The sequence below is a fragment of the Moschus berezovskii genome, chromosome 14, assembly GCF_049115385.1.
Source record: "Moschus berezovskii isolate FMDL1 chromosome 14, NW_MosBer_1.0, whole genome shotgun sequence".
NCBI classification, from domain to species: Eukaryota; Metazoa; Chordata; class Mammalia; order Artiodactyla; family Moschidae; genus Moschus; species Moschus berezovskii.
In genome coordinates, this window is record NC_142473.1 from 71,333,447 (window position 1) to 71,477,625 (window position 144,179).

General features: G+C 41.5%; 3 protein-coding genes, 1 non-coding gene and 1 pseudogene across 10 annotated transcripts; 2 read left to right on the plus strand and 3 right to left on the minus strand.

Moving 5' to 3' along the window:
• The first annotated feature begins 13,885 nt into the window (after positions 1-13,885).
• RAG1 (recombination activating 1) lies at positions 13,886-17,801 on the plus strand. The gene is made up of 2 exons (XM_055422704.2): positions 13,886-13,933; positions 14,658-17,801. The coding sequence occupies exons 1-2, from the start codon at positions 13,886-13,888 to the stop codon at positions 17,799-17,801; spliced, it is 3,192 nt and encodes a 1,063-aa protein (XP_055278679.2).
• Positions 17,802-30,554: 12,753 nt separating this feature from the next.
• On the minus strand, positions 30,555-32,279 carry RAG2 (recombination activating 2). The gene has a single exon (XM_055422705.2). The coding sequence runs from the start codon at positions 32,277-32,279 to the stop codon at positions 30,696-30,698; it is 1,584 nt and encodes a 527-aa protein (XP_055278680.2). The 3' UTR covers positions 30,555-30,695.
• A 542-nt stretch (positions 32,280-32,821) lies between these two features.
• On the plus strand, positions 32,822-102,279 carry IFTAP (intraflagellar transport associated protein). Of its 7 annotated transcripts, XM_055423856.2 has the most exons (9): positions 32,879-32,944; positions 37,936-37,993; positions 51,514-51,669; positions 78,957-79,111; positions 80,315-80,386; positions 81,756-81,822; positions 93,396-93,538; positions 95,384-95,505; positions 102,033-102,279. In XM_055423856.2, exons 3-9 carry the CDS (start codon positions 51,537-51,539, stop codon positions 102,097-102,099), a joined length of 759 nt encoding a protein of 252 aa, XP_055279831.2. In that variant the 5' UTR covers positions 32,879-32,944; positions 37,936-37,993; positions 51,514-51,536; the 3' UTR covers positions 102,100-102,279. The 7 variants fall into 7 exon arrangements, with proteins under 7 accessions (XP_088699382.1, XP_088699385.1, XP_088699384.1 ...); XM_088843256.1 differs by lacking the exon at positions 37,936-37,993 and having other exon boundaries at positions 32,822-32,944; XM_088843259.1 differs by lacking the exons at positions 37,936-37,993; positions 95,384-95,505 and adding an exon at positions 86,192-86,291 and having other exon boundaries at positions 32,822-32,944; positions 102,033-102,172.
• On the minus strand, positions 63,240-63,364 carry LOC148775659 (U6 spliceosomal RNA; annotated as a pseudogene).
• A 24,404-nt stretch (positions 102,280-126,683) lies between the features above and the next one.
• On the minus strand, positions 126,684-126,755 carry TRNAS-GGA (transfer RNA serine (anticodon GGA)). Its single transcript has one exon. It is a non-coding gene; the product is annotated as a tRNA-Ser (tRNA).
• Positions 126,756-144,179: the final 17,424 nt, after the last annotated feature.

A 144,179-nucleotide genomic window follows, 5' to 3' on the forward strand; every position in this document is an offset into this window, starting at 1 on the left:
CTACCCCAGAAGTAACCTGAGTTTGGCCTTGGCATCTGCTTGGACCTTCATGATGGTAATGCCTGATACACAGGGAGGGTGAAAGGAATATCCAAGATGAGAAACTGATCCCCATTTTCTAAGTCTGCTGGGACTGCCAGAACAAAATACCACAGACTGGGTGGCTTAAGCAGCAGAAACTAATTTTCTCACGGGTCTGGAGGCTAGATGGTAGATATTAAGGAGCCCTCAGGTTGGTTTCTCCTGAGGCCCGTCTCTTTGGCTTGTAGACGGCTGCCTTCTCATGGTACCCTTACGTGGTCTTTCCTCTGTGCTTGCACGTGCCTTGGTGTGTCCCAATTTCTTCTCATAAGGACATCAATCAGATTAGATTAGGGATCACTCTACAAAATTTTTAACATATAATTTTGTTTTTATTCTTTTTTTTTTTTAGTTCTCGGTAATGAGTATTTACTACTTGAAACGAATAATTGATTTTTTTTCTATAGTTCATAACTTTTATAAATAAAATAAATTAAATGTACAGTGAATAAGTTCTCTGAAATATTTCAATATTTCTGCAGGTTTAGTAACATCATAAAATACATTTCAACTAAAATTCACAAATCTAAAAACCTGTTAGGCATTTTTAGGCGTTTTAAGTTGGAAATGAAGACCAATGTTACATCGTAATATGCCAATTACAAATAGTACTTCAAATAGCAAATACTACAGTTTGTCCCAAACTTTAAAAACTATTCATGAACTCAACACTGAACTATTGATGGCTATGAGAATTGTTTCCTAGCCTTTTTGAAAATTTCAACCCATTTACGTTTAAGGTAATTATTGATAAGTACGATCCTGTAGCCATTTTCTTTATTGCTTTGGGTTCAAGTTTATACACTCTTTCTGTGTTTCCTGTCTAGAGAAGATCCTTTAGCATTTGTTGGAGAGCTGGTTTGGCTGTGCTGCGTCCATTTTTGGCTGTGCTACGTCTTCGTGCTGTGTGAGGGCTGTCTCTAGTTGTGGCAAGCGGGGGCTCTTCTTCGCTGTGATGCGAGGGCTGCTCGGTCCAGTGGCTTCTCTTGTGAAGCGCGGGCTCTGGCTTCAGCAGTTGCAGTTCCCGGGCTCACGGGCTTAAGTTGCTCCTCCCCATGTGGGATCTTCCTGCACCAGGGCTCGAACCAATATCTCCTGCATTGGCAGGAGGATTCTTTACCACTGAGCCACCAGGGAAGCCCAGGGATCACTCTGATACCTTATTTTAACTTAATCACTTCTTTCAAAACCCTATCTTGAAGTCTAGTCACATTTTGAGGTACTAGGGGTGAACATTTCAGCACATTCACATTTCGATCTAAAGCCCACGTTTAGACCGACAGACACAAACCACAAGTTACCTCAACATTACACTATATTGTTATTGATTGCCACCTGGAGGAATAGCTTTGTTAGAAAACGGGATTTGTGAGTCCAGGTGGCCAAAAGGCCCGGGAACCCGGGGGCGATTCCTGGAAACTTCCAGCAATTTCTATGTAATGGTCTGTGGTCCATGACAAACAGAGAAGCCACAAAGGCACTGAGGAAGTCTGAGCACTCTGGTGTCATGTTCCTGAGAACCTTTCTTTTTTCTGGTATAACATATGTAATATGTACATATTAGAGGTATTCATGGGTTTTGTTGTGGCTGGTGATTTTGGGGATTGAGGGGGGGCATTGGAGAGACTGGAAAAGTTGAGGGGAGCCTGAGGAGAATGAAGGTAAATTCTTCTTTGGTGGAAGTAAAAAGCATGGCCAATCTCAATTCGAGCTGAATTCAGCTGATCTCCCCTTATTTATCACAAAGCAAAGTTATGTTTTAGTTTTATTATTTAAAAATGTCTATTATTATTATTACTGGCTTCACTGCACACAGCTTGTGGGATCTTAGTTCCCTGACCAGGAATTAAACCACCGAAGTCAGTGGAAGCACGGAATCCTACCCACTGGACCTCCAGGGAATTCCGCAGAGTTATTTTTTAAAATTGACATTTGGACAGGAAAGAATAGAATCCAGACTTTCTAATAGAAACTGATATAATGAAATAAATAAATGAATAATAATAATAGTATCTTCAGATATAGAAATAAGGATACAGTTTTTTTTTTTCTGTAATGATAGTCGTTCAGTTCAGTTCAGTTCAGTCGCTCAGTCGTGTCCGACTCTCCGCGACCCCATGAATCACAGCACGCCAGGCCTCCCTGTCCATCACCAACTCCCGGAGTTCACTCAAACTCATGTCCACAGAGTTGGTGATGCCATCCAGCCATCTCATTCTCCGTCGTCCCCTTCTCCTCCTGCCCCCAACCTTTCCCAGCATCAGAGTCTTTTCCAGTGAGTCAACTCGTCGCATGAGGTGGCCAAAGTATTGCAGTTTTAGCTTTAGCATCAGTCCCTCCAATGAACATCCAGGATTGATCTCCTCTAGAATGGACTGGTTGGATCTCCTTGCAGTATAAGGGAAATGATAGTGGTACAGTGTGCTTTTATCTGCCTTTGAAAACAATACTCTTTTGAGTGGGAGGAATGTCCCAGAAAAAAATTTATAAAAAGATATACATTTAAATCACATAAATTTTCAACTTTTTTGATAAGCATATTATAGACAAGTCAATGGCAGGTTTTTGTACAAATATAATTAGAAGCTGATTCTACCTATGTCTTTCCGAAAAACTATTCATAAGTTGAAAAACAATAAAATTTTAATTAAAATTTATTAAAAACTTAGCAACTGCTCTCATTAGATAAAAAGTTAAGCTACATAGTAACTATAGATAGACACACAGTTAAATTACAGTTAAATTCCCTTCATTTAAGAGTATTCCTTTCTCACTCTCCAAAAACAATTATAAAATTTTTGGAGCCCTCAAATTATAGAGCTTAAGACAGATGCCCAGTTTGGCTTTTTGTAAATGTATCTGTGGCTGTCCTACAATTAGTCGTTTCAGGCCATTATGTTTCTTCTAGGCTTGAGAAAGCTCATTCCTCAGACTTGATTCTAACCCTTGGACACTTCGATCAAATTCACCCTACATGGATATTTGAACTCATTCTTAGACCCTGTGCAGCTGAATGAGACGAGGCAGAAAGAAACGCCTTTCTATATTTGGGGTTGGAAGGTGGAACAGATGTCTCCAGTTTAGAAAGGATATCTAATAAAGTCTGAAACGTTAGACAACACTTCTCAGTCCTCAGACTCCCCCATGAAGACACGTTCCTTAGGTCTTCACTTTTTTGAGGAAGGGGGAGAAGGCACTCATTAAATATTTTCTGGGACGAGTTAGCAGTAGCAAAGTAGGGAGTTCCATGGTAGACCTTTGACTTTAGTGGAAGACTAGAGTTAACTAGGTCTGGGGTCTCGAGCAAGTTACTTTGACCATCTCAACTTCTGATGTTGTTTCTTCGTCTATAGGAATTACGGGAGATTCCTACAGAGGCGAGCGATAGTGAAGGGGATGGGAAGGGAAGACAGAAGTCGGGATACATGAAGAGAGAAGAGAACCAAACTCATCAACTGCTTCTGAACCAGTTCATGAACTTCTTGAGACTTTTTCTGATTGCTCAATGATACAGCCTTTTTTTGCCCACACGATGGCACTAGTTGTTTAGAAAAGAGCTTAGTTAATGCCAGAAAGCCCGCCAAGGCACTCCTGAGTTTGTGGGGAATGAGCTGCAGCTGACGTTTACAGCAATTAATAATGCATTAGAAAATTTGCTAACAGGGATAATCCACATTGAGTTAATTAGAAAGCAATTTCAAGACTGGGGAAGTGGGGGAGAAGCGAGCGGGTGGGGGTGCCGGCTCTCCACCACCAGCGCTGTGACAAGTCTGCGTTATCACTGAAGGCTCTAGTCTAGCAGTGGCCTGTTGTGGTTCTGCTTCATTGCCAAGTGGAGTTCCTTTCCAGGCTAAGAGGAGCAAGAAGGCATCGAGGTGGGTGGGGGAGGGATGCTCCCTTTTCAGTGTACTGGAAAGAATCTTGTCCTAGGACTCCAGAGACCTGTTTGTAATGCTATTTTTGCTACTAATTCTCACTCCCTCCTATGACATTGAATAGGACACTTTGCCCTTCGGGAACTGTTTCTCACTTTTAAGAGACATCCATTGGGTCAGATAACCTCTAAGTTCCCTTCCAGCTCTGGCATTCGATTCAGTGATGTTGGAAGACAAGAGTTTTGTGGGCTGGAGATACACAGATACATGCTTATATATGTAATCACAGTGTCAGTAAACAGCATCTGCTGGATTATCATAAGAGCAGAGAAGGCAGTGTTCACACACTCAGACCACAGCTGCAGGAGGAGATTTTGATTGATATCAGCAACTGGAGCTCCTGGTTGTCTGGGAGGAAATTGAATTTGAAAAGGTCTTTTAAAAGGGCCTGCAGGGAGTCCAGGGGAATGAGTGGAGGCTACCTGCTAAGGAGGATTTGAGACGTGGGTGGAGAGGCAGGTGAAGTGAGATACCAGGGTGCCTAGACACCATACGGAGCAGGGCCAGTGCTGGCCCCTTTGACGTTTCTAGGATTAACCACAGCTAGTCTCTCAGCCAGGAGGGCTCTACTCAGTGCTGGGACCTGCCTGGCCTTGAATTGTCCAAACTCTAGTTTGCCCTTTTCATTCTTTTCCTCCTGCTAACTTGGTCAAGATCTGTCAGGCATGTTTTATTTTTATTCTGCTTGGAACAACGTGGAAGTCTTGGCAGCTCTGACTTTGCTGTTTCATGATGGAAGTCAAGGTTTGCTCCAGATGGGCGTCTGTCACATGGCAGAGACTTGAAACGGGAGTAGTGGGTGGAATTTTAGTGGCCAGGAAAAGGGGGCATGGATTCATGGCACGGCGTGTTTTCCTGGTGATCCAATGGAGGTGTCATCTCTCAGCAGAGAACAGGGGACAGCTACAAGGTTTCAACATGGATAGGAAAAAGAGGTCCCCAGGTGTAATGGGGAGGGACAGGAAAATATTGGAAATCCTGTCTCTGAAGAATCTGATGTATAAAAATCCAGATTTTCAAATATAAAAAATTAGAAGTGTTTCTTCACATGTCCCCTTTTGCCTTGTTTTAAATTTTTAATATTTTATTTGTATATCTTGATTTTTTCTATTTTAAAAGAGACATATGACTGATAAAAACTTAAACAACACAGAAATCCTTGGCAAAGACGATAAAAGATAAAGCTCTTGTGTAATCTGGTTTGTCCCTGGTCCCTATGGCCTGATGCATATTCTTTAATGAGTCTCTTTGAACATCTAATTTTCCTAAGAACAATTGAAAAGGATTCCATTTATGAATATTTGAGGTTAGAGAAATTTTCCAGTTCTGGTTTGGGGTTGAAGGATGACCCACTGACTCTGTTTGCCTTGGACCTTCAGGGCCGAACCCAGGAAAGTTCTAGGAGAGTGGAACAGACGGGCTCTCTAGTGTTGCATAACTTCTAAGTGGGTCTGTGGAATTAAAGCCATTCTTGGAAGCTGGGACTCGCTGCTTTGTTCCAGTTCTGTGAGATATGGCTGTTTCCTTGGTTCCTTCAAGGTGAGGTAAGGTGAGGTGACCCTCCCTTCCTCTTTCTGTGAGTCCAATGGAGATGCAGGGTTTTACAGCGTGGGAGAGTGGAGGGGAAGGGAAACCTCCTCTGCATCAGCAGTGCTCTGACTCCTCTCTACATGACCCCATCGCACAAAGAGGACATCAAGACCATAAGTCACATCCTGGAGGCCCTGCTTCCTGCTGATTTGAACATGGGCTTCATCTCCGGGAACTTCTAAGCTTCCACCTGCCCAGCCTCATGATGGCATTTGAAACTTAGGTATAAACACAGAAGCTCCTGGAAGACACAGGCCATCTCTCCCAATATTATTGCAATGGTTCCTGCTCAGTTTTTATGAGCGGAAACTGTTCCCCAGTACTGTTGTGTGGTTGGACAGGCCTGAGTAAAAATCAATGGGGATATACGAGGAAGGAGGCTTCCCAGGTGGCTCAGTGGTAAAGAACCTGTCTGACAAGCAGGTGACATGGGTTCTACCTCTGGGTTGGGAAGATCCCCCAGAGAAGGAAATGACAACCCACTCCAGTATTCTTGTCTGGGAAATCTCATGGAAAACTTGTTGAGCCTGGAGGGCTAGAATTCATGGGGTTGCAAAAGGGTCAAATAAGACTGACTGAACAACAACAACAACACACTAGGAATGTCTTGAAAGACATGTCCTTCCTTGGAAGGAAAGTTGTGACCAAACTGTATAGCATATTGAAAAGCAGAGACATCACTTTGCCAACCAAGGTCCGTCTAGTCAAGGCTATGGTTTTTCCCGTGGTCATATATGGATATGAGAGTTGGACCATAAAGAAAGCTGATCACCGAAGAACTGATGCTTTTGACTGTGGTGTTGGAGAAGACTCTTGAGAGTCCCTTGGACTGCAAGGAGATCCAACCAGTCCACCCTAAAGGAGATCAGTCCTGAGTGTTCATTGGAAGGACTGATGCTGAAGCTGAAACTCCGGTACTTTGACCACCTCATGCAAAGAGCTGACTCACTGGAAAAGACCCTGATGTTGGGAAAGATTGAGGGCAGGAGGAGAAGGGGATGACAGAGGATGAGATGGTTGGAGGGTATCACCGACTCGATGGACATGAGTTTGGGTGGACTCTGGGAGTTGGTGATGGACAGGGAGGCCTGGCGTGCTGCGGTTCATGGGGTCACAAAGAGTTGGACACGACTGAGCGACTGAACTGAACTGAACTGAGGAATGTCTAGAGAGGGCAGCACAACACAGAAAAATCCTCGCACCTGCTGCTAAGAGTTTTTGCTGGAGATGAGAACAAGGCCGCCCCTCACATATTAGCTAAGCACTGGGGTACTTGGGTCTAAGAAATATAAAGGGGATTTGAAACAGAGACCTTGCTAGGTGGACTGAAGTTCGTTTTTGAGTCATCCTCACACTCTTGCTGCCGATGGCTCTCCGTATTCTCCTTTTACAGAATAGTGAAGTGGTTGAAAACATGCACTTTGAATCCCACTTCACTATTTAGTGCTGTGTGTCCACGGGTAAGCTTCTCCATTGCTTTAAACTTCTGTGGCTTCTCTTTAGAAAAACTAATGTCAAATGCATAGCGTTGTGGTGACAAATAAGTGATAGTAAGTAAAGTAAAGCACTTGGAAGCCTGGCCTAAAGATCTGGATAACATGGGGCTAATATAATCAATATTGGCATGTAGACGAGGAGATAGCATCTCATAAATCTGTTACTTGGACTTAAGTAATATATCTAAGACCCAAAGCAATTGAAGTCTCAGATCCTAGTCTGTTCCTTCAAAACTCTAGTAATGTAAATGTAGTGTTGTTTTGAAGAGCACAAACTTCCCTTACTGAGAACTGTCCAGGTAGATCATTTCAGAATTATAATAAAAGTTAGCATTTGATAAGTATCTATTAAGGACAGATCTCTGGGCTTCCCAGGTGGCTCAGTGGTAAAGAATCTGCCTGCAGTGCAGGAGACGTGAGTTCAGTCTCTGGGTTGGGAAGATCCCCTGGAGAAGGAAATGGCAAGCCACTCCAGTATTCTTGCCTGGGAAATCCAATGGACAGAGGAGCCTGGTGGGCTACAGTCCACGGGGTTGCAAAGAGTTGGACACAACTTAGAGACTAAACAACAGCAAGGGCAGATGCTGTTGCAAGTGTTTTCCTATGATAACTCTCGCTCTATAAGCTCATTGACTATTTAAGGTATATATTGTTTGTATTTCCATCTTACAGATGAGGAAACTGAAGCCCTGCTATAGAACCTTAACAGAAGTCCGAAATTATGTTGACAAGATCGTTTCCAACCAAACAGTTTTAGGGAGTGAACTGGCGGCTCTGGCAGTGTTCCAGCACACACCAGAGTGTGGTTCTACCCTCAGGTCCCCCAGCTAAGCTTCCTGAAGGACCAGGTGCCAGCTGGAGCTGGGGGGCTCACAGGCTGTGATTGGCTGCCATCACTTGTGGTTAGCCCTGTGTGGTGGGGGGAGGCTGGGAAGGGCAGTGGAGACTGATAAATAATGCAGCAGCCTGCCTGAAAGACAGGAGAGCACCTTCTGCCTTCTCTTTGGTATCACGTGATATCAACTGAATTGCGGTCTTCCCAACACTTTGCCCAGGCAGCCTGCTGAGCAAGGTAACACTCATCCTTTTCATGCCTTGAGTCACAATATTTATTACATTTTTATGTTGCTAACTAGAAGTACTTGGGCTTTTTCCTTTGTGGGGAATGAGAGGAGGGATCAAGGGAAGCTGACATATGTTTGGTTTTTCTCTCTAATGTGCTTAAAATGGGAAAGGAACAAGAGACCAAGTTGAGGAAGACACTGTAGGTTCATAGAGAAGATGCAAAATATCCAAATTACTGTAAATGAGGGCTGTAGGCAGAGGAAGGGCTTAGGGAGTGTGTTATTTATATGGCTGCAGTGTGTGGCTAGTGGGGATCTTAGTTCCCTGACCCAGGGATCAAACATGTGCCCCTGGCAGTGGAAGCTCAGAGTCCTATCCAATGGACTGCCAGGAATTTCCCAAGTAGTGCTTCTTGAAAGAATTTGCAAAATGAATCAGCAGAAGAAAAGGAGTGAGACTCTTGGAAAGAGTACTGTGCTGATGCAGGCAAGAAAAATAATCAGGAGCAAACAAATTCCAGGGATGGAGGAAATATGTACTTGCCCAAGTATTTGCCAAGAATTGCCAGGAGTTTCCTGAGCTGCGTCAGATTAAGTAGGAGACCAGTATTTCCCAAAGCATGACCTGCGGGCCCCGAGCAGCAGTGCCACTGAAATGCTTGTTAAAGAATACAATTTCTGGACTGTGTCCCAGACGGAGAACCAGACTCTCTGGGACCTGCTGATCTGCATCATTGTTTTAAGACACGAGCTCCCTAGTGACGCTGGCACATAGCAATTTTGAGAACTGCCACTGTAGAGACCCTACACAGAGGTTACGTTTGTGAGCAGGATTCCTGAACAGGGGCTGTGACAGTGCTCTTCTCTTTCTAAAGGAGCTCAGGCAAGAAGTTGCCTGGAGGAAGAGCAAGAATCTTCAGGTCATTTTGTAGATGCCTTGAGACATAAAAAGGGTTTTCATGCTGTCAGTTTTTTGATGTTGGTGTTTGGCAAATGTAGACAATAGTTATTTGTGAAGTGAATGAATTAATGAACAAATGAGGGCAACGGGTGTGACAACAAGGCGTCACGCTTGGGCACACAGTAGTCACCGAGCATTGTGGGGACCAAAGACGTTAAGAGGAGGGATTGTGGACCCTAGCATTGTGGACACAAACAAGTACTAGCATGTATGTTTGTGCAGAGTAGGGGCTGGGCTGGGAGTGGGGGCGGTGCTGCAGCTCTGCCTTCCAACATAACTAATGATGCACTCATATGAGTGACAGTTCCTGCCCCAGCCAGGTCACCTTAGACTGGCTGCCAACGTGAATCCATGCTCTGTAGGGAGAAGGGCCTCTCCAGCTGTGATGGAAGGTGATAGCAATGCTGAGAGGGCAGAGCACGATGGGAACAGGGCTGAGCCAGCAACAATCACCCTGCCTTATAGAGTCTGACGCTGGTCCACCACTGAGACCCTGTGTTAGAAGAGAGGAGATCAAGAGTTTGCAAGATTCCCAGGTATCCAAAAAAAAAAAAAAAAAAATGACCACAAGATAACTCTTTCATGGTTCTAACTTCATGCTGTCTGCAAGTCCATATTTCAGTCCCCTTTCAACTTGTTTGGGATTCCCACGTGACTCAGTGGTAAAGAATCCGCCTGTCAATGCAGGAGACATGGTTTCGATCCTTGGGTTGGGAAGATCCCCTGGAGAAGGAAATGGCAACCCGCCCCAGGATTCTTGCCTGAGAAATCCCATGGACAGAGGAGCCTGGCAGGCTACAGTCCATGGGGTCACAAAGAGTTGGACACAACTGAGCGACTGAGAATGCATGCACATGTTTAACAGAAAAGAAAAGCTAAGAATGGTGGTCAGATGTGACACTTGGCCAAACTTTTCTGGGAGGAAATTTAAGAAGAAGTATGGGAAAATGAGGGTGTCAGGGATGAGGTGGCTGGATGGCATCACCAATGCAATGAACATGAACTTGGGCTAACTCCGGGAGATGGGAGGCCTGGCGTGCTGCAGTCCATGGGGTCACAAAGAGTCAGACAGGACTGGGCAACTGGAAAACAACAGCAGCAACAATGGGAAAATGACTGTGGGTACATAGAAACCTAGCCTTAAAAATGTTTTTTCCCTAAAGTGAAAATATCACAAAAATTTAAAAAATAATACATATTTTTTGTGAAAAATTTTAATGATAGAAAAATGAATTAAATAGAAAATTAGAGATCTTACCAGTATCAATTCTATTTTCTTAAGAGTTGACATCATGAAGGTTTCAGTGCATACCCTTCCAGACTGTCTATATTTTCAGATATATACAAATATGAACAAATATGCAAGAATGAGGTCTTATTATACTTGCTATTGTTGTTCTTGTCTCTGCTTTGTCATGTGGACATCATTTTATATCTTGATTGTATAGAAATTGCATATATGTATCAATGCATATAGACAATTTTAATTTCTGTGCTGTTTTCCATTGTGTACCTGGTCCATAGTTTGTTTAATAATGCTTGGTGATTATTTATGCTGTCTTCTATTTTGCAATGTAGCAAAAAACTTTTTAAAACACATTTAAAATTTTTTTCTTTCTCTCTCTCCATATAGAATACCACTATGGGAATAACCTGTGGGAATGTTTTTATAGAACTTTCTAAAATCAGATTTATTTCACCAAAGATAATATATATTTAAACTTCTAAAAGACATTGCTGCATTGTCCACTGAAATATTATACCAATTTACACTCCTCCCAAGAAGGTATGAAGATACCTTCAAGCCCCTTACCTTCATTAATGCTGATGAGCATCAATCTTGTGTTTTTAATCTTTGCTAATCAAATAGATAAATGATATCTGATTAGAACTAGTTATTAAAAGTTCTATCTTCTAAAAATAATAGATGCTTATTTCAGAGGCAGTAAAAATCCTGCTGCTGCTGCTGCTAAGTCACTTCAGTCGTGTCCGACTCTGTGTGACCCCACAGACGGCAGTGCACCAGGCTCCCCGGTCCCTGGGATTCTCCAGGCAAGAACACTGGAGTGGGTTGCCATTTCCTTCTCCAATGTGTGAAAGTGAAAGTGAAGTTGCTCAGTCATGTCTGACTTGTAGCGACTCCATGGACTGCAGCCCACCAGGCTCCTCCGTCCATGGGATTTTCTAGGCAAGAGTACTGGAGTGGCTTGCCATTGCCTTCTCCGAGTAAAAATCCTAGATAAGGATAAAAAATATAAAACATCTATAGCTTTCACCTGCATGCATGTTAAGTTGCTTCAGTTGTGTCCAACTCTTTGGGACCGTATGGACTGTAGCCCTCCAGGCTCCTCTGTCCATGGGATTCTCCAGGCAAGAATACTGGAGTGGGTTGCCAAGCCCGCCTCTAGGGGATCTTCCCAACCTAAGGATCAAAACTGCATCTCTTCTGTCTCCAGCATTGGCAGGCGGGTTCTTTACCACTAGCGTCACCTGGAGAAGCTTCCTGGGTTTCACACATCACCACTATTAGCTTCTTGGTGTATGTTTACGTAAAAAAGAGAAGAATAACACATTTGCCCTACTCCATTCTTGTTTCTAGTTTGGATAAACTTGTAGCAGCTAAATAGAAAAACAATCTAATAAATAAATTTGATTTGGATGTCAGTGGCTAATAATAGCTTGGTGATGATACTCTTTCTGGGAGTACTTTCACAAATGCATTTCAGCTGATTTTGATAGACTATTTTAGGGTAGTGGGAGTCAAGGGGAGGTGTGGGTAGGGAGGGGAGACAGTTCTAGGGCTCCTTCTAACATGCCTTGACTTACTGATTGTGAAAGTTCAGTATTTAACTTGAATAACTCTAGAGATGGTCATGCATTTTTTAAAAAAAGAATTCAAAGTATCATCTTGAAATTTCAGAGAACAAGTGTGCTAGAAAAAGACAGGGAACGGGTAGGCTAAAGAAATGAAAAAGACACTTGGGAATGAGTTCAAACCAAGGCGACAGAGGGGGCCATGAGAAGGCCCCTGATCCTGACCCAGGACAGAATTTAGGAACATAATTGAACCGTATGCAACTTTGAGGTATTGGTTGGGTTGCAGCTGAAATTCTTCTGAGGTTAATGAGACCTTCGAAATGGTTTGGAACTATTTGGTTCTCACACAGTCCTGCATACAGAACAAGGGAACAGGATTTCCTTTTCAACCGAGACTTGGAAGTTAGCTATTAGTTTTTACAAAAGACATGAACCTCCGAAGCATAATGCATGCAAGATGGAGCAGACTTCAGTGGTTTAAAGGGGCTGCCTGACAGGAAACTGTCAGCAGCCGTCAGGACAGCCCTCGTGGCTTCCCCCTGCCCATCCACCCGCCACCACCAATCCCACCTCTGGGCAAACTGTGTTCCTCTGAGGGTTAGTCTCCATGACCACATGACTAGAAAAATATCATCAATTTGGTTAGTTAGTTAATTGAGGGGAAAATGTTATTTAATATAATCGCCAAGTCAAGAGCATTAAACCAGGGACTTCCCTGGCAATCCAAGTAATTAAGACTTCGCCTCCCAGTGCAGGGGGTGTGGGTTGAATCCCCGGTCAGGGAGCTAGGTTCCTGCATGCCTCACAGCACCCCCACCAAAAAAAAAAAAAGCCCCAAACATAAAACAGAAGCCATATTGTAGCAAATTAAACTAAGGCTTTAATAAAAAAAGAGCATTAATCCAGGCAAATATGGGATATATAGGTGACAGTTTGAACATACAGTTGCCGTTTTTTCCAGTTATGTGTACTAAAGAATTTTGAGACTATTGGGCTAATTGGGTCTTCAGTTCAGTTCAGTTCAGTTGCTCAGTCATGTCCAACTCTGCGAATCCATGAATCACAGCACTCCAAGCCTCCCTGTCCATCACCAACTCCCGGAGTTCACTCAAACTCATGTCCATCGAGTCGGTGATGCCATCCAGCCATCTCATTCTCTGTCGTCCCTGTCTCCTCCCACCCCCAATCCCTCCTAGCATCAGACTCTTTTCCAGTGAGTCAACTCGTCGCATGAGATGGTCAAACTATTGGAGTTTCAGCTTTAGCATCAGTCCTTCCAATGAACACCCAGGACTGATCTCCTTTAGAATGGACTGGTTGGATCTCCTTGCAGTCCAAGGGACTCTCAAGAGTCCTCTCCAGCACCACAGTTCAAAAGCATCAATTCTTCGGCGATCAGCTTTCTTCACAGTCCAACTCTCACATCCATACATGACCACTGGAAAAACCAGAGCCTTGACTAGACGGACCTTTGTTGGCAAAGTAATGTCTCTGCTTTTTAATATGCTATCTAGGTTGGTCATAACTTTCCTTCCAAGGAGTAAGCGTCTCTTAATTTCCTGGCTGCAATCAGCATCTGCAGTGATTTTGGAGCCCCCAAAAATAAAGTCTGACTTAATTGGGTCTAGAGATACTCAAATGGCATTTTAAGACTTTTTCTCTACAGCGCCATGATGTCTACACCACCATCCAGATTGCTAGGGTTTCCTGAAATGTATAATTGCTAATGTTTTTCAAAGAAGAAAAATATTACTCCCACCTCTTTTTATTACAAACTATAGAGTTAATTAATGATTAGTGCCTGGTAATGACTTTCAGGATGGCCTGTGGAATTTTATCTGAAAATACTCAAATTTTTCACCTTAAAAGTTCTTCAGAATCTTTGTACATGCACACTGTGGTTTGTTTCAGGTTTAGAGAGTTCTGTGGGGTTTGTTTCTAATGGAGACACAGCCTTTTAATTTACAGCAGCGTTCACTAATTAAAATTGTAAGCATAATTACTATCCATGATACTTATTATTAGCATGCATTCATAAAGCTCAAAATTCACTTCATCCTTTCAAGTACTGAGTAATTAGTTTCTTTGGATTTGTAGCTTTATCATCCTTTTATGTCCCGTTTGGAAGAAATAAACAATCAACCTCCCGGGAGACAGCTTTAAAAAGCTGGAAATATATTGTCCAGCTAGTGCAATGAGGCTGACACAATGCAGAAAATATGACTTTTCTTTGGTTTTAGTAGCCAGTTTTTTCTTGCATTTATTCGGCAAATAACTATTGAGTATGTAACATGTGCTAGGAACCTTGGGGATACAGAGGTAAATCGTTCAGAGATTTTTGTCCTCAAAGACCTTAAGGTTTTAGTGAAAGGGAAATAATATTGTACATACGGTATATACATCAACTGTACCTCAATAAAAATAATAAAATAAAATATAAGATTTTACACATATATGTAAAATAAACTATGGTGGTGCACGTACTTAACATACCTGGTTTAAATGAGCATCCACACTGTAAGAACAGGGAATGACTCTATTCTCTGCTATGATCAGGACCTAACATAGTATATTAAAATAGGAAACTTAATAATTAACTTTCTGGATGATTTGATAAGTGAATAATTGAATGTACTAATCTGTATTCTTTCCAAGATGTATCAGTGGGTTGTTGACATTTTTTCCTTATCTGACTTGTTTTTGTTGTTCCCAGGTATCAGCCAGCATGGCTGTCTCTCTGCCACCCACCCTGGGACTCAGTTCTGCCCCAGATGAAATCCAGCATCCACATATTAAATTTTCAGAATGGAAATTTAAGCTGTTCAGGGTGAGATCCTTTGAAAAAGCCCCTGAAAATGCTCAAGCAGAAAAGCAAGATTCCTCTGAGGGGAAGCCCTCTCTAGAGCAATCTCCAGCAGCCCTGGACAAGGCTGGTGGTCCGAAGCCAACCCTGACTCAACTGGCATTAAAGCCCCACACAAAGTTTCTGAAAAAATCCCATGATGATGGAAAAGCAAGAGACAAAGCAATCCACCAAGCCAACCTGCGACATCTCTGCCGCATCTGTGGGAATTCTCTCCAAGCTGATCGGCACCACAGGAGATATCCAGTCCACGGACCCGTGGATGGCAAAACCCAAGTCCTCCTACGAAAGAAGGAAAAGAGGGCCACGTCCTGGCCAGACCTCATTGCCAAGGTCTTCCGGATAGACGTGAAGGCAGATGTGGACTCAATCCACCCCACCGAGTTCTGCCATAACTGCTGGAGCTTAATGCACAGGAAGTTCAGCAGTGCCCCGTGTGAGGTTTACTCCCCCAGGAATGCAGCGATGGAGTGGCACCCCCACACACCATCCTGTGACATCTGTGATGCTGCCCGTCGAGGACTCAAGAGGAAGAGTCGGCCACCAAACTCGCAGCTCAGCAAAAGACTCAGAACTGTGATAGACCAAGCGAGACAAGCCCGACGGTGCAAGAGAAGAACTCGGGACAGGATCAGCAGCAAGGAACTGATGAAGAAGATCGCCAACTGCGGTAAAATACACCTCAGTACCAGGCTCCTGGCAGTGGACTTCCCAGCGCGCTTTGTGAAATCTATCTCCTGCCAGATTTGCGAACACATTCTGGCGGACCCCGTGGAGACCAACTGTAAGCACGTCTTTTGCAGGATCTGCATTCTCAGATGCCTCAAAGTCATGGGCAGCTATTGTCCTTCTTGCCGGTATCCCTGCTTCCCCACTGACCTAGAGAGTCCGGTGAAGTCTTTTCTGAGCATCTTGAATTCCCTGATGGTGAAATGTCCAGCAGAGGAGTGCGATGAGGAGGTCAGCTTGGAAAAATACAATCACCATGTCTCAAGCCACAAGGAATCGAAAGAGACTTTTGTGCATATCAATAAAGGGGGCCGGCCCCGCCAGCACCTCCTGTCCCTCACCCGCAGGGCTCAGAAGCACCGTCTGAGGGAGCTCAAGATGCAGGTCAAGGCTTTCGCCGACAAGGAAGAAGGTGGAGATGTGAAGTCCGTGTGCCTGACCTTGTTCCTGCTGGCGCTGAGAGCGAGAAATGAGCACAGACAAGCTGATGAGCTGGAGGCCATCATGAAGGGACGTGGCTCTGGCCTGCAGCCGGCTGTCTGCTTGGCCATCCGCGTCAACACCTTCCTCAGCTGCAGCCAGTACCACAAGATGTACAGGACGGTGAAGGCCATCACTGGGAGGCAGATTTTCCAGCCTCTGCACGCCCTTCGGAGTGCTGAGAAAGTCCTTCTGCCAGGCTACCACCCCTTTGAGTGGCAGCCACCTCTGAAGAACGTGTCTTCCAGCACCGACGTGGGCATTATTGATGGACTGTCCGGACTGGCCTCCTCTGTGGACGATTACCCGGTGGACACCATCGCCAAACGCTTCCGCTATGATGCAGCTTTGGTGTCCGCTCTGATGGACATGGAAGAAGACATCCTGGAAGGCATGAGAGCCCAAGAGCTTGACGACTACCTGCATGGCCCCTTCACCGTGGTGGTGAAGGAGTCTTGTGATGGGATGGGAGACGTGAGCGAGAAGCACGGCAGCGGACCGGCAGTTCCGGAAAAGGCGGTTCGCTTTTCCTTCACGGTCATGAAAATCAGCATTGCTCACGGGTCGCAGAACGTGAAGGTGTTTGAGGAAGCCAAGCCTAACTCCGAGCTGTGCTGCAAGCCGCTGTGCCTCATGCTAGCTGATGAGTCTGACCACGAGACCCTGACGGCCATCCTGAGCCCTCTGATTGCCGAGAGGGAGGCCATGAAGAGCAGCGAATTAATGCTGGAGATGGGAGGCATCCTCCGGACTTTTAAGTTCATCTTTAGGGGCACCGGCTACGATGAGAAACTGGTCCGGGAAGTGGAAGGGCTCGAGGCTTCCGGCTCAGTCTACATTTGCACCCTTTGTGATGCCACCCGCCTGGAGGCCTCTCAAAATCTGGTCTTCCACTCCATAACCAGAAGCCACGCGGAGAATCTGGAGCGCTATGAAGTCTGGCGTTCTAACCCCTACCATGAGACGGTGGAGGAACTGCGGGACCGGGTGAAGGGGGTCTCCGCCAAACCCTTCATTGAGACGGTCCCTTCCATAGATGCGCTCCACTGCGACATCGGCAATGCGGCTGAGTTCTACAAGATCTTCCAGCTGGAGATCGGAGAGGTGTATAAGAACCCCAATGCCTCCAAAGAGGAAAGGAAAAGATGGCAGGCTACCCTGGACAAGCACCTCCGGAAGAAGATGAACCTGAAGCCCATCATGAGGATGAATGGCAACTTTGCCCGGAAGCTCATGACCAAAGAGACGGTCGAGGCGGTTTGTGAATTAATTCCCTCCCAGGAGAGGCACGAAGCCCTGAGGGAACTGATGGACCTTTATTTGAAGATGAAACCCGTCTGGCGATCCTCATGCCCTGCTCAAGAGTGCCCAGAATCCCTCTGCCAGTATAGCTTCAATTCGCAGCGCTTTGCTGAGCTCCTCTCCACCAAGTTCAAGTACAGATATGAGGGCAAAATTACCAATTATTTTCACAAAACCTTGGCTCACGTCCCTGAAATTATTGAGAGGGATGGCTCCATTGGGGCATGGGCAAGCGAGGGAAACGAATCTGGCAACAAACTGTTCAGGCGTTTCCGGAAAATGAATGCCAGGCAGTCCAAGTATTACGAAATGGAAGACGTCTTGAAACATCACTGGTTGTATACCTCCAAATACCTGCAGAAGTTTATGAATGCTCATAATGCCCTGAAAGACTCAGGGTTTACCCTAAACTCTCAGGGAGGCTTAGGGGCCTCATTAGACCTAGAGGACTCTCCAGAATTGCAAGATTCAATGGAATTTTAAGCAGGGCAGCCGCTTATGAGTTGGTTTTGCAAATACCTTTTCCTCCGGGTGGCATGAGACCTTCTTCTGGTACCCTGCACTCCAGTGTGTGGGGCTTCACCACCCAGGCAGTGGTAGGTTGGAGAGGCCACAGATGCTGAACCCATGTCAGGAATGGGTAACTGGTGAGCTGATTGCTTGAGCTGTTTAGGGAGTTCAGAAATGCAACAGGGAAATCAGTTATTTGAAAGCTCAATAGCTGAAAGGAGGAGTAACTGCAGGGGGGCAGAGATGAACAAAGATAGGTATGCTGAGTGACGTGAAAATCAAAGTCAGGGTTGCCAAAGAAGCCAGGAAAGAAATTTGACTTGTGGTCTCCATCCCCCCACCAAGTTACTTGTTTATATTGAGCTGTGTTTTTTACATCATTTTTGTAGAATTCTTTGTTTTATAAATTTCACATATTTTGGCTTATTCTACAAGATTCAAAAAAGCTTTTCGGATATCTAGCAATAATATCTTCCTTGTGTATGGTAGAGTGACCTTGACAAAGTGCTCCTGGTATATCCTGTCATTTGGCACACTAATGCAGAAATACCTTACATCCAGAATATTTTTGGAAAATCAGTCCTTTTCTGAATTTAAATGATGTCTGTTTTGTAGTTGGAGTTTAGGAGATCATCTGTACCATGGATTTTTCAGTAACAAAGTTAGAAGAATAAAACTGTTAGCTGCAGTTAGCTATTAAATCTTGTGGTAATACATGTTTAGTTTGCTATCAGGAGCCAAGTATGATCTTTATTTTTACTTTTAACTAGTTTAGATTTTACAAATGATTTTCCATACAATCTCAAAGTCACGGGGGCCTTTTTTGTTTTGTTTTTACTTTTTAAAAAAATTATTTCTAATTGGAGGATAATTGTTTTGCACTGATGTGTTGGCTTCTACCATATGTCAACATGAATCAGTCATAGGTATACACATGTCCCTCTTCTCTTGAACCTCCCTCCTACCTTCCACTCCACAGTGGTCTTTTAAATCTGGGTTTGTTTACTGTATAAAAACAGATTTAATGTCTTGCTGAAAATTTCTGCCAGGTTTTCTCCATATGAAACCTGGATCAATTTTACTAAATCTAGTTTCCATGGAGTCGTTCCCTCTACATTATGTTATTTATTTATTTTTTTTTTGTTTCTATTATGATCAGTTTAATTTCAGTGTAGTAAGGTTTTTGTAGCAGGAAATTGTACTTTTCTCACCTGCTAAGTTTAGAGGGAGGGCTTCCCAGGTGGTGTCAATGGTAAAAAATCTGCCTGCCAATGCAGGAGATGAAAGGAGAGGTGGGTTCAATCCCTGGGTTGGGAAGATTCCCTGAAGTAGGAAATGGCAACTCACTCTAGTATTCTTGCCTGGAAAATTCCATGGACAGTGGAGCCTGGTGGGCTATAGTCTATGGGGTTGCAAAGAGTCAGACATGACTGAGGACTGAGCACACACGCCCAAGTTTAGATGGAGCCTGCTCACGGTAAGGTGGAAGAATGAACATTTGGAGAGTGTTTTTGTTTTTGCCACTTTTAGAGTATTTCCACATTCATTTTGCCTCATTTTTCCTCACTACAACTCTGTGGGGTAGACATAGCTATGATTCTCATTTGTGGAGGGTTAAATGACTTGCCCAAATTTATGGGGATAGTAAATACCTGGTCTGGAATTTGAAGTCAAATCTTTTGTCTTCAGGTTCCGTGTTGTTTCTGCCACAAAAATGAACCATTAATTTTTAAAAAATAAAGCAGTAACATAATTTGTTTAGAATCTGCAACTCATCACTGTAGTTCATAATCTTGAGACTGCATTTCTTGGGAGCGGGGACGAGTGGGTTTTAAGTCCTTGGTGTGCTTAGGGCCTTTTGCTAGGAGGAAGAATTGTCAAAGTTCTCAAGAGCCCCCTGCAAACCTCTGGTGTCTCCATTTTTTGGAAATTCTTGTCTGCATCCTTAGGAGTTTGGGAATTGCCAATTGCTGGCAATTTAGAGCAGGCATGGGAGTTTATATGCTAGTGAGTCATAATGATATGTTAGTGTTAATTAGTTTTTTTTCTTCCTTTGATTTTATTGGCCTTAATTGCCATTCTTCATACACAGTATATCAAAGAGCTTTGTAATTTAGTTGTCAAATGTGCATCAGTGATATCATCCTAAATGGTATGCATTTGATGCTTTTATAGGGATTGAACCTGGTATTTTCCATTTAAACAATATAGCAGTTTTTTTCTTGCTTTTTTTGTATAGCATATATAAATTACAAAGATACTTGTAATTTAGTTGTCAAAAAGATATGCATATTTTAATTTTATTTTTTCTAGAAAACATTTACGTTTTGCATTAGGTAAACCAATGGACTTTGAAGCCATCTCTTTCCTTCATCCCCTTTAATCCTTACAGCATGTCTCTGCGCTAATAAACAGCTAAATTCCTGTAATCTTCTTACTCCCTGAGGCATGCTTGCTCTGGTTTGCAGATTTTTTTTCCCACTCCGCTCTGTTACTCAATTGGTGGCAATGTAAACACCTTCCAATGTTAAATTCAACTTTTCTAGCATTGTGGGAACTCCTTTGAATGCATGTGACTAACAGCATGATTTATAGCATCACCCTCCCAATAATCCCTTAATCAGATCACAGTTTAATAAACCCCAGGAACAGCTGGCTGCAGGAATTTCAATATGTAGAAATGTGGCCTATGGTTGTTTTTGTCCACCTCACTGTTGAGATTGTAATATCCTAGACCCTGGTTTTATATTCAAGTTTTATTTTTGACAGTGTCCATTATAAATGCAGTCACGTTCTCTAGGGAAATTCACCACACTGAACTGAGCATTTTTTTTTTTTTTTTCTGAAGTATAGACTGAGACTTGAGAAGTGAAAAGCATCTTTCTCCCATGAAACCTGATTCAACAAGTTCTCCTGCCAACCCGCTGAGGTGCACTGCAGGGACCAGTGATAATGGCTGATGAAAATTGATGAATAGTCGGTATGAGGTCAAAAAGCTCTTTGGGATTAATAAATATGTACCGAGAAGCAGGAACAGGAGGAAAAGATGTCTTTTCCTTCCAAGTGAATTAAAATTTAGTTTTCCCTCAATTTGTTTTCACAAAATATAGATGAGGATAAAGATTTTTTTTTTGGTTGAGCTTGTGGATCTCACATTAGATCAAACAGAATTCAAATTACACACGGCTAGGAGGCAGAGTTTGTAAGCACCGGTGGTGCTTGCGAGAAGGAATCATCATTTCGATGCAAATGATTCTTTATTGCGGAAATGTCTGTGTCTTCCGTTGTCGTGTGAGAGGTGGTCTGTTCTTTCGATGTGGAGAGATTTTTAAGTAACAGTAGATATTTTGTCACTTTTATTTTTTCCATTTAACTATAGTGACCTACATAAATATACCTCATTTATTTTTGGTGAGATTTATCCTTTGGTCAAATTGCACTTCACTTTATTTTCATACACATAATTGTAAAGTTTGTTTAATGGCTTCTAAGACCTTTCTTCTTCTTTTTTTGTATTTGTAGTAGGAAAAGTTCAGGCACCAGGATGCAGTGGTTTTATTTGATGATTTGTTGTGAAGGAATCGCCATGTCAAATGTTTTCAATTAAAATATGTTTCAGCACTTAATTTTTATATTTTAATATTTCTATTCCTGATTAATATTACGGTTATAGTTAACAGTTGTATGTTTAAGTATTTTAAATAAAAGTTTAAAATTTGGAAACAGCGGGTATTGTGATTTATATTCAAATAATAATACTGAGTACAACATTAAAAAAATGAAATGATATTTTTCCTTGAGGGAAATACAACATGAATTTGGTGCTTTTATAATAAAAAAGCAGCAGAATAATGAGTATAGTTTATACTAAAATAAGAAAGACAATTTGGTTCCAGATACTTAAGGTAAATGTAGGATTTGAAATGAAAATTTAAATTCCTTTGACAATCATAAAAATATGATCCTTTGACCCATAAAATTCATGCATTCATACACTCAACATTTTGATCAGAGTGGTTGACTTGCCAGGGCCACACAGATAATGGCAGAAGTGAGCTAGCCCCCAGGTATTATTATTTATTAATGGTATAAAATTGTCTATATTTAAAGTGATGATTTGATTTAAGTACACATTATAAAATATTTACCACAGTCAAGTTAATTAGCTCACCCAGTGCCTCACATAGGTACCTTTTGTATATGTGTAGTTCAGTTCAGTTCAGTTCAGTTGCTCAGTCATGTCCGACTGTGTGCAGCCCCATGGACTGCAGCACGCCAGGCCTCCCTGTCTATCACCAACTCCTGGAGCTTACTCAAACTCATGTCCATTGCATCAGTGATGCCATCCAACCATCTCATCCTCTGTCATCCCCTTTTCCTCCTGCCTTCAATCTTTCCCAGCATCAGGGTCTTTTCTAATGAATCACTTCTTCTCATCAGGTGGCCAAAGTATTGGAGTTTCAGTTTCAACATCAGTCCTTCCAATGAATATTCAGGAATGATTTCCTTTAGGATGGACTGGTTGGATCTGTCCAAGGGATTCTCAAGAGTCTTCTCCAGCACCACACTTCTTTGGCGATCAGCTTTCTTCACAGTCCTACTCTCACATCCATACATGACCACGGGAAAAACCATAGCCTTGACTAGACGGGACCTTGGTTGGCAAAGATATGACTCTGCTTTTTAATACGCTATCTAGGTTGGTCATAACTTTCCTTCCAAGGAGTAAGTGTCTTTCAATTTCCTGGCTGCAATCAGCATCTGCAGTGATTTTGGAGCCCCAAAAAATAAAGTCTGACACTGTCTCCACTGTTTCCCCATCTATTTCCCATGAAGTGATGGGACCAGATGCCATGATCTTTGTTTTCTGAATGTTGGGCTTCAAGTCAACCTTTTCACTCTCTTCTTTTACTTTCATCAAGAGGCTTTTGAGTTCCTCTTCACTTTCTGCCATAAGGGTGGTGTCATCTGCATATCTGAGGTTATTGATATTTCTCCCGGCAATCTTGATTCCAGCTTGTGCTTCTTCCAGCCCAGCGTTCCTCATGATGTACTCTGCATATAAGTTAAATAAGCAGGGTGACAATATACAGCCTTGATGTATTCCTTTTCCTATTTGGAACCAGTCTGTTGTTCCATGACCAGTTCTAACTGTAGCTTCCTGACCTGCATACAGTTTTCTCAAGAGGCAGGTCAGGTGGTCTGGTATTCCCATCTCTTTTAGAATATTCCACAGTTTATTGTGATCCACACAGTCAAAGACTTTGCATAGTCAATGAAGCAGAAATAGATGTTTTTCTGGAACTCTCTTGCTTTCTCCATGATCCAGTGGATGTTGGCTATTTGATCTCTGGTTCCTCTGCCTTTTCTAAAACCTGCTTGAACATCTGAAGTTCACGGTTCACATATTGCTGAAGCCTGGCTTGGATAGCTTTTAGGAGTGGGCAATGTATACTTGGCACTGGAGATACAGGGGTGAATTCAGACAGTTTCTGCTCACAAAGAACTGGTTGGAGGTAGACACTGAATCAACAGTAATTATACTAAATGCATGATTCCACAGTCTAGTGGGTGTTATGAACGAGAAGTACTAGGTGCAATTCAAGTACAGTAATACAAGGGAATTTAAATTGGGGAATCACAGAAACATCCAGGAAGAAGGAACCTTTAAGAGGAGACTGGTAGGATGAGTGGGGTGAGGGTAAGAGGAATGATAGACCAGGCCCAGCATAACCTGTGGGAAGACAGGTGGGAGCCCTGCCCACTTTTTGACATTTTGTGATTGGCCTCAGAACAGTCATGGCGCTTGTGGGTGTGTCATTTAGCTTGCTAATGTATTACAATGAGTGTATAATGAGGATCAAGGTCTACTGGAAGTGGAGTCTTCTGCCATCTTGGACCTGGTTGGTTCTAACCAGTTTTTGTCATATCTCATGACCATGCCATTCTTTAAAAGTGCCTTCCCTTTTGCTTCAGTTGGAGATGTTTCAGAACTGAAGGAAGGTCTGTGTAGCAGAAGCAGACCGAGGGAGAGGCTGTTGAGCCCAGAGAATCAGGCAGAGGCCTCATCATGCAGGACCCTGTGGTTGGGTAAAGACTTTGGATCCTACCCCAAATGCAAATGGAAACCACTGAAGAGTGTGAGGCAGGCAACCCATGCCAAGCCAGGGGAGGGACAAGAGTGAACTGCTTTTGGAAGGTGTTAATGTGAAGTGATTTGTCTAAGACTGAGAAGGATTATGTATATAATTTTAAATGTTGGAGTAGCCACTTCAAACATCTTAGTGACACACTGCCTACTAATTCTTTTGTCTTATTCCCTCAAGTGACTGTGACTCTGTTTCCAGTTTAACAGAACTATGTTAGTGCCCTTTGTTATTTCATCAAGGTACTCGGGACTATTTAATCTGCATGTTTAAACATATACTATGGCAGATATTCCAGATGTTCAAGTTGGTTTTAGCAAAGGCAGAGGAACCAGAGATCAAATTGCCAACATCCACTGGATCATTGAAAAAGCAAGAGAGATCCAGAAAAACATCTATTTCTGCTTTATTGACTATGCCAAAGCCTTTGACTGTGGATCACAATAAATTATGGAAAATTCTTCAAGAGATGGGAATACCAGACTATTTGTTCTGCCTCTAGAGAAACCTGTATGCAGGTCAGGAAGTAACAGTTAGAACTGGTCATGGAACAACAGACCGGTTCCAAGTAGGAAAAGGAGTGCATCAAGGCTGTATATTGTCACCCTGCTTATTTAATTTATATGCAGAGTACATCATGAGGAACCCTGGGCTGGAAGAAGCACAAGCTGGAATCAAGATTGCAGGAAAATACCAATAACCTCAGATGTGCAGATGACACCACCCTTATGGCAGAAAAGTGAAGAAGAACTAAAGAGCCTCTTGATGAAAGTAAAAGAGGAGAGTGAAAAGGTTGGCTTAAAGCTCAACATTCAGAAAACAAAGATCATGGCATCTGGTTCCATGACTTCATGGGAAATAGATAGGGAAACAGTGGAAATAGTGACAGACTTTAATTTTGGGGCTCGAAAATCATTGCAGATGGTGCCATGAAATTCAAAGACACTTACTCCATGGAAGGAAAGTTATGACCAACCTAGATAGCATATTAAAAAGCAGAGACATTACTTTGCCAACAAAGGTCTGTCTAGCCAAGGCTCTGGTTTTTCCAGTGGTCATGTATGGATGTGTGACTTGAACTATAAAGAAAGCTGAGCACCGAAGAATTGATGCTTTTGAACTATGGTGTTGGAGAAGACTCTTTAGAATCCCTTGGACAGCAAGGAGATCCAACCAGTCCATCCTAAAGGAGTTCAGTCCTAGGTGTTCATTTGTAGGACTGATGTTGAAGCTGAAATGCGAATACTTTGGCCACCTGATGCGAAGAGCTGACTCATTTGAAAAGACCCTGATACTAGGAAAGATTGAGGGCAGGAGGAGAAGGGGACTACAGAGGATGAGATGATTGGATGGCATCACTGACTCAATGGACATGGGTTTGGGTGGACTCCAGGAGTTGGTAATGGACAGGGAGGCCTGGTGCGCTGCAGTTCATGGGGTTACAGAGACGGACACGACTGAGTGACTGAGCTGAACTGAACTGATGCTAGATATTGCACTTCCCAGGTGGCTCAGTGGGTAAAGAATCCACCTACAATGAAGGAGATGCAGGAGACTTGAGTTCAATTCCTGGGTTGGGAAGATCCCCTGGAGGGAGGGCATGGCAACCCACTTCAGTATTCTTGCCTGGAGAATCCCATGGACAGAGGGGCCTGGGAGGTTGCAGTCCATAGGACTGCAAAGACCGAAGCAACTGAGCATGCATGGCAGATACTTGCTTCATGCTGACCACATCCATTTCCCTTTTCCGGGCACACAGTTAAACTGTATTTCCCAGTCCCTTTGCATCTAGGTGGGGCCGTACTACTTGAGTTTTTTTTTTTTTTAAACAGTGGAATATTGGAGGAAATGATGTATTACTTGCAGGCTGAAATGTTTACAGGAGAGTGTGCCTTCCCGGTGTTCTTTCTTTTCCTTGTATCTGAAGTCTTGAAGATGTAAGATAAAGATGTCAGAGTTGCCAAATTGAAACAGCCTGATTCTTTGAGAGCCAGTTGGAGGAAACCTACTCTGGTGAATAGCTTAATAAGGGAAACCTTCATTCAACTCTGCTTGAGTGGGAGAGAGACTTTGTGACAACTTAGCGGTGTTTTGGAGTTTTTGTCGCCACAGCCAGTGTCACTTATCCTAACGCTTTCTCCTCATCTATGTGGCACTCACGGGTCTGTTGGTTCCATTTATTCTTAAGTCTCTTGCTTATTCAGTTAGCGTAACTGATTCTATTTTACTTTCACTATTTATATCAGTATTAAGCTAGACAATGAGCAAGTCATTTTGACTGCCCATACTGGAATGCAGAGGCAAGTCACTGAAGAATTTAACTCAATTCATTTCAATGAAAATTTAAGTGCCTACAGTATGCAAGGCATTATGCTAAATACTAGATATATAGAGATGACAAAGTCTCCTATATCTTGGCTTGAACTGTGGACTTGGTAGAACAATACAAACTCCAGATAAGCTTAGGGAAGTCAAAAACAGAGAGAAGAAGCAACTCACTTTCCTAATAGAACCCAAAGTGAATGTCTTCCAGAGGTGGTTTAGCCTGAGACAGCTGGGGAGAGGTTCTGTGACCCAGTAAAGGTGCAGGATCAGGAAAATGTGCCCAGGAGTGGTACAGAGCATAGGCAAATCCTAGATGTTCTCGCTAAGAGAACTGTTGCTATGCTGGGAAAGGAAGGGGCAGAAAGATCTCCTCTTTATCATTTGAGCCCAAATGGACCTGAAAATGGCAGAGAGAGAGAGAAAGAGAAACTATAGACGTCCTAATGCCTGTGGTCAAAGCTAAGGTGCCACCCACAAGTAAGGTGGGAGCATGAATGTTGCAGAAGCAGCTGGTGAGGAGGGATGATGAACCTAAATACCAAATATTTCACCCTCACTCACTCCACTCCCGACAACTCAGCATTATATTTCTTCCTAGAAATTGGAGAAAAAGCTGGGTGAAGACAGAGAACTCTAAATTTATTAAACTAAATTTCCAATGCACAGTGAAAGGGATGCATTGTATAATGTGAGTTGACTTACAGAAAAATACAGTTTTATTTCTTGTACTTTTGAGTCTATGAGCAGAGATTTGGGGTGATGGGGTCCAGAGGAGTTTTCCGGGAGGAGGAGCAGATATCTGAACTGGGATGTAAAGAGTGAAGAGGAATGAGCCAGATGGATTCGGGTATTGTCAGGAGTTATCAAGTGCAAGAGGGAAAGCATACCCTATGGAAGGAATGGGTTCCCCCAAAGCCCTGAGTAGCTGTGAAGTGACTAGGGAGGCTCACCACAAATGTTATCAGTTCAGCATTTGAGGAGATTGTGCATAAAGTGTGCAAGCATAAGCTCTTTAGGTGAGATGTCCCCACACAGAGAGTAGGAACACAAAGGTAAGCAGGAAGCAACAGGTCACATGGTATGAATGAAGATTTATGTGTGTTTCTTGTGCTGATGAAAAGCTGGGGGTCCCTGCCCTGGCCCCCTCTCCATGCCCGTGCCATTCCACGCCTCTCTTCTTTACTGTGTGCCCCAGACTGACGCTTTTCAGCTCCACAAACAAGACAAGCTTCCTAGACTTTAGACTGACTACTCCTTTCCCACTATGCTTTCCACTTTTCGACACATTGAACTTGTTTGTGTATTTTGCTCTTGTTTATATTTATACATATATGTGTGTCTATCTGTATAGATATATAGATCCATGTGTAGATATCTGCATGGGGGTCTTAGTTGCAGCACGTGGGATCTTTGTTGAGTTATGCCAGATCTTTTCTAGTGGTGCTTGGGCTCCAAGGGCTTAGTTGCCCCACGGCATGTGGGGTCTTAGTTCCTTGACCAGGGAATTGAATCCACATCCCCTGCGTTGCAAGGTGAGTTCTTAACCAATGGATGATCTTTGTGCTTGGAGAGGAGTAGAGTCCCCCAAAATAGTCACCCTGGAAAGCCATATACTTATTTATTGACATTATTCTGTGTAAACCATTTGGGATTTACTTTTAAAATCTGTTTGTGAGGCATATCAGGAAACCCACTTTGTTAGCTCAGACTTCACTTTTGGCCTAAAGTGACAATAATGCTGAAAATGATACCCTACTTGGCTTTGGATAACATTTGTCTGTTTCCAAAAACCAAGTTCATCTCTAACTGTTGAGTATCTTCAAGAGAATGAAACACAGACTCTGAAAGTGATTGAGAAGTGAGTCCTAGAGCTGTGTTAGGCAAAAGCATTATATCATCGGGACAAGTGAGTACTTGTCTAACGTGGTTCATTTGAACGTTTGCATGTGCTTAGTAGAAAAGTAACTTATTGTCTTCAAATCACATCTGGTAGACTCATTAGTGAGATGACTTAAAAAGACCTATTTTCACTCAGACTTATGTTAAGTAAAACCAAAGTACTTGCCCTCGACTTACACACACACACCCCCGAAAAGCAGCTCTAACTGAATCTCTCAGATTCTAATCGAATCTCTGATTACTGTATGTAATCACTTTCACTATGAAACAAATACATGTAATTACTTTTTAGCCACTTGGTCATTATAGACAAATAAGATAAGAGAAGATTGTGGGAATAACCACAATTTGAGGGAATAACATTTTGAACACTGTGGAGGCCATTTCAGCTCCCACTCATGTCACTTTCTACTGACAGATAAAAAAGAAATAAAAGCAGAGTGATCTTGAGAAAATGAAGCAGGATAATTTTGCCGATAACTGGGTAACTGCAAACGTTATAATAGGAATAAATCAATGTAAACAGAAGACATTTTTCATATTTTATCAGTTTTATTAGGTAATAGAAACAACAAAAATCAAAACAATGGCACAGTAAATTATGCAAAAAGAATATTCATCAAGCAAAATTACTGAAACAAAGTGAACATGATTTAATTTTTTCAGATTTATTTCAGTATCTGAGGCATGAACTGTTAGCAGAAATTTTCAGCGGGATTTCATCTCCTGTATGGTTCATATTTCCCCTAAATTTGGCAATAATACCTTACACATTGTGGACTCTGAAAACAAATGAATGAGAGGCTATGGTCTAAGCTCTTGGGCTAAAATGAAACACATTTCCAGCAAAATACTCCAGGAGTGAAGACATTTGTATCTAAAGTCATCTAGTTATCCATGGATGTGAAGCCACAAAGTTAACAGTTCTTTTAATTTCAATTCTAGCAAGTATCTAATTGAACCTGAGCAAGCTCAATGATTCTACAACTTTCACTAGCAGCAAACACCACATACCAACTAGACTCATAAACACACATATATTTCTTTTTCCCTTTTAAAAAATTATCTACATATTAACTTTGTCAATCTCTAAACTTTTATTATTTGGGTAAATAATCAATATTACTTGTGGAAATAATCTCTCATGAGATCTAGTTAGAGATTCTTATTGTACTGGGACTCTTCTCCCTGTTTCAGAGAGCTAAGTATCAGTGGACTGAATTTTCATTAAATCTCTCAAAGAACTGTTTCAACAGATTAGCTTACTTTATCATCTCTTAACCATATGCTGAAGCTGAAACTGCAATACTTTGGCCACCTCATGCGACGAGTTGACTCACTGGAAAAGACTCTGATGCTGGGAAAGGTTGGGGGCGGGAGGAGAAGGGGAGGACGGAGAATGAGATGGCTGGATGGCATCACCGACTCTGTGGACGTGAGTTTGAGTGAACTCCGGGAGTTGGTGATGGACAGGGAGGCCTGGCGTGCTGTGATTCATGGGGTCGCGGGGAGTCGGACACGACTGAGCGACTGAACTGAACTGAACTGAACTGAACCATACGACTGGGGAGGAGAGGAGGGCCGGTGGGCGGGAGTGGGGGAGGAGTCTATGAATAAAGTGCATGTGGAGAGCTTGATAAAATGTAACAAACAATGTAGATTCTTTTTGTCTTTCTTCATGTCAGTGGAGATTATCTATTTTTTTCTGTTTAGATTCCCTGGTGACTCAGACGGTAAAGAACCTGCCTGCAACACAGGAGACCTGGGTTCGATTCCTGGGTTGGGAAGATTCCCCGGAGGAGGTCATGGCAACCCACTGCAGTATTCTTGCCTGGAGAATTCCCATGGACAGACAAGTCTGGTGGGCTACAGTCCATGGGGTCCAAAGATCTGGGCACAACTAAGTGACTAAACACAACAGTCTATCTATCTACCTACCTACTTATCTCCTTATAGATTTTCTGTATATGGGCATAGTCAAATGGCCATCTTTGAGGTGTACAAAGAACATTCATGTGGGATACAGGTGATCTCAGTTTTAATTTCTGGTCAACCACCAAATTGTTATAATCCACAAAATAATTCATTTAACTCCTTTGGGTGTTAGTTTCTTTACTGGTTAAATTTGTATAACTGCTTGGTGGATTATTTGTTACCAAAAGTCCTATAAAGGATGTAAGCATACCTTGATTATTATTACTACTTCTCTGTTTAAGATTCCTTGAATAAAAATTCAGATCATAAATTCCATTGAATATAACTTTGCATAAAATATTTTCAAAATACAGGTTATAGGTGCTGCATAGGTCTAAACACAATGACTGTATTCAGTATGGCATTATAAGCAGTTTCCCCTAGTACTTTACTCATATAGCTAAATGAAAACATTAGATGTCTTCAATAAACAAAAGTACGAAGATAAATTTTATCATTGTTACGATTCTTTAAAATAAGTTTAAAATTTTGATGCACTTGAATCTGAAAGGCTTTCATGGAACTAATCAAACAATCTTCTAAGAAAGGATTTCTTGGCAGGAGTAATAATTTTCCCAGAACCCTTTTTGTGGAGGGATCTCAGTGGAGGCTTTTTTAATGATTGAACTCTTTTGGGCGTTTGCAGTGCTCTTGCTATCTCCACATGCTCCTTGCAGTAATATTTATTGCTTCCTTCTGATAGTTGGATGAGTGTGCGTTCTGCCAGATCCATACACTGGGCATGGACCCAGTGTCCATCTCCATGAGAGCAATAGATCATGGCAGGTTTGTTGAGCTCAGTTGAATAAAACGGTACCCAAGTATTGATATCCACATCACAAGTAGGGCAGCATGTAATCCAGTAGCCTGTCTCAGACTCATCTTCCTCATCATCTTCATTGTAGGTGTCAAATTCATCATCACCATCAAAACTGTTTGCTTCTGCACTGAAGCAAAATTCTTCTGAGTCTTCGAAGGGAGTGGAGTCCCCTGCGTCTTCTGTTGACGTCTGACTACTCGTGAAAGTTTTCTGATCTTCGTTCACATCGTCTTCAGCACATTTCAACGTATAGAAGTAAAATGCTTCTGAAACAGCCTGTTTATTGTCTCCTGGTATGCCGAGGAAAACAGTTCCATTTCCCATGTTGCTTCCAAACCATATCTTGCTGTGCTTAATATCTGGGGTCCAATCTGGGGTTTCCATCTCATGAATGTCTATCTTGTTATCCTTGAAAGAGATGATGTTGCAGAGCATTCTTTTTTGATTTTCAAGCTGATAGCCACCAACAATAACAAATTCATCATTGCTTATTTGAGTCAGGATTGCGCTGGAGACAGAGATTCCTCCTGGCAAGACTGTGCATTCCACAGCTGGGCTACCCAGGGGGAGATCAACCCTTATTCTGTACAGATTGGCAGGGCGGATGTTATTGGCAAGTGAATGGCCTCCTAAAATATAAACGGTATCATTTCTGGCAATGGAGACATGAAAAGATAGTCCATCTTGAAGTTCTGGAAGAATGTATGACGTAGAGCACCCAAATTCAAAATCCACCAAGAAGACATGGGGCAGGCAGTCAGCTACACTGTTCCATTTTTCTGTGGTTCTTTGGGCAGAAGGTATGTATGACCGTCCTCCAAAGAGAACACCCACCCTTTTCCCTCGACTATACACTACATCAATGGAATGACCATATCTGCCTTCAGGAACATCTCCTACCAAGTCCTTCTCTGTGCAGCGAAAGGTAACTTTTTTGTTGTTCTTGCAAACAACAGACATCACATAAATCTTATCTGAAAGCTCATTGTTTGGCGTTTTTCCTCCATGGATGAGGTACTGATGCTTTTCAGACTCCAAGTTGCCGCTGAATGTGCAAGTGGCTGGGTATCGAAGAGGAGGAAGGTAGCAGGAATCCTTAGAGAAAACTGCAGGCTTCAGTTTGAGATGATTATGCTTTACCTCAAAATGGAAAACTCCAGTGGGGCAAGACCTCTTGGGCCAGCCTTTTTGGCCAAAGAAGAAAACTTGTCCATCAAAATTCATTAATGAGAAGCCTGGTTGAATCAAGGCTATGCTATTACCGACTGTTACCATCTGTAGTGACATATTCTCTGACGGTGGATAGATCTTTTATCTGAAAGAATTACAGAAAAAAACAAACTTTCTTTACTTACTTCATCTCTTCATATAAAATCATTATGTGTAGATTCCCTCACATGCAAAAAGCATGTTAAAAATAAAGAATTGTCCCATAAGTTTGCAGTGGAACAGCAAAAATTCAGGCGGATAGACAAGCAAAGAGACACAGAACCTTTTTGCTTAAAACAATCGTAGCAGCTGGGAACTGTTTTAGACATGGAAAAGACTCTGATGCTGGGAGGGATTGGGGGCAGGAGGAGACGGGGACGACAGAGAATAAGATGGATGGATGGCATCACCAACTCGATGGACATGAGTTTGAGTGAACCCCGGGAGTTGGTGATGGGCAGGGAGGCCTGGCGTCCTGTGATTCATGGGGTCGCAAAGAGTCGGACACGACTGAGCGACTGAACTGAACTGAACCGTCCCTTTGATTTCTGGGAATTGTAGTCATTTTCCCTTAAAGATTCACCACTTGTCTGCAGAAAGAACTACATTTCCCAGGAATCCGTTCTCTGTGGGACGTGTGGCTCCAATAGTTGCTTCTCCAGGAGACAAGTTTCGCTGAGTAAAGACGCCAAAAATGCGAAGTGACTAGCTGCTAGCCAAGACAGAAAACTAGGGAATGGGAGGTGAGAATGGCTGATTTACACCTAACATCCGGGATATGGGAAAGTTGCGTACCAGGAGGGGCGTCAGGCTACCCCGGCCCGGGTGTTGTTGGAGCCTCTCCGGGCGACTCATAAACAGATGACCGGGTAGGAAGCACTGCTGCTTCTGGCCGGAGTGGGGTTGCCTGGAAACCGCCGCCTGAAGAGACTCCTGGCCGAGGTGTCCTCACGGACTCCTGCTGGGACGCTTTGGAACTTGGACTCAAAATTGCACACTTGGGCATCCTGAGGTTGCTGGGGCGGGAGTTTGAAGGGGGCACCGAGAGTACAGAGCTGTGACTGTTTTGCAGAAGCAAAAGATTAGTCTCTGAATACCCAGCGTGCTGGGGATAATTTACCTGATATTGGTGTTTACCATTCCTGTATGTAGTCATGGAAATATGGTAATTAGACTTTAGCGAATACCTCGCCAAAGGCTGTTTGTTTTCTCAGCTGCTCTTGCTTCGGTTTTAGACTTCTTTTAGGGAAGCAGAGAAGTTTTCCAACACGTCTTCTCTCCCCTGCCTATTCCCCTCCCTCCCTCCTCCCTCTTTTTGGATAAGAAAATGAGAGTTAGTGGCCATTATTTCAGATCCCTTTCCTGTTCCAGAACCTCGAAGTAATTCTTTAGTAATTCTGTTGTAAGCAAGCGTTAAGAAAAGAGGTACCAGAATTATACAGAATGAAATATTTGTGTGATTTTTAAAAAGATATTTATCAGATGAAGTAAGCTTGATTAATTAAAAAAATTATTACCTACCTTGAAGAGATATCAGGAGGCTTTATGTGAAATACACTCCCTGTTTGCAGACTAAATTCCTAAATTAAAGGAAACAAAAAAAGTAGATTCCTTGACTTCTAAGAATAAACTGTTAATGTTTCAAAAACAGCTAAGAGGATGGACTCTGAAAGTTGACTCCCTGGATTCAAATCCTGGCTCTGTCACTTCCTATGTTACCTTGGGCAAGTAATTTAACCTGTGTCTAGTTTCCTCATCTGTAAAATGATGATTTCACCTACCTCACGGGTTGATGTAAGTTGTGATTAGTAAGTTAATACATGCAAAGCACTTAGAACAGGGCTTTGTACACTGTAAGTCCTAGTTGTGATGATTATATTTGAACTTATAAAAAGTAAGGTTGTTAATGCATAGTTAGCTGATTAGAAGGGTTTTAAGGTCTGAGAAGGCAATGGCAAGCCACTCCAGTACTCTTGCCTAGAAAATCCCATGGATGGAGGAGCCTGGTAGGCTGCAGTCTGTGGGGTCGCTAAGGGTCAGACACGACTGAGCGACTTCACTTTCACTTTTCACTTTCACTTTTCATTTTCACACATTGGAGAAGGAAATGGCAACCCACTCCAGTGTTCTTGCCTGGAGAATCCCAGGGACGGGGGAGCCTGGTGGGCTGCCGTCTATGGGGTCACACAGAGTCGGACACGACTGAAGTGACTTAGCAGCAGCAGCAAGGTCTGAGAATCTGGTTAGTGGGTGTAGCTTGATAATTTTTTAGACTGGTGAGAATTGAATAAACATATGCAAGAGTCAGTCCTAAAGAAAATCAGTCTTGAGTATTCATTGGAAGGAATGATGCTGAAGCGGAAGCTACAGTGCTTTGGGCACCTGATGCGAAGAACTGACTCATTGAAAAAGACCCTGATACCGAGAAAGATTGAAAGCAGGAGAAGGGGACGACAGAGGATGAGATGGCTGGATGGCATCACCAAGTTGATGGACATGAGTTTGAGTGAACTCTAGGAGTTGGTGATGGACAGGGAGGCCTGGCGTGCTACAGTCCATGGGGTCACGAAGAGTCAGACATGACTGAGTGACTGAACTGAACTGATACAACAGAAGGGGCTTCCCAGGTGGCTGAGTGGTAAAGAATCTGCCTGCGATGCAGGAGATGTGGGTTTGATCCCTGGATTGGGAAGATCCTCTGGAGGAGGAAATGGCAACCAACTCAAGTATTCTTGCTTGGGAAATCCCATAGAGGAGCCTGGTGGGCCTGTAGTCCACGGGGGCACAAAGAGTTGGACACGACTGCATGCATAGGACAGAGGTGTTGGTGGTAAGCTCAATTTAAGTAACAGGGAATATTTCATTCTTCTTGTTCCCTTCCACTAACTCCTGATTAAATATGCAGACTCTAAAGTTAGATTGTCTGAGTCCAAATTTGGGCTGAAACACGTATTTGCTGTTTAACTGTCTTGGCCAAGTTTATTTCCTCTCTTTTCTTATCTGTGAAGTAGGGATAGTATTAGTATCTATTCATTGAGTTGTTTTTGAGTAAATGGGATGACACACGTAAATCACATAGCACATATGTGATTATATATGCTGGTACATAAGAAGTATTGAATAAACATTAGCCTGCCAATGCAGGAGACACAGGTTTGATCCTTGGGTCAGGAAGATCCCCTGGAGAAGGAAATGACAACCCACTCCAGCATTCTTGCCTGGAAAATTCCATGTACTAGTCCGGGAGCCTGGGGGGGCTGCAGTCTATGGGGTTGCAAAGAGTTGGATAGGACTTAGTGACTGAGCATAGCACACCACACAGCAAACATTATTTGATGCTCTAATTTATTTTATTCCCCCTGCAAAGTTTCCTTGGGCCATTCGGAATCTATGGTCAGTCTAATGCAGCTTTGGTGGGGCTTTGAAGATCAGATCTAGTTAATTGCTAATTATTCTCTTCTAGTTATTTTTAGCTTGGGAGATTCAAAGTGTGATATTTTAATAATCATCTTGTGGGTTATTAAAGCAAACGAGGAACTGGTGAATGAGAAAGATTATGCCTAAGGTTATGAAGCAAGCCTCTTTCTTCCTCAGACATGGTGGTTTGTAGGTTCAGCAACTTGCCTTGCTTATGAAATAACCTGGGCAAATATTTTACTTACTTGTGGCCTATCTAGGTATACGCGAAAGAAGGCATCTGTGCAACTAAGAAAATGCTCTCCATCGGAACTGAAAGGAAATATTGTTGGGACTCAGTTTAGTAAAGGAAAACCAGCAGTGATTACACTCAGCATGATGCGCAGATGATTTTCAGAGTTGCCCACTCTGGGGTTGAGGGAGCACCAGCGCCAGCGCCTGCTTGTTGTAAACACCAGGGAAGACTGGGCTTCACACAGTACTGACTGGGCTAGAAAGCCCGCTGTGCAGAAGTAATGGGTCCCAGATCCCAAGGAGTGACCATACACCAAGAGTGCTTCCTTTTAAACAGAAAGTTTGACTGTAGCCTATTGGCTTCATTTTAAAGTTCATGGGGATTTTGAATTTTAAATTAATTTTTATTGGAGTATAATTGCTTTGCAAAGTTGTGTTAGTTTCTCCTGTACCACAAAAATGAAACTGCCACGCATATACATATATCCCCTCCCTTTTGGACTTCCTTCTCATTCAGGTCCCCACAGTGCCTTAAGTAGAGTTCTCTGTGCTATACAATGTGTTCTCATTAAAAAAAAGAGGTTACTAACGAAAAATTGGTTACAAATAAAGTTCACAGGGATTTTGACTTCTCATAAAGGAAAACATGGTTATTGTAGATTAAGCAGAAACATTTTCTTCAGCAAGACATGAGGAATACTACCTCTTTGTATAGCTTTTTTGGGTCCCCAAAGATTCCTGACCTGTTTTCCCTTTGATGTCCTGCTCTTGGCTCACCCCATAATTACAGGGCCCTAAAAATAGTGGTAAAGTTGATGACTGTTAAGATGAATTACCTCTTCTTGTGACACAAAGCATTTGTGTTTTTAATTTTTAGGTTACATATTTTAAACCATGGCCAGATGACTTATGTATTTAAAGAATGAACAAGAACATTGAAAGTGTTTTCACTTTATTTTGCCATGTAGTTTAGATTTTGCAATTTTGCTTTACTAACTTAAATATGTCTTCACGGGAGTAGACTATGGTACATTTTCCACGGTTTCAATGTGACTCTCTTTGTCCCATCTCTGTTTTTAAATGAGTTTTTAAAAGGTGATACTATAACTAAAATAATCTACTGAAGTGGTTCTCTTTAAGTAGGCCAGATAAAAACAGGCAGGGTTTGAAAAAGAAGACGCTGTTCTTCGATTGAAGGAACTTTCAAAGTCAACACATTAAAGATTCTTTTTAAAAGACGAAATATGGGACCAATAAATTTATACAAGTTTCCCAACCCCATGCTAACATCCCTCAGCAGGGAGCTTTTCACTTATTCACTGTGAAGCTAGGGCATGGTTGAGAATCAAAAGAAGGCTGATGGTGTGAGGTCTGGGTTTGTAGTTCCCTGTGTCTGAACTGACTTTTTTTCTCTTCCAAAGAAAGCTACTGTACTCAGAAGCATTAAATCTTACTCATCAGCGTTGCCTACGTTTCCCTGATTGCTCCAAAATAGCAGGTAACCTCATGTAACTGCAGCCTTTTCAGTGTGTGAATTAACCCTATCTTGCACAGTTAATCAGGCTTGAGACACACATTGTTTGATTTCTTTTTTGCTGACAGTGGAGCCAGGATTGGGTCTTCCTTCTGACCCTTGTACCAGACAAGCATTTATGCCCTAAGATTAATATGTCAAATCGGATGCCACAGGAATAAAATCTATTTTTCAGCCTGAGACCAGAAAGCCCCTTTCTCTCCAAATTCTACATCATCCGTTCCCTATCTGGACTCCCAGTCCAACTGGAACTAACATATAGCTGAAGGGTCCCTAAAAGTTGACAAGCGTAAGCTCCTAGGTTTTAGCTCCAGTAGAAATGAAGTTATTGGACCTACCTGAAGGCCAGGGGTCTGCTCAGCCCTCTCTCAATCTTTGCCGCTAAACCCGGTATTAAATGTCAGCACTTGGGGAAGATTCACTGACTGCTGACTCTGACTGTGGCCTGCAGAAGGATGATGGTAAACAGAGCATGTATGTGTGCCTGCAGATGTCCCAGTGAACGCAGATCTAAGGGGAGTAACTGACTGTGACTTTTTTTTTCTTTAGATGGTTGAGGGAGATATCCACCAGGGTGTACCCTCAAGATTTAACTGTTTCCTTACTGGTGAGCAATGAAAACCTGATCTACTATTCTTCTGTAAAGACAGAAAAAAAAAGCCCTGGTAGAAACCTGATTTATTAAAAACATTTTAGAAAAATTAATATGATTTAAATAAATACTGGGGCTTCCCAGGTGGCTCCGTGGTAAAGAACCCACCTGCCAAGCCAAGCAGGAGACATGGGTTTGATCCCCTAGTTGGGAATATCCCCTGGAGAAGGAAATGGCAACCCACTCCAGTACTGGCCTGGACAAATTTTGTCCCATGGACAAAAGAGCCTGGTGGGCTACAGTCTAAGGGTTCGCAAACAGTCAGACACGACTTAGTGACTAAACAGCAACAAATAAATACTATCATAATTCAAATGGGAAGTTATTTTTCCTAAAACAGAAACTACTATTACCAGTGTCAGTGATTTTGAGTGGTCTTGTTTTCTTTAATGCAAGGCTCAAAAGGAGTTCTGTTTATGGGAGGCCCGACGAGTTGACTCACTGGAAAAGAGTCTGATGCTAGGAGGGATTGGGGGTGGGAGGAGACGGGGACGACAGAGAATGAGATGGCTGGATGGCATCACCGACTCAATGGACATGAGTTTGAGTGAACTCTGGGAGTTGGTGATGGACAGGGAGGCCTGGCGTGCTGTGATTCATGGGGTCGCAAAGAGTCAGACATGACTGAGCGACTGAACTGAACTGAATTGAACCACCAACTTTGTATAAGGCAACTGCTGTGTAGGATTGTACAACTGGGTGATTAAGAAAATGGGCTTTAGAGTCAAGTGGCCCTGGTTTTCTCTGCCACCTTTGCTGTTTTCCAGGTGGAGTCATCTTACTCCTTAAGCCTCTGTTTCCTCTTCTCTGAAATGGGGATAGAAATATTTACCTCAAAAGATTGTCGCAAAAAGATTAAATAAATGTTCCGCCAAGGAAAATATTCCACAGTGGTCTTAAAAACTGTGATGGTAGCCTCCCCCATCCCTACTCCAAAGTTTCACAGTCAAAGGAAGAATAAACCAAAGGGCTCAGAACAGATGTAAAAGCTGGCTTAATTTTTTAAGATAAACTATTTCTTAGAGCAGTTTCAGGTTTGCAGCAAAATTGTGTGAAAAGTAGAGTTTCCCATATACCTGGTACGCCTACTCAGTCATAGCCTCTTGTTATCAGTACCTCCCGCCAGAGAGAACATTTGTTAAAATAGATGAACCTGCGTTGACACATTGTGCTGTGCTTAGTCCCTCAGTTGTGACCAACTATTTGCAACCCCATGGACTGCAGCCCACCAGGCTCCTTTTTCCATGGGGATTCTCAAGGCAAGAATACTGGAATGGATTGCCATGCCTTCCTCCAGGGGATCTTCCCAACTCAGGAACCGAACCCAGATCTCCCGCTTTACAGGTGGATTCTTTACCCACTGAGCCACTAAGGAAGCCCACACTGACACATTAGTACCACTCGAAGTTCAGAGTTTATGTTAACATTCACTGTTGGTGTTGTACATTCAGAGGGTTGGACAAATGTAAAATGGCATGTATCTTATCATTATAGGATCGTGCAGGGTATTTCACTGCCCTAAAAGTTCTCTCTTCGCCTACTCATTGCTCCCTTTCCTCAACCCCTGAAACCACTAATCTTTATTGTTTCCATGCTTTTGCATATTTCACGATGTCATATAGTTTTCAGATTGGCTTCTTTCACTGAGTTAACATGCATTTAAGTTTCCTCCATGTCTTTTTATGACTTGGTAGCTCATTTCTTTTTAGCTCTGAATGTTTCATTGCCTGGATATCCACAATTAATCTGTTTTCCTACCAAAGGACACCTTGGTTGCTTTCAGATTTTGGCAGTTATGAATAAAGCTGCTATAAACATCCATGTGCAGGTTTCTGTGTGGACATAAGTTTTCAAGTCCTTTGGGTGAATACCAAGGAGTGGTGTTAGTGAATCACATGGTAAGAGTGTGTTTAGTTTTGTAAGAAGCCTCAAAACTGTCTTTATGATTTTGTATACCCACTAGCAGTGAGTGAGAGTTCATGTTGCTTACATCCTCACCAGCAGTTGGTGTGGTCAACATTCTGAATCTTGGCGATACTGATAGGTGTGTAGTATCTCACTGTTTTAATTTTGCACTTCCCTAATGACACGATGTGAACATCTCTTCATTTGCTTGTAATCTGTACGTCTTCTTTAGTGAAGTGTCTACTAAGGTGTTTGGCCTATTTTTTAGTCAGGTTATTTGTCTTCTCGTTGTTGCCTCTTAAGAGTTCTTTGTATATTTTGGATAGCAGTTCTTTATCAGATGTGTTTTTTGCAAGTATTTTCTCCCATCATATGGCTTTTCTTTTCATTCTCTTGTCTGTGTTTTTTGATGAGCATAAGTCTTTAATTTTGGTGAAGTTTAGCTTATCAATTATATTTTTCATGGATCATGCCTTTAGTGTTGTATCTAAAAACCCATTGCCATACCCAAGGTCATCTAGGTTTTCTTCTGATATAAAACTTCTAGGAGTTTCATAATTTTGTGGTTTACTCTCTGTTCAGTGATCCATTTTATTAATAAGCCTAGATTCCTGGTTTTGCTTGTGGATGTCCAGTTGTTCCAGAACCCTTTGTTGAAAAGACTGTTTTTTCTGTTGTGTTGCTCTTGCTCCTCTGTCAAAGATCAGTTAGCTCTACTTATGTGGCTCTTTCCTGGGTTCTCTGTTCGGTTCCATTGATCTATTTGTGTATTCTTTCACCAATACCACACTGCCTTGATTACTGTAGCTGACTTAATTTTAAAACAATTCATTAAAAACTGTTTCCTCAAGAAAAATATATACCATTTCCTAACCATAAAATTTTTTCTTTGTGTTCTAATTTTTATACAGGTGTACATACATTAATAATTATGGTAAGAATGTATTTAAATTGTGTTTTGTCTTTTTGATGTAATGTTATTTCATATATACTATGAAATGTTTATTTCCACCTTTATAATTTTTAATACTTGCCTAAAATTCCATTAGGTGAATATAATGCAATCTGTCAGACCATTCAGTGTTGTTGGTAATTTAATCAGGTTCTGTGTGGCTTAGATGATAGAATGTGGTGATTCGAGGTAGATAGATTTGGGTTTGAGTCTGAGTTCTGCCACTTACTAGCTGAATGGCCTTTTTGATCTTCAGTCCTTATCTCTAAAACAGGGGTGATAACCTACCTTATTGGGAGGATGGACGGATCTGAAGTGTCTGTTATAGACGGTGTACTCACTAAATCTGTCTAATGATGATGGTGACATACATTTATTTGTAAAAGTGAAGATGTTCATTTTTTGAAAAATTTTAGGATGCGTTTTCAGGGTTGACCTTTTAAAAACCGAGCAAGTAGCTCAGTTGTTTGGCTGATTTTCATCATTTGAAATGTTGCTCCATTCTTTAGAAAAGTGCCATCATCTCTTCTGGTTACTCCCACAGTGAGTTTTTTTCTCTGCAAAAGAGCACTGGGTTATTTCCCTAACCTCTTCATGGTGTTGTATAATGATTATGGCACTTGAAATCCCAGCATCAGTGACAGCTCTCATCTAATTGATATATTGGATATCTCCACAATAAATATAAAGTAATAAATGCAACACAGAACCCAGGGGTAGGTTTAGGTAAGTGTTTTAGCCTTTGCATTCTACTAACACCAGAGAGGGGCTTCCCTGGTGGCTCAGAGGTTAAAGCTTCTGCCTCCAATGTGGGAGACCCGGGTTCAATCCCTGGGTCAGGAAGATCCCCTGGAGAAGGAAACGGTAACCCACTCCAGTATTCTTGCCTGGAGAATCCCATGGATGGAGAAGCCTGGTAGGCTACAGTCCACGGGGTCGCATAGAGTCGGACACGACTGAGAGACGGAACAGAACAGAACACCAGAGAACAGGTGGTCGCTGAGTGGGTTCATTGTCCCCAGCCTATCAAAACCCTAGCACAGAAGCTAAATGTGAAGTCATGAACAATATTTATCCAGCATCCAGTGTGTACAGAGTATCCAGCATCCACTGTGTACCTCCACTGTGGAGGATTAGGAAAAAAAAATATCACAGACACAGGTCTTGCCTTAAGGAGCTTGCATGATAGTAGGAAGTAGTCACCCTTTCTTAAAAGTTCACGAAGAAATCACAATTATAGGGGCAGAGTCAAATTCATAGTGAGATATGTGTATTTCTTCTACCTTAAATTCAAAGACAGTGGGCAAATAAAGAATACAAGTCAGTGTCATTACAGAGTAAAATAATCTTTATTCCACAGAGGAGATAGAAGACTTAGTAATGGGATATTCTGTCATAGTAATTGAATAAAAAGGAAACATAGTTGGAGAAAAATAGAACGTCAGAGATGGAAGACAACTTCAAATCCTGTCCCTTTATATCTACAGTCAAGCTACTTAAGGCTAGAAAAGTTCAATAACTTGAAAGGTTAACACAGCTGCAGGAGTGTGTGTGCATGGTGAGCTGAGGTGGGCAGGGAGGAGCACAGTTTTGTGAACTCAAGACAGTTTTTCCCAAGAAATATAGGCACCTGTCGAGCATTTCCATCCCCTTTTATAAATGAAAAAACAACTTAAATGACATTATTGTCCAACGGGTTAGCAAGTGCTTGAAATAAGGTCGATGGCAGCTTTTTGTAGCATTCAAACAGGCATAGACAGTTTTTACTTTTTTAAATAAGTGGCTGATTTTTTTTCAGGAAATAATATAAATAGTATGGGAAAGGGAGATGACTGACTTGTTGAATGAATCCCACGATAGAAGCCACAACTGAAACTAGCAAAGAGGCGAAAAGAGGAAGGAAAAGGAAACATATAGACGGAAGCAATCTACAGTTAGTATGATGGATTGTCAAGAGAAGAACATGACAAGTGACTTGTCATTTTTTATTTAAAGTGATGAATTAAATGCAGCCACCTGACCAGAATGTTCTCTGATTTTTAAGGAGGACTGACTCCTAATTGTAGAATAAAATGGAGCAACATTTCAGAGGTGATTTACAGTGTTGTACCAGGAAGAAAATGCACTTAAAATTTTTATTCTTAGAGAAGGAGGGAATTTATGTTTCTTAATTTCTACCTTTGTGTATAGAAACCATGCTGACAAAAAGAAATTGGTTTTTCCATAGGGGTATGTGTGTGTTATGTTGTGTACACCAAAGCAAAATTGCAAATAAAATGCTGAGGGAAATTGGAAGTTAGGGAATCACTGTATTACTCCTTAAGGCCCATTTGTTATTCCACGGTCATAGGAATTTAGAATCAAAAATAGCTGAGAAATACAGCTTTAAAATCTTATTTCTTTTTAAGAGAATGTCGGATGAAAAGGTCGATATTATTTGCACCATCTGGCATTTTGAAACACTTTTTGAAATGAATTCCTAAAATCAGAGTTGATTTAGTCTGGTGGGTCTGCACCTGCTCCTAACTGACTGTGCAGGTGTTGCTTTAAAGCAGGCTTTCTGGTTTTGTGGAAGTGCTGTGTGCTGTGCACGTGGCCCCCAGGCTGGGAAGCCAGACAAAGAGATGACTTTAATTGAGAGTTGATGCTTTTGTGCCACAGCTGTCATGCAATACAGATAAAATGAGCAATAGTTGGACATTGTGTCCCATGGGAAGGCGGGATTACAATTGAGCTAATAACTTTTTTATGATTGAAACCTTATTGTGTGAGTATAGAGCTCTAAAGTTGACTTAGAAACTCTCCTGCCTGTTTGGATCCACAGGTTTATCAGGGGCCTTGAAACTCACTGGAAAAGACTCTGATGCTGGAAAGGTTGGGGGCGGGAGAAGAAGGGGACGACCGAGAATGAGATGGCTGGATGGCATCACCGACTCTGTGGACATGAGTTTGAGTGAACTGTGGGAGTTGGTGATGGACAGGGAGGCCTGGCGTGCTGTGATTCATGGGGTCGCGAAGAGTCGGACACGACTGAGCGACTGAACTGAACTGAAAAAATGTTCACTGAAATACTCACTATGATTGTCGGTAACTCATTGAGGTAGATGATCACATTTCTGAGGCTAGGAGATGAGTTTTGAGTAAGATTGAAATATGCGTATTGTACATTTTTCTTGATAAAGTGTACTAGTCTAGAGGTCAGTTAATATGTTTGTAGTTTTGTTAGGAGGTGAAGGTAGGTGATTGACTTAAATTTTTCAAAAAAGCAAATTAAGAAACAAAAATGGTAATGGAAAAGTAATTTTTTTGCTTTCAAAAACAATGGATTTTCTAAAATTTGTCTTATGGGTACATCTTTCAGCTTCCATGTCCACAGGTAATTTGCTTTTTTTAAAAAAAAAATAAGGAGTAAGTAAGGAGAGGGCAGTTCTGAATACTTAACTGTTTGCATTTTTGTTTAATGGAATTAAATACTGTGTAATTGAAAACAGTCTTAATAGTTGACCCGCCTCAGTGAGTCAATGTAGACATTTCTGGATTGACTTGAGCAGTTTGGAGGAAGAGTGTGTTTTGGGGAAATAAAATTGATTTTATACAACCTGTTGATGAACAAGTCTTAATAAATGATAGCCTCAAGATACCCCATTACGGTAACTTGGATGGATGATCAGGAAAGGGAAGCAAATTTTTCAAGAGGAAACTTTCTGCTTAAACATGTAATTTTATAGATTAGTATTATTCCCACTCTAGAGCTTTCTGCAGGAGGACAACCATCAACACACATGAGTTCCAACATTCTTGGTAAACTTTTACTGGGTGTCTTCTCTTTCTCTTTTCCTGAAGATGCGATTTTTGTCAAGGAGAAAATATAGCAAAGATGTGACAACTTCTGAGACCTCTGTACAGATGACGATACGCAGCTTTTCTCTCCTAAAGCTTTGTTGTTGTTTAGTCGCTAAGCCGTGTCTGACTCTTTTGTGACCCCATGGACGTAGCCTGCTCTGTCCATGGAATTTTCCAGGCAAGAATACTGGAGTGGGTTGCCATTTCCTTCTGCAGGGGATCTTCCCAGCCCATGGATTGAACCTGCATTGGCAGGCGGGTTCTTTACCACTGAACCACCTGGGAAGCCCCTCTTCTAAAGCTTTGTAGTTAGCAGTTATCCCCAGGCCTCTCCTGCCTCCTTCCAAAGGCTTTCTTTAATATTCACTGCAGAGGGCTGTACCAAGGGGAATCTATATGGAAATCTAGAGGCTTATACTGTCAGCTTTTTTGGTGATAATGGAGAATTCCATGCGTTTTAAAGTATTAGAAAAGGCTTGTTGGGAGAAGCTTGTAACTTGAAGTGTTGTGTATTCTTTGATGCCAGAATGTATGTGTTTATCACCCAGATAAAAAACTGTAAAGGAATTTAGATCCTCCTCTATTTCATAAGAAGTTTTGTATTTATGTCTTCCTCTTTTCCTTTGTTTTCTTGTTTGTATTGGTAAATGTCTAAAACAAATGATATATATGCGTGTGTGTGTGTGTGTGTGTGCATTTTGCCTCAATATGTTTTGTATGTTATTGGGATAAAGAACGTAGTTGTAGTTAGACACATGAATACACCCAACCTGAGTGAGATTGCTGCTTATTGCTTAATTTCCTGATGACTTCATCTATGCATTAAAAATCATAATCAAGAACATCTCATTACTGTTCATGAGAACCACGTAATGCTGCTCAGCATTAGAGTCATTAGTTGACAAAAACCTCACTTACAGTTTCTTTTCCAGATTCATTTATATGTGTTCTGTGATTGAACTAGATGACCTTTAGGTTTCTCTCAACTCTGAGAATCTGTGCCAATTTCTGTCACTGAATTTCATTCTCCTTAATATGATCTAAACAACATGAAAATATTACAGGATGCAAAATAGTTGTTGTTCAGTCAAGGCAGAGGCTGTCAGTCATACCGGGTCTCTTCTATCATGTAAATCAATCTGTACCCTTACTGTGTAATTTGGTCTTTTGAGATTTGTTCATTTTCCAAAGTATAAAAAGAGACCTCGCCTGTGCAACACCAAGGTTGACATTTTCCTTCCTCAGGCTTTGTGAATTCTTTGTAAAATATCCCATTTCACCTTTCATACTGCAGGAACTGCTTGAGCAGAACTATGAGCATTTGAGACACTGTGCTTTGATAGTCCCTGCAAAACTCTTTAAAAATGTGTTATTTATTACTTTCAAGTACCAGCAGTAAGCCTCACAGTTAACAACAACAGCAAAAAAACAAAACAAAAAACCCATGGTTTTGTAGGCATATACCTTTCTGTGCTGTTAGAAAGCAGATTGTATGTTTTGAAAGGTTACTAGCTCAGGGTGACTTATTTCTTAAGGCTTCTTGCTCTCGTCTCTGACAAATGTGTTTTAAGTAAGTCACATGAGGCAGGGATCTGAAGATAAGTATCAAAGAAATGCTACATCAGTGGTGATAGTTCCATATACCTTATTTTATAATAATGTCTGTAAAGAAGTGGGACCCTTTACAGGGACCTTCCCAGGACCGATCACCCCCCAATCCCTACTCTGTGTCCTCTGCTTGCCTCTTGTTTGTAAAAAGGCTTTAGTCTCCTAAACCTTCCCTGAGCTCCAAAGAGCAGATTCAAACAGGTACTATCTAAAGAAGTGAGGGAGTCTACAAACAAAGGAAAAAAGGGCCCAGCATAATTTTTTTCTATTGTTAGCTTAAACCAGCGTCTTAATTTATGACCCTTAACTGTTGAGATAATGTCCTGTGGGTTCAACCAGCTGGCCCCAAGTGGACCTGAAATTGATGACTCAGGGAGAGTCAATTAAAAACGGAAACTCCTAAACCATCATGAAGGCTCTAAGTATATAACAAAATGTCCCAACCATTGCTTTTGCTTTCTCCTAGAAAGAAAGAAAGACCTTTGCCCCTGTTCCATAGAAATGGAATGAAGGATTGACAGTGGGGACTTATAGCCAGGGCATGAGCTGATCCATCTTGAACAGCACAGATTTTCAAGTTCATGGGCATTTTCCTTTCCTGCTGGCCCTGGCACGCCTCAGAGCTGCCTAGATAATGACAAGCTGACGAGGAGAGAATGAGAACTAATCTCGCTTGCTTAAGAATTTCTGAAACCAACCTCAAGGACATGGGAATGGAATGACCCTGAGTAGAAAGTTAATGAGCACCTAATGAGGATGACCGGAGAAGGCAATGGCATCCCACTCCAGTACTCTTGCCTGGAAAATCCCATGGATGGAGGAGCCTGGTAGGCTGCAGTCCATGGGGTCGCTAAGAGTCGGACATGACTGAGCAACTTCACTTTCACTTTTCCTTTCATGCATTGGAGAAGGAAATGGCAACCCACTCCAGTGTTCTTGCCTGGAGAATCCCATGGTCGGGGGAGCCTGGTGGGCTGCCGGCTATGGGGTTGCACAGAGTCGGACACGACTGAAGCCACTTAGCAGCAGCAGCAATGAGGATGACATTAACTAGACCAGTTTGGAGATGATTATTGAAGCTGACTGCCGTTCTGCATGTCAACCCCTACTGGTACATCCCTGAAACTCCCCTTGAAAACCTTGGTCTCCTAGCCAGCAACTTGGAAATGATCTTAGAACATTAGCCTACCATCTCCCGTGGTCACTGGCCTCCTAAATAAAGCAGCTTTAACTTTTTTTTTTACCAATACTTGTCTCTCAAGTATGGGTCTTTCTGGCCGTGAGCAAACTTGGGTTCAGTACCAGCCTGGATGTGTTATGTGTTCTTTCAGAGAGCAGGTGACACTACCTGGCTTGAGTGGTCGTTAGTTTTGTTATGTGATAGTAAGAAAGCGGGACTCCAGGAAGATGGTGTGGTTCTTTTGCTAGCTCCCAGGGACTCAGTAAAAGAGAATCCTGTTCCTAAGAAAGCTTGTGGTCTTTTGTGGTGTTTAGTAGTCCAAGCAGAGCGATACATCCTCCCAGTGGTTCCTTCTGGAGGCTGTGATTGTGAAAGTGGATGTTGTTATCCGTTTACTTATCGTCTCAATATGTTCTGGGTCTTTTATGTGGAGCTTTAAGCTTTAAGACAAAAAAACCAAATCAAAGAATCCTGTTATCCAGGCAAATATATCTCTCTCTCTTCCTTTTTTCTTTTAGAAAAATACTTCATGGTAAAAACACAAACTAATGTTAATGGTAACTGAAAAAGCAATGCTTCCTTCTAGAAAACCACTAGGATTTGCATAAACCACTTGACTGTCTGGTAAATGATTATCTGCTCTGTCAGTCTCTGAGGACTTTTAACATGAGGTTATTTGTATTTTCATAGATAAGGAAAGTTCTAAATTTGAAGGTGGGTTAAACTCTTTAAATCATGACAGCTTGTAAAACTGGATTTTGCAAAAGTCTTTAAAATTCTATACAGTTACTGTATTGTGATAACCACAGGAATAAAATTAAAGACATTGAAAGATTTTGAATTTGTGCTGTGCACAGCCTGTTAATTGTCTGCCTTTAGTAAAACTGAGATGTATTAAATACTCAAAATATACCAATTTGAGAATTGGAAAGCATGTTTAAAGGAATTCCTATTATGACTCTCAAAGCATCCACCGGAAGGCATTTACAGCAATACAACCTGGCTGCTTCTGTTTGATATTTGTCTGCAGAAGTAGATTACCTGAGATGGCTTGAGGAAGAGGTTGCTATAATACAGTGCTGGAATTTTGCTGGGATCCACTTCTGGAAAAGCAGATTGACATTAACATTTTGGTAATTAAGTATTTGTCCGACTGATAGTTAAATAATAACCACCTTTGAATTTATCATTATTTATTAGCTTGCAATTGCAAGCATAATTTAGTAAACTATGGGTTGCTGAAGCCTGCAGTATTATAGGTAAATTTGCATAAACTGTAACTGGTGCTTTTTCCTATACCTAATTTTCAGGTACAAATTGTTTCTTTCATGTTGGGTTGGTGCATAGCTGCTGCAGCTGCTGCTGCTGCTAAGTTGCTTCAGTCGTGTCCGACTCTGTGCGACCCCATAGGCGGCAGCCCACCAGGCTCCTCTGTCCCTGGGATTCTCCAGGCAAGAACCCTGGAGTGGGTTGCCATTTCCGTAGCTAGATTTTTTATTTTCACTTGGACTGCTACAATATCATGTTTTATCTAGGGTTGTAACGCATCATGAATTCTTTTGATTGATCTTTGGGTAATAGTACCTTCAAAGACAAAGGGATCACAGTCAACGCAGGTCTTCCTGTAAACAGGGACAGAGTACTAAGACTGATCTGCTGGCGTCACCCTCATGGCTGACATTTCCTGAGGCCCCCTGTATATTCATCTAACCCTTACAGCAATCTTGAGAGGTCCCTGTAGCTTCATACTTACTATTTAAAACTCTTGGGGTCAGTTGTCTTTCAGAATTCAAAAGTTTTTTGGAGTTTAGAAAAGTAATCAGGGCAAAGGCCACATATTATTAATACAGAAAATCTCCAATGGGGTCTGGAAAAGCACCTCAAAAGCAAGCCAATTAGTATTTTTTTCCAGGGAAACATAAATCGTTATGCTATTTATATAGAATAAATAAAATCCACAAACACCTTCATGTTAATTCAGGTTGGGTCTTGCCACTAAGTGAGTTTGGGTATCATCTTTTGAATATATTTTTGGTTTGTTTCTCCTGAACTTTTTGGTAAACATCAAATAATAAAGTTAATAACAGACACCAGATGTTCACTTTTATTCAGGAAAAATAGAAGAACCACGGAATTTATATAGTATCGGAGAACCCCTCCTATGAATCACACTGGCTATTTAGGCTGTCATTATTCTTCTGCTTTCTGTAGATAGTAATTTTTCCCAAAGCTGTGTAAGACTCGTATTTCATACAGAATGAACGGAATTTAACAAGGTGAAATATCACAACTAAAAACAAAGTTCAAACTCTGCAAGGATTGAGGTATTGTCTCAGCTGACAGGCATTTAGTTAGCGAAGCAGTCAATGATCTGACAATGTAAAGGGGCCACTAGTACGCGAACATGATCTTTGCATGAAGTTGGAGTGAGATATTTAGAATATGAGAGTTAGTCAAATCTCACTGTCTCCAGACTGTACCTGGAGTCTTGTCTTCATTTCTAGATGACATTTTAAAGGGATGCAGACAGTGTGAAATCTTTTCCAGGTAGATTGATCAGAAGGGTGAAAGGATTCAAAGCCATGTCACGTAAGGTACAGATACAGTGACTGGGTAGGTTTCATAGAGTTTCTGGCCAACTTCTAACAATATATGACAGTAGTACCTGCTCAAATGAGTAATTTTAGCTTGAGATCAACGGACCGCCAACTGTGTGCCACGTCCTGAGCTATGAAAAGATACGGACCCTTTCTCTCACGGGCTCCAGGAGAAGAAAGACATAGAAGACACGGAAATGTGTACAACTCTTTACAATACAATGGGATCAGTGGAATACAGCGTAGAGAAGCAGCGCAGAAATTATGATGTGCTCTTGTGGTGATGGGAGATGGAAAGCTAAAGCCTTCAGAGACAAGCTGAATTCTGAGCTGAGTTTTGAAAATGAAATTTGTGTAAGTGGATAAAATAAGAATATTGAGAAAGGACAGGATAGGCTTGCTCAAATATTTGAAAAGATATCATGTATGAAAAGAATTGAAATGGTTCAGTCCCATCCAGGGGCCCAGGACCAGTTTGGGGTAGGAAACACGGAGACAGATTTTGGCTGTTTTAGAAGGAGGCTTTAATAGAGCTGTCCAAAGACTTCTTTGGAACATAAAGGGTTTCCAGCATCTGGATGTGTTAAAGCACAGACAAGTCAACAGTTTGGCCAGTACCAGAGTATGGAGAGGGTGTGTGTATGTCAAGCAATGGATAGAGAAACACAGTGAAGTACTTAGGGGCATGGGTTCTAGGGTCACACTTCTAGAACTGATGTTTCTGCTTGCTAGCTCTAATCTGAGCTAGATTTTGTTATGAAGTTAACGAATGGTTCCGTTCAGTTCCGTTCCGTTCAGTCGCTCAGTCGTGTCCGACTCTTTGCGACCCCATGAATCACAGCACGCCAGGCCTCCCTGTTCATCACCAATTCCCGGAGTTCACCCAAACTCATGTCCATCGAGTCGGTGATGTCATCCAGCCATCTCATTCTCTGTCATCCCCATCTCCTCCCGCCCCCAATCCCTCCCAGCATCAGAGTCTTTTCCAATGAGTCAATTTGTCGCATGAGGGTACCTGGTACCTAATAGGTGCTCAGTAAGTAACAAATATTAGCAACTGTTGCTGTTGTCTTTGGATGGGTGGTTGGTTTATCTCACCTTGAAAGATTTTGAGTTTCTAGTTATGTAACTATGATGATATTCCTGTGAATTAAGAAGATGGTAACCAGGAAACTGAAGCAAAAATAAGATTGGGATAGTTAACAATTCTTCAATCAATATATGAATAAAACTCTGGTCTCTTAAACTAGGGTATGTCTCTCTAATAACTGTCTCGATTTGTCCTTTTGGGGACTTGGTGTTCTTCCATCTACCCGTCTTTTTCAAGTATTTTCAAGAGAGGCTGGTACTTCACAACTCCCTGTGGATTATGTTTTTCTTGGTCTTGTAGCTAAAGTGGCCTTATGAATAGGAATGCCTGCCCAGACACCAGAATTGGAGATGATGGATGAAGATCGGCTAATTGAAGAAGTCTTGGATAAGTTTGTTAATTGTCATGAGCAAACATATGAAGAATTTCTGAGAACGTTCACTCATCTTTCAAAAGGTAAGATGGAAAAGTAAACTTTCTATAACAGTAGTGAAGTGAAAGTTGCTCAGTTGTGTCCAGTTCTGTAGCCCCCCAGGCTCCTCTGTCCCTGGGGATTCTCCAGGCAAGGATGCTGGAGTATATCCTCCCCATGTCCTCCTCCAGGGGATCTTCCTAACCCAGGGATCGAACCTAGGTAACCCACATTGCAGGTGGATTCTTTACCAACTGAGCCATCAGGGAAGCCCAGTAGAGATAACAAATTTTATTATGATTTTATGTCTTTGCTGTCTTTTCAGAAAGACTATTGAATGAGCATTCATTCATTCCATTGTTTTGATCAGGTAATTCTCATCAAGGCATTTACAACTGATGTATATAAATACTAATTTTTTTATACAGCCAAGAGTTGTATTATGGAGTCTGAGCCATTGAATTTGAGAACTAAAAAGGACCTGAGAATCATATAGTATAATCCCTTTGTTTTAGTTTTGAAAAAATACAAGTGCAAAGAGTTCAGGTTTTTAAGAGCATACTGAAAACATTGAAGAAATCCAGCACCATGTAGGATATGAAGTCACACCACACGTTTGGATTCTGGGATCGCCACTTTCTGGCTTGAGGGGAAGTCACTTGAGTAAAGGGGGGATATTCAGAGTACCGTAAAGGTTGATGAAGGCTAATTGAGATAATCCATGTATACCTCTTAGCATAGTGGCTAGCTTGTAAATGCTTAATGAAGGCTAGGTATTATTATTGTTGTTATTGTGCTCATAGGATGCTGTGGTTTCTGTAGAATGGAAACCACCCTTTAGATCAGAAGTGATCAATGAAGCCCTAAAGGCCAAACCTGTGCTCTGTGTTTTGTAATGTGTTTGGTTACGTCATACAGTATTGTTATTGTTTTATTGAGCCAACATTTAAAAGTTGGAAATTTTACACAAAAATCTTGATTTTCTCTTTTTTCTGATTAAGTGAGGGAAGATGGGTTACCTCTTATTTCCCTGATGGCAATATCAGCTAGAGTTCAGGCGCCCATGCCCTGTGACCTCACTAGTGTGACACTCTCTGGCTCTCACACACCCTAAAACCATGTGCATATTCTGCCTGCTTCCTTCACGTCCCTGGCTCCTGTAGGCTTTGAGTTCTGTTTTGACTGCCATTAGCTTGCTCTTAACCTTGGTCCTTTTTGGGTTTGACTCCACCTTTGGGAGACTGTTGACTTAGATGCATGATGGACTCATCTCCAGGGCCCTAATGGGGCCTGGGAATATAGACCTTTTAAAAAGTTACTGTGGTGATTCTAATGTGTACCCAAGATTGAAAATAGGGAGTTCCATAATCTCTTAGGTTGTGATAATCTCAGGATCCTCAGTTCCATGAATTGAAGTCATAATTCATGTGTCCTTAACAAATGTAAAAGAAGTGAAGTTATAATGAAGAAAAGGAAAAGAGATTCTAACCTGTTTCTTTTATTGTACAAGGTAGTGGGAATATCTATCTGTTTTGTTTACTCTTAAGGGAAATAAAGAATTTAGGAAATACTTTGTTAAGTTGGGGCTGAGAATGATCTATTTTGGTATCATATGTGGATCAAATTAATCTCGATAATGGTCAAATCACCATTTGTCGTATGCCCATTGATTTAGGAAGATGCTTGCTTTCTCTGAGCCTAATGGTTTAGTTCCACGTTTTCCAGACCCATGGTAGTGTGAGTGGCTGGGTTAGGCTGTGGAAACAAGGGTAAAACTGGCAGAATTCATGCATTTTGGTATGCCAGTGGCATTTTGATAACCCAGATTATTTTAGAACTTACTTGTAAGGCTGACTTTATTTTTGTACACTGAAAGTGTAAGAACTTCTTGCAAGGACTTGGATATTTTAAGGAGGTTGCACTGTTTTTGTTTTTCCGGGTAAGGAGTCTGTTCTGTTTGCAGATTTCTGTGTGCTCATTCCATGCCCAGAGAATCTGTTGCAGATGTGGTGACTTCATTTTGAGTTCAGTTTAGGCCCCAAATTGAGCTGAAATAAATGATGACGCAAGTTACATAAACTGCATCTCCAAGCACACTAGTTTTTTCCCTTTCAAAATATCCTTAGGTGCCAGTTCACATTATAAACTAATGACCTGAAAAAATTCCTCCTACAGCACAAGAGCTGTGAGTGCAAAAATATGTCTTAAATCACTCAGTGTCCTTTCTTCCCCTGAAACTTTTAAATACCTCTGAAAAACCACATAGGACTTAGGGTCATGCCTAAGAGTTGAATGATAGCCAACAGAATTGACCACAGTCAATGTAGTCAGTTGTTTGAAGGAAGATATGAAAGCTTTTTCTTCAGAGTTTTCTCCTCCTTTCCAGCCCTTCATTTGTCTTAGTGTATTTGGTTGTCTTGCTAATATGAAGTGGAATCTTTTCTGTGTTAAAGTAGTTATCACCATGTATGCTTTCACTGATTGACTCTTCTATTTATTTTTATAATAGTTATATGCCAGAATGCTTATGAGATTCATTTTCTTTCCAAGAGTGTTAAAAGGGTCAGTAATCCTATTAAAAATATTTCCCTGGAAAAAATTAAACTAGAACCTTTTTGAAGAAATTCACATTACTGCTTCAGGTGCTTGGAAAACAGTTGGAAACTATTAATATTGTAGCATAATTCTCGCTCCAGTACATTTATGTTGACTATGTTTTGCAGTTGTTTTTTTTTTTAAAGCAGCTCTGGTTTTTATAATCATGGTGCATATTTGATGATAAATCCTGTGTTTTACCAAAATATTTAAAGAGACATATTGCTTATTAATTTTAAGCATATATTTATAATTGAATTCTTCAGCTCAAGAAGGTTAAGACCAAGTTTAAGATTTGTATTAGAAAATTAGCGTGCAGATTTTGAGTTTGTTCATTATCAGTGAAGACATTATTATATTTTTGACATTATTGTGGATAAAGATAAGAGACTGACTTTCAATCTTTGGTATTTCCTTTTCTTTGTGAATGTAATTAATTGATACCAGGCTGTGTGTCTAAAGGAAAAAAATGCTTCTTCCTCCTTGTTATGTTTCTGTCATTGTTTAGGTTACAGAAACACAGATGTCACTAATTAAATAATTATATTTGATTTTCTGTTAATGCATTCATGCATTCATTCTTTCAACAATCCTCTGAGTCTCTTATTGTCTGAATCCAAAGTCATTCAAGACATAGTTTGTGTTCTCAAGCCCTCATCATCACACACACACACCCCCCATTATTGTCTTCTTTTGTGTGTGCTTCAGAGTGAATGATTAATTTCCATTAAGCTTGCCAGTTTTACCAATTTCAGCTTAAGATGCTTTGGAAACTGAAATGAATCTACTGTAATTGTATGATTAACTCTTAAATAAGACTTTGCTTTTCATTCTCTCATTTCATTCTTCAGATACCTGGGATCCAGATTCCTAAGGATTTGATCAGTCTCTGTATTATCACGTGATAACAGCTTTCTACGCACTGCCATGTTTATATACTGAAACATGTTTAGATCAAAGATTTTGTTTCTGATTTTGATGTGTTCTTGTTTTCCTTATGCCGTTCTCATTTCCCTTCCAGTTCTTCATGCTTTTAGCCTTTTATTGTTCTTTCAACATATATTTGAAAACAAAACAAAACCCTGTGTCAACTCAACCTGCCTTTTTCCCTTCATACTTGTTAATATTTGAATGAAATTCCCCCTTCGGTAGAATATTATGTGTCTGAATGTTCTGGACAAATGGCCATACCTGTGACTTTATAATCAGGTTGTGGTCTAGTCTTTTGATTGTCTCAAAATTTTAGTCTTAAAATCTCTAAATATGTTTCAGTTTTTCTTAGGTTCTAATATTCTTTAATAATCATGAGAGGGTTTGACCTTCCCTTATTGATAAGCTGTTAACATTTATTAAGTACTAGGTATTATGCTTGGCACTTTACCTGGATCAAATTCTTTTTTTCCATTGTAATTTTTAAAATTTTTAAATTTAAAAATTTTTAAATTTTTAAGTAAATTTCTTTTTTTCCATTGTAATTTTTAAAATTTTTTATTATTCTCCCTTTACAGATGAGAAAACCAAGGCTTAAGTTTAAGTAAATTGCTGTTATGGACTAAACTGTGTCCCTTCAAAATTTATCTGTTGTAGCCCTAACTGGCAAGGTGACTGTGTTTGGAGACAGGGCCTTTTAAGAAGTAATGAAGACTAAACGAGGTCATAAGGTGGGGTCCTCGTTCAGTATGACTGGTGTCCTCCTGAAAATAGAGATGCACATACACAGAGGAGAGACCATGGGAGGTCACTGCAAGAAGGCAGCCTTTTGCAAGCTAAAGTGAGGGACCTCAGGAGAAGAGCAAACCTGCACACACCCAAGTGTGGGAAAATAAATTTGTGTTGTTTCACGCCACCAGTCTGTGGTGTTTTGTTATGGCAGCCCTAACAGAATTACCTAAGGTCCTGTAACTGTTTAGTGATGGCATTGGAATATGGGCCTAGTCATCGTAGCTCTAAAGCCCATACCCTGACCCATTTCGCTTTTCTGCCTTCCACATAGCAGTGGGCAATTCTTGAGATCTGGGGAGTCCCTGGCATGTGGGTAATGTGAACCATAGGAATGGATGTGCTTCCTCAAAATATAATTACTCTGTCTTCTCCAGAGTGTAAGTTCCATGAGGTCTAGTTGCTTGAGGGTTTTGTTCATTATTATTATTTTCGTGTCTAAAGCAGTGCCTGGTAATGTAGAATAAATTGATGTTTAATAAATATTTGTTGAATAAGTGAAACAAAAAGAAAATTAGAGAACACAGGATGGCAGAAAGATGGACAGGAGGTCCTCAGACCAGACCCTAAAGGACATCCACATGTAATGGCTAGGCACAGAAAGAAGAGCCTGCAAAAGAGGCCCTGATGTCATGATGCCCTGAGTTTGGAGTAGATATACTAGCTAATTGGGAGCCATAGTAGAATTTGAGCACACACACACACACACAGTAAGTGACTTTGAAAAACAGAGGCAGAGAAGGCTAGAAGCAGAGTCAGGGAGACTAGCTTAGCCAGGAGGCTGAGCAGAAACACATATACGGTGGTACAGACTCCATTAGGGCCATGGAGGAGGAAATGGAAAGGAAATAGGGCCAGTGAGACTCTGCAAGTGAGGAAGTGCAACCCTTGGTAACATGTGACTGACAGAGGATTAGGGAGAAGAAACAGCCAAAGAGGAGTCACAAGTGTCCTTCCTGGAGATTCCAAAGCCCACCAAGGCCAACTTGTTCACAGTTCTCATTTCAGGAGCCTTTTGTTTTTCTTTCCTTACTGAGTGTATGTTCTGTCAAAGAGCTTAGAATCTTGGGCTGGGATTTGGTTTACACCTCTGGACTGATAAACTTAGAGTTGTCACTTCAGCCAAAAGGATATGTATCACCGCTCATACTTGACGACTTCTAAAAAAAGGTAATTAAAAATGAAACTGGTGACAGCACATAAAACAACACGTTTCCAAAGTTGACATATCATTTTGGTCCCCAAAGCTATCTTGAATTTGATCGTTAGCAGTGCATCTTTAGACTTCCACAGGGAGACGAAGTGTCTTTTCCCCATCTGAAGAATGAATTTAAAATCTGCCATCAACAAATACCACAGAGAAAAATAGAGAAAGCAGCTGGCCCTCTTACCATTTTCAGGGCAGGAAAGGAATTTCAGTAAAGCATAAAAACAGCTTTCTCTCATAAAAAAACCATGACAACAAAACATAAGCCTTGCTACATAGCCTTTTGCAGTTGTTTTCTGTTCAGTATTAGAGACCAGTGGGCTTAACATTGTTTTGACACCCTTACCACTGGCAGAGTGCCCGCCAGTGGAAGTTGGAAACGAACTGACCAGCTTTATGCTTCCAGGTGGCACTTAAGCCACTTTTTCTGCGCTGTTGTTATCAGTCATTTAATTCCCTACTGAATATTGAGTGGTGTTTTTAGTTCACAGGCCATTTGCAGTATCTTTCTGTTTCCTTTTTTACATTAGCCACATTAAAAAAAAAAAAAAAGGCAACTCGGGAAGCACTTTTACAAATGTGAATTTAACAGAAAGTGCACTGTTGAAAATAGCACAACAAGTAGTGATAAACTTGCTTTAAATTAGGATGTAGACCACTGGGATGTTAACTTCAAGAGAAATTTGTAGAAGGCATCAAATTAGGATTTACTAATAAAAGCAAGTAGGCAATTAAAAAAAATCCACCTAATTAATCCGGCATCCAAATGGAGAGAATAAGGATTGATTGATTGATTAATTTTTTTTGAGGGGGATATTGGTCCGTCTAGTCAAGGCTATGCTTTTTTCCAGTGATCATGTATGAATGTGAGAGTTGGACTATAAAGAAAGCTGAGTGCCTGAAGAATTGATGCTTTTGAACTGTGGTGTTGGAGAAGACTCTTGAGAGTCCCTTGGACTGCAAGGAGATCCAACAGGAGATCAGGCCTGGGTGTTCATTGGAAGGACTGATGTTGAAGCTCAAACTGCAATACTTTGGCCACCTGACGTGAAGAACTGACTCATTTGAAAAGACCCTGATGCTGGGAAAGATTGAGGGTGGGAGGAGAAGGGGACAACAGAGGATGAGATGGTTGGATGGCATCCCAGACTCAATGGACATGGGTTTAGGTGGACTCTGGGAGTTGGTGATGGACAGGGAGGCCTGGCGTGCTGCAGTTCATGGGGTCACAAAGAGTCGGACATGACTGAGCGACTGAACTGAACTGATTACTGAAAAGACTAAAAGGAAAACTCATGATTTTATATCAATCATACATTTAGTGGCTGCCTGTTTGTGACATATTTATCACAGCATAGCATCAAATATCACATAAACACCGAAGGAGAAAAGAAGTATTGGATGAAGTGAGCTACTTTATAGCAGAATCCAATGGAAGAAATAGCATCAGCTGTTTAACCTGTTCTTTCTCTTTGGGGGAACATCTGCAAATGGTAATTAAGCAGTTTTCATTTGTTTCTCTATTTCTTTTGTCATCACTAAATCACTACACTTAGGGAAAAATTGACAAATTATGAAACACAGAAAACTGCTGGTTCATTTGCAGAAGGAAATCCACCCCCCATCACACTATGATGGATTTTGAGCTGATCAAGCCATTTTGCTTTAGATATATTAGCATAAATCTTCAGCTGCAGTTGTTACAATTCATATTCATTCTGCACAGGAATATTTGGTCCGTAGATAGTCATTTGTTTTCTGTGTCTGCTGTAGTTTAGGTGTAATTGGATAAGGAAAGAAAATGTATTGAAGTATTTACAACATTTTGAATTACAATCATTAAATTATTTTTGGCAGTGTTTTTGATATGTATTTTCTTACAGTAAAGATCTTTTCTAGTGTGTTTTCTCAGTAAAACACACAAAAGATATTATGTGAAGTTTTAAATCTGGTTTATGTCCTAATAAATGAGTCATTTATTTCTCTTTTTATAACTTCTCAACACACACATACATATATATTATTTAGCGTATTTTATATGTATACATAAATTAGAGGGGTGTACTTTCCTGGGCAAATGGAATTTTGAACTTTTTCAAAACACAAGCAAAGAATTACTGGTAGTCAAAGAACTTTGTTTTTTTTTTTTTTTAACTGCACTGGGTCTTTGCTGCTGCTCGTGGGTTTTCTCTCGTTGTGGAATTGGGGTGTGTGGGCTTCTCATTATGGTGGCTTCTCTTGTCGCGTATCATTGGCTCTAGGTGTGTGGGCTCAGAAGTTGTGGCACGTGGGCTTAGTCACTGTGTGGCATGTGGAATATTCCCAGACCAGGGATTGAACCCATGTCCCTTGCGTTGGCAGTTGGATTCTTAACCACTGGACCATCAGGGAAGTCCCCAGAGAAACTTTTAAGATGGTTAAAAAGCCTCTTGATGAAAGTGAAAGAGGAGAGTGAAAAAGTTGGCTTGAAGCTCAACATTCAGAAAACTAAGATCATGGCATCTGGTCCCATCACTTCATGGGAAATAGATGGGGAAACAGTGGAAACAGTGTCAGACTTTATTTTTTTGGTCTCCAAAGTCACTGCAGATGCTGATTTCAGCCATGAAATTAAAAGACGCTTACTCCTTGGAAGGAAAGTTAGATAGCATATTAAAAAGCAGAGACATTACTTTGTCAACCATGGTCTGTCTAGGCAAGGCTATGGTTTTTCCCGTGGTCATGTATGGATGTGAGAGTTGGACTGTGAAGAAAGCTGATCACCAGAGAATTGATGCTTTTGAACCGTGGTGTTGGAGAAGACTCTTGAGAGTCCCTTGGACTGCAAGGAGATCCAACCAGTCCATTCTAAAGGAGATCAGTCCTGGGTGTTCATTGGAAGGACTGATGCTGAAGCTGAAGCTCCAATACTTTGGCCACCTCATGAGAAGAGTTGACTCACTGGAAAAGACTCTGGTGCTGTGAGGGATTGGGGGTGGGAGGAGACAGGGACGACAGAGAATGAGATGGTTGGATGGCATCACCGACTTGATGGACATGAGTTTGAGTGAACTCCGGGAGTTGGTGATGGACAGGGAGGCCTGGTGTGCTGTGATTCATGGGGTCTCAAAGAGTCGGACACGACTGAGTGACTGAACTGAGCTGAACTGAACTATCATCCTTTAAGTAGCCAATTTAAACAATATTAAGTGCATGCATATTTGTTTAGAATGCTGAGGAAGACTTGGCAGCCCTCTCCAGTATTCTTGCCTGGGAAATCCCATGGACAGAGCAGCCTGGTGGGCTACAGTCCATAGGGTCGCAAAGAGTTGGACATGCTGAAGCGACTTAGCACACATGCATGCATTTTAAAAAAATCATTGTTGTCAATGTATTGTTATACTTGATGGGAAAGACTAAATTACTGGACTTGAAACTGAGGTCGCAAGACTGTGTCCTTTCCTTCAGTGAATGGGTACATATTCACATCTGGATGGTTTTAGCAAAATGTTCTTTCAAGCATGGAACAATAATATTTTCTTTGAAATGGTCCACTAAACCCAAAGGGATACAAACAGGAAACTGTATTTTAACCAGACTTCTATGTTTCTTATATGAAAATCAAACCGCAATCAATCTAGGATGACATTTTTTGTCCTTTTTTCCTTCCTATTCGGATGTGTCCCAGATGGGATAGGTTGAAGTGACACTAGTTAGCTCACTCTGCAGCCCATTGCTCCCTTAGCACATTGAGGAACCACTGGACCATTTTCCCGTGCTTTCCGAACTTAGCTTCCTTTGTTCTAGTTTTTGTGGTGTGCCAATCACTGATGAGAAAAAAAAGAGTTGTGAACCAAGTATCATTTTTTCCCCACCTTCTCCAAATTATGCTTTGTGTGACTTGTAGCCACTCATCTAATTTCTGGGTACTGGTTCTAGTTCCTAATTGTGGTGTCAATCCAGTTTTTCTTGCTAATGTTGAGGCCATTTCTGCATTGACTGTGTTCCTGCTGTAATTCAGGCATTGAGTTGGAACCTGGGAATACAAGATAAATGAGACAGAAATATGTCATTCTTACTAATTTCTGTGTACTGGATGTTCCAAATGCTCTAGATGTATGAAAAAACAATAGCAATCTGTATATTTGTAGACATTATAGTTATAGATTGATTGGGGAGCCAATACTCACTACTTTTTACATAGTGCTGATTAAACAGTATCCAGAATATTGCCTTTGGTTGGGAGTCTCAATTTTCGGTTGAATAAACACTTAATATGAGTTAAGAAAAGAGCAATAAGAATGTTTAGAATCAGTGGATTTTCAGACTTTTTCTTTTCTTTTGTTTTTTGATTCAAGAGTTTTTTGTTTTTTCACATTCAAGGATGTCTTGAGGTACTCTGAAAAAAAACGAGAGTGTGAAAGATATGTATAATTTATCTCTGTGTTTGCATTGCTCTCACACACCAATGTATGAGTCCTATGTCATTACAGATTTGTACAGAAGAGGTTATTCTACCTCCTAAAGTTTGAAAACTTGTAGGAAGCCTTTATTTATGAAGGAGACAGAAAAAAAATTACTCCAGCTTTCTCCAACCTGTGTGAGTAAAAGAGATTGTCTTAAATAGATGCATCTTTGTGTAGGCAGGCAGAAGGGCATGATCTCAGAGTGCAGGGAAGTTTCTTAGGTTGGCAGGATTTAGTTTTATGGGGAACTTAGTATACTGCCCTTGTATTTCTTATTTTGTCCTAGGTAGGATGAGTGTAATGGAGAAGATGCTATTCTAGTATAGGATTCAGAAGACTGGGTCCTGGCATTCATTAATTCTCTGAGATTGTAGAACTACCACTTACTCTCTCTGAATCTGTAAATCAGGGGTCATCCTGTCTGCTTGGTGTCCCATATGGTTGTGGAGATAATCAGATGAAATATACATGAAGATACTCGGTAAATTTTAAAGATTTACTCTCAAGTATTATGATTATGCAGACTATTTATAATTTAAAGAGGAACATCAAGGTTAAATATTAAAGGAATCTTGACTTTACAATATAAAAAATGTAAAATACTACCTATAGTATTTTATGTTTTTATAAGATGTTATATATTTCGGTATAGTTTTCCACACTTCTTCAGTGAAGTAGCTAAAACCAACCATGTGTAGTATGTATTGTGTAGTGTCTATAGTGTGTATTATGTAGTGTAACACTGCACAATGCAGGGAATAATCCTACACTGGCCTCTGGTGGATGGACTGAATAATATGTCTACATAGATCCTTCAGGCAAAGGTATTTATGTGCTTTGACAAAGATGAGGCATCAGAAACCTCTAATTATAAATTTTTAGATACAGCTCCATGGAATCTTTACTTGGGACTCTCACCTGAGGTATATGTAAAGATCACCTGGGAGAGGCTTATTAAAATGCAGGTTCCTGGGGACCAATCTCCCAACTCTGATTACCAGGTCGAATGTGCAGCCCAGGAACCTTGACTTTCAGACCAGCTTTGATAAACACCCTAAATGAGATTAAGAAAGGGTGTGGGAAGATGGATGAATTCCTCAGAATTCTGGGCTTTTGTTATATAGTATTTCTCTATTGTCCACACTTTACCCAAAGGGTAAGGACAATTATTTTACTTTAAATATAACTTTTAATTTACTGCCACCACAGTGAAAAAGCATGGCAGGTTGCAGGAATGATTAAAAATTTAAAAAAAAATTGTTTTAAACTGAAATATAGTTGATTTATAATGCATTAATTTCTGCTGTGTAGCAGAGTGACTCAGTTATACACATATACATGTTCTTTTCCATTATGGTTTATCTCAGAATGTTGGAATGAAGTTCCCTGTGCTAAACAGTAAGATCTTGATGTTTATCCATTCTATATATAATCCTTTGCATCTACTAACCCCAAACTCCCAGTCCATCCCTCACCCGTCCCATTCTCCTTGGCAACCACAAGTCTGTTCTCTGTGTTTGTGACTCTGTTTCTGTTTTATAGATGGGTTCAATTGTGCCGTATTTCAGATTCTACATACAAATGCTATCTAATGGTATTTGTCTTTCTCTTTCTGACTTGCTTCACTTTGTATGATAATGTCTAGTTGCAATGTATGGAACAATTCACGAATTTGTAGGTCATCTTTGCTCCGGGGTCATGCTGATCTTCTCTTATTTAATAGCTGATCTTCTATTATCTCAGTTTTAGTATATGTGCCACCAAAGCGAGCACTATAGGAATGGTTTTACTTTGATCTTGCTAATCTGATACAGAGGTGAAGATACAATCGCTTACAGAATTTTAGGGTGGTTTTTGGTTCAGCATAAATTCTGTCCCAAGTCTGAAGGATTATAGTGCTTGTATCTGTAGGCCAAAACTACCCAGTCACAGAGAAATCTCCTGTCTACTTCTGTCGTTACCAGAGGAGTGTTTGGGCATTTTATCATAAGCAAGTGCACAGGCGGGAGGCTTGGGAGGCCACCCGGGCTAGGAAGGCGTCTTGTTATGTGTACTTCTAGGAAATGCCCCACCAATAGTTTTGTGCTTTTGGTAACTTTTTTGCTCTACATTTCATACATGAAGCTTCTTGGGAAGTTTAAAAAATTTAGTCAAGATAAAATTTTATGATTGTGGTAACCATGATTTATAAGAGGGACCATCCATAAAGAACAGACTTGTGGACACAGTGTGGGAAGGAGAGGGTGGGGTGAACTGAGAGGGTAGCACTGAAACATATACATTACATTCTGTGTGATGCAGGGAGCTCAAATCTAGTGCTCTGTGACAACCTAGAGGGGTGGGATGGGGTGGGAGGTGGGAGGGAGGTTTAAGAGGGAGGGGACATATGTATACCTATGGCTGATTCATGTTGATGTATGGCAGAAACCAACACAATATTGTAAAGTAATTATTCTCCAATTAAGAATAAATAAATTAAAAAAAATTGAAGAGGGACCACAAAGTTAAATGCTAAAGGAAACCTTTGTCCATAATATTAAAGCGTGTAAATGTAAATTACCATATATGTGTGTTTTTCTTCAGTATTTTTAGGAGAGTGTTCTTAAGAAGGAAAGAGATGCATGCAGGTATTCTCCCTGAATTGAGGATTTGAAAACAAAAGCTTTTCACCTCTATAAATGAATGTTTATTTATTTATTTTTGTTCATGGTAGGAAATTAGAAAATACAAAGAGGCACCAAAACATATGCACATACACAACAAAACAAAAAACATACTCTTTCTCTGGCAGTAGAATTTTTAGCTAGTCTGTGGTTATTCAGAATGAAAGTTATATTTCTCCTTCTCCCTTGCAGTTGGGTATAGTCATTTGACTAAGAATGTGCCTGTAAGAAGTGAGGGGAACTGGTGTGTGTAACTTTGAAGTCACATCCTCAAGAAACATGCTCTGGATTCTTTTTGTTTCATTTCCCCTGGCTGGAACTAGGCAATCATTGGAGCAATTCCGTAGACCCAGAGGTGGAAGCCCTGTGCTGAGGATGGCAGGGTACCCTGCCAGCCAAATCCCTGCGTCGTCTCATGGAGCAGAGCCTGCCCACCTGCCCCATGAGGAATAAAATGAGAGAGAAATAAAATTCTTGTTTCAGCTGCTCTGTTTTGGTGCTTCCTCCATTTAGTAGCTTAAACCAAACCTTGGCGAGTAACAGAGGGAAGCAGACATCCATGCTTTCTTCTTTTCTTTTCTTCATCCTCTTGCTTGGAGCAAGGGTGCTTCCTCCTGGATCACGTGGAGAAGGGTGGTTCCTTAAAAATGGCAGAGCAGAAAGAGAGAAGGAGCCTGGGTGCTAGGATGACTTTGTGGAGCAGAACAACCGTATTAGCCCTGAATTATCTCTACCTGTGCTATTTCAGGAACGAGAAATAAACTTCCGTCTAGTTTAACCAGTTGTTACTTTGGGTATCTGTTTCACGTAGGCAAACCTATAAAACCATAATCCTGTGTCTTAAGAGATAAACCATGGGCATATTATATATCCTTCTTGAATTTTTCTTTTGGTTAATTTGGATATATGAAAGGAAATGCCAAAGAATGCTCAAACTACTGCACAATTGCACTCATCTCACACGCTAGTAAAGTCATGCTCAAAATTCTCCAAGCCAGAATTCAGCAGTAAGTGAACCGTGAACATTCAGATGTTCAAGCTAGCTTTAGAAAAGGCAGAGGAACTAGAGATCAAGTTACCAACATCTGCTGGATCATCGAAAAAGCAAGAGAGTTCCAGAAAAACATCTGCTTCGGCTTTATTGACTATGCCAAAGCCTTTGACTGTGTGGAACATAACAAACTGTGGAAAATTCTTCAAGAGATAGGAATACCAGAGCACCTGACTTGCCTCTTGAGAAATCTGTATGCAGGTCAGGAAGCAACAGTTAGAACTGGACATGGAACAATAGACTGGTTCCAAATCAGGAAAGGAATACATCAAGGCTGTATATTGTCACTCTGCTTATTTAACTTATATGCAGAGTACATCATGAGAAATGCTGGGCTGGAGGAAGCACAAGCTGGAATCAAGATTGCTGGGAGAAATATCAATAACCTCAGATATGCAGATGACACCACCCTTATGGCAGAAAGTGAAGAAGAACTAAAGAGCTCCTTGATGAAAGTGAAAGAGGAGAGTGAAAAAGTTGGCTTAAAGCCCAACATTCAGAAAACAAAAATCATGGCATCCAGTCCCATCACTTCATGGGAAATAGATGGAAAAACAGTGTAAACAGTGGCTGACTTTATTTTTTGGGGCTCCAAAATCATTGCAGATGGTGCTTCAGCCATGAAATTAAAAGATGCTTACTCCTTGGAAGGAAAGTTATGACCAACCTAGACAGCATATTAAAAAGCAGAGACATTGTCAACAAAGGTCCGTCTAGTCAAGCCTTTGGTTTTTCCAGTAGTCATGTATGGATGTGAGAGTTGAACTGTGAAGAAAGCTGATCGCCGAAGAATTGATGCTTTTGAACTGTGGTGTTGGAGAAGACTCTTGAGAGTTCCTTGGAGTGCAAGGAGATCCAACCAGTCCATCCTAAAGAAGATCAGTCCTGAGTGTTCGTTGGAAGGACTGATGTTGAAGCTGAAACTCCGATACTTTGGCAACCTGATGCGAGGAGCTGACTCATTTAAAAAGACCCTGATGCTGGGAAGGATTGGGATCGGGAGGAGAAGGGGATGACAGAGGATGAGATGGTTGGATGGTATCACCGACTCAATGGACATGAGTTTGGGTAAACTCTGGGAGTTGGTAATGGACAGGGAGGCCTGGCATGCTGCGGTCCATGGGGTTGAAGAGTCAGACATGACTGAGTGACTGAACTGAACACAGTTATTGGATATCCCAGTGATAGAGAATCTGTATGCCAGTGCAGGAGCTTCAGGAGACGTGGGTTGGATCCCTGGGTTGGGAAGATGCCCTGGAGGAGGGCATGGCAACCTCTCCAGTATTCTTGCCTGAAGAATCCTATGGACAGAGGAGCCTGGTGTGCTACAGTCGCAAAGAGTCAGACATGGCTAAAGCGACTGAGCACACAGAGGAAGGTAAAATCTGAATGAAGACTGGAAGGAAGTGAGGAAGTTAAACCTGCAGAGACTTGAGGGAAAAGCACTCAAGGCCAGTGGAACAACAGTGCAGAGGCCTAGTGAGAGCAGTCCCCGGCCTGGCTGAGGTACAGTGCGGAGGCCAGAATGACCAGAGTGGCATGATGAAGCTGACGTCAAAGGCTATGGAGGTGGGGGTGGACGAGGCATGGATAGCTTTGTAGGTCGTTGAATGACTTTGGTCATATTGTATTATTATTATTTTTTTGGTAGCTACATTTTTGTACCCTCCTTATTTATGGTCTTTGAATAAATTTTTACACATGGAAATGCTGGTTCAAAGATATGCAAAAATGTAAGGCCTTGATTAAGTAAAAAAATTTCAAGGGAATATCACACATTTTTGGCTTTGTAGTGAGATCTTTGCCCACATAATTATTCTTTGGATAAATTCTTAGACATAGAAATGCTGGCTGAAAGATATGCAAAGTGTTATGCCTTTGAGTGAGTTAAAGTTTTACGGAGATAAATTTTGTTTCTCTTAGGCAGAGGTCATGTCCTTTAACTTTCTCAATTCCTAGTTTTTCAGCCTAGCATGGTACAGAACACACAGGAGATCTCGCTGGCTGAAGTGTACTGCGTCAGCCCACCTTCCAGTCTTAATCGTTACATATCCTTAGGAAGGGGGAAAGGATATTTCCCTTTCAAGTACTGTGAGTAAGTTTCTGACAGAGAGGTCCCTAGTCTCCTTAGGCTTACAGTTTAGTAGGAAGAGATAACCATGGAAAATTAAAGAAGGGCAATTGCAGATGATTTCAGTATGTTTGGAGAAGAGAACAGGATCATGTTTCTAGTCTGTGACCATATGAGATGGTAAGATGATCAAAGAGTTATGTAGCTTCAATTAATATATGCATTTCTTCCCTTATTGGGGTGTGAAGGGAAACTAGAACTCTGTGGTTGGCTTTTGTTTTGATTTCAACATGTTTTGGCACCACAAAGGAATGAATTAGTGATGGTAGTCTTTGGATCAGATTCAGTATTTGAATCAGTTCAGTTCAGTCGCTCAGTCGTGTCCAACACTTTGTGACCCCATGAATCACAGCACGCCAGGCCTCCCTGTCCATCACCAACTCCCGGAGTTCACTCAAACTCATGTCCACAGAGTTGCTGATGCTATCCAGCCATCTCATTCTCTTTCGTCCCCTTCTCCTCCCGCCCCCAACCTTTCCCAGCATCAGAGTCTTTTCCAGTGAGTCAACTCGTCGCATGAGGTGGCCAAAGTATTACAGTTTCAGCTTTAGCATCAGTCCTTCCAATGAACACCCAGGATTGATCTCCTTTAGAATGGACTGGTTGGATCTCTTTGTAGTACAAGGGACTCTCAAGAGTCTTCTCCAACACCACAGTTCAAAAGCATCAATTCTTCGGCGATCAGCTTTCTTCACAGTCCAACTCTCACATCCATACATGACCACGGGAAAAACCATAGCTTTGACTAGATGGACCTTTGTTGGCAAAGTAATGTCTCTGCTTTTTAATATACTATCAAGGTTGGTCATAACTTTCCTTCCAAGGAGCAAGCATCTTTTAATTTCATGGCTGCAATCAGCATCTGCAGTGATTTTGGAGCCCCCAAAAATAAAGTTTGACACTATTTCCACTGTTTTTCCATCTATTTCCCATGAAGTGATGGGACCAGATGCCATGATCTTTGTTTTCTGAATGTTGAGCTTCAAGCCAACATTTTCACTCTCCTCTTTCATCAAGAGGCTTTTGAGTTCCTCTTCACTTTCTGCCATAAGGGTGGTGTCATCTGCATATCTGAGGTTATTGATATTTCTCCCAGCAATCTTGATTCCAGCTTGTGCTTCTTCCAGCCCAGCATTCCTCATGATGTACTCTGCATATAAGTTAAATAAGCAAGGTGACAATATACAGCCTTGACGCACTCCTTTTCCTATTTGAAACCAGTCTCTTGTTCCATGTACAGTTCTGACTGTTGCTTCCTGACCTGCATACAGGTTTCTCAAGAGGCAGGTCAGGTGGTCTGGTATTCCCATCTCTTTCAGAATGTTCCACAGTTTATGTGATCCACACAAAGGCTTTGGCATAGTCAATGAAGCAGAAATAGATGTTTTTCTGGAACTCTCTTGCTTTCTCCATGATCCAGTGGATGTTGGCAATTTGATCTCTGGTTCTTCTGCCTTTTCTAAAACCTGCTTGAACATCTGGGAGTTCATGGTTCACATATTGCTGAATTCTGGCTTGGAGAATTTTGAGCATGACTTTACTAGCGTGTGAGATGAGTGCAATTGTGTGTTAGTTTGAGCGTTCTTTGGCATTGCCTTTCTTTGGGACTGGAATGAAGACTGACCTTTTCCAGTCCTGTGGCCACTGCTGAGTTTTCCAAATTCGCTGGCATATTGAGTGCAGCACTTTCACAGCATCATCTTTCAAGATTTGAAATAGCTCCACTGGAATTCCTCACCTCCACTAGCTTTGTTCGTAGTGATGCTCTCTAAGGCCCACTTGACTTCACATTCCAAGATGTCTGGCTCTAGGTCAGTGATCATGTTATCATGACTATCTTGGTCGTGAAGATCTTTTTTGTACAGTTCTTCTGTGTATTCTTGCCACCTCTTCTTCATATCTTCTACTTCTGTTAGGTCCCTACCATTTCTGTCCCTACCATTTCTGTCCTTTATCGAGCCCATCTTTGCATGAAATGTTCCCTTGGAATCTCTGATTTTCTTGAAGAGATCTCTTGTTTTTCCTATTCTGTTGTTTTCCTCTATTTCTTTGCATTGATCACTGAGGAAGGCTTTCTTATCTCTCCTTGCTATTCTTTGGAACTCTGCATTCAGATGCTTATATCTTTCCTTTTCTCCTTTGCTTTTCACTTCTCTTCTTTTCACAGCTATCTGTAAGGCCTCCTCAGACAGCCATTTTGCTTTTTTGCATTTCTTTTCCTTGGGGATGGTCTTGGTCCCTGTCTCCTGTACAATGTCACGAACCTCTGTCCAGAGTTCATCATGCACTCTTATCTATCAGATCTAGTCCCTTAAATCTATTTCTCACTTCCACTGTATAATCATAAGGGATTTGATTTAGGTCATATCTGAATGGTCTAGTGGTTTTCCCTACTTTCTTCAATTTAAGTCTGAATTTGGCAATAAGGAGTTCATGATTTGAGCCACAGTCAGCTCCTGGTCTTGTTTTTGCTAACTGTATAGAGTTTCTCCATCTTTGGCTGCAAAGAATATAATCAATCTGACTTCGGTGTTGACCATCTGGTGATGTCCATGTGTAGAGTCTTCTCTTGTGTTGTTGAAAGAGGGTGTTTGCTATGACCAGTGTGTTCTCTTGACAAAACTCTATTAGCCTTTGCCCTGCTTCATTCCGTGCTCCAAGGCCAAATTTGCCTGTTACTCCAGGTGTTTCTTGACTTCCTACTTTTGCATTCCAGTCCCCTATAATGAAAAGGACATCTTTTTTGGGTGTTAGTTCTAAAAGGTCTTGTAGGTCTTCATAGAACCGTTCAACTTCGGCTTCTTCAGCGTTACTGGTTGGGGCATAGGCCTGGATTACTGTAATATTGAATGGTTTGCCTTGGAAACGAACAGAAATCATTCTGTTGTTTTTAAGATTGCATCCAAGTACTGCATTTCGGACTCTTCTGTTGACCATGATGGCTACTCCATTTCTTCTAAGGGATTCCTGCCCACAGTAGTAGATATAATGGTCGTCTGAGTTAAATTCACCCATTCCAGTCCATTTTAATTCACTGATTCCTAGAATGTCTGTGTTCACTCTTGCCATCTCCTGTTTGGCCACTTCCAATTTGCCTTGATTCATGGACCTGACATTCCAGGTTCCTATGAAATATTGCTGTTTACAGCACCGGACCTTGCTTCTATCACTGGTCACATCCACAACTGGGTATTGGTTTTGCTTTTGCTCCATCCCTTTATTCCTTCTAGAGTTACTTCTCCACTGACCTCCAGTAGCATACTGGGCACCTACCGACGTGGGGAATTCCTCATTCAGTATCCTATCATTTTGCCCTTTGATACTGTTCATGGGGTTCTCAAGGCAAGTATACTGAAGTGGTTTGCCGTTCCCTTCTCCAGTGGACCACATTCGGCTGTGGTCCATGTGATCAGATAGACTAGTTTCCTGTGATTATGATTTCAGTGTGTCTGCCCTCTGATGCTCCCTCGCAATACCTACCATCTTATTTGGGTTTCTCTTACCTTGGGCGTGGGATATCTTTTCACAGCTGCTCTAAGAAAGCGCAGCCGCTGCACCTTACCTTGGATGAGGGGTATCTCCTCAAGGCCGCCCCTCCTGACCTTGAACGTGGAGTAGCTCCTCTCGGCCCTCCTGCGCCGCGCAGCCGCCGCCTATTGGACGTGGAGCAGCTCCTCTCAGCCGCCGGCCGTGGCCTCAGGGTGGGGTAGCTCCTCACGGCCGCACCTCTTTGCGTGTTCGGTTGCTCTGGGGCCGGCATCTCTCGCGTCTGCGTGGAAACAATCCAACTGTCCATTAACTGGTGAATGGAAAAAAAAAAAAATGTCTATGAAGATAATGGAATAGTTCTTGACTATAAAAGGAATTAAATACTAATATATACTACAATGTGGGTGACCCTCAAAGATGTCATGTTAAGTGAAGAAGCCAACTACAAAAGAGAATAGGTATCATTTATATGGAATATCTAGGAAAGGCAACTCTGTAGCTTTAAAAAGTAGATTAGTGGTTGCCTGTGTTTGGCAGTAGGAACGGAGAGTGACTACAGATGAGTAACTGAGCCTTTTGGGGATGACGGAGATGATCTAAAATGTAATTGTGGTGATGGTTGGACAACTCCATATATTTATTAAAAAAATTTGAATTGTACACTTAAGTGACTGTTTGCTCCTTGGAAGGAAAGCATGACAAACCTAGACAGCATATTTAAAAGAACAGACATCTCTTTGCAGCAAAGGTCTGTATAGTCAAACCTCTGGTTTTTCCGGTAGTCATGTATGGCTGTGAGAGCTGGACCATAAAGAAGGCTGAGTGCTGAAGAATTGATGCTTTCAAACTGTGGTGTTGGAGAAGACTCTTGAGAGTCCCTTGGACTGCAAGGAGATCAAACCAGTCAATCCTAAAGGAAATCAACCCTGAATTTTCATTGGAAGGACTGCTGTGGAAGCTGAAGCTCCATTACTTTGGCCACCTGATGCAAAGAGCCGACTCATTGGAAAAGACCCTGATGCTGGGAAGATTGAAGGCAAAAGGAGAAAGAGGGTGGCAGAGGATGAAATGGTTAGGTAGCATCACTGACTCAATGGACATGAGTCTGTGCAAACTCTAGGAGATAGTGAAGGACAGGGAAACCTGGTGTGCTGCAGTCCATGGGATCACAAAGAGTCAGGCACGACTTAGTGACTGAATAACACAGCACACTTAAGGGAATTCTGCAAATATACCTCGATGAAGCTATGGAGAGGCAGAGTTACTGTTCACGGACACCTGATGCTTCCCTGAGTCACGGACACCTGATGCTTCCCTGAGTCACGGACACCTGATGCTTACCTGAGTCACGGACACCTGATGCTTACCTGAGTCACGGACACCTGATACTTCCCTGAGTCACGGACACCTGATGCTTACCTGAGTCACGGACACCTAGATGCTTACCTGAGTCACGGACACCTGATGCTTACCTGAGTCACGGACACCTAGATGCTTACCTGAGTTCTTCACTGGATGAGCACACAGCCTTGTGACTCTGGATCTGGCTGAAGAACTCGGAGGGTCCTACTTGTCATAATTATTTCCTACCAAGAAAATAAACCATATGTGCATAGACTTGACTTGGAGGAGGGCATGGCGACCCACTCCAGTACTCCTGCCTGAAGAATCCCATGGACAGAGGACCCTGGCAGGCTGCAGGCCATGGGATCGCACAGAGTCAGATATGACTGAAGCGACTCAGCAGCAGCAGCAGCATAGATTTAAAAATTTTAAGTAGATAAAGACTGTGATACAAAACACAGTATCCTACCTTGTGTAGACAGTGTCACTAACAGGGGTCAGCCTGTTAGGGATTCCGGGAGGTCAGGGAAGCTGTGCTCACATATGCTGCATCTGTACCCACGCTAGGCCAGCTTCCTTCTACAGCCTCGCATGAAGCTGTTGGCAAGGTGAACTCATCTTATGGGATGATGTATGCAGCCTCTTTGCGCCACAGTGTGATCCATTTGACAAATTGCAAGCGTGCTGTAATACCCTCCACCACCACCAGCACAGAGGTTGGTTTTTGGTTTTGTTTTTTATTTACCTGCTGCTGCTGCTGAGTCGCTTCAGTCGTGTCCGACTCTGTGTGACCCCACAGATGGCAGCCCACCAGGCTCCGCCGTCCCTGGGATTCTCCACGCAACAGCACTGGAGTGGGTTGCCATTGCCTTCTCCAATGCATGAAAATGAAAAGTGAAAGTCAAGTCGCTCAGTCGTGTCTGACTCTTCACGACCCCATGGACTGCAGCCTACTAGGCTCCTCTGTCCCTGGGATTTTCCAGGCAAGAGTACTGGAGTGGGGTGCCATTGCCCTCTCCGTTTTATTTATCTAGGGCATGCCAGATGAAGTTAAGAGAATAGTACACATTGCCGTGGAAAGATCAGGTGAACCTTCTGAGATATCTCGAGGGAGAAACATAACCACTTGGAGACAGTGTCTTCATTTCTGTTCTAGAAACACAAGAAGCACCCACTTTGTGAGCTCTTTTCTCCTTTCTGAACTTGTGTGAACAAGGCTCCCTTTGCTTCTCGCTTGGATTGCTGCAGTAACATTGTACTTTTTACCTCCAGTATCTAAAGCACTCTGCCACATTCCATCCAGTTCATTTCCTTAGAGCATGGTCTAATTACGGAGAAGGCAATGGCAAGCCACTCCAGTACTCTTGCCTAGAAAATCCCATGGACAGAGGAGCCTGGTGGGCTACAGTCCATGAGGTCGCTACTAGTCGGACAAGACTGAGCAACTTCACTTTCACTTTTCACTTTCACACATTGGAGAAGGAAATGGCAACCCACTCCAGTGTTCTTGCCTGGTGAATCCCAGGGATGGCGGAGCCTGGTGGGCTGCCATCTATGGGGTCACACAGAGTCGGACACGACTGAAGCGACTTAGCAGCAGCAGCAGCAGCAGGGCCTTGGTTTAGTGCAGAGTTTTTGTCAGGCCCTGTAAGTAGCAGGCCTTCCATGCATCACTCAGTATGTACTCCTGTCTTCCTGGAGATGTGGTGGTTCTTCCTTGTGCAGTTCTTCTTCTGTGGGATAGCTCTGCACAGGGCTCACCTGCTGAAATTGTGACTATTTCTCAGAGTCGAGCTCAGACTCCCATTCCTATATGAAGTCTTGTGATTATCCTAAACCAACTGTGACTTCACCCTTCTCTTAACTCCACATCCTCTTACAACCTCTCCTTTTGTTGTTGTTGTTTAGTTGCTAAGTTGTGTCCAACTCTTCTTGTGACCCCATGACTGTAGCCCTCCAGGCTCCTCTGTCCATGGGATTTCCCAGGCGAGAATACGGAAGTGGGCGCCATTTCCTTCTCCAGAGGATCTTCCCCACTCAGGCATCCATCCTGCATCTCCTGCATTGGCAGGTGGGTTCTTTACCCCTGAGCCACCAGGGAAGTCCATCCTCTGCCTTAGTTGTGTTCTAGCTGAGTGGTTTGCATACCTGACTTGATTTCTTAGTCTGTAGACTCTGTAAAGGCAGGGATTGGGTCTTCCCCATCTTGATCACATTGCACATATTCGATGCTCAGAATATAACTTCTGGGTTGAATGAACTGCATAATTAAACTACCACTCAGCTTTCCTCCCTGAAAATAAACTTACAACAACTTTACATTCTCTTCACATTTTTTTTTTCTCCCTGAAAGCACCTAACACTGGACAGTGCAAAAATGTCAACTGCTATTGTGTCCCTCATCTTGGACTTTTGACACACTTTTTTTTTTTTTTTCTGAACTAGGCTTGCATATTTGTGTCCTGGCAGCTTGAGAGCTCTGACTTTGAATAATGAATCAGTTACCGTCCAGCCTCGGGGAAAGCACAGTGATCTCTGACTGGCCAGTCTGAGGCAAGTCCTTCTTCCCCGCGCCCTTTCCAGTGAAGAACATGAAACAGTTGGAATTCAGAGCACTGCAAAGGGAATTTAGGCGAAACCATTGTCTGCTGAATTTAGCTTCTTTGGATTTATTCTGATTTATGATTGATTGGCTTTTAAATTGCTTATTTAATCCTAATGACTCTTGCTCCAGGGGAGGCCAGATACCAAGGAACACGTGATCAAGAAGCAGTGGAGTGAAGTAGTTTGGCTGGGCAAATGAAGAGCAGGTTTTGTCCAGAGAAACATTGCTCTAGGCTAGGAATGTGATGTGAAAATCACCCCCCTGATTTTCAAAGTACGCAACCTTGTTATAAGCGTGAATGCTTATCCCCTATGCTCTTGGCAGAAGGCTTTTTTGCAGCTACCCAGTGTTGCACAGAATTTTGCACCCCCCCCACCATGAATTTTTCTTTCCTTACAGCAATGTATTCAATGTCACTTTATGACTGGGAACATGCTCTTGATTTGTATCGCTGTTGACCGTGGTGCAGAAAAACAGACTCTTAGGGGTTGCCAGGAGGATTAGATCGTGAATTCTGATGTTGGTTGGGTTGATTTCTGAAAACTTTCCCAGAAGCCTAAACTTTCTTCTCAGCTCATGGACACTAGTCCAGCCTTTGAATGGGGGAATTTGAATTTTTAAAAATTTATTTCGAGACCAAGTTCTCTGAAATGGATCGCTTTCATCTGGAAGATATACAGTCAGTTTATGATAGGTGTTTAATTTATCAAGGTATCAGTACTTTCAACCCTCTTCCAGGAGAGTAAACTTTTTTTTTGGCTTGAAAATAGACACAATAGTTATAGTTGGTAGCCTTGTAAGGAAAATCTGTTGGAAGCTTGTCTCTTTGTTGTCAAAAGAAAATTGAAATTACACTGCTTCAGAATAATGAAACTTTTAGGGGAAAAAAAAATGCAACCTTTGTTTCATGTATATTGAAGTTTTGACTCAGACATACCCAAAAGAAATGCTCTTTCAGCTCTCAAAAACCTACTTGTTCTCTGAAATATTGCTGTTATATTTCTAAAGTGTATTATGTCTGACACTTATTTCAAAGCAAGAAACATTAGGGATCAGATGAAAGGGTGGAAAAAGACTCTGATGAAAAACAGAAACAGAAGAATATGAGACACACACTTGGATGGGATGTTTGGATTGCCACCAGAAGCACTCTGGGAGGCAGCATCTGGCACTCGAATCAGGCTTTAGGCCACTTTGGATCCTGGGCTCTGCCATCATCTGCCATTTTGTCATTATCATATTGAAAAGGAACTTTTTCCCTATCTTATTCTGCTCAGAGATTAATTTTTTTGCTTTTGTTTTTTAAAATGATGAAAGCCTTTGTAAGAAGCACTTCGGAGTCTTTGGAGTAAAGCAGTATGTACTCTTGTGAAACTACTTTGAAGGTTTAGGAAAGAGTCTTCAAGTGTAGGTTGAGTCAGACAGAGAACAAGTTTTTTTCTTCTGCATCTTTCGGTTATTTTAAAAATGAAAGCTCAATGTGGACAATAGGAAGAAGTTTTAAAAGAGTGAATGAGAAGTTTTGTTCGATCTGAGACCTTAACATTCGTTCCACATCAGCATCGGAAGCCAGGACTTCATTATATTTTGCTGTTTGTTTCGAAGGAGTTTTGTCTGGTTATCTGTCAGATAACCTGGTGTTTTATTGGAAATGGCAGAGGAGTACACTGCGTGATTATGAGAACAAATAGAACTTGTCCTTAGCATCTGTTCTTCCTAGACATCACTGTGCTTTTCAAATATGTAGGTCAATAGATTCTTACAGTAGTGTTGTGCTGGGTACACAGTATTTTCTCTGGAAATCCTAGACTTAGGTTGTGCTAGACTTAAAGGATGGGCTTCCCAGGTGCCAAGTGTAAAGAATCTACCTGCCAGTACAGGAGACGGAAGAGATGCCGGTTCCATTGCTGGGCAGGAGAAGATCCTCTGGAGAAGGAAATGGCAATCCACTCCAGTATTCCTTCCTGGAACATTCCATGGACAGAAGAAGCTGGTGTGCTATAGTCCATGGGGTCTCAAAGAGTCGGACACGATTGAAGTGACTTAGCATGCACGTGTGCACCTTCCCTCTGCTCCCCAATAGTACTTCTGTGTTAAATGTCCTACAGACAGCCCTACAAGTCTTAATTCTACCAAAGATGAGGTATTCAGAAACAAAGGATTCTGGCTACCTTGCACCAGGCTGAGATCATTAGAACAAAAATCCCAGTGATTTCAGTGGGCCTCCTCTTACCCACACCTCCTGTCCCATCCCTCTGGGTCACAGAGCACTGAGCTGCGCTTCCTGTTATACAGCAGCTTCCCGCTAGCTAGCTGTTTTACGCATGATAGTGTATCTATGTCAATGCTGCTCTCCCAATTAAGTTGCAGCGCACAGTAAGTGGTTAGTAAGGACTGGCTTCAAATCCCCACTTGGCTACTTACCAGCTGTGTCACTTTGAACAGGGTACTTAGGCTCTCTGTAGGCCTTGATTTCTTCATCTGAAAAATGGGGATAACAACAGTACCTACCTCTATGGCAGTTGCGATGTTTAAATGAGATTTATGAGATGCGTATAAAAGACTGTCTGACACTCAAGTAAGCGTTAACCCTTATTTATTTTAATACTACTGCTAATATTAAAAATGATTTTATGGCTGAAACCGTGACCGCGTAGTTGACTCACTAGCTCTTTTACCTGTTGCTGTGGTTGCTCTCCCACATTTTAGCCTGTTTGCAGCTGCCTCTGGTACATTTCCCTCCGTTTCCTCTGGTACCTCAAATGCCACTTGGGACAAAGGTTAATTTGTCCTCTCTCATCTGAATTTATCCCCCACATTTCTGTTAAAGGCACCATGTTATCATAATTCTCTCTTAATTTAGGATGAAATCTTAGACTCCTTATCCTAAGGACATAATCATGAATGTGCAAAAATTTAGTACAAAGGTATTTACTGTTTATAAATAAACAGTACTGTTTTAAATAATTGAGAATAGGAATTGGTTAAATAAACTATGTTAAATGTATACAATGGAATTCTCTACAGTCATTAAAATTACGCAGAAGAATATGCAATAATATGGAAAAAATATTCTCAAGTTGACTTATAATATGGTATGTATCATACAGTTCCATTTTTGTTTTAGAACATAGATAAAAGATCTATGCATCTATGTTTTAGATGCATAGATAAAAGATGAGAAAAATAGTCGCTGAAAAAAATTGTTTTGCAGCATTTCTGTCTTGTAGGATTATATGTGATATTCTAATTTTAATTTTTTTCTCACAAATTTTCTAAAATCATCTATATATTGCTTCCATATTTTTATTTTTTTTAAAAGTTTATTTATTTTAATTGGAGGCTAATTACTTTATAATATTGTGATTTTTTTCCATACATTGACATGAATCCGCCATGGGTGTATATGTGTTCCCCATCCTGACCCTCCATCCCACCTCCCTCCTCATCCCATCCCTCAGGGTCATCCCAGTGTACCAGCCCTGAGCACCCTGTCTCATGCATCGAACCTGGACTGGCGATCTATTTCACATATGATAATATACATGTTTCAATGCTATTCTCAAATCTTCCACCATCACCTTCTCTCAGAGTCCAAAAGACTGTTCAATACATCTGTGTCTCTTTTGCTGTCTTGCATATAGGTCATCATTATTATCTTTCTAAATTCCATATATATCTGTTAGTGTACTATATTGGTGTTTTTCTTTCTGAAAAAAAAAAAAAATCCTCAAATTTAGAAAAACCCTCAAATTTAGGAAAAAAAAAAGAGATGGGTAATGTGTAAGAGTCTTGCAAATACTGTATTTTATTGATCTTTTAACACAGGCTGAGAACAATGCTGGATACATAGTAAGCTCGTATAAATGTTTGTTGAATAGTGAATGAAATAGTGTTGTCTTTTATGCATTTTTAGAAATAACTTTATAGGTTAAGAGTACTTAATGCTTCAAGCATTCAGTTTGTAGATGTCCTTGAAAAGTTTTCTGTTACTGTTTGGAAGAAAAATTCTCAATAAACACAAAATAAACTAGACTGGATGTGGTGGGTGTTTTCTAATATTATGTAATTTATCATTTCAGATAATGTGACCAAAAGAGAAGCCTTTGGAACTAATTCTTCAGAAGACAATTTTACTTCAATAAAATTTACTCAGAGAAATGAACCAAATGATCACCATCTTAGCAGTAAAGCCATCTTTCTTCGTACTTCATCACAATGTTCAGAAGAGGAGCAGGTAATACCATAGCACATTTATGGAAGCAGAGAAAAAAATTCATCACGAATTTAAAACAAGAGACTGTGAGAACATAAAAAACACTGGACAGTTGTTAGATTAGTAACTCACACTCCTGATTTTAGAAGGAGAGCCCCTGGATTACTTTATTGAAAATGATCACTACATTTCATGATTTCATCAGCCAACTTTTATGATAATATCAGGATCTGCCATCTACAGATTTTTCTTGTAATTATTTCTATATTTCAGCTTATCTTCTATTTGGGATAATTTCTCTGTGTAAATGGAGTTTTCATAATTCTCTGTGTAAATGGAGTTTCTTTTACTGTCCTGGATTCAGTCCTTCAGACTTGAAGTAGAATGTGTTATCTTGGTTTTTCTGAGTTGGTCAATAAATAAATGTTAGATGCTCTCTTCCTAATCTTCAAGACTTCATAGACTATATTCACATTCTTTCTAACTATGTTTTTTTTAACAATCAAGGAATCCTAGTGGAAACTATTCTATTTTTTTAAGCCATTTGAGTTTCTACTTTATATCTCACATGTCTTCCCTGTGATATGGTGGACAGAATTGTATATGAGATTGTGGTTTTATGTAAGGGAGAAACATCTCCATGTTAGAAGTGTGTTTATATACAGTGAAGGCCTATGATTCTTTACTTCTATAACTTATTCCAGAGAGACAATTAAGGGACAAAACTTTTTTTTTTTTTCCTAGAAGATTTCCTGTCTATTGGTAATCACTGGCAATTGGAATTACATTTTCTGTTGAATGTTTAACCAGCATGTGAGAGGCAAAGAATTGTTTCACAGTGTTTTTTCCTAATAACTTGAAAATGTTGTATTAGCGTTCTCTGATTTGTCCTTCAGAGGCTCGTTGGGATGGCGTGGGAGCTGGGGTAATGAGGTGGGGAGTGTTCCTGTTTGACGCATGAGAAAACTAAGGTGAAGCATGTTACTCTCAGTTGCACTGTAGATGGTCCAGAGAACAGAAGTAGAAGTCAGACCTCCTGAAACCTATTCCCCGACTACCACTCTGACCTAGTGAGTCTGCCGTCACTAAGGTGTGATGGTCCATCAAGCATAGAAACCGGAAGGGGAGTTTTGTGCCTGAAGGGCTACAATAGCAGCTCCTTTATTTTTGGTTATTTCAAGTTCCCATCAATATGTCTTCAATGGTTTTTGTCTTGTTTTTCAGATAATGATAGATGATGGCCAAAAAGCTGGCAGTTCCTTTCAAGGTGATCTGAATCGAGCGGGGGAGGTGAAGGTGAGGCATGATTCAATTTTGTTCCATGGCCAAAACCCCCCAAAAAGCACAAAAACCTCACAGGACTCATTTGCTATCTCCCATACAAATTTGGAAAATTCAGCAGATTTTGTCCATATGATTTTTTTTTTTAAATGATGTTTGATTAAAAAAAAAATGATGTTTGATTATCTTCAACTGTCTTGGTTGGCTGGGTTCTGGATCTTTTTTCCTCTAAGCTTTAGAAATGGGAGTGGTACTTCAATAGAGAAACATGACTGTCATTCCCCTGAAATTATATCATTAAGAGAAATGACAATATAACAGATTCTCAAGTTTTAGCGCTAAACCATCATTTGGAAGATAAATTTTTGCTGTCACTTGGATATCAAAAATTAACTGCAGTTATGTACTTACAAGCAATGGAAGCTACCTTTTTTAATTCCTGTGTAAAAGCCATGGTCTGATAAGTGGAGTGGGGAAGAAAGACCTAGGCTGTGCTTTGAATTCCAATGATGAAATCTAAATTTATAATTTTGTGGTATTTTGTTATGCACACGTTTTAGATCATAAGCATAAAAGGCATTTCGACATCCTGCCTTTGCTAGGTCTGCCAGTGGTGAAATCATTGTTTTAATTTACACTCTTTGATATTTACCTGAGATGAATCAGTTCATGTATGAAGTGTTAACATTTTGTTAATCTTAAAATGTCTCATTGTCAGCTTGCTGTGGAAAGCAGTATTCCACGTGGAATAGTTTTTCATTGAAATGCTGCTTTTGTGTCTGTAAAGGTCATTTGCTCTGCTTTTTACCTTTGAAGTAATCTTCAGTTTTATTTGCTCGAAAGAGAACACTTGATTTTTCGCCCTGCTCACCTTTCTCGTGATTACCTGGGGCAGGATGAGTTTGTTTCAGATGAACCTTCTCTCCTGCTTTCTGTAGTTTCTTCTGTCTCTTTGGAGTTTAAAGCACACTGTTATGAGAATAGTTAGACCCGCCGCCATAGCTGGCCAGAGAAACAAAAGCAATAAAACAAAAACAAGAGACAGAGACACTGCTTTGGACTGTCTTGATGGTGGTATATATTCTGGGGTAGAATCAGGAACAAAAACTTTTCAAAACTCCCCAGACTATTTTTTTCTTTCAGCCTAGAGATCTTATTATGGTGCTTACAAAATCCAGGCCAGCTTCTAAATTTACTGCTTCTTTCAGATGTCTCTAGGAAAGCACAGTGAACACAAAGGACTCTAGCTGGGACTCAGAAGTTAATGAGAAAATTGGATTCAGTTGCTCACTTGAGTGTTGTAGAAATAGATTCATTGATTCTTAACTGCATTTTTTTTCCTCTAGGTCTGATTTGCATAAAAATGATATTAATCCTTTTCTAGGTAGACAATTTCCTTGCTATAGAAGATTTAGACCTGGATGAAGATATTAATTCCCAATTAAGCAAGGGTATGTTTTCTGTTTCCCTTCTACACTGCTTGACCTCTTTCTAGAAACTACGCATAAGACTTTAGACAGCTTTTCTTTTTTTTTTCTGGGGGGGTGGGCGTGGGGTATAACTCTTACCTCTCCTTTCCCTGAGATACAGAAAACTGGAGTCCTGCAGTCTCTTTTTTATTAATAGAGATTTCAGCTGAAAGGTCAAACAGAGCTTGTTGAAGGTTGTAAAGTCTTTGGTCTTAAATAAAGATTTTCTTCCTTCCATCTCCCACTTACCATATGATTGATTTTTGGATAATTGTCTCAAGTAGAACCATTTAAGTCAAATTCTTATTTCTTAGAATTTCTGCATCATGCTGTAAATTGAAATTAGTTTTGAATGCTCTATAAAATACCAGTTGATCATAAACATTATGAGAGTTGGTCATAAACCCAAAAGAAAATAAAATCCAGATCTTTGCTTTTATAAATATTTATTAATATGTAAGCCAAACACTTAGAACTAAAGCTGTGTTGTGAATGTTTTTTTCTCGGCTGTTCTCCTACATAGGCTAGGCTGAGAGAGCCTGCTGTCCACTGACATGTATGTAGTCCGTGACGTTTATGAGGCCTTTTTCCTCTCCTGGTTAACATTTCTGTGTAAGCATCGGTATCCTTTGTTGCTCCAAGGAGCTTTGAAATATGTTCAAATTTTGAGTTGTTTTGAAAACTCTCATTCCTAATTTAATATGCAAGAATATCTCAACATTAATGTTGACTATTTCCTTGGGGCAGTTTCCACAGGGGAGTTGGTTGTTGGTGTTTGTTGTTGACAGTCATTAGGTGGTCATAAACAGCCATTGTGGTCATTATTGTTGGGGAGGAGGGCTTCTTTCTGATCACACAGGAGTTAAAGTGCAGGCTGTAGCTGGTTTGTGGACTGCTGTCTGTAAATTGTCTATATAAGCCTCTGCTTTGGCTTCTCTGGTTCCCCCTGAATTTGAGAGGCTTTGCTAATTGGAAGCAATTAACATTTTTATTCTGCTTCCAAACATAACACTACTCCACTGAAGGGATTGTTTCTCAAGCAGTCTATTCACCAGCAAACTGCAGATTTTTTCCCCCTTGCTTACTTGGTTTAAGGGAGATGAGAGATCTAAGGGAATCACAGACTCCTGGGAGAGAGTCTCTTAACTCTCGTGCCTTAGGCGGCTCTGAATTTCTTTATAAGAGCAATTTAGGGGTTCTGATTGGATTAGAAGGTATTGCTAAGTATTTATGAGGAAGCCAGGTTTGTAGAGCAACCACACTGTTTCTGGGTTTTGGGTGGTTTTGGGGAAAGGAGCAGATTCCTGGGTCTTGTTCCCCAAAAAGAGTTTGATTCAGAAGGTCTTTTGTGACACCTAGTGATCTGTGTTATTAACCACTCCCCCAGGGGATTCTGATATAGTTCTTCTGTGGGTAGTACTTGGAGTTGGCACTTGGAATTGGCATGTATACATTTGCAACATAAAGTTAATTTCACAGGCGGGCACAACAGTGTACAGGTGGAACGTTTTTGTGATGGTTACTTTTCTTGCCAGTAATTAGAAAGTCTGTATACCAACATAATCCTGCATACAGGTGAATTTGATTTTGGTTGTATCAGTATTTTAAATTAATCTTTACTTTCCCACTACTTTTACATTGTCCTTTAAATATTTTTTAAGTTATTTTTTATTACTATTAGGTCTGTTTCTTTTGTTTAAAAGATTGCATAAAAACGTCTCACTAGTATGGTTTTTCCAGAAATTTGGTAACAGGTAGTTATTCATTTGTGTATAAAAACTTCCTGGGGCTGAACCAAGTCTCAGTGGACTTGGATGAGCTAGTCAAGACCTTCTGAGGTGTAAAATAACGTGAAAAGCCAAGGCTAAAAAGCAACCAAGGCTTCAGTGATCTATTCCAATTACTGAAAAGACCACCAGGCTTCACCGTTTTTATAATGTACAATCTGGGTCATCTGAAAGAAAAAAAAACCACAAGAAATTTGCCAAGGTGGGTTTTATCTTTGGGTCTAATTTGTATTACACTTCTAATTTGTATTACACTTCAGGAATATGAGCAGAAGGTAAATATTTGTATCAGATGGGAAATGTGACATTTTAAATAGGCAAGTTGCTTGTATAATTTTGGCAGCTGAGAGGCTTACTGATTAGATTCTGTCATTATTGTTTAAACAACAGATTTGCCAGGGGCAACGCAGAAGTGAGTTGCCTATTGTTTTTCTACCATTGACTTTATTTGTTCACCTTCTTCATTTTCATAAATATTCTCCAAGATTCAGGCCTTTGATGCTGCCCTGGGATTTAGCTTGTTGTTTCAGCAGCCCAGGTGGACACAGTTTTTCCAAGAAGCCAACCCAGTGCCGTGCTATTGACTGGTTGTCCAAGGAAACCTTGGCCACAAAGTTTGGTGCCCTGTGTTTATATGACATTAAATTAACTTTTTTTTTTCCTTCTTTGAGACAAGATAATTATCCTGGTTACTTACTGTCATGCATATCCAGAAAGATTATTATTTGGAATAGGTATTAATTATTATAGGGGCCTTCCTGGTGGCTCAGTGGTAAAGAATCCGCCTGCCAATGCAGGAAACTCTGGTTTGGTTTAAGTTGAGAGGATCCCCTGGAGAAGGAAATGGCAACCCACTCCAGTATTCTTGCCTGGGAAATCCCACGGACAGAGGAGCCTGGCAGGCTGTATAGTCCACGGGACCGCAGAAGAGTCAACAATTGGTTTGCTCTTTAGAGTGGAAAGAATCCTCTGATTGACTTTATTTCCAGCCCCCTCAGTTGGCCAGGCTGGATGAGTGCAGAAGGTCAAAGAGACCGTTTTGAGGTCTGGTATTCAGAATTACACTGTATTATACAAGTTTCTTTCTTTGTAAGGAGATCCAACCAATCCACTCCAAAGGAGATCCATCCTGGGTGTTCATTGGAAGGACTGATGCTAAAGCTGAAACTCCAATACTTTGGCTACCTCATGTGACAAGTTGACTCACTGGAAAAGACTCTGATGCTGGGAAGGATTGGGGGTGGGAGGAGAAGGGGACGACAGAGAATGAGATGTCTGGATGGTATCACCGACTCTATGGATATGAGTTTGAGTTGGTGATGGACAGGGAGGCCTGGCGTGCTGTGATTCATGGGGTTGTGGAGAGTCAGACACGACTGAGCGACTGAACTGAACTGAATACAAGTTTGTTGACCAGTGTATGTACCTACGTTGTGATTGATTTCCCTGAATGAAAATGGGCAACTGATTCCTGCCTGAAGATCGGCAGGCTTATTTGGTTTTCGTTTTCAAGCTCTCCAGTACTTCCAGTTTTAATGAAGGTATCCGTTTCTCTCCCTCTTTTTTTTTTTTTTCTTTTACATTTATTTTCCTTATCTGCAACTTAAAGAAGCTTTATGTAGCCTGTGAATGACCTGGCTTTTATTCAATAAATATTTAACAACTGTGACTGGATCTGGGTATAAAATAAAAAATAAAACATATCTGGTTCCTGTCCTTATGGAAATTCATAGTTTATTGGAAGAATCGGACATTAACCAGATAATCACAAATATATAATTACAAATTGCTCTAGATCTTATGTTCAGAGAAGGCAATGGCACCCCACTCCAGTACTCTTGCCTGGAAAATCCCATGGGCGGAGGAGCCTGGTAGGCTGCTGTCCATGGGGTCGCAAAGAGTCAGACATGACTGAGCGACTTCACTTTCACTTTTCACTTTCATGCATTGGAGAAGGAAATGGCAACCCACTCCAGTGTTTTTGCCTGGAGAATCCCAGGGATGGCGGAGCCTGGTGGGCTGCCATCTATGGGGTCACACAGAGTTGGACACGACTGAAGTGACTTAGCAGCAGTAGCAGCTAGATCTTATGAGAACACATTGTAGGGGAATTTAATTTTTCTATGGATCAGATAAAGAGCAGAGAGCTTGAGATCTAAAGGATGAGTAATTATTAACTAGGTGACAGGTGGGCAGGAGAGTACAGGAACAGAAAAAGAACAGCATATGTAAAGGTCCTGAGCTAGGAGTGGATGGCATATTTTAGCCAACTCAGAGTTTAGGTATTTCATTTACTTTACACTTGAGACTGTTAAAAATCATCCTCTCGTTGCTTTAGAAGATCACTAGAAATGTTGAGAAAGAAAAAATCCTAGCTTCAAAATGTTCCTCTGTCTCTATACCTCCAATTATTTTTTATGTACAGACTTATCCATCTGTTAAACTCCAGTTTGAAAGCCATGTCAGCCACAAAGATAAATGCTTCCTTCCACTCCATTCCTGAGAACAGGATCAGGATGCTAACTACACCCTTTCAACAGTTCCTATGTTTATTTCTCTCGTAGGAAGAAGAAAGGTTTTATCTAATTGGAGAGATCAGGGAAAACACTGGATGTGTATGGATGAGGCTGTCGTTTCTTCCTTTGGGTTCATGCTGTTTGGAAGGTGTGTCCTCTCTTCTGTGTCATGCCACCTTCCTTATTGGAGACACACTTTACATGGGGCCCAGGCCTGCCTTACCCAGTGGTTTTCAACCTGAGATACATTAGAATCACTTGAGGAGCTTTAAAAAAAAAAGACAATACCTGCATCCTGCCTTTGGAGATCCTTTTCCAGTAGTTTGGTCTGTGTCCTGGGCAGTGGCAGGTTTTAAAGCTCCCCAGGTGACTCTAATATGCTATTGAAGCTGAGAACCAGCTCTAGACAGTTCTGGAGGTATCGCTCTTGAGCGCCTACTCCAGAGCTACAGGGCTGTGAAGAGGTTCTCCTTTTACCTGGCTGGATTCGTGTCATCTTTGTGGACTTCCTTCAGGTGGGATAGTCTGAGGTCTAGACTTAGGAGGAAAGCTCAATAAATAAGAGGTCCAATTGTGACTGCAAGACAACCTCCATTTTCAAAATCTGCTTCCTTATTTATAAAGCTCATATTTTGATCCCCATTACACCTGAATGTATTTTCCTCTATTTCTATATTTAAAGGTAGAGGGATTTGATTTATTATCACTGTCAAATGCCAGCTCCAGCCATAAGTAAGTCTTCCCTGGTCTTCCCCAGCTTCTTGGATGGCAGTAGTAGTCTTCTGCCTCCTTTTATATTTCCACTTTTACCTTGCAATTTTTTTCTTGAACTGGGTGTTGGTTAATGTGTCTCGTGAGAGTGGCGTATGATTTATTCATGTGCATCTGTACACACATACACACACACACAACTTTGTCTTTTAGAGTGTCTAATCCATTTATGTTTAATATAGTTGCTGATATATTTGACTTTAAATCTCTTATCTTACTATTTTGTTTTCCACTTGTTCTGCCAGTTATATGTTCTTTTCTTCACTCATTTTTTGCCTATTTTGGATTAATCAAATATTGTTTCATGGCCTCCTATTTTTTCTGGGTAGAGAATTCTAGGTTTATAATTATTTTCTTCAGCATTTTAAAGGTGTTATTCTGTTTTGTTATGGTGTTAATTGTTCCTCTATTGAAAACTGTAGAAAACCAAATGTCAATCTGATTGTTGTACATTTGAAGGTGATATCAATATGTTTTTTTACCTCATTTGCTTACTTCTATGATTTCCTTTTTGTTTTTCAGTAATTTCATCGTGCCTTGGCATTGTTTACTTTGTATTTATTCTGCTTGGGGTTTGTAGATTCTTGCAAATGTTGGGAAAGTCTCAGCTATTATGTCTTCAAATAATACCTGTGCCCAGAGCTTTTCACCATGTCCCACATCTCTCTATGATCTTTCCTGCATTTCCATCATTTTCTGTTTCCTTTCTTTCTTCAGCTAGAATATTTTCTACTATCTGTGTTCCAATTCAGTTATCTTGTCTTGTATCAAATACGATGTTAAACCCATCGGTATTTCTGTTATAGCTGTCAAGAGATCTGGAGCATCTATTTTTAAAAATTTCAGTTCCCTGCCAAAATTCTCCATTTTGTAATATATTTATTGGAATGTATTAATTGGTTATTTTAAAGTTCTTGTCTCACAATTCCAATAACTGAGATGTTCTATGCGTCCATGTGTATCATTAATTTTCCCTTTTGATCCTGTGTTTTTGTATACCTGGTAATTTTTGAGTGCTGAACACTGTATATAAAATATTATAGAGGCTCTGGATGATGTTACCTTAATCTGTGTTTAGAGAAACTTCAACATTTTGCTAGCATTTAGAGTAGTTATAGATCATCTTAACCCAATATGGGATTGAGCTGATTTGGTGACTGAGTTTCAGGTTTTATGAAAAGAAAGTAAAAGTGTTAGTCGCTAATTCATGTCCGACTCTTTGCGACTCCATGGACTGTAGCCCTTCAGGCTCCTCTGTTCATGGCATTCTCTGGGCAAGAATACTGGAGTGGGTTGCCGTTTCCTACTCTAGAGGATCTTCTCCACCCAGGGATTGAACCTGGATCTCCTACACTGCAGGCATATTCTTTACCACCTGAGCCACCACCTCAGGCTTTGTGAGGGCTGCTCTACTTCTAGTTCTCGCTTACTTCTAGGGTGTAGCCCTTGAGGGTGAATTACAGCCCTTTTTTTGGAAGTCCTGAACTCTGTTTTTTTGTCTTCATAGCAGCATTGTGAATCTGTTGGTAGTTCTGCTAAGCTTCTCAGCCTCTTAGCCTATTTCTTCTTCTTGGTTTTTTAGCTCTGCTGACAAATCACTAAATGCTATATGTTGAATCTTAGAATCTTAGACTCACATGCTATACTTTCCTTCTCTCCAGGATCTTAGCCCCTCAAGTTCTGGGCTTCCCTGGTAGCATTCCAGTGCCTTTAACTAGTTAATTTTTATCATTTTTCCAGCTGTTCTAGTGTTCTTGGTGGAAGGTTCAGACTGTCTGACGAGGGTCAGATATTATATGTGGTCTGGGAGCTCCTTTGGAAACCCCAAGATCTGAAGGTCAAATATGTTGACGTTTGCACTGATGTTGCAAAAGCAATGATGGGTAAAGATACTAGTACCTTAGTGTGAATCAAGGTAGGAGCAGCAAACTATACTAGTAGTCACTGTTATCTTCACTATCATGAATTTGTAGTTAAAACAAATGCCAGTTTCCATTGAAAATGTCTTTGATGAAATGGTGTTTGTGTGTGTGTGCTCAGTCATATCCAACTTTTTGTGACCCCATGGACTGCAGCCCCCCAGGCTCCGCTGTCCGTGAAATTCTCCAGGCACGAATACCAGAGTGGGTTGCCATTTCCTTCTTCAGGGGATCGTCCAGACCCAGGGATCTAACCCATGTCTTCCACATTGCAGGTAGATTCTTTACCGTCTGAGCCACCAGGGAAGTAGTAATAATTATTCATTTTATTGAATCTTGATCCCTGAGTATACCTCTTTTTAATGTTTTGTATGTATAAAGCACTTCTGCTGCATACTGAAGTACAACAGTTGTATTCACATGTACATTAAATATAAGAGCATTTTTTCATGGAAAAAATGAAACACACTTTTTCATGAAAAACACTTGTGCTGTTGAGTGGTGTGCTGAATTAAATTTTTTTTTCTTTCATGGATCAACATTTTTACTTGAAAGAATGACTGACAAAATGTAGTTCTCAAAAGTGAATGAAGTGAAGCTGTCTTTTCAAGACAAACAACTGATAGTGTTCATTGCCAGTGATAAAGTTGGCAGTGGATCAAATGAAAATTGGATTTTTGGAAAACTTATATCCAGTACTGTGAGCTTGACAGCTTCTCAATATTTAAAGGCTTTTTTGATAAAATTGGTAATGTTAACTAATGTGACTTTTATATTGCATAATGAAATATGTCAACATTTGAAAGATCTGCATAACAGAGGGAACCACCATTTTCCAAATAACCGATTTATGGTATTACAAAATCATGCACAGGAGAACGATTCATTTATGATAAAAGGCAGACCAGTGAATTTTAAACATAAGAGCATGAAAACTTCACTGAAAGGGTTTCATGTTGCACATTTTTAAAACCAATATCATTTGTCAAGATCCAGTGTGTATCAAAGAATATCCCCAACTGTATAAAAGGAGTATTAAAGTACTCCTCCCCTTTTCAACATATATATATCGTGTGAGACTAGAATTTCTTCATTTTCATCATGTGAAACAGCATATTCCAAAAACTGAATGCAGAAGCAAATATAGAATCCAGCTTTTTTCTACTTAAGACAAGCACTTAAAAGATTCAGAAAATGTAAAACAGTATTTCTCTTCTATTATCTTTGCTTTTGGAAAATATCTTTTTGAAATAAAAGTATTTTAGTAATGCTTGTATTATTTTAATATTTGAAATCAAATATTTGAAAATTCAGTTTCTAATATGGTGAACATTGTTAGATATAACTCCCACCCAAAAATCTCTTTGGGTCTTCAAAAATTTTTAAAAACAAGAAACTCTGACATAAACTATCATAGCTGGAATCCATGTGCGTAAGAGGCCTCAGTCCATTTCTTATGTGTATCCTTTTTGGTCTTGAGGAGTGCCCAAAATTTCAGGAAATTTTGGCTATTTCTACATGGCAACAAAGGAATGAATTGGTTGATCTTATAAATATGATAGGCAGATTAAGTATTATTGTTGTCTAGATTATCAGATGTCAGATAGATTACCTTTTTTTAAATTTTTTGATTGCTTACTTTTAAATGTAGTACCTTTGACTTGCTGGTCATTGGTTAAATATAGAAAGGCAGATGGCACAAACAGATAATTTATAAACATTAGACATTCTTAATATGTAGTTGAGAAAGAGATTGAAATGCTTTCAACCAGGCTTGCCATCCAACATGAAGATTCCTTTTTGAGATTCGCCTTAACTCGACAAAGCCCATCAGTCCAAGATGGTGGTATTTATCAGTAGTTAAGAAAAAGCTAATTGTTTTAGAAACAATAAGCCTAGGTTGAACAAGGTCTGGGAAATAGGACAAGGAGGGACAAAAAAGGACAAGGAAGGACATAAAAGGACAAAAAGGACAAGGAAGCCTGGTGTGCTGCAGTCCATAGGTTGCAAAGAGTGAACACAACTTAGTGACTGGACAACAGCAGCAAAGGTATCTTAAAGATCAGATTTCAGTCTAAAAAGCTTTACAGAGATCTTCAGAAATTCCATTCGTCATCATCAATGAATACAATAATTTTCCCTCTCGGAGGATGAATATATAAATAACCCATCAGTGACTATAAAATGGATAAAGGACAAAGTAGCTTTCTTTATAACTTACTTATTATCAGACTGTTCGTGTCCATAATGGTTTCATCGTTTTATAAATCTATCCTATTTAGAGTTGAAGCAGTTCAGTTTTTGTGTTGACTATTCTCTGATTTTATGTGTAAAAATCATATCCCTGTAAAAAAAAACTTAGCTTTTGAGGATAAGGACTTTACATATTTTGCATCATTCACAATGTTCTATGGATAGGTAGACTTATACATGCTGTTCAATTTAAAAGTTGAGATACGGGAAATCCATTCCCTTTCTGCAAGTATGCTTTGAATTTACTACACATAAGGTGCTGTGTTAGACTCCAACAACTATGCAAGTTTGTGCATTTTCCTTTTACCCTGGAGAAACAAATGACAGGAATGTGAAATGTGGTGGATACTAAGTCATCTTGTTTTGAAAGAACTGTTCTCATGGCAGTGGGCTTTTTAGGAAGGAAACCATTATTGCTGAAAACCCTACCTTCTTTGCAAATAAATCAGGGACGTGAAGACTTTCAGCAAAGGAATGGCAGAGTTGTCCTTGGTGCACGATATTGTCAGTCGGATCTTAAATAGCTCTGAAAGCAGAATTGATTTTGATTTCACATTTGAAGTGATGTTTGCTCTGGCAGCCAATGGGTCTGGTAGATATTGGTTTTCATATTAAGAGGCTTGACCCTTACTTTCCTTGCCTCTGTTGTTGGCTGGCCCCTAACCAGTGAAGAAGTTTAGCTTTGGACTCATAAAGGGAAATCCAATCTTTCCACCAACCTTATTGAGTATTTAAAAGTGTTACTTCTCTGGTTATAAAACAAGTGAACACATGTTAACATGCTTATCATGGTGACATTTCTTGGCCCTGAGTTTGAAGATACAAATCTGGTATATTTAAATAACATAAGTGATGAAAATGCTTTCTTAAAAATCAGTTTCTGATGTGACGTCTTGGGCTCAGAACAGGGCTGTGCAGCCAGACTGCAGCTGTGGCGCCTTGAGTGCGGTGATTCTGGATGTTAGAGCTCCTTGCCTGTAAAACAGGAAATAATAGAGTTGTTGAGAGGATTAGCTTAATGCATGTAAAAGCCTGGCTAGTATTACTGTTTTTATTTCCCCTAATTAATCAGGTCATATTCTACGATTTCAGTAATTAATCATGGTCATGCGTGCATGCTCAGTCTCTAACTTGTGTCCGACTCTGTGCAACCCCATGGACTGTAGCCTGCCAGGCTCCTCTGTCCATGGGATTTTCCAGGCAAGAGTACTGGAGTGGGTTGCCATTTCCTCCTCCAGGGGATCTTCCTCACTCAGGGATCAAAAAAGACATGATTACAAAACTCTTAAGCTTCCAGGTGGCATCTGCAGTGGAGAGAGATGCGTTTCAAATCTGTTTCCGTTTTTGAATAGCAGTACCTGCTCAGATATCTCCTCATATGTGCTGCCATTGGCAACAACCAAGGCCTGCCTGTTGTTAATTAATCACTTCCACTGAGAACTTAATTAGTGTCTTAATTAGGATCATCATTGAGTAGCAGGCCACAGCATCCTGCGCCAGCTGCAAGTTACTGGCTGGCTCCAGCAGCCTTTCTGGTCCTGCAGAAACAGGCCGAGGAGCAATCCTTTTGGGCTTCTGTTTGTTTTTCTGTCTTCAGAGAGAGCTGTGGAAGATCATCATTTGTCCATGATGCATCCATCATGCATGCAATCCACACGTGCGAAAAAAAAAAAGGGAACACATCTCCTTCTAATGGATTGATCAGAAAACCAGGATTGGCTTTTGAATTCTTGCTGTTGTGCTAAACAAGCTGGAAACAAAAAACACATTGTTGTTTGCAAGTGTTGGAAATGAGGCCATGCATTCTTAGTATGACAGATTATTTCATTTTTCTGCTGCAAGTGAAAGTTCCTTCCTTCCGGCATCATTGTTTTTTAATATGTTGTTTTGAAATATTGCCATATTGTTACAGGATGAAACCAGCACTCTATTTTCTTTCTCTTTCCCCCCTTAGGAAAATATGGCAAAATGAGGCAAATGTAGTATCTTCTGGACTTAGTTTCCTATAGAAGTAGAAGTTGGATTGAAAGGCATGATCAAGCTGTTCCCCAGACAGCATTTCTCCCAGACCTTTTGGATGGATTGTTAACATAGCAACAATCAGAGAAAAACTAATGCACCAGCAGCTTTTATTTTCTAGAAGGGAGACACCCTTGAGTCAAGTTCCCCAGTGAGAACAGGTGTTGTGAAATGGGCCTACTTTACTTGAGCATATTTGCTCATTCTTTTGACTGTCGTAGACTTTTTGTTGATTTAGGTCAATTGTGGACTTGGTGAAGGGATCAAGTGATGTATTTTGTGTCCAACAGACGTGCTGCTGCTTCCAGGACAAGTGGAGCAGGAAGTGAGCTTGAGTGCTCCCTCTTACGTTCCTTCTGTGGCCGTCCAGCCTCTCACCCCTGAAACGAAGCCCAGGCCCGCCGTGAAAGCAGCAGACAAACAAAGGGAAGAGGTACTTCTCAGGGAATTCAGGCCTCTTGAAATCGCCTTGATTCTATAACTGGTCCCTTCAAATAATGCCACCATTCCCACGTGCACCTGTATTTTTTCTCAGATTTGGGAAAATGTAGAATTCAGGTTGCTTAATTGGGTCCCTCTCGCTGTCGTCTCTCTCTAAGGTGTATAATCCCTTTTGAACACACAGAGAGCAATTATGTTTTTACTCAGAAATTATTTTTATGTCATGATGTTTGCCGTGCTGCAGGATGGTGCTACCTGGGGACTAATCCACAGGTAGGATGGGCAGATTTCTTACCTCTTTTTGTCTGTACCAGCCTCTTTTCTTTTTATTATTGTTTCCAAGTTTCTATAAACATTTTGCATTAGTTAAGGTAAGGCCAGGCTGCTATACTAGGAAACCTTAACAATAATTCAATGGCTGAAAGGAGAGAGACATTTATTTCTCTCCTGTAACAGTCTATAGAGAGCCTTTAAAGTGAACAAGTGGTGGTTCTGTTTTCAGTCATTGGGGCCCATCAGGTTCCTTCTCTCTGGATCTCACTGCACCTCAGGACATTGTCTTTATGTGCATGTTTCAAGTCAGGCCACTGTCCTACCTGGAGGGTCAGGGAATGAGAGGATGGGAACAGCACATTTCTCCAAGGCTGAGGACTTAGGCTGTTCATTTCTGCTCACTCTCCACTGGCAACCACTTAGTCCCGTGAACCTGTCTGGTCACCAGGGAAGTTGAGAATTGTCATCTAGCCATGTGCTTCTCCAGTATGGGAGAATGGAATCTGTCACATGTTAATTCTCCCTAATACACAACATGGAGAGTCATCTTTTACTGTCTTTTACTATTTCCAGCTCATCTTCATTTACTTAATAGACACGCACCAACTGAGGCTGCTGATGGTGCTGGGTAGTGACCTTTATCACCTTTTTTATGCTAGCATAAAAGGGATCAGGTACAAGAAGTTGTTGCTGCTGCCCTGTTAAGGGCTCTTTATTACTGATTCCTGATTATTTAATCATTCAGGCACTAGTCTTGTCACCTGAAGATATTCTGTTATGGAAGCAGTCATTCAATCAGAAGTAATCCACACATTTCAATTTTTGCCCTTTGCTAATAGAACTTTTGTTCACTGACATCAGAAAAGGAGGCTTGCAGACAGACTTATATTGAACCCCCAAATAGGTTACTTAGAGAAGGAAATGGCAACCCACTCCAGTATTCTTGCCTGGAGAATCCCATGGACAGAGGAGCCTGGTGGGCTACAGTCCATGGGGTCAAGACAGCCACTTTTCAGTGTCTTTTTGAATTGTGGAGCTTTCTCTGAGTATTAAGAAGCTAAAATTGCAAGGTAATTGCTAGCAAGAATCAGCTTCTTTTAAAGACTTGTTCGTGTTCTTGACTTCAGTTGTGACCATAGAAATTATTGGGTCAGCCAGTGGTCAGTGGCACCTCATGCCATTATAGAAATTGTTACAGAATGGCTTTAGTTGATGGGTTTAAAAAAAAACATGAATGATTTCTATGATCTCTCATATAGCCAGCAAAATGCTAGTTAAAAGCCTGTATGTGATTGTGTCTTTAAAATGAGTATAAGTTTCTTCTCAGAAAATGTGAAAAGTTTTAAATGTTCAAATCAAAATGATGGGAACAATTTTTGTGCTGACAAAACTAATGAGACATAGATGAATAATTTTTGGTGTTTCTTTAAATATTCAGAGTAATATTGTGGGTTGGATTTTAATTTCTAGACACTATTTGTTAGAAAAACATTTTAGGACTGTCTAGACTCACAGTACTGCACCACTTCTGCCATGGTTTAATAGTATTAATCTTATTCTGAAGTACCCAGTGCAAGAAGAAGAACATCGTCACCAAATCCCAGCACATGTGTCCTGTGAGGACCTACCAAGGGGCCATTCTGGGCTAGAGACGGTGGTTGCTTTCTGTGATGTCAGTCTCAAAAGGTGAAAATGTATGCTGGATGTCCTGACTTTCTCTTAATTTCCTAATAAGAATCTATAACTTCTTGATATGAAGTTATTTAATTTTTTTGCTAATTTTATCACTGCTTTTATACGTGTACATTTCCCCCTTATAGTCAAACATTTTTAAGGAACCTTCTACTTTCCCTTTGTGAATAATTTCTTGCTGTGGTCACTCTATTTTGATGAATTTTGGAAGTTCTGAACAGCTTTGCTGCTGCCAAGTCACTTCAGTCGTGTCCGACTCTGTGCGACCCCATAGACGGAAGCCCACCAGGCTCCCCCGTCCCCGGGATTCTCCAGGCAAGAACACTGGAGTGGGTTGCCATTTCCTTCTCCAATGTGTGAAAGTGAAAAGTGAAAGTGAAGTCGCTCAGTCGTGTCTGACCCCCAGCGACCCCACGGACTGCAGCCCACCAGGCTCCTCCAAACGTGGGATTTTCTAGGCAAGAGTACTGGAGTGGCTTGCCATTGCCTTCTCCGTCTGAACAGCTTTAGAGAACAAAAATAATTCACATTAAGAAGATGAAAAATTACCTGTTCCTTTCCTACTTCCCAAAGTACAGAAGAGGTCATTGAAGAAACTTTTGTAATATTTTAATGGGAGATGGCCTGTTTTTCCAATTCAAAATAGGACTCTCAACTTTTCACCTGTAAAGACAGTTTAGTTACCATATTACTGTGCAAGACAGCCTATAGCTAAATGCTGCTGTTATTGATTTGAGCATTAGTTTTATTTTCTTTAATTTGCCTATGTGGTACTGTGAATGAAAATGATTCTTCCTGTAGCAGTGTCCTTCTTAGAATAAGTCACAGAAACAATTTTAAGAAAACCAGCAGTTTTCTAATAGTGTACAAATTCTATTCCCTGGGAGGCTACAAAAAGATTTCAATTAGATTTGAAATTAGACACCTGAAATCTATATATTTCTCTCAGCTCCTTAGGCAAAAATAACAAGTTAATAACTTAATTCACAGTTGTTTTCTGTTTAGTAGCAGGGGATTTGGTGTCCCATTGCACAAATTCTGCTCTTTGAAATAAATCAGAAGTTCAGTTTGCAATCTAAAAACCTCGGAGCCTTAGAGCTTAGAACCCGAAAATGAACCCAACTTGAAAGAAGAGAATTCCCAAAGTGTGCCACAGTAGCCAACAGCTGAAATGCATAAATAGAACTGCAGCTTTACTGTGGCTGAAAAGCTGTCATTTTGAAGATCATAGCGAAATCTTCTAAACTGCAGGGTACATCAGGGTTCACTTTGAATTACATGTATGCCCCTTGTCTTAGAAGACTCTACATTCACTCGTGTGTGTCTCTATAAGGAGGTTACTTAAGTGAAATGCAGAAAAGTGAGAACTGGTGCTGAGTTCAGTGCTATGCCTATAGAAGACGTAGTGAATACTGAATGAGCAAATAACCAAAAAAACTTTACTATCTACCGGGAGTGACTTTCTGGTATAATAATGTGGTTAGGGTCATTCTCCTTTTCCTTTTCTATTGGTTCATTCCCCTCAACAGTAAACACGTCCAAGTATCTCCCATTCTTAACAAAATGAAAGAAAACTAAGGAAAGAAAGCCCCCTTTACCTTGGACCGCTCTTGGCTCTTGTCCTTTTTGCTCACTTTCCGTGTAGCCTTCAGAAACCATTAGATCTAGCTCCCCCAGTCGTCTCTGCCTCCTTCCCCTCATTTGTCACTCAGTTCATTGCAAAGTGTCCCTGTGCTGATCATCTGCCTGGACGTATTCAGAATACAGGTACCAAGCACTTCATTATTGCCAGATGCCGGTGGACACTTTTCTGTCTTTAATGGGTCTGTCTACTGCGGTTTGCACCACTGATCTTGCCTGCCCCTCCAGTCTGCTGGTTTCCCTGTGCGTATTTCTCTGGGTGTTCCTGCCCTGCTTCCTTTGGGGGTTTCCTGCCATGCTCCCCTCAGAAGCTGGTATTCCTCAGGGCTCCGTGCGAAACCTTCAGCTCTTCCCACTTGCACACGTGGATCCTTTTTCATTTCTAGGTGACTTGCCTTTGTGCTTCTGTCTCCAAATCTGTGTCTCTGTAGCTTCAGACCTTTTGCTGAGCTCCAGGTTTGTGTGTTCAACTGCCTGTTGACAATTCTATCGGGATTCCTTAAGGAACTTCCGAATCAGCACGTTAAATCCTGAGCTTATCTTTACTTGCTTCCGTTCCTGCATTCTTGTCCTTCGTCCCTTCCCATATCCAAATTAGCCAGGAAGTGCTGCCAGTTTTTCTAAAATTTTCAAATGTTTGCTCTCAGTGCCCTGTGCTCATTGTCTCTTGTCTGGACTGCTTCAGCCAACTCCTGACTCCAAGCTTACCCTTTGTTCCATCTTCAGAGTGACTTATTTTGATGTACCCTCAAGGAGAGGAGGGCAGGGCATCTGTTCTCTGCAACACGCCTGTGTCCCCAGCACTCGTCTCAGTTAGCATTTGAATGAAGGAAGGAATTTATTTGAAATGCTTAAATGACCAAGTATCTACCTGTTTTCAAAAAAAATCCTTCAGTGACTTTTCATCATCTCTGGGAAAGTAGCATACAAGACCTGTCATGATCTGGCACCATCCTTGTCTTCTGCTGCTCTCTACATTTTCTGCTTTGACAGCCCTGACCTACTTGCCGATCTACATATATGAAATTGTGTGTCTTTCTTACTCGGCCTCCTCTGCTCATGGGACCTGCTTTTGTCCTAAGCTCATTTTCCTTCAACCTTGTTAAAGAATATTACCTTTGAAGATTCTGCTTAGATAGCACCTCTTCCAGGAAGCCTCCCCTGATTTCTTCCCAATGCCTTCTAATCTAGGCTGGGTTAGGCTTTCCTTCTCTTTCCTATTCCCTCCTAACTATACCATGTATACTATACAACATTTTACTATAATTGTTCATATATGTGTCTAAATTATTTCTCTGTGATTTCACTTGATCTTAGCCAAAAGGCCGAGAAGCGATTCTCTGTGATTTCACACAAATCTGCAGCTTTGTATCCTCAGCACCCAGCACAGTACCTAGATTTTAATAAACATTCGTGGAAGATGAATGATTGCAGGAGACTATTCCTCTGACATTTTGATCCAGAGATGTACTGGCCATCTTGCAGTTCAGAGTGACAGTGATACACCCAAACAATTTAAAAATGTCTTGAGTGTCATATTTTGGCATTGCAAATAAGAAATTGTTATCACTCTTGGTTTCTTTCTTTTATTATATATGTCAGCATTTAACTGATTGCCTAAAGGAATTAATCTAACAGTAAGAGCTGTTGTTAATAACTGGGTTTCTAAGTGAAGACATTTATATTTTAAAGTATATTTTTATGTTTTTAAGTGTATTATAAATGAATAATTCTTGCATTGGCATTATATATTTATTGGCTAGCTAAAAACTTATTCCTTGGCACCATTTAAGTTAATACCAAATAACTGATGAAGGAAATTGTGCTCTATAATAGAGAAAAATTTAAGTGTATGAAGAAGAACTTACGGAAGATAAAAACTTTCCACTTAAAATTTAATTTCTGTATCTCCAGCTCCATAATGTTGGATATTGTGGTCAAAAGGTGTCTTGGGACGCTTGGGAAGGGAGAGTGGTAAGAAGGTGATGGGTTGGGCTGTATCTGGTAGAAAGGACTAACTTGACCGTGGGAGTCAGCCCTCGTCAAGAGAGTGTAGAAGTTCAACACACCAGCCTTGCTCTGTCCGGGTTGCTGATACAAGGTGGGTCATGAGTAGGGTGTTGAGTGGGGAGTTGAGTAGGATTTTCTGGAGAGTGGCCATGCTCAGCTGGAAGTAAGCTAAGCTTCAGCACTTTGCCCTCCATGCTTGTGTAGCCCTTTTTGCATACCTCTGTTGGGGAGCATTGAGCATGATCAGGAAATCACTCCCTTACTTCTGTCTACTCCTTGAAGTTATAAAACCTTGCGGACACAGATTTTCCTTTTCTTCATCTTTGTGTGTTCCCAGTATCCAGTTCACATTAAACGCTCAATAGCTGTTTATGGAGTGAACACGTAGAGGGGAGGGAGGTGGGCAAGTGAGGGCTGTTCATGTGTGAGCGAGTTCGAGAAGGATGGTATGATCTTGCTGAGATTTTAGCTCAGCAAAGAGATTTGTTGAATTTGAACCTGCTTTCCAGTCTCAGAGGGAGGTGGGTGAAGGCAGAGTGACTGCATCTGTTGAGAGTGGTGGTGAAGTCTGGGCAGGTCTTAGAGGCCTCAGGACAGGGTTCAAAGTCCTACTGCAGTGGGCAGCTGGAAGCTTGGTGGACTTGTGCATGGCAGGCCTTTAACCAGGCTACAGGGCAGCAAGAATCCCATCGGACAGAAGACACTGGCAGAGAGGGGACTCCTCCTTGTCGTCTGCCAGGACCAGGCTTGCAGGCCTCAGTGCTCTCTGCCAGATAGAGTTGGAGATGGTTAAGGATGCTTTTGTTCAGGAAATGAGCATTTTGTTTCATTGTGTACTTGTTTCTTCACTTGAGCTGGTCTTAACCCTATTATGCCACTGGTGATGAGAAATTTAATTTTCAGAAAGTGACCAGCATGGACAGATCAACCACTCAGCAGACTGATTTGATTCCTGTATACACTTGCTCCTTTAAAGACAGTCATGGTATTATGTGGATTCTTGAGTGCATTTTTTATGGTAGACTGGGAGAATTTTTAGCTTATTTAGAAAAGATCTTTTCTCCCAAAGAGATATGATTTGGCTTAGTGAAACTTCAAGGTTGATCTTTGCTGGTGTCTTTTGTTGAGAAGGTGGAGCTTTATCTACAGATCACCCGGGATTCAAATATTGCTTCTCTGCCTTACTAATTGTACAGCCTTGGTAAGTTACTTAAACTCTTAGAGCTTTGTAAGATGGGTTGTTTGAAGATTACTGCTAATTCCCACAAAGTTCCTAGTACTGGGGCTGCTGTGTGGTGGGAACTCTCTCAATGACAGGTCCCATCATTACCTTTGTCAGGAAGGCACAGACACTTTCTAATAAAGAGGAAATGAACAAGTCTCTGAAGTTTGTTCTCTTGCTGGTTTTACTAAGAAAGAATGATGATAGATGGCTGGGTGTTTGCTCTTAGTACTATATACCCAACTACAAAATGCAACTTGCTAAACAGATAGGCGATACCTACTTTTCTTATTTTTTTTTTCTTCACATCTTTGGAAACAGCACACAGCTTCTGAGTGAGATGCTCCATTTTCAAGAACATTGCAAAAGCCACTTGATGAGATCATTTTCCATGCAAGAATATTTAAAGCTGATTATAGCTTCAGGGCATTTTTTTACTCTTGCATAAGCCATAGTTTTCAATTATTTCAGCAGCATCATACATAATATAGAGCTACAAAGAAGTACCGGGTGATCTCATTGTATCCCACACTGTTTGATTTTGGAGAGGCTTTCTAAGGGGTAATACAATGAGATTTAAAGCATTCTCTTTTGTTTATTGGGAAATATACTTTTTAAACTACCTTCCTTTAGGAAGTCTTTAAAATTCACAGATTATGAATAAGCAGGTACAAAATTATTATTTCTCTTTGCAGCTACTCTGAGTTGCAAATAAATTCTGTAATATTTTAAAATTCTTAGTGGGAAGAAAGGATCCTGGACTTTTTAATTTAAGGGGGACACTATGTGTTTTAATTCCTGTTGTTATTGGCCCAAGTACTATCTGAAGAAGTATGTTAAGCATAGAGTATTTTTATCTTCAAAAATGAATGTTTTTTTGATACAGGTCTTTTTTTAGTAAATACTAAAAATAAAAATGTCTTTAAGAGTGAACAAAATCTTAGGGTTTATTTTCTCACATTTGAATATTACTCTTAAAAAGCAGGGACATCACTTTGCCCACAAAGGTCTGTATAGAGTCAAAGCTATGATTTTTCCAGTAGTTATGTATGGATGTGAGAGTTGGACCATAAAGAAGGCTGAACATTGAAGAACTAAGGCTTTCAAATTGTGGTGTTGGAGAAAACTCTTGAGATTCCCTTGGACTGCAGGGAGATCAAACCAGTCTGTCCTAAGGGAAATCAACCCTGAATATTCATTGGAAGGACTGATGCTAAAACTGAAGCTCAGATACTTTGGCCACGTGATGTGAAGAGCTGACTCATTGGAAAAGACCCTGAGTTGGACAGGACTTAGCCTCTGAACAACAGCAAACTTAGTTTTTTCATATGCCTGTAGCCCTTATGCTGCAAATAGTAAAAATGTATTGAATGTGTGCAAGAGAGACTTTCTGATTCTTGCCGTGGGTGGAATTAGCTAATGATATTCATTCCAATGCAGGATGGTACAAATGGGGCATATTAAAAGGCCTAAATTAGGTCAAATTGAATAATTGAATTTATTCCTTTACTTAAAAACAGCTTAATCAGCTGAGAGTGCTGAAGTCTAAAAAAAGTTTAATTAAATATTAATAGGGAGTTTACGTTTTCAGCTTTATCTTCATTTACAATGATTATATATGATTTTCCCCCTTCGTTACCTTTTATAGATCATTGGAGACGAAGTTCAGCCCTTCTCGCTTGATGAAGAATTCGATTATGATGCGGTGTTGCTAACCCCCAAGTTCACTCCTGCAGAGATGAATGCCATCAAAGAGCTATCCAAGCAGAAGACAAAGAGTGCAGACTTAGAGGAGCCCCATGACTGATCCACCCAGACCTCTTTACATTTATTTTTATTTTGTTCTTATTCAAGCAACATGAAATTAAAAGATAAACCTGTTGTAATCCCCTTTATGGAAATGTATGTGTGTGCATTGATTTATAGGGTTATTTGTCAGTGGACTTCCCCGGTGGCGCAGTGGTAAAGAATTTGCCTACCAATGCAAGTAGACGCAGCAGATGTGCGTTCAGTCCCTGGACTGGGAAGATGCCCTGGGCAAGGGAATGGCAACCCACTCCAGTATTCTGGCCTGGGAAATCCTATGGACAGAGGAGTCTGGGGGGCTACAGTCCATGGGGTCACAAAGAATCGGACACAACTGAGCATGCCCATACCACCAGTCTTTTCAGTAGGGTGATGTGTCTGAAAAGTGAGAGTGAAAGTAGCTCAGTTGTGTTCAACTCTTTGTGACCCATGGGCTATACAATCCATGGAATTCTCCAGGCCAGAATACTGGAGTGGGTAGCAGCCATCCCCTTCTCCAGGGAATCTTCCCAACCCAGGGATTAAACCCAGGTCTCCTGCATTACAGGCAGATTCTTTACCATCTGAGCCACCAGGGAAGCCCAAGAATACTGGAGTGGGTAACCTATCCCTTCTCCAGCAGATCCTCCTGATCCAGGAATGGAACTGGGGTTTTCTGCACTGCAGGTGGATTCTCTGCCAGCCGAGCCACCAGGGAAGCCCAAGAATACTGGAGTGGGTAACCTATCCCTTCTCCAGCGGATCCTCCTGATCCAGGAATGGAACTGGGGTTTTCTGCACTGCAGGTGGATTCTCTGCCAGCCGAGCCACCAGGGAAGCCCAGGCAGCACCTCCAGCAAAACCAAACTGCTCTCTGTGGTTTATGTGGTTCCGTCGCTCAGCCGTGTCCAACTCTTGCAACCCCGTGGACTGTAACACGCCAGACTCCTCCGTCCATGGGATTTTCCAGGCAAGAATACTGGAGTGGGTTGCCATTTCCTTCTCCAGGGGATCTTCCCGATCCAGGGATGAAACCCGGTCCCCTGCATTGCAGGCAGTCTACTGCATTGCAGAAGGATTCTTTACCAGTTGAGCCACCAGGGTAGCCTCTAACCGTACAGAATTCTCTTCTGTCACTTGGCTGCATCCATGGCTGACAGGGGGAGATGGAGGTGGCAGATGGGAACAGGAAGCAGCACCTACAGAAGGGTCTGTCCGGTGAGGGCACTGCAGCTAGATAATGAGGGTATTGTGACATGGACTAGAGATTTCACCCCACCTCCCTGGGGAGGAAGGGCAGTTGAGCAGGCAGAACCCAGAGAAGGGCTGGTCATGCGGCAGGTCCCAGGTGCCAGGTTGCCAGAGACAGTGATATAAATGTGAGTGCCGAGAGGCTGGGCTTCTGGGATTGATTGGGAAAGACTTTACTGAGAAGGAAAGCATCTGAAAATTGATTATATGTCATATGTTAAATTCTTGTACTTTGTTACTGCTATTCAACCATGGATGAGGACAGTTACAAAGTACAAGGATTGATATCTATCTCCAGAAGTTTGAAATGTAATTTGAGAAGGCAAGACATAGAGAAGGCAACTAGCGAATGTGAAAACTATTATCAAGTGCTAATTGTGCACAATACCCATGAATGCTTTAAAGGGAGGAGAAAAAGGGGTGAGGGCACAGAAGAAGGGGGAGTAGTGTTTATGAAGTGATTTTTGTTATTGAAGGAATCAGTAACAAATCAGATGTACTTAGCCTTTTTTCCTGTGTATGTATTTTATTCCTATTTTTTCTTTTCCATTATGGCTTATTATAGGGTATTGAATATAGTTCCCTGTGCTGTACCGTAGGACCTTATCTATCCATTCCATGTATAATAGTTTGCACCTGCTTATCCCAAACTGCTTATCCATTCCTCTCTCCCTCCCCACCCTGATGCCTTGGCAACCACGAGTCTGTTCTCCAGACAGACTTTCTGAGTCTTTCTATTTCATAGATAAATGCTGCGAGTCTTTCTGTTTCACAGATAAGTTCATTTGTGTCATATTTTAGATTCCACATATAAGTGCTATCATATGATATCTGTCTTTCTCTTTCTGACTTACTTCAGTTAATATGATAATCTTTAGGTCTGTCCATGTTGCTACAAAGGGCATTATTTCATTCTCTGTTTGGCTGAGTAGCATTCCATTGTATACATGTACCACAACTCCTTTATCCATCCATCCTTTGATAGACATTTACACTTTTTCCATATCTTGGCTGTTGTAAATAGTGCTGCAATGAACATTGGGGTGCATGTATCTTTTTGAATTATAGTTTGTCTGGATATATGCCCAGGAATTGAATTGCTGGATCATATGGCAACTTTTAGTTTTTTGAGGAACCTTCATACTGTTCTCCATAGTGGCTGCACCAATTTCAAATGTACTTAGTCTTAATTATTTTTAATACAAGCCTGTGCTTGTATGTGTGTGTATATTCGTAAAACTGCCATTCATACTCCTTACGAAAGAATTTTCTTGATTTACTGTTGCTATAGTCAGGTGATTTCCATGTCTGTTTTTCTTAGTCTAGTCAACAGACTTTCACAAAACACCATATATGTGCCAAGCCTATGCTTGAGGAGGATACAGGTAACTTAGATACAATCTGATTTAGTGGGAAAGACAAATGTATATGCAAATAATTACCATAGAGCTACACTATCCAACCTCGTAGCCGCTAGCCACTAGTGTGACTGAGAAACTGATTTTTGAATGTTAATTTTAACTTAAAATATAAAGTTGATATTTGATGCAGTTGTTATAAAACTCAAGTTCATTTGGAACAACTTGTGTATGTGAATCTACTTTTTTCAGTTGTATCTTTTATGACAACTAAATACAGATCAACTATTTTTGATAACAACTTAGTGTCTAAAGTATGCTGTAAAGGGAAAAATACATTGGTTTTCAAAGAACTAATATGAAAAATTATAGAATATCTTGTTTTTGTATTGATTACATGTTGACATGAGAATATTTTAGATGTATCTGGTTAAGTAAAATATATTGTTAAAGATTACCAATTTCTTTTTGCCTTTTTAATGAGGCTACTAGAGCATTTAAAATTATGCCTGTGGCTTGTATATTTTTATTTGATGGCATTGCAGTAGAGTATAATCAGTATTATAAGAGTGGTGTGTACTAAGAGCTACTGGGTGAAGCAAATTGGAGTTACTGAATCTCCCCACCCTGGAGAGGTGGGGAATATTCACAAAGGAGGAGAGGTTTGAGGTTGGTTGGAAAGAATCAGTAGGACCTTTTGATTTGAGGCTATTAGAGTAGTTGACGTGGGAGATGAGAGCTGGAACCAAGGCAGTGGAGGTGGACATGGAGGGTGTGGATTTGACTAGAGATTTGCAGGTAGAACTTTCAAGGATTGTTGGTTAGTGCATTGTGGGCGTAAGGGATCAATTGTGAGGTTAAGACAATATATTTTTTGATGATTAAATTTACTTTTAGTTAGAGGGTAATTGCTTTACAATATTGTGTTATTGTGAGGTTAAGGCAGTATTTTAGTATGCAGTCTATACACATGCTAACTTGAGGAGACAACTACAGTGTGTCATAATTGTTCACAAGATCAGAGACTCTCTTTTGACTCAATATATATACGTATAGCATTTTGGTATTTTAAATAAAAGGCTTCACCGTTTTTAAATTTTATTTTTTAAATTAATTTATTTTAATTGGAGGATAATTACTTAACAATATTGTGATGGTTTTTGCCATACATCAACATGAATCGGCCATTTTATAAACTTAAATAGTTTTATAATAGAAGAAAGAAAACCAACTATTCAAAAAGAATTACATGTTGGCAGAGTATTCCATTAACGGGGGGTGGGGTGGGGGTGGTGGTAGATGGCAGATGCATGTTACTGCAGAGTGTTCTATCTGTAGAGTTGGTATATCATTAGCTTCATTCTCTTTGGAAATTTTTGGTTCCTGCATTATTTGGGGCAGTCGTGCATTACAGCAGAAGTGACACTGGAAAATAAGTCCCTTAAAGCCTTTGAGTGAACTAGTTTTGTCTCAACTGTACTGTTACACTTGCCCTAACTAGTAAAAACTCCACCATGACTTTCAGCTTTATGGATCCCTCGAATTGATGTGAATGGTTCGTTTTGTATTGACTGGCAAACCCTAACCAAGTGCCTTTAGAAGAAGCCTACAAGTGTATCTATGGATATTGCTTACTTGGATTAGGTAGTGGGATTTACGATAAGATTAAGAAAGAGTGAAGAGCAGGAGAAGCTCCTGCAGATATGCACCAAAATGGTAGGGGAGAACTTGAAAACTTTGAGTATCTTGAAAGAAAGTGGCAGTTGCTACGCGAGCTAGCTGGAATGGAGACAAGTTCATGCGAGTCTGCAATACCAGCCCTAGCTTGCTCTGTGTGGCGGCTCAGTGGGCAGTCTTACTACTGCAGGATCCATCTTATGTGGAATCACATAAGAAGGAGAAAAGAATATTTAGACCTGGTATTGAACTTTCTTGTTTTCTTCATCAAAAAATTTCTTTTCCCATGAATGAGATAGAGCTGTATCCTCTTATAAAACTGAAATTTTCCTTCAGTTCAGTTGCACAGTTGTATGAGACTCTTTGCGACCCCATGGACTGCAGCACGCCCGGCCTCCCTGTCCGTAACCAACTCCCGGAGTTTACTCAAATTCATGTCCATTGAGTCGGTGATGCCATCCAACCATCTCATCCTCTATTGTCCCATTTGCCTCCCACCTTCAATCTTTCCCAGCATCAGGGTCTTTTCAAATGAGTCAGTTCTTCACATCAAGTGGCCAAAGTATTGGAGTTTTATCTTCAGCATCAGTCCTTCCAATGAATATTCAGGACTGATTTCCTTTAGGATGGACTGGTTGTATCTCCTTGCATTCCAAGGGACTCTCAAGAGTCTTCTCCAATACCACAGTTCAAAAGCATCAATTCTTTAGTGCTCAGCTTTCTTTATAGTCCAACTCTCACATCCATACATGACTACTGGAAAAACCATAGCTTTGCCTAGACAGAACTTTGTTGGCAAAGCAATGTCTCTGCTTTTTAATATACTGTCCAGGCTGATCATAACTTTCCTTCCAAGGAGCAAGTGTCTTTTAATTTCATGGCTGCAGTCACCATCAGCAGTGATTTTGGAGCCCCCAAAATAAAGTCTGTTACTATTTCCACATCTATTTGCCATGAAGTGATGGGACCAGATGCCATGATCTTAGTTTTCTGAAAGTTGAGTTTTAAGTCAATTTTTTCATTCACCTCTTTCATTTTCATCAAGAGGCTTTTTAGTTCTTTCATCAAGAAATTTTCCTTATGTGATAGTAATTGTATGATTGAATTAAAATATGAAAAAGGCAAAAAAAATTCATTTCATTGGCTTGTTTCTTGGAGGTAAAAGGTATATGAATACAGTAGCATGGGAAATGTCGTGAAAGAGACAATCTTGGAATTTCCTAGAAAAATATGTCTCCATAAGCAAGAGAGTTCCAGAGAAACATCTGCTTTATTGACTACGCCAAAGCCTTTGACTGTGTGCATCACAACAAACTGTGGAAAATCCTTAAAGAGATGGGAATACTGGACCACCTGACCTGCTTCCTAAGAAATCTGTGTGCAGGTCAAGAAGCAACAGAACTGGACATGGAACAACAGACTGATTCCAAATTGGGGAAGGAGTACGTCAAGGCTGTATATTGTCAACCTGCTATTTAACTTATATGCAGAGTACATCATGAGAAATGCTGGGCTGGAGGAAGCACAAGCTGGAATCAAGATTGCCAGGAGAAATACCAATCACCTCAGATATGCAGATGACACCACCCTTATGGCAGAAAGTGAAGAGGAACTAAAGAGCCTCTTGATGAAAGTGAAAGAGGAGAGTGAAAAAGTTGACTTAAAGCTCAACATTCAGAAAAGTAAGATCATGGTATCCAGTCCCATCACTTCATGGCAAATAGATGGGGAAACAGTGGAAACAATGGCTGACTTTATTTTTTTGGGCTCCAAAATCACTGCAGATGGTGATTGCAGCCATGAAATTAAAAGGCGCCTACTCCTTGGAAGGAAAGTTATGACCAACCTAGACAGCATATTACAAAGCAGAGACGTTGCTTTGCCAACAAAAGTCCATCTAGTCAAGGCTATGGTTTTTCCAGTAGTCATGTATAGATGTGATGGTTGGACTATAAAGAAAACTAAGCACCGAAGAATTGATGGTTTTGAACTGTGGTGTTGGAAAAGACTCTGGAGAGCCCCTTGGACTGCAAGGAGATCCAACTAGTCCATCCTAAAGGAGGTCAGTCCTTGGCGTTCATTGGAAGGACTGATGTTGAAACTCCAATACTTTGGCCACCTGATGTGAAGAGCTGACTCATTTGAAGAGTCCCTGATGCTCGGAAAGATTGAGGGCAGGAGGAGAAAGGGATGACAGAAGATGAGATGGTTAGATGGCATCACCAACTCAATGGACATGAGTTTGCGTAAACGGGAGTTGGTGATGGACAGGGAGGCCTGTGTGCTGCAGTCTGTGGGGTCACAAAGAGTCGGACACGACTGAGCGCCTGAAGTAATTAGCAGAAGAGAAATCCATCTGCCTCACCCTGGCCTACCCAGCCCGTATATCCTATGGCCCCTCCATAGGGGCCCCTCCAATCTCATTTTGTCCCTTCGTCGTTCTTTTATTATGTCCTAACCGGTTTGTATTCGTTTTGGTTTTCAGATGCTCCGCCTTGCTCCGCCTTTGTGCTTTTCTCTTGCTCTTCTTTCTGCCCGGTTTTCCCTCCTCTGGTGTGGCTCCTCCCTCCCTTTACTCAGGTCTCAGGTGAGGTGTCTCCCCCAGAGTCTCTTTCCGACCAGCGTATCTAATCCTGTTCTCACAACCTTCCCCGTGACTGTGCATCCCATTACCCGAACTTGTCTGTGTCTCACTGAACTCTCCTATTAGACCATAAACTGCAAGAGGGTACGGTGCTCCTCTGCCTTTTTGCTGCCACGTCCCCAACACCTGAAAAGGGCCTGCAATACAGTAGTTGTTCAATAAATATGTACTGAATGAATCAAACCTCTAAAGTTTGAAGAAGAACCGAGAGGTCTGTTTCATCCATTCAGTTTGGTTAGACATTTATTGAGCACTCTTATATTCAAGGCATAATATATATGTATATGTTTTATACATATATACATATATTACTTCTTAGATTCATGATGATTATCCAATGGCCAATGCAAATATGGGCTAGAAATGTTCCATTTAACCTGTTCCTTCTTTGCCTTGCCTAACCCCATGGAGTGGAGAAGGCAATGGCTCTCCACTCCAGTACTCTTGCCTGGAAAATCCCATGGATGGAGGAGCCTGGTAGGCTGCAGTCCATGGGGTCATGAAGAGTCGGACACGACTGAGCAACTTCACTTTCACTTTTCACTTTCATGAATTGGAGAAGGAAATGGCACCCCACTCCAGTGTTCTTGCCTGGAGAATCCCAGGGACGGCGGAGACTGGTGGGCTGCCGTCTATGGGGTTGCACGGAGTCGGACACGACTGAAGTGACTTAGCAGTAGCAGCAGCAGCAACCCCATGGGGAATTGAGAGAATCGTGGCTCACATGAGAACTTGACCTACTTCTCAGTTGTTCTTTTAAGGCCTTGTTATGACTTCTTCCATTGAAAACCCTATTTGGGAGCCATTCATGAGATTTAATACCAGTATTCCCAACATTCTGCATTAAAAAGTGTGGACTGCTGACTGGAAAAGGAAAGACTGAAAGGGAAAAAACCTGGAAGGGAAAAGAAAACAGAACTTAAAGAGTGAGTTAGGAAGAAGGAAATTTCATTTTGGTAGCTGACTGTAAAGCAGAATCTTTTATCCATTCATTCAAAAATGTTAATGCTCACCAGAGTCATCACATTTTAGAGGAGGTCTTAAAGCCTAATTCCCTTGTTTTCATTACATTTTTATTTTAGTGTCAAGTAAGTCACAAGAGATTTGTAAACAGAGGAGGGACATAATCTGATTTATATTTGAGGGGAGACGGGTGGAGAGGGGCCAGGGCTGTACTATGTTGGGGAAAGGCTCTGTTGGAGGGGTGTGCCACGCTGTACTGTAAAGGGCTTTTCTACTGTTCTTTCTCTCTGGAAGTTACTGTGATTTCATTATCCCCTGTTTTCTGAAAATTTACAGTGATCTTTGCTGACACAGGTCTGTTTTCACTTTTGGTACTGGGCACTCAGTAGCCTTTTAGTCTGGAAAGCTACATCCTTGGTTCTGAGGAATTGTCTTGAATTATTTCTCGATGACCTTCTTTCCATTTCCTCTTTTATTCCCTAGAATGTTTGCTTTTTGGATATTGAACTTCTTAGATGCTACTCTAATATTTTTGTGCTCTCTTCTGTTTTCTTTCTTTTTGCTCTATTTTCTGAGACTTTCCTCAAGTTTATTTTCCATGTTTTTTATTGCAAGATGCATATACTTTTCTGTTTTGCATTTTATTTTAAAATCCAGTAAATAGTAAAGCCATTCCCATGAAAAGGAAAATAAGGACAGACGCCACAAAACCACATCTAGAGTGATCAGGACAGCATGCCAGAGCTGCATCAGGATTGGACCATTTGAACGGAGTGAATGAAGGTAGCAGCTCATCCTTGGTAAGGCTGAGCATGGTGCCCCTCGAGGGGACGCGCTTGGGTTTATGACACTGAATAAGCAGAGGCGACGGAGATGTCAGGAGGGTCTTGGGTATTCCTAGCATGTTGTAGAAAGCTTCAGGGGTGAGCAAGTGGAGGCTCAGTAAGTTCTAGGATCCCTGACACTGAGAGAGGGAAGTGATCCATTAGGTGCTGGGTGTCTGGCTGGGTCTCTGGGATGTGTGAGTCCTTCCTGTGTTAGGCATCCCATCGTTGGAAGCACCTCCCTTTCCTATTCCTGATGCTCCTATTTCTGTCTATGGCACCACATTGGTTGCCTGAGTATCATTTTGGCCTCTATACTACCTTTTGGTTCCAGTCTCTCCTTTGTATCCCCCCGGCCTTTATTCAGGCTCTCCTTCTGGAATCCTTCCTACTTCCCAATTAGTCTCTAAATGCCTCTGTTCTTTCCATTGTAGCTTGTTTTGCACTTTGCTTTCATATTCATCTTTCTGTTGCAGTCTTTTTCAAAACCACTACTAGCTGCTCATTGTCTACTGCTGCTGCTGCTAAGTCACTTCAGTCGCGTCCGACTCTGTACGACCCCATAGACGGCAGCCCACCAGGCTCCGCCGTCTCTGGGATTCTCCAGGCAAGAACACTGGAGTGGGTTGCCATTTCCTTCTCCAGTGCATGGAAGTGAAAAGTGAAAGTGAAGGCATTCAGTCGTACTGATGATTAAAACCTTTTCAGTTTAATGTACAAGGCCGTATTCCCTAGTACTGCCATGATACAGACAAAACTCAGTACACGTGGTTCCCAAGTGTTCCCTTCCACCTTCTTGGTTTTCTTCTTACTGTTCTTTCTTTCTGGATGGTCACCCTTCATTTCTGCCCAGTGAATTTCTACTCATCCTTTAAGATTCACCCCAGGGGTCGCTTCCTCTGTGAAATTTTCTGATCCTTCCAGCCAGGTATAATTTCATTTTCCCTGAAACCTCCATAGCGTTTTGTAACACTCTTGCTGCTTGTCACATTCTGCCTCGTGAACCCTGTTTCCCTGTCCAAACGCTAAACCTCATTCATTCATGCATATTTAGGATGCGGGTTTCTTACATATTATGGTTCTCATCACTGACTTCCTTTAATTACAAAATCTAGGATGAGTGCCAGAAAAGTGGGTCACATCAAGATTTTTTCATTAAACTAATGTTTCTTTATAATCTACTTCCTTTGTTACATTTTGTTATAGAAATAAATAATGTCATGATTTGTTAGCCCACTGAACTTATGATAAAAAAGGAACCCAAAATGTCTGCACAAGCTGCACCAGAATGTTGATTTATTGAGTGAACAATTAGAAAAAATAATTCCATCCAGTACAAAAGTGGGAGGAAAGAAAGACCCAACAATATGATTTTAATGTACGTAAATTTTGTAAGAAGGAATATAGGAAGTCATTTTAGTATCAAAATAATGGCAAGTCAGTAATAAAGGTTATGGTACATGATATGTAATTATAATACTTTTCAGGTCTATAAAAATGCTCTTTTTTTTAAAGAGTTTTTCTGTTGTTCATTACACTTCAGATGATAATAGATTATCTCCATTGTATATGCTGGCTAAATTCTCAGAAGAAATTAGCATGAATTTTAGTTTAGATTGAACAGTATATTCAAAGGATGGCTTATGTGCAAGCGGCAGTATTGGTGCTTGAAGAAATTAGGGTGTTTAACAACCAGGCAGGAAAAAAACACTGATTATTCTTTATCTTCTTTTTTTTCCCCCCACAAAGATGGGAAAATCAGGAAAGTATTTGTATTACAAACATTGGGGCATTTAGAAAAAGCATGGTATATCTTTGCAAAAATGATTTCTTGTGTCCTTTGGGTTTCAAAAGGTTGTCTTGAACTTATAGAGGATTTAGCTTGGAAAGCAGAGATCTGCTTAGGAGACTTTAGTTTTTGGAGAATAGTTTGTGATTTTCTTTAAGTGCTTTGGTTATAGTATTATCCTGTTGTTGACATATTGACCGTAGTGACTTGATGACTCGATGTTTTTGTATCCATATATATATCCTTGGGGCTTCTTTGGTGGCTCAGTGGTAAAGAACCCATCTGCCAATGCAGGAGACGTGGGTTTGATCATCCCTTGGAAAAGGAAATGGCAACCCACTCCAGTATTCTTGCCTGGGAAACCCTGTGGACAGAGGAGTCGTGTGGGCTACAGTCCATGGTTGGCAAAAGAGTCGGACACGACTTAGCCACTAAACAGCAGTATATGCATGATGTATATTCCGTGTGCAAATAAATTTATAGTGCTTTGCATTGAATCCTACTTATTTTCAAATGTGAAAGAAATTCACAGATTAGTTGGCCTGTGTTGCCTTTTTGTTTTGCTAAAATTGAGTTTGCTAACCTTTCTCTGGGAAAAAGTCCTGCCATGTTCGTCTTTCTTCTGCTCTGTTCCTTTTTATTGCTCTGCCCTGGAGGCTTCGCCTGTAGCGCCGGTTTCTGCTTCCTCTCGATGCACCAAGTGTAAGTATAACAGAGAGAGGTGCGTGTTGGTGGTCGTTTGGCGTTTGAACAGCTGAACACCTGGCTGCTTGTGTGCAGGTGCGCAGTACTCTGCAGAGGGGGCTTTCATCCAAGACAAACGGAAAGAAGAATGTGTGCAGGTTGCAGGTGAGGGCTTGGGTGTTGGACTTGAGAGGCTTCTGTTTTCAAAACAATAAGGAAACAAACAAACAAAAAGCAGTAAGGAAAAGTGAGTCCCTTACATGTCAGGAACTGTGTAAAGGGCTGGTCAGAGTATTTCTGGAAAATTTCTTCACTTATGTAATGGCTTCTGTATTTGTTGGCCTAACTGAGTGTATTATGTCCTGTCACTAGGGTCCTCGATTTGTCAGGATCCCAGATGGTACCCACAATGATCACTTCACGTTGTGGTGAAATTAAGCTCTAATATGCTATATATCAAATACATAAACCACCCAATGCCGTCCACCATAGTTTAGAATGAGAAATGGAATATATTTTTGCTACAAGTGTGATCCCATCTTCAGTTCCCCCTAATTTGACAGTCATGACATTTTAAGCAATTAATTAATCAAAATAGAAAGCATTAAGAAGACACTAAGTGTCAATTGGGTGTTTACCACATGTTCGCCTTCAGTTTAGATGAGATGTGGGAGAAGGAAAAAAGAGTGGCTAATTATTCAGTAACATCACAGAGAGGCCAATTTTGACACAGGAAAGAGAAATCAATGCACTATCCAGGGAACCCAGTGGTGAACTAGTACTACATCAGCTAGACTCATTGTTTCAAATAAACTGACCTTCCATAGCTAAAGTGTTAGTTGCTCAGGCATGTCTGACTCTTGGCAACCCCGTGGACTATAGCTTGTCAGGTTCCTCTCTCCATGGAATTCTCTCTAACCCTAACCCTCCAGGCAAGAATACTGGAGTGGGTAGCCATTCTCTTCTCCAGGGAATCTTCCCAACCTGGGTATTGAACCCAGGTCTTCTGCACTGCAGGCAGATTCTTTACCATGTGCGCCATCAGGGAAGCCCTTAGATAAGGGGAGAAGTAAATAGACCTTACTTTCTAGAAGTTGAGCTCAGTGTTCCTTTGGGAAGAGATGGCTCATCCTGATGACCTGGCATCCATGGTACATACCTGTATCTGTATGTATTTCCCTGCCCGTCCCCTCCCCCATCACACACTACCCTACAGATGGCACATACTCATCTTGCGGTGCTGGAGGGTTGACATCAGAAGCAAAGAAACCCTTGAAACCCATCCCTCTCAGCCCACAAGAGCAGCTTCTCTCAACCACAGCGATGAAAGCCAGAGATAAGAGGGGCATTCCCACCACTGTACTCTCTTGTGGGTAGCTGACAGTTAACACAGGTGGGCGTCAGTGGCTGCCCATCTTTTGAAGGTCGTCTGTTGAAGTGGAAGCCCACCTCCCTGGGATCAGTGCCCTGCTTTGGTCCAGGATCTGCTCTTAGAGTAACCAGGTGTTGAGGACCTGCCTAGATTTTCAGAAAATTAGAGGTGGTTGTCAAGAAACCCTCTATCATTCAAAGGCAAGTTGGTGAGCCTTTGGGATGAGTGCCCGTTTGAGGGGCCACCTTGATTCTTGTTTTTGCAGAAGTCAGATTAGATTGCTTCACAACTGGCTCATCCACCTCCTCCCATCAGCTGGGTGGGAGAGAGGCTGGGTTGATGCAACCCCAGGGTGCACACAGCTAAAGTGCAGAAGAGAATCAAGTGTTAAATGAGTCAGCCGTTCACTGAGCAAACATCATTTCATTTCAATTACACTGTGCTGTTTTATTTTGACCCACAACCCAATGCAACTCATTGTAATACATTATCACATACAAGATAGTTGGCTCATTAATAATACCCCAGGAAGGAGACGGGGTAAACAATGAAAACTCCCACACATTAGCACCATAATGTATTACAATATTTTTCTTTCTTTTCATCAGAATCCTCCATGTAATTAAATCCCAAGGAAGTCAGCAAACAAATCCCTCAGCTTCTTTTATTGTACTTTTTTTTTTTCTGAAGTGAATTAGTTATTTTTCATACTAAGTAGCAACTAAGCACAAGGTCCTAGATGGAGATGAACATTTTCCTACAGACAATAAATATTCATTGAGTGCTTGTGATAAGCAAGGCATCAGCACTCTGGAGTTGTAGCAGTAAAGACACATTGCTGATAAATGCTGTGATGAATGCCAACCTGGAGTAGAGAGCATTCGGGTGGAAAGGGAAAGCCTCATTAAGAAAGTTACAGGTAAGCTGAGACTGTAATGGCAAGATGGGGGCAGGCTTGCAATGACCTGGAGAAAGTGTGTTCCTGGTTGAATCAATAGCTAGGTAAAGACCCTAACGTGAACCAAACTTGGTGACCAGAGAAACGTAAGGAATGACCGTGTATCTGGAGTGTAATGAAGGAAAGTCAAGATTCTTGGGGATGAGTGAGGCAGCTAGTGGGATTCCCTATCTGTCTGATGTTGGAGGTCATGGTGGGGGTTGGATTCTAATCTCGGTGCTATGAGAAGTTGTGGAATTTTGCAATCTTTGATGCACTTTGTATTTTAAGAGATCTACTCTGCTTGATGGGGTTGAGATGGGATCAGGAGAAGAAGCAGGGTGACCGGCTCTGTGGCTAGTACTGTAGTCATCCAGGTGGGGGTGATGGTGGCTTGGCTGTTAATGGTGGAGGTGGAGAAGCGTGGATGGATTTAGGACCCATTCTGGAGGTGGGGTTGATGGGGCTTAGTGAGGGTTACATAAAGGGAGGGTGGGGGGATGAGAGAGTTGAGGGTGAATCCTGTTTTCGCCTCACAGTTTTCTCTTCCACCTCTGAGGGGTCAAGCTGGGATAAAGAAAAACATGTTGACCAGGTTGAGATCTGTCTGGAACTTCCAAACACAACACTATGATATTTATTATAGGAGGTTTTATTCTTTACGGAACATTGTCTCTTCTGACTTGCGAAGTTTCTCAAGTCACATGCTAGTTTCCCTCTTTTCGAGTTAAAACCTATGGATTACTTAATTCCACTGTCACTTGGCAATAGCCTGGCCTCATTCTCACTAATCTCAGCATGTGAGAGAGGTTTTAAACCAGTGATCTAAATATCAGTGGTGCCCAGGTCACATAGTATAGACCTAGAAATTGACCAATAAATGTCTGGAATTGAATTGAAAAAGGACTTAGGGCAAAGCCTCTCTTGTGTGGTCTGCAGTCCCGCAGTACCGCATGGTTCTGTCAACTGTTACAAGTCCATGGTAAGATAAGTCTGCAACTGAAGAGTAAACATTTTGAAACGTTTATGGCAAATTGAAATTGCTGTGACATCCAAGCAGCCTGTCATTTTCCCATTAATTATCTTTTATTCCATTTTATAATGTAGCCATCTAAGATAGATTGGAATTTATCAGACAAGAAGAACTGATTTTTCACCCCCAACCATTTAAGAAGCACTGGTTGAGGACACTAGACAATATCATTGCCTTTCCAAGTGAGAAAAGTGTGGTGACAGCACTCAATAGGTCAGGTATTAGGAGGCAACAGAGCCAGTTCTTGCTCTTTGTTGCTTTGGCGTCTTCCGGTCACAAGTGGGTTCTGGGTTGTCCAGGACACGCCTGATACGTGTCACCTTGGAAAAGCCAAAACAGGAAATGAGTTAAGGAATACCAGGAGTATGCATTGTGGGGAAGCATGAAGCTGAGCTTGCATCAGTTCAGTTCAGTCGCTCAGTCATGTCCAACTCTTTGCGACCCCATGAGCTGCAGCATGCCAGGCCTCCCTGTCCATCACCAACTCCTGGAGTTTATCCAAACTCATGTCCATTGAGTCAGTGATGCCATCTAACCATCTCATCCCCTGTTGTTCCCTTCTCCTCCTGCCCTCAATCTCTCCCAACATCAGGGTCTTTTCAAATGAGTCAGCTCTTCGCATCAGGTGGCCAAAATATTGGAGTTTCAGCTTCAACATCAGTCCTTCCAATGAACACTCAGGACAGATTTCCTTTAGGATGGACTGGTTGGATCTCCTTGCAGTCCAAGGGACTCTCAAGAGTCTTCTCAAATACCACAGTTCAGAAGCATCAATTCTTCGGCACTCAGCTTTCTTTATAGTCCAATTCTCACATCCATACCAGAGAAGGCACTGGCGACCCACTCCAGTACTCTTGCCTGGAAAATCCCATGGATGGAGGAGCCTGCTTGGCTGCAGTCTACGGGGTCGCTAAGAGTCGGACACGACTGAGCGACTTCACTTTCACATTTCACTTTCCTGCATTGGAGAAGGAAATGGCAATCCACTCCAGTGTTCTTGCCTGGAGAATCCCAGGGATGGGGGAGCCTGGTGGGCTGCCATCTATGGGGGTTACACAGAGTCGGACATGACTGAAGCAACTTAGCAGCAGCAGCAGCAGCACATCCATACATAACTACTGGAAAAACCATAGCCTTGACTAGACAGACCTTTGTTGACAAAGTAACGTCTCTGCTTTTTAACATGCTGTCTAGGTTGGTCATAACTTCCAAGGAGTAAGCATCTTTTAATTTCATGGCTGCAATCACCATCTGCAGCAATTTTGGAGCTTGCATAGATGATTGAAAATCATGTGTGGACAAGACCAATTTCATCTATTTCTTCTCTATGAACCACTCCCAGGGGGAGATTTGAAATTGGTTTTGCAATTCAGAAAGCCGTCAAATGTGGAGTCGAGAGGTACTTTCTGATGCTGTTCAGTTCCACTCCTTCATTTTCCAGACGAAGTAACTCATATCCTAAGGATATGTTTCGAGAGGAAACAGTCTCATAGGCTCCAGGAGCCAGGGATAAAGGGCACTGGCTGATCTTTTCCACCCCAAACCAAGCTGAGTGTGTGGGTGGTTTTGCACAAGGCTCATTTTTCAGTGTTGTGATTTGGATCAGCTTTCTTCACAAATCCACATCTCTGTGGAGCCTAGGAATCTATTTTCAGCCTCTTGTTTTGACATAAACCAAAGTTCTCTTTAGTTGTAAATTTGGACTGGAAACATACAATCACGTGCTCTAGCAGCTTTCCTCAGTTTGCACATCTGTCATTGGAAATATTTGCCAGGAAAAATTCACGAGGTGTCTTTTATGAGGAAACCAAGGAAACCAAGCAACCTGCGTGGTTTGTCTGCCTCCCCTCTATCCATTTCTCATAGGATTTTATGAGCCTTTGATTGTTATATTGAGAGTCATCAGGGCTTGGTGGATAAAAGGGTGAGTTTTGGGTTCAGGAAAAACAGGTTTGAGTTTAGCACACATTAGTTGGATGATCATTTGAATAATGTCTGCTATATTGGTTTAATGCATATGTCGTCCAATGGGGGTAATATTACTTACTTCACAGTGTTGTGAGGTTAAAAAGGTAGTGGTGGTGGTTTAGTTGCTAAGTTGTGTCTGACTCTTCGTGACTCCATGAGCTGTAGTCTGCCAGGCTCCTCTGTCCGTGGAATTTTCCAGGCAAGAATACTGGAGTGGGTTGTCATTTCCTTCTCCAGGGAATCTTCCTGACCCAGGGATTGAACCCATGTCTCCTGCACCACCAGCAAATTCTTTACTGCTGAGCCACCAGGGAAGCCTGAGGTTAAAAAGAAATGAAGCGTATAAGCCCTTAGCATGATATGTTCTTGCTCAGTTGCATCCAACTCTTTGTGACCCCATGGACTGTAGCCTGCCAGGCTCCCCTGTCCATGGGATTTCTCAGGCAAGAATACTAGGATGGGTTGCCATGCCCTCCTCCTGCGAATCTTCCTGACCCAGGGATCAAACCCACGAATCCTGCATCTCCTGCATTGCAGGTGGGTTCTTTACCACTGAGCCCCTGGCGAAGCACTTAGCATGGTGCCTGCCCCAAAATCACTGCTCTGTAGTGGGCTGCTGTTGTAGGCAGATGTCATACCTGATGCAGGGAGGGAGTCATGCATGCAGAGGATCAAGAGAGGAGGTGGGCTGTTCAGTCAAGTCCAGTGTGAAGGCCACATGTTATTGTAATGTGACAGCAGAGGCCAGCTGTCCAGAGCTTACTACGTACTGAATAGGAAAGGAGAACCCCGGACGGGAGCTGTTGGTCCATGAATGGCTTCATTTGCTGGCTGGGCATCCTCCCAAGCAGGGAATTAGAAGCGGTGACGTAATGCTTCCAGGGAGATCTGAGCGATCCCGAGTTCCACGTTGGGGGTCTCCAACCCAGGGGCTCATCTGTGGGAAAGAAGGCGGGTGAGTCTGTGAAAGTCAGTCACTGCTGAGGACACTGAGTTGAACAGAAATGTTAAAGGCAAGCAAACGAGGGTGAAGAGATGGGGATGAGAGACTGAGACAGAGGCTAAGTTAGTAGCAAAGAGGCAGTCAGGTCTCCCAGGAGGACAGATGTCTGTGGTTGGGGTTTGAATCTAACCCCCATGTCAGGGAAGACAGTGTTGCATTAAGTGGATCTGGGTCAGCTCACCAGCCTTCGCCAGCAGGCATGGTTTGGGGCAAATTTCTCAGCTCCTCTGTCTCATTTCCTTAAGGTATAAATTGAGTTCATTCTTACCTTGTGGGCATGTTGTGAGAATCAGGGAAAATGCATGTCGAATGTCTAGCACAGTACCTGGTATGGCAAAACGGTTAAAATGATACCTGCTGTTCTTATTTATTAGTGCCTGTCCTGGTTCCTGGGCTTCCGTGGAGGCTTAGACAGTAACGAATCCACTTGCAATGCAGAAGCTGCTGCTAAGTCACCTCAGTCGTGTCCGACTTTGTGTGACCCCATAGACGGAAGCCCACCAGGCTCCCCCGTCCCTGGGATTCTCCAGGCAAGAACACTGGAGTGGGTTGCCATTTGCAATGCAGAAGACCCAGGTTCAGTCCCTGGGTCAGGAAGATCCCCTTGGAGAAGGAAATGGCAACCCACTCTAGTATTCTTGCCTGGAAAATTCCACAGACAGAGGAGCCTGGTGGGCTATAGTCCATGGGGTTGCAGAGTTGGGCACAAGTGAGTGACTAACACACACACACACACACACACACACACACACACACATTCTGGCTCCTAAGGATACAAAGTGGAGGTTGAGTGGTCTGGAAAGATGTATGGATGACAGTCCTTTTAAAGATCCAGGAAAGAAAATGATTTACTTACTCCAACATTTCCAAAGCTGAGTTCCTTAGAATATGAAGGCCTTGAGAAGCTCTATAATAAAAAGCTTCTATAGTCATATGTCGAAAATATCTCCCTTTGGAATTTCAAACTGCACATGAGAACATTAAAGGCTCTGATAAGTCCTGCAGTAAAGAAATCATTTTGCTTAAAATTGTACAGAGCATTTTTCAGACTTCATTGTCTCTTCTTCTTTTCTTCCCCCTTCCTTCTTTCTTTCCTGTTTTCCTCTCTGCATCCTGACGTCCTGTTTCCTCCCTCCCTCCCTCCTTCTCTTATTCTTCCCCTCGTTTCCTCCTTCCTCCCTCCTTCCTCTTCTCTCTTCCCTTCCTCCCTCTTTCCCACCCATCCCTCCTCTGCTCTCCCCTGCCCTTCCTGCTTTTCAGAACACCTCTAAGCTGTGAGAGGTTTTGACTGAGGAACAGTAAGACCTACTTGGAATGTCAGAATTTTCCAATAATTATAAAAATTATTCTTTATAATTATAAATTATTATTTCATATTAATAAAATTTAATAAAGTAATCTAATAAAATCCTTGCAGTTTTGTCATTATATTTAAATATAAAAAAATTGCCTAGAAAATAATGACCAGTCTTACTCTTTGTCAATAGGTCTGAAAAACAGCTTTCTCTTCTGTGGATTAACACAAACCTGATTTGTGACGCAGGAAACACAGGTTCAATCCCTGGGTCAGAAAGATCCCCTGAAGGAGGAAATGGCATCCTAATCCAGTATTCTTGCCTGGAAAATCCTATGGACAGAGGAGCCTGGCAGGCTATAGTCCATGGGATGGCAAAGAGTCGGATACAACTGAGCATGCAAAAGACAGAAAAACCTGATTGAATTTTCTAAAGCAATGTTTCTCAACCTTTGCATGTAAATCCCTCAGGGAACTTGTTAAAATACAGATTATGATCCAACAGTCCTGGGATGGAGCCTGAAATGATTCTAAGAAACTCCCCAGTGATGTTTATTAGAGAAGCAGAGTCTCAGGCCTCACCTTAGATTTACTGAGTCAAGACACACACTTCCTTTTTTTTAAAAAATTATAAATTTATTTTTATTGGAGGCTAATTATTTTACAATATTGTGGTGGTTTTGCCATACATTGCATGAATCAGCCATGGGTGTACATGTGTTCCCTATCCTGAACCCCCCTCCCACCTCCCTCCCCATCCCACCCCCTCAAGGTCATCCCAGTGCACCAGCCCGGAGCGGCCTGTCTCATGCATCGAACCTGGACTGGTGATCTATTTCACATATGGTAACATACATGTTTCAGTGCTATTCTCTCAAATCATCCCACCCTTGCCTTCTCCCACAGAGTCAAAAAGTCTGTTCTTTACATCTGAAGACACACACTTTCACAAGATCCCCAGGTGATTCGTAAGCACATAAAAGTTTGGGAAGCACTGATCCATCAGGGTTTCTCAATATTAACTCTATTGACATTTTGGACCTGATAAATCTTCACCCTGGGGGCTGGCTTCTGCATTGTAGGATGTTTAGTAGCATGTCTGGCCTCTCCCCACTGGATACCAGTAGCATTTCCTTACCAATTGTTGTAAGCAAAAACTTCACAAATTGCTGAGCATACTCCGGGATGGGAGGCAGTAAGAACTCACCCAAGTTGAGAACAGCTGGTCTAAAACCAACAGATTGTCTCATATTTCTGTTCCAGGGGCTTTTAAAAATTTTTTTGCTTTCTCTGGTAAGTGCCTCGTGGGCTTTTTTTTTGGCCACACCACCTGTCTTGTGGGATCCTGTCTCCCCAACCCGGGATCGAACTGAGGCCTCTGTAATGAAAGCATTGAGTCCTATTTGACCACCAGGGAATTCCCTTGGGTTTTGGTTTTTTAATTTTTTCTTAATGAGATATTACTGACATATAACAATATATTAGTTTCAGGTATATAACATAATAATTCAATATTTGTATGTATTGTGAAATAATCACGACAAGTTAATATCCATCACCATACACTGCCAGGATTTTTTTTCTTGTAATGCAGACTTTTAAGATCTTAGCACCTGTGAAATATACAATAAAATATTAGTTTTACACATGACTAGTAATATAGTCTCTATGCTGTACACTATATTCTCATGACTTGTTTATTTTATAAGTGGAAGTTTGTACCTTTTGACCCATTTAAAGATATTTTAAATAAGATAACTAAGTGATAATCTTAATAAAGTTGCCCATCCATATTTCCCAAAGCTGTCTCATATGAGAATCACCTAGGGGAAGATTTGCAGAGTCTGACTCATTAGGACTGGGGAGAAGTTTAGAAGCCAGTTTTTTTTTTTTTTTAATAAAAATAATATTTTAGACTTAGGTAACACTTTATGTGTGCCAGGCACAATTATAGGAACTCGTTTAATCTTTATAAAACCCTATAGGGACTTTCCTGATGGTTCAGTGGTTAAGTCTTTGCATTTCCATTGCAGAGGGTGTGGGTTCAGTCCCTGGTCAGGGAACTGAGGTCCCACTGGCCCCTCGGCACAGCCAAAAAATAAAGAGAAACTAAAAGCAAACACTGTAAGGTGGGTCCAGATATTATCTCTATTTTACAAATGAGGAAATCAAGCCACAGGGTAATTTCAAAGATCACAGAGTCAGTATTAGAAGCTGATTGGCGGCGGAGGCGGGGAGGGTGTCTGCCTGGAGGGCTGTGCTTGGGAGAAGTGTCCCAAGGGCTGGTGTTCCTGAGCATGGGGACTGGACAGCCCGACACTCGTGCTGTCTGGATAGTTATCCGTTTCAGCACTTGGAAAGATTGGGCCACTGACGTTTTCAGAGCTATTTCCTTATGCCAAGATTCTGGAATCTTTCACTTTATCTGGGAATAGTAAAATAGTTGTCCGTTTAGGGTATTTTGACATATTTCCCTCAGTTGACTTCTCTTGCCCTTCTATTTCCTATTACCTCTTCCTCAGGCTTCCCAGGAGGCACAGTGTTAAGGAACCCACCTGCCGATGCAGGAAAAGCAAGAGATGTGGGTCCGATCCCTGGATCAGGAAGATCCCCCAGGAGGAGGGCACGGCAGCCCCCTCCAGTATTCTTACCTGGAGAATCCCATGGACAGAGGAGCCTGGCAGGTTACAGTCCACGGGATCACAAAGAGTCAGACCGAACTGCATGACTGGACACACCTCTTCACGACCGCTGCAAAGCGCTGGCTTTTATCCAGCAATTGCCTGTATCTTGAGTGAAGGAAATGGAGATAGCATTTATGTCCTGGTGATACTTTATGAAGGATAAAACTGTTTTTCTTTAAAATCTAGAGTTTAAATGATTAACATTATGTTCCTGACACATTTAGTCTACTACAGGTAATTTTTATTTCTTTTTCCCTCACCTGGTGCAGAATGAGGATATTAAAGCTACAATTAATTACTATCGTGAGCACTAAATTATAGGCCACATGAAAACAAGATGACATTTTAAAAGGCCTTAATGTAGAGTTCACTTAGATCTTCACTTAGACTTCCCTGTTGCTCAAAGGGTAAAGAATCTGCCTGCGAGGCAGGAGACCAGAGTTTGATCCCTGGGTTGGGAAGTACCTCTGGAGAAGGGAATGGCAATCCACTCTAGTATTCTTGCCTGGAGAGTTCCATAGACAGAGAAGCCTGGTGGGCTACAGTCCATGGGCTTTCAAAGAGTCAGACACGACTGAGTGTCTAACACACAGTCTCACTTAGATCAAGACATCAGGAACACAAGTCTCTAGAAGTATTTTCTGGAGTTATTTCTAGGAATAAAGCTGTTTAAAAAATTAAAGCTACTTTAAATTAACATTTACTATATTTCAGCACTGTTTCAAGTTCTTTAAGTATATGAACTCATTTTAGTCTCTCCAACAGCCCTGTGGATAAGTACAATTATTACTAGCAGCATATAGATGAATCACTGAGACACAGAGAGGTTGTGTAACTTGCCCAAAGTTGCACAGCTGACATGTGGCAGAGTTGGAATTCTAACCTAGGTGCTCTGGCTCCAGAGTTTGGCCTGTGGACCACCTTTACTGGATTTTGGCTGGTATTATATCAGCTCACTGCGGTAATGTGGTAGCCCTATGCTGACTAGAACTTAAATGATCATTTTCTGTGTCCTCTGTTAATTAAAAAAAATAGGGTAACGAAGGATTATTAATAAATGCTATTAGCTTATTATTCGTTATTAGCATAATGAAATCCCATGGACAGAAGAGCCTGGTGGGCTACATACAGTCCATGGGGTCACGAAGGGTCTAAACGACTCTTCGACTAAACAACAACAACAAAGATAATGATGTTTCAATACATGGAAATTTGGGGAAGAGTGTGACAAGGGTCCTTAATGAAGATCCTGGACAAACATGGGTGATGGCTGCTCATGGGACTATAATGTTGCTCTCCCACGATATTTCTGTGTCAGAGGGGGCGTTCACTGGAGGGGCTCAAGAGTAAATTTAAGGGGCTGTGGAAATGTGAACGTAGGGAATCAGGGACTGGGGAAACCTTTAGAATCCCTGTTTGCAATGGAGGTAGCTGTGTCTATTGTCTCAATAAAGCTCTTACTTGGCTTTCAATAGAGGGGATCAGTCTTCTTTTTGGAAGTGAATATTGCAGGTGAACAGGTTTTTTGTTTGCCTGAGTTTTTGCTTGTTTGTTTTTCCCCCAAAGAATTGAAGACAATCAAACATGGCCAGCAGTTTTTTATCCATAAAACTGATCTGGCCTGTTAAAATACATAGCTGTAAGCTTTACTGAAAGAACATATTTTCATCACTCCTTTTGCCCTCTTCTGACTATTTAAAGGAATTCTGGTCAAGAGTTCCCGGAACTCTGAATGTAGCCACTGCAGGCCTATCGCAAATTCACCCAGTGCGCTACTACCCCTGTAGCCTGGGAGCTGTTTTTTTGTGGAAAGTGTGATCTCTTTTGAAGGGTTTATTCCAAAATTCTTCTGAGTTGAGATATTTCAGGAAACCTAGTCTTTTAGAATCCTTATTTGAAACATTAAAAAAAGATATGAAAATCAATTAACTTCACACATGAAAAAATTCTTCATATGGTTTATCTTCCTTTACATAATTTCTTGATTATGTTTGGAAGTAAATTGCCGTGATTATACCTTGGATGGAAAGGAATATCTTTTAATTAATTTGAAGCATGCTGTCGTGATGCTGATTTGAACCATAGAATGAGAAATTGGGTTGAAAGCTATAAATCTCTCTGATAGGAGTGAGCAGCACTTGGAATTTTATTTTATTTTTGGCTGAGTGGTGGACTTGGAGTTCTGCTTTCTTAAAGGGACAAACTGAAAAATCTGTCCCCTATTTGAAAGTCAGGCTGAGTTTTATTGGCCTTTTGTTGCATGAGAATTTGTGAGGGCATTTTACAAACTTCTGTTTTCTTTCCTTTTTAAAAAGGTAAAGACTCTGATGCTGGGAAAGATTGAAGGCAGGAGGAGAAGGGGATGACAGAAGATGAGATGGTTGGATGGCATCACGGACTCAATGGACCTGAGTTGGAGCAAGCTCTGGGAGACCGTGAAGGACAGGGGAGCCTGGCGTGTGGCCGTCCATGGGGTCACAAAGAGTCGGACACGCCTGAGTGACTCAACAACAACAACAACCAATTACCAGGGTCATCAGCAGACACACTGGCTACAAAGATACGGGTTTTGAACGGCTGAGCTGAATGGAGTGATTATATAACAATTTCTAATGGTTATGCTTTATTAAGGGCATTATCTCATTTAATTTTAACTCATTTACAGCTGAGGAAACTTCGAAGAGAGGTTAAATAACTTGATCAAGGTCACACTGTTAGTTTATGGTTCAGCAGATCTATTTGATTTCAAATTTATGCTCTTAATTGTTTAAGTCTTGATATCTTAGGAAATTGGGAGCTTCTCATATGACTAGTGTTCAAGGCTAAATTGCTAAAATTAAACTTAATTTAAATGGTGCAAATAGCAATATAAATCTTGGAAGATATATATGATGACTAAAGTGAAAGTGAAGTCGCTCAGTCGTATCCAACTCTTTGTGACCCCATGGACTGTAGCCCACCAGGCTCCTCCCTCCATGGGATTCTCCAAGCAAGAGTACTAGAGTGGATTGCCATTTCCTTCTCCAGGGGATCTTCCCAATCCAGGGATCGAACCTGGGTCTCCTGCATTCCAGGCAGATGCTTTAACCTCTGAGCCACCAGGGAAGCCCCTATGATGACTAAGCTATAGATCTACCTGTGAGTTTTCATGTAGGAATTTATAGAGTTGGCCAAAAAGGTTGTTTGGGTTTCCATAACACCTTATGGAAAACCTGAATGCACTTTTTAGGCCGACCCAGTAGAAATCAGACAGCCTTTTGTCTGTTTGCTGTTATAGTGACAGTGTTTGAATTTTGGGTTAATTAAAGATTTGTTGCAATAGAAACATTGATCTTTGTTATGAGGCCATTATTCATTGCTGTGGAATTCTTTAAATGTCAGAAAAATATAGGAGGTATTTATATCCAGGATTTAAAATACACGTATAATTTAAAAAGAAACTGAATATGCCCAATGACAAAATCTCTGAACATTTTGCTGATAGAAATAGAATAGATAATGTGGATAAGGTAGGGAGGTGACTTTACACCAATGTTAAAGACACCTATATTTTAAAAAACACTTTGTATCCTTACTTTGAAAAATCACTGGAAAAATCCTGAAATATTTTTGTTTTTTCCTCAGTAGAAGAGCCAGAGTTAGAAGAAGACTTACTCCATCCAAGGAAGCTTTTATAGATGAGCAGAGGGCTTGGAGTTATAGGTATGTGGTCAAAGCAGATGTTTACTAAACTTGGGGCCATATTAAGAAGATATTTAAACGTCTTCTAAAGCCTGTAATTGATTAATATATGTTACAATGTAATCCTCATTTTTAAGATTGAGACACCAAATTTTAAAATAATCAATCATGTTAAAGATTATCCAGAATATTCCAGAATTATCCCTCCTTTCTGGTATTTACTTCCTTGTTTTTTTGCAAAACAACTAAATAGCATTCAATTCAGTTCAGTCACTCAGTCGTGTCCGACTCTCTGTGACCCCATGGACAGCAGCACGCCAGGCTTCCCTGTCCCTCACCAACTCCTGGAGCTTGCTCAAACTCACGTTCAAGAGTCGGTGATGCCATCCAACCATCTGACCTTCTGTTGTCACCTTCTCCTCCTGCCTTCAATCTTTCCCAGCATCAGGGTCTTTTCCAGTGAGTCAGTTCTTCAAATCAGCGGGCCAAAGTATTGGAATTTCAGCTTTAGCATCAGTCCTTCCAATGAACACCCAGGACTGATCTCCTTTAGAATGGACTGGTTGGATCTCCTTGCAGTCCAAGGGACTCTCAAGACTCTTCTCTAATACCACCATTCAAAAGCATCAATTCTTCGGCAATCCGCTTTCTTTATGGTTCAACTCTCACATCTATATACGACTGCTGGAAAACTATAGCTTTGACTAGACAGACCTTTGTCGGCAAAGTAATGTCTCTGCTTTTTAATATACTGTCTAAGTTGGTCATAGCTTTTCTTCCAAGGAGCAAGCGTCTTTTAATTTCTTGGCTGCAGTCGCCATCTGCAGTGATTTTGGAGCCCAAGAAAATAAAGTCTGTCACTGTTTCCATTCCCCACCCCCCCATCTATTTGCTATGGGAATAACATTCAGCTGGGTTTAATTCTTATATTAATTCCATGGTGTAATATTAAGATATTAAAAAAAATCACAAATGTACAAATTATTCAATACAGAAAGATTGGAGTGTTAAAAAATTTATCAGAAAAACAAAACCTCCTGCCAACTCAGAAAACCTTTCCACAAGGATAGAAGAGAAACAGTTTTTTTTACTGACCCAACATTGAACAAGGACATGATGAGTATCACAGGCAATCCATTAAGAGATTACAAAGACCGAAAGAAATATCACCTTTTTTATAGTTTGTATAGCCAAGCAGATACACTCATTCCATATACATTCTCAAGATAAAGGACAACTAGCCCTCAAGAAGACTTGACATCACTATTTGCACATGTAGTTCTTCCTAAATTCACCATGTAATGGGGATAATGACCTGTGTTTGCTAGTTGCCTTTATCCAAAGAATAAGTAAATTTCTCATATCTCCTGACAAGAGGTAAGTTTGCAATATGAATTCAGGAAGGGAGGCTCCTGTCCTCCCATGAAACTGAGAGATAGGAGTCCTATCTTTCTTGATGATTACTTTTCAAAGAGATGGCTCCCTGCTCCTGAAGGAAACATCCCTGGATTGTAAAATTGACAAGAAGCTTATTTCCGTTTTAAAGAGATTTACATATTTGAGGAGGCAGAGAAAGAGCTTACAATGATGAGTTTTTAAAGGTAAAGCTCAAAGAAGAAAGGGAGTTGGAGGATCGCGTCTTTCCATTTTCTTTGCCTCATGGAGGATTGCTTTTTTTTTCTTATTTCTAATTTGTATTTACCCTTACACCACCAGTATACGCATCACCTAAGATTCTGAGAAGGGGACGACAGAGAATGAGATGGCTGGTTGGCATCACCGACTCTGCGGACATGAGTTTGAGTGAACTCCGGGAGTTGGTGATGGACGGGAGGCCTGGCGTGCTGTGGTTCATGGTGTCGCAGAGAGTCGGACACGACTGAGCGACTGAACTGAACTGAACTGAAGATTCTGACTTCTAAATGTTACACTTTTTCACGCTCTATTTGTAGCTTATTCAATGTTGGTGCTTCTCTTAAAAGTATAAAGAAACACACACACGGTCTGGAGTAATTACTGGCAATATTTAGTTCTATTCTTTTAAGTCTTCTCTCTATCAAAGCTGACTTTTTAAAAGAAATCAACATCTACCATTCTTTTAAGAGGTCTTACTGAACATAGAGCAGACAGGTGAAAATTACTTGATGTGCGATTTCTCTTTCAGTGGATTCTGACATATCAGAAACCTGCCCAGGAATGAGATGTTTTGCATAGCGTTTAATTAGTGGCTGTTTGGTCAAGTTTTATGTGACTTGTGCAGTAATCAAAATAATTGTGAGCACAAATTGCCTGTGTCCAATAGGGACCTGGTAGGGGTCCTCATCCACTCCCCTGTTCCCCTGGGAAATTGTTGGTTCCTGATGGCAGGGTGGTCTGCAACCAGTGTACAGTGCAGGGGCTGCCTGCCTGCTTGCTGCTTCAGGGCTTCTCTTTCAAGAGGCAGAAAGATTAAAAATTTAAGAGCCTCACGATAGCAGAGGAGGAAGGGAAACATCAGGGGTCAGGAGAGGGCCTTCTGAACGGCCAGCATTTTAATGCCCTTGCCACCCTTTTGTGCAAGTCAGGTCTTCCCTTTGATTTTTCAAGAGTCTCTCTTACTATTAAGACTGAAAGTTCCCTGAGGTTGTGACCATGTGTCGTGTCTCTTCGGTACTTCCTGTAGTGCTTTCTCAAAAAAGATGAAGCAGGTACTCAGGAAGGATCTGGAGAATTTAACTGAAGAGGTAGGGTGATATTTTGAACAGGGTATTTTGAAATGTTTCCTTATTTTACACTTCCCTACATGTAATCTTCTCCCTAGTTTACTTGAGGCATCTTCCTAACTCTTAGAATGGTTACTAGAGGGAGGCAAAGAGAAAGAAGGAGTTAATATTCCAGGTTTGGTGTTCAAAATAGCATTTTTGATTCTGCAGTAAGATAAGACATTTTCCCCCTGAGGGAAAAAGACATCTAGGACTCCTTTTTTAGGGGTCCCTCTTCCCTGGTGGCTCAGATGGTAAGGAATCTGCCTGCAAGGCTGGAGACCTGTGTTTGATCCTTGGGTTGGGAAGATCCCCTGGGGAGGGCATGGCAACACACTCCAGTATTCTTGCCTGGAGAATTCCGTGGACAGAGGAGCCTGGTGGACTGTACAGTCCATGGCTTGCAAGGAGCTGGACACGGCTGAGCAACTAAGCACGCACTCACTCCCAGCATATTGACAGGAGGCCTCAGTAGATCAAAGGATAAAGATTTTCCAAGTGTAGAGGCTCCTCCTTCTGCCTAGGACACAAGACTTGATGTGCAGAAGGAGGCCAGATGTAGAGGAAATGGAAAATCCGTGGTCTATCCCTCTGACATAGGGGAATGGGAAGAAGAGGAGGGAGAGAAACGAAGTGAAGGGGGGGTGTGAGATCTCCTTTCTTCTGGGCCTGAGCTGGGGCGATGGGAAGTGTGTGTGTGGGAGTGTGTATGTGACTGTGTGTGTGACTCTGTGACTGTGTGTGAGTGTGGGTGACTATCTGTGTGTGAGTATGTGACAGTGTGTGTGTGTGACTATCTGTGTGTGTGACTGTGTATGTGACTATGTGTGTGTAAGTATGTAACTGTGTTTGTGTGTAAGTATGTAACTGTGTGTGTGTGACTGTGTGTGAGTATGTGACTGTGTGTGTATGTGACTATGTGTGTGTAAGTATGTAACTGTGTGTGTGACTGTGTGTATGTGACTGTGTGTGTATGTGACTATGTGTGTTTAAGTATGTAACTGTGTGTGTTACTGTGTGTGTGTGACTGTGTATGTGACTATGTGTGTTTAAGTATGTAACTGTGTGTGTTACTGTGTGTATGTGTGACTGTGTGTGTGTGTGACTATCTGTATGACTGTGTGTATATGTGACTATGTGTATTTAAGTATGTAACTGTGTGTGTGTGACTGTGTGTGAGTATGTGACTGTGTGTGTATGTGACTGTGTGTGTAAGTTTGTAACTGTGTGTGTTACTGTGTGTGTGTGACTATCTGTGTGTAAGTATGTAACTGTGTGTGTGACTGTGTGTGTGTGTGACTGTGTGTGTGTGTGACTGTGTGACTGTGTGTGAGTGTGTGTGAGTGTGTGTGACTATCTGTATGACTGTGTGTGTATGACTGTGTGTGTATGTGACTATGTGTGTGTTAGTATGTAACTGTGTGTGTGACTATCTGTGTGTGTGACTGTATGTGTGTTTATGTGACTATGTGTGTGTAAGTATGTAACTGTGTGTACTTGTGACTGTGTGTGAGTATGTAACTGTGTGTGTGTGTGTATGTGTGTGTGTGACTATCTGTGTGTATGACTGTGTGTATGTGACTATGTGTGTATGTGACTGTGTGTGAGACTGTGTGTGTGTGTATGACTGTGTGTGTATGTGACTGTGTGTGTAAGTATGTAACTGTGTTTGTGTGTGTGTGTGTGACTGTGTGTGTATGTGTGTGACTGTGTCTCTGATACCAGCAGTAAGCTGGGTTTCTGGGTGTAGACTGGTTTCTCAGGTTGCCCGTGCAGCCACCTGTGGCAGCTTTGTCAGAAGACACTGGCATCTCAGCTGGGTTAGGCCTAGGAGGGCCTGGCTTTTCTGAACCAGCTTCCTTCTCAAGTGACTGAAAGGGACCTGGGATTTCCTCACACCACCCGGGCTGGCCACTGACTGTTGCAGAGCCTGCCTGGGGAGCCTGGCAGAAAGGGGTTTTACTTCAGGGGGCAAATTGGGCTTCCCTGGTGGCTCAGATGGTAAAGAATCCGCCTGCAGTGGGGGAGATCCAGGTTTGATCCCTGAATTCAGAAGATCCCCTGGAGAAGGGCATGGCAACCCACTCCATATTCTTGCCTGGAGAATCCCATGGACAGAGGAGCCTGGTGGGCTACAGTCCACGGGGTTGCAAAGAGTCGGACATGACTGAACGACCAACACTTTCACTTTCAGGGTGCAAAGGAGTCAGTGTTGCTGAGGACAGCAAGGCAGTGATTCCTGGCAGATCGTGGGGGTGTGTCCACTGTGCCAGCAAGAACTAAGGTGAACTGAGTCCAGCAGACCCCGAGTGATGTTAGCCAAAGACTCAGTGGCACCAGCAGAAAGTCCAGGGCACCTGCTCACACTTCCATGGGCTCTAGGCAAGGGGTCAACCCAGCCTGTATCCTTCTCTGTGGATGCTGGCCGACATCTCAAGGACCCTGGCCATCTCCCCTCTCTCCCCGGGAGGTCACAAAGCCACACAATTCCTTTCAGACTCTGAGGTATCAGCTCAGGAGGCACCTGGGACGGGGAGGTGCAGACTCTGAAACAGTAAGCACGTACCCCAGCCAGCCCAGCCGAGATGGGATTCCAACCAAGACTACGTTACTAGGCCGGATAGACATTTCATTTTTCTCTTCTGCCATCAGCTAGTTGAAGTCCTGTGAGGGAAGCCGATCAAAACAGAGGAACAGAAAGGCTCTTTGTCTCTGTGTATCTGAATAGAGTGTAAGTGAATATTGATCCTGCTAGTGTGGGTACATGTTATGTTTTTCTTTTCTTTTTTAATTTAATTTTTAAATACTACCTCTTTTTTTAAATGGAGGATAATTGCTCTACAGTGTTGTGTTAGTTTCTGCTGTACAACAACATGAATTGGCTATAAGTACACGTATTTCCCTCTCTCTTGAGCCTCCCTCCCACCCCCCTAGCTTGTCACAGAGCACCCTGTGTCATGCAGCAGGTTCCCACGAGTTATTTTACACATGATAGTTTATATATGTCGATGCTACTCTCCCAATTTGTCTCAGCCTCTCCTTCCCTCACTGTGTCTGGTCTCTATGTCTCTGTTTCTATTCCTGCTTTCAAATAGATTCAGCAGCACCATTTTTCTAGATTCCATATTTTATGTATTAATATATGGTATTTGTCCTTCTCTATTCTATGGTTGGTACATCTCTTTAAATTCTCTCGGAATGAACATTCCCAGCTCTCAGGGTGGAAGGAACGTGGGGGAAAACTTCCCAGTTGCTTCAGGAGAGGTGAGGGTAAGCTGGGAGGATTAAACTTGATTTAACCAAAGCTGCTGGCCAGCAGATCTGGCAAACAAATGTGCTGATTCTCTTAGAAAACCCCCTACTCTGCCTTCATTGAGGCAGCTAAATGTCTCATTTTACATTAAATGTCAACTCATCTCCAGCAAGAAAGATAAAAGCCATTTTGAATCTAACTTTTTAAAGGAGGAAACACTAAAGCTGCCAGCCATACTATAGGAGCAAAAGAGGTTCTTCATCACCGCTGCAAAGAAGGTTTCCAGACAAGAACTCTGTGTGTGTGTGTGTGTGTGTGTGTGTGCGCGCGCGCGCGCGCTCATGTTTAGATTTGAAGGCAGCATTTAGGAAAAAAGCAAACTGCTACTTCTAACCTGGAAATTAGAAATAGCATGGACATAGAGGGCCTACTCAGGGCCTGGGATGGAGTAGGGCCATTAATAATAGGGGGAAACTATAAAAATAAAGGGTAACCAGATTTTTCTTCATCAGAAGTGTGCTTGACACATAGTACACCCTCAGTTTTTACTAGTTAATTGTAAGAAATCCTATGTTCTTGGAACCCTGAAGGTGTACTCACGCAAGCTTTGGAGATTGTTCTTTTCAGGTAAATAAACTTCCTAAGGTATATCTTTAATTCATTTAGGAGAATAATTCTTTTTTTCCCCAAGTTTCGGATGGTTTGTGAGTCTTGATATTCATACTAACTAAAAACTCCTATATAATTAATAAAGAGAGAAAAAAGTCCAAGAGCAGGCAAGTCAACTGCTGGACTGATCACTGTGAGTTTTCAGAATCTCCCATCTTTTTCCGTCTTTCTTTTTTCCCTCTTACAGACCAGGATAAGAGTTGGTTCCTAATGGTTGGATGAAGGCTTTGTGAAACCTGGAGAAACATAATGGGGGTGGGATCTATGCTTTGAACTTGTGGGGGACACCCTTAAATGGCCAGCAGCTGAGATTCAGGAATGGCATGGAAATTGATTAAGTTGTAGTCAAATAAAAGCTGCTGACAAGAAAGGAATAGGGTGGGAAGAGAACAGAGTGAATTGAAGGAAAATTGAAAATGGGAATTTCTGGGGGTACCTGTTTACCCAGGCACGGCCTCACTCTCTGATTAATGCTTTGTGTCCGCCCAAAGAAAGTCCTCATCTGTCCTCTTCCATCTGAATTCTAAGCTCAAACGCAAAGCCTGTTGGGAGACTCTGGAAGCAGGGTATCCTTTTCAGTGGGGATGGTTATTATTTTTGCCTCAGCCATTTTCACCTGGCAACCACATGGTGGCAGTGTTGCACCACTCCTTGGGAAAGCTTAGCCCACAGCGGGCTCGCAGGTAACGTCAGTTGCTAAGCAGTATGAGTTTGAGTGAACTCCTGGAGTTGGTGATGGACAGGGAGGCCTGGCGTGCTGTGATTCATGGGGTCGCAAAGACTCGGACACGACTGAGCGACTGAACTGAACTGTACATGGGAGATGCGGGATGGTGTTGGTTTAACCAGCGAACATTGTACTTGCATTCGGTACTACTGATCGGGTTTTCCATGATAAAATATAGCAGACTCCAGGAAGAGTAACACATTTTCACTCCTTGTTAAAATGCGTGTGTAGTTCAAGCAAATAACCTACCTGGACACATCTGCAATAAGGCTCACTTTTCGCCAAGAGCAAACTAATTAGTTTTATTCTGTCCAGCCAACCACCTGCTTGAGAAGAACATTTAGTGTCATAAAACGAACCACCCACCAAGACATAAGTGAACTATGAAAGACCCACACATCAACATCACATGGCCAAGCTTAGCTCTGAAACAAAGCCTTACAATCTACACTGGTGGGTTCCCTTGGAGGAAACTCTATTTTCTAATTTTTTGTTGTTCAGTCACTAAGTCTTGTCCTACTGTGTGACCCATGGACTGTAGCATGCTAGGCTTCCCTGACCTTCAGTGGCTTCTGGAGTCTGCCCAAATTCATGTAAACATCACCATTAAAAATTCTGTTCAGAGTAGTGAAAGTTTCCTAAGCAAATGATAGTGTTGGGCATCTTTTTCCTCTTCATTAGAAACAATCTCTGAGAACACATTCAGGGTGGAGTTCTTTCAGCAGATTTTTTTTTTCTTTTATTGTAGTTGATTTACAATATTGTGTTAATATTATTAACATTAACATTATTAATATTGTGTTAATATTATTGTGTAAATTATTGTGTTAATTTCTGCTGTACAGCAAAGTGGTTCACTTATACATGGATATATACACATTCTTTTTAAAAATATTCTTTTCCGTTATGGTTTATTGAAGGATGTTAAATATAGTTCCCTGTGCTATACAGCAGGACCTTGTCATTTATACATTCTATATATAAAAGCTTACAGCTGCTAATCCCAACCTGCTACTCCATCCCTCCCCCAAACCCTCCCCACTGACACCACCAGCCTGTTCTCTATGTCCGTGATTCTCAGCAGATTCTCGAGTCCTCTGATTTCTAGTTGTGTTTGGGGAAAAGAGACTACAATGAAATTAGGTGGTAGAATCAAATGTCACAGGGTTTGGAGCCTTGTAAAGTATGATGGACTTAGATCAAATACTGAATGCCTGTCAGTGCTTTTTAAGGTGAGGTTACTTGTGTTAGGATGGTTCTATCTAGAAAAAGTTCGGGTGTGAATGAGTTGCCTTGGGGAGGGGTTAAGGGAAAGCATGTCGTTAGTGAATGGTTCTCAAAAAGGCATCAGAGTTACCTGGGGGACTTAAAACACAGATTCCTGACTCCCACACCCAGAGTTTCTGATTTAGTAGGTCCTGGGTGGTGTCTGAGATCTTGCATTTCTAACAAGTGTTCTCAGCTGTTGGTCCAAGGGCCACACATGGAGAATTCTCACTCAAGACCTATTTTTCTCAAAAATGGAGCAACCAGGTGATTCCCATTTGGGCGCTTTGCAGAGAATGTTGAGAAACATTGACTCAATGGGATGAAAGGCTTGCTTTAGGATCTAAAGTTGTGAGTTCAAATACAAGAACCATAAGTTAGGAGGTGAATGAAAAAAAGGAATGACATAACCTCTTCGAACCTCAATTTGTCATCCGGAAAGTAAGATTGTATCAGATATCAGCATTTGAGTCCTGGCTCAGCTAGTTGCTGTGTGACTTTGTGCAAAACACTTAGCTGTTCTGAGGCTGATTCCTTACAAGTTAGAAGGTCTTCATTTCAGAGTTGTTTGGAAATAAACCATTTCACATTAAGGATTTGCTAATCCTTCTTTTAATTTTTCTTTCCTCAAGTGGCTTATGTAAGCTTATGAAAGCACTTTGGTGGTGGTGGTTTAGTTGCTAAGTTGCGTCCGACTCTTGTGACACAATGGACAGTAGCCTGCCAGGCTCCTCTGTCCATGGGATTCTCCAGGCAAAAATACTGGAGTGGGTTGCCATTTCCTTCTCCAGGGGATCTTTCCAACCCAGGGATCGAACCTGGGTCTCCTGTGTTGAGGCAGATTCTTTACCAACTGAGCTACAAGGGAAGCCTGACAGCACTTTATGAAATATAAAACATCATAGAATTTTTAGTTAATAGTTTGCAGAAAGATTGCTTTAGTAGAAACCTTCCTGGCCCCCTCAGATGGAATGTTTTCATTGACCAGATTAGTTAATTCATATAAATTGGCTATTTTCTTTCCATGATTTCACATTTGTTTGATTGAAATTACTGGACAAACCCAGAGTTTGCATATTGCAGGAGGAAACACTGATAACTTCTGGAATCTTCTCCAGAATGGGTTGGTCAGTTCTGTTTCCCTCTTTCGGGTCCCATTTTTTTAAAAAACATATTTATTTGGCTGTGTTGGGCCTTAGTTGCATCTTGTGGTGTGTGGGCTCAGTAGCTGTGGCTTAGTTGCCCCATGGCATGTGGGATCTTAGTTTACCAACCAGGGGAACCCTTGTTCCCTGCATTGCAAGGAGGATTCTTAACCAGTGGACTACTAGCGAAGTCCCTGAGCTCCCATTTTAAAAGACAGGCCGGATGACCCAGTGCTGCTTGGCTTAGAGAATGGGGGTTGGTGGGTGAGGAGTCTGGTTGCAGTCGTCTCGTGTCCCAAGAGAGGATGGTATCCAAGCAGCATGAAGAGGCTGGTTTCCACATTATTGCTGTGTCTGCTTGATGTCAGTATGACTTGTTATACTGTGGGAAAAAGTTGGTTAGATGAATGTTGGTTTGAAGACGTTAAAGACCTAATTCTGTTTCTCCCTGTAACTAGTTGTGTCACCTTAGGTTAGTCATTTCCCATCACAGAGCCTCGGTTTCCCCATCTATAAAATGAGAGATTTGCACGAGATCACGCTTCTTAAGTAGCAGTCTGTATCTAGGATTCATGGACCACCCCAAACTCCAAATCTTGTACTTATGCATTTTAATGGAGAGGGGACTCAAAGCTTTTCTCACATTCCTTTAAAGATCTGTGGCACTAAAAAGTTTATCCTCAGGTGTTATTGTTGACCTCAAGTCTAGCCTTGCACCTCTGCCTCTGCTGCTAAATAACCATTTCTACTGGATTTTTCATTCCACAATTCAAAGAAATAAGCTAGTTCTTTTTTTAAAAAAATTATTTTATATTGATGTACAGCCAACTAACAATGTTGTGATAGTTTCAGCTGGAGAGCAAGGAGACTCAACCATACATACACATGTATCCATTCTCCCTCCGAATCCTCTCCCATTCTGGCGTCACGTAACAGTGAGCTGAGTTTCCTGTCCTATGCAGTAGGTCCTTGTTGGTGGTTATCCTTTTTAAATATAGCAATGTGTCCATGTCTATCCCAAACTCCCAAGCTATCCCTTCCCCCCAACCTTCCCCACTGGTAACCATGAGTTCATTCTCTAAGTCTGTGGTCAACTAGCATTTTGGGTATTGTATAGATACTGCTTATGAGTCAAACCATTAAGGGAAATTTACCTTTTAAGCAATGGTGAAAGAATGGAAAAAGATTAATGGCAAACAAAAGGATAAAGCCATAGAACGTCTTCTTGGTGCTATATAGCAGCAACTTTGTAAATGTGCCACTGTCTGAGGGCTACAGAAACTGGGCTTTATCAGTGTACTTAGAATTGACCAGATTTAAAGTGATGGCTACTCCCTAAGTCAGTTCTCATGAGATTGACGGATGAACTAGAATGCCAATGTGCTTATTTACAACAAGAGAGAACTCCTGCCTGTGTCTGGATGGCCCCTTTACCAGGCATTGAGCTGCGTTCTCAATCAGCAGATTGTTGAGTAAAGATTCAAAGCAAAAGGATGCAGATAGCTTTGAGGAATATTTCTCTTGGGTCAAGGTAAGGTCTCGGTGTGCCAGGATCATCGATTATGTTTCAGAAAGACCTCGGTAGACTTTTTGCTTTCTCCCGCTCAGCGTTGATTGGTGGGCACCCTTGTTCCCAAGTTCTTTGGGGCATGCTTCACTTTGGCCCCAAGGTGCTGCCTAAAACGCCTATTGTATTCCTTACTGAATGAAAGGATCATCTCGTGCAAACCCAGGTAAGCTGATGAGATACAGAGAGTGCTTTTCTATTCACAACATGCTTAAGATTGTTGACCCACGTGGGAAGCAGGTTGAGTGTCTGACCTCATATTGACCACAGTGAGACACATCATTCTTCTTGAGTTTCTAATAACCTTTTCCATGAAACAAGCCTTTTGTTCAAATATACACACTTTTTATCAGTTGTTCTCACTATAAGAGCCTGTAGCTAAAAGAAGTCTCTTATCTAGTACTTGGCATCCTCTCTATTTCCCAGGAGAAGAGACTGGCTGCTCATTTCTTGACTAACTTATCAGACAGAAGAACAGATCTTTTAGCACTTTGGGGGTGATCCTCTTTACTTTATGCATCCCATAGAATCGTGATGAGATCATCCGGAAGCTCCTACAGATCCTTACCTGTCTGTACATGCATTTTGTAAATTAAATCAGTTGTCATCACAGAGTTCTAAATAGTCTGCCTTCCAGAGAAAGAGACAAACACACAGTAAGTGTACTTCTTCACAAGCAATCCTGAGGTAGAAAAGCAAGCATTTGTACAAAACAGTCAAGACATTTTCACTGTTCCGGGTGATATCCTCACTAATTCTCTCCTGGAATACCTGCGTTACGATTTGACTTATGAAAACTTATTTACCCAGAGCTTGTCAGAAGCATATGTACCGGATAAAGTGAAACGCTGAGTTGGAATTCATGCTGCTTCATTCTTGGGATGCTAGTGATGCAAAAATCAGAGGCAGAACATTTCAGTAAATCAATTCTGTAGAATAGGATGCCAGGTACAGTCAGACTCCTCCAGCTCTTATTTCCAGGCGATTGTCTGCAATTCTATCAATGCCAGGCAGGAGGTACAGATATGAAATAGGTGCGGCTTGCTTCCTTAGTCCCTCATTCCTCTTTTGGGCTTCCCTGGTGGCTCAGTGGTAAAGAATCTGCCTGCCAGTGCAGGAGACACAAGAGACGTGGGTTCGATCCCGGGGTCGGGAAGATTGCTCTGGTAGAAGGAAATGGCAACCGACTCCAGTATTCTTGCCTGGAGAATCCCATGGACAGAGGAGCCTGGCAGGCTATAGTCCCTGGTGTTTCAGGGAGTCAGACACGACTTAGTAACTAAATGACTGCAGTGACAGCATTCCTCTTTGACTTGTTTTCCACCCTTGATGGTAACCTGCCCCAACTATTCAGCTCTAGCTACTCTCTTTCAATTCTTTGAGGCCCTGGTGTTCCAGTGCCACAGAAAAATGTCTAAATTTATCCAGGTGTATCTGAGGGATAAATGATTGATCATGGTTTGATATGTGATCTACCATACATGGTATTTGCATTTTAATAGGAAAAACACAAAATAATTTATTCCTTGGTCTAAAATTTCAGTCTATAGCAACATGGTAGCCCAAGTTGCCTAGAAAATCCCATGGATGGAGGAGCCTGGTAGGCTGTAGTCTGTGGGGTCGCTAAGGGTCGGACACGACTGAGCGACTTCACTTTCACTTTTCACTTTCACACATTGGAGAAGGAAATGGCAACCCACTCCGGTGTTCTTGCCTGGAGAATCCCAGGGACGGGGGAGCCTGGTTGGCTGTTGTCTATGGGGTCACACAGAGTCGGACACGACTGAAGTGACTTAGCAGCAGCAGCAGCAGCAGCCCAAGTTTTAGGGAGTGGTAGTAGGAGCCAAAGCTGTGGGCATTCCCTTAACTCTGACCTGTGTCATATTTCTAGGCCTGAATTCTCTGTACTTGTTTCATACTGTGCAGTTGATATAAATAACGCAATGATTACTGCCACTCCTTTGAGATCAAGCATGCATTAACCTATGGGGTATTTTTATAGTAATTAAGTGATACAGCCTCTCTGAGGTTGGTGTGTGTATTGAAGGCTTTTGTAGTTGATCAGCAGGGGAATGAAACAAGAGTTTAATCAGCCACCAACGTTGTTAGGTTCAGGTTTACATTGGCACCTCATTTGCGAATGTGCTGGGAGAAGGAAGGCAGGAAAGAAGGGAAGGAAGGCATGCTGGAAGGGGGATTTCCATCCACATACAAGTCGCCCATGTGCTTTTTCCGTTTCACGGTGGGGTGGAGAAGACTCGTTCTTCCATTTCTCAGTCCTGCTTCCGGGCTGGGCTGCAAGCTGACCTCCTTCAGGGCTCTGGGCTCAACTGTGGAGTGAGTGATGCTGATGAGGGGGTCAAGAATAGAATTTCCCTCCAGAGTGGTTTTGTCCCTAGTCAGAGACTGCTGAAACCTCTCACTCAGCCATAATGGAATCATTAGTTCCAGAATAACAAGGATGAGAATACATAGATAAACCTATATAGTGCATTCTGATGTTGGGGAGTGTATCCAAAGATAATGTCTATCGATAGGGTTCAGTTCAGTTCAGTTCAGTCGCTCAGTCGTGTCCGACTCTTTGCGTCCCCATGAATCATCGATAGGGTTATAGTACTATTATTTGTTGTTTTAGTTGCTCAGTTGTGTCCAACTCTTTTGTGACCCCCATAAACTTGTAACCCACCAGGCTTTTCTGTCTATGGGATTTCCAAGGCAAGAATATTGAGGTGGGTTGCCATTTCTTGTTCCAGGGGGTCTTCCTGACTTAGGGATCGTGCCTGTGTCTTCTGCATTGGCAGGAGGATTCTTTACCCCTGAACCACCAGGGAGGCCCAGGATAGTACTATCATGCTGCTGCTGCTGCTGCTAAGTCACTTCAGTCGTGTCCTACTCTGTGTGACCCCATAGACGGAAGCCCACCAGGCTCCCCCTTCCCTGGGATTCTCCAGGCAAGAACACTGGAGTGGGTTGCCATTTCCTTCTCCAATGTGTGAAAGTGAAAGTGAAGTCACTCAGTCGTGTCCGACCCTTAGCAACCCCACAGACTGCAGCCTACCAGGCTCCTCCATCCATGGGATTTTCTAGGCAAGAGTACTGGATCATAGCTGTGTGTAAAGAATTACGCTCTCCTCCCCGCTCCCTTGTTCCTTCATTTGTCCAGTGTTTATTATAGCTCATACCCTTTTCTGGGGTTGGTGCTGAGGAAAATACTAAGACTGATGCGACATAATTCCTGACCTCAAAGAGTTTCCAGTAAAGTAGGGGAGAAACTTCCATGCTGTTTTCCATAATGGCATTACCAATTTACATTCTCACCAACAGGGTACCAGGGTCCCCTTTTTCCTAAATCCTTGCAAACTTTTGTTACCTCTTTTTAAGAAATATCCATCCTAACAGGTATGAAGTGATATTTCACTGGGGTTTTTGTTTGCATTTGCCTGATAAGTCTCTTTTTATGTACCTTTGGCTAAGTTTATGTCAGCTGTGGAGAAATGTCTATTCAGGTCCTTTGCCCATTTTATTTATTTTTTTAATTTAATTTCTATTTATACTGAGTTATGGTTGGTTACAATGTAGTGTTAGTTTCAAGTGTACAGCAAAGGGATTCAGTTATACTATTCTTTTTCAGATTCTTTTCCCATATAGATTATTACAGAATATTGAGTAGAGTTCCCTGTGATATGCAGAATGTCTTTGTCCTTTGCTCATTTTAAAATTTGGCTGTTGAGTTATATAAGTTTTCTATATTTCTACATGTCAACCATACTTCAATAAAGTGGTTTAAAAAATGTGGGGACAGTCTGGAAAACGAACATTTAGAGTGGTTTGTCCTATATGTTGTATGAAGTCAACAGGGAGGAGAGTATAATGGATTATTTCTGGGGGGAAACATTGACTGCTTTTAGAGGAGGTATCTACTGAGTTGGATCATGAAAAATGGGTAAGAGTTAGTTAGGTGGATGGGTGGAAGACTGGGATACTCCAGCTGGAAGTAACAGCACCACACTTGTAGCTTTCTCTGGCTAAAGTGTAACATTGTAGGGTAAGCGGAGTGATCAGAGATTAGACTGATCAGAGATTAGTAGGTAGAGGTCAGCAGGGGGCTTTTGGGCTATGCAGACAAAACTTTGGAATATACCTTTTGGGCAATAGGGAGCTTTCAAAATTTTTTATCTGGAAAAATATTTCAAGTGAAAGTGAAGTCGCTCAGTTGTGTCTAACTCTTTGCGACCCCATGGACTGTAGCCCTCAAGGCTCCTCCATCCATGGGATTTTCCGGGCGAAAATACTGGAGCGGGTTGCTGTTTCCTTTTCCAGGGGATCTTCTTGACCCAGAGATGGAACCTGGGTCTGCTGCACTGCAGGCAGACTCTTTACCATCTGAGCCACTAGGGAAGCCCCTGGAAAAATATTTCATCTGTAGTCAAATCAATTTTCTAGAACAAACCCTTATGCTAGCTCTATGGATATCAGACCAAAATTGGTAACATAACCAAGTAGGGAAGTGATATCATGGTCCAGGTGAGAGATGAGAGGGTCCAAACTCAGACGGTTGTAGTGAGTATGGAGGGCAGGGGACAGCTTTAGGTGATAATGAGTGAACTGTGTGTGTGCGCGTGCTCTGTTGTGTTCAACTCTTTGTGACCCCATGGGCTGCAGCCCACCAGGCTCCTCTGTCCATGGGATTCTCCAGGAAAGAATCAGAGAGAGTTGCCGTTTCCTTCTCCAGAGGATTTTCCTGACCCAGAGATCAAACCCACATATCCCGTGTCTCCTTCACTGGCAAGTGGATTCTTTACCACTGAGCCACCCGGGAAACCCAGTAAACTGGTATAATCCAATTAACTAGATGCATGGATGTTATTAGAGAAACAGTAGAAAAAACCCTTAGAAAGGAAACAGAAGACATTGAGGGTGTATATATGTTTTTTCAAGGATAGGGGAACTACCTCTCTTTCAGAGTCAGCAGTTGCAGAGAGTGAGGTGACCTTGGGTTCTGGGGCCTGATGGGGGAAGTTTCCATGAGGCTCCCAGATGGATGCGATAAGGAGGCAGGAGAGTAGGATGCCCTGAATGAAGAACGGAGAGGAATGCCCTTGCATTTTGTCACAGGCTAACTGTCGGTGGCCTTTCAGGCCAGATTTTTATTACAGTATTAATAACAATAGCCATCAACTACACAGCTCTGAGCACTTAGGTATATTAGCTCATTTAATGATCAGGAGATCAATCCTGGGTGTTCATTGGAGGGAGTGATGCTAAAGCTGAAACTCCAATACTTTGGCCACCTCATGCGAAGAGTTGACTCACTGGAAAAGACTCTGATGCTGGGAAAGATTGGGGGCGGGAGGAGAAGGGGACGACAGAGAGTGAGATGGCTGGATGGCATCACTGACTCGATGCACATGAGTTTGAGTGAACTCCGGGAGTTGGTGATGGACAGGGAGGCCTGGCGTGCTGTGATTCATGGGGTCGCA

Bases quoted from the DNA above. Each gene is read 5' to 3' on its own strand.
- RAG2 (XM_055422705.2), bottom strand. From the start codon at position 32,279: ATGTCACTACAGATGGTAACAGTCGGTAATAGCATAGCCTTGATTCAA.
- IFTAP (XM_088843256.1), top strand. From the start codon at position 51,537: ATGCCTGCCCAGACACCAGAATTGGAGATGATGGATGAAGATCGGCTA. The intron at 81,823-93,395 runs GTATGTTTTCTG...TGTGTCCAACAG, and splicing joins TAATTCCCAATTAAGCAAGG to ACGTGCTGCTGCTTCCAGGA. The intron at 93,539-95,383 runs GTACTTCTCAGG...CTTATTCTGAAG, and splicing joins CAGACAAACAAAGGGAAGAG to TACCCAGTGCAAGAAGAAGA.
- RAG1 (XM_055422704.2), top strand. From the start codon at position 13,886: ATGGAGACACAGCCTTTTAATTTACAGCAGCGTTCACTAATTAAAATT. The intron at 13,934-14,657 runs GTAAGCATAATT...TGTTGTTCCCAG, and splicing joins AGCGTTCACTAATTAAAATT to GTATCAGCCAGCATGGCTGT.